Raw genomic sequence first — 144179 nt, 5'->3', positions numbered from 1 at the left:
GAATAAGGCAGAATTAAACTTTCCTTGTTCTAAATCTAACTTCCCTTAAAAAATAGAGTATTATAAATGTGAGTTTTGGCAGGACCAATGAGCAGTTTATCATGTGGGAACTGAGGTCACTAAACCATCCATGTTCTTCCTTTTTTCATATCCTATGCCTTCTATGTCAATATTCTCAGTCCAAAGCAAAGTTAAACAAGTCAACTCCAAAAGTCAGAAAGAAAGGAACCTTCCTTCCTAAGTTGTTGAAATGAGTATCTGCAAGGGAATTCAAATAACTTGAAAAATTAGCTGGGATGAAACCATCAAAAGGGAACTTCAGATGGAAAACAATTAGCTTTGCTCCTCCAGAAGGCAAGAGAATATTGTGGCTTCAAATTTTCTTTTGATTCTATTTAATTCCCTTTCATGGGCAATTATCCTATTACTGGCTCTTTTGTTTTGGCATAAGTAATTAAACCCTCAGAGCTCGAGATTGCCTCCTTCAACAGCAAAATTTAGCTCTGAACATTATTTTTTTTTTTTTAATTTCTAGAAGGCTGCAGAGCTTTTGTAAAAGTGCCTGCGCTCCAGGCTTTTCCTGAGACCAGGCTTCCAGGAATCCTGCAAAGCAAATTCTGAGGTTTCTTCTAGGAGAGCAAAGACCTGTACATATGCTACCATTGCCAGCTGTGGGTTTTTACCAGCAATCCAGGTAAGAAACTGGCATCCTCAGTGCAAGTTCAATACACGAAGCATGGCACTCAAGGCTGGTGCTCTGGAACAACCCAGAGGGGTGGGGTAGGGAAGAAGGTGGTAGGGAGGTTCAGGATGGGGGGACGCATGTGCGCCCGTGGCTGATTCATGTCGATGTATGGCAAAAACTACCACAATATTGTGAAATAACAAGCCTCCAATTAAACAAATTATTATTTTTTTTAAAGAAACTGGTATCCTTATTTGGCAACTCAAATTCAGTTCCACCAGTGTTTACTGGGCACTTACTACACGAGCTAGACTGGGGACTCAGGAACAGAATCATTCCTTATCCTAACAAAAACCATAGTTGGCATAATGAGCACAATCAGCAAAGAGAAAAGCTAGGTAGTCTTTGGAAATCAGAGCGATCTGGATTCAGATCATAGGTCTGGTACTGCCTGACGGTGTGGCTTTGGAAGAGCCCTTTGACCTACAGTGTCTCAGCTTCTTGATTGAAATTCTAGACCAAGAATGAGGATCCTGAGGCTTGAGATAAACGATGAACTAATTAAGAGACTGGTATACACCACTTGGGCTTCCCAGGTGGCTCAGTAGTAAAGAACCGACCTGCCAATGCAAGAGATGTGGGTTCGATCCCTGTGTTGGGAAGATCCCCTGGAGAAGGAAATAGCAATCCACTCCAGTATCCTTGCCTGGGAAATCCCATGGACAGAGGAGTCTGGTGGGCCACAGTCTATGGGGTCCTGAAAGAGTCAGACATGACTTAGCAACTAAACAACAGCAACATACCATATGGCTATGATGTTCAATGAGATATCTATTATTAGTAAATACAGAACAACCTCATCACAATACAAAATACGGATTTAAATTTAAATCTGATGCATCATTTTATTTCGAAGAAGTTAAAGAAAGGAGCAAGACTGGCCCATGCAACTAGGTGTTCAGGAGTTCTGCATGGTCTTGTGAAATCTCCGAATTCTTTCTTTTCATTGTTAAGTTTGCTGCCACCAGGATGTAATTATCTACCTCAGCTTGACTATTGGTAAGGATGACTATGGTTACAAGGTCAGTGGAGCTCCTAGGACAGTCATAGCTATTCTAGGGGTCTCTTGGAGGTCTGTGACCCTTTTCGTGGGCTCAATTCAAAGAGACATGAGTCTAGGGACAAGTAGGAATGTGAAGAGCTTCCTTGTCCTTTCCCACTATTCACCTTGCATTTTCTCGCCTGGCTTTATTGTCATTCCCATTACCTCCCTCCCCTGTGGAAGCTGAATATTTATCTAACCTTCTTGAGTGAATCCTGGAAAGATGGTAACCATTCCCATTGTAGCTGAATGAATTGTGTTGAGAATATTACTAAGGGGATCAAGAGTTTATATTACAGTATTTGTGGCCGACAGAATTCTCTAGGATATCTGGCACAGATCTATACCTATATCTATCTGTCTCCAGTAGTCATGTATGGATGTGACAGTTGGACTACAAAGAAAGCTGAATGTAGAAGAATTGATGCTTTTGAACTGTGGTGTTTAGAGAAGACTCTTGAGAACCCCTTGGATTGCAAGGAGATCCAACCAGTCAATCTTAAAAGAAATTAGTCCTGAATATCCATTGGAAGGACTGATGCTGAAGCAGAAACTCCAATATTTTGGCCACCTGATGCGAAGAACTGACTCATTTGAAAAGACTCTGATGCTGGGAAAGATTGAAGGCAGGAGAAAGGGATAACAGAGGATGAGATAGTTGGATGGCATCACCAACTCAGTGGACATGAGTCTGAGTAAACTCCAGGAGTTGGTGATGGACAGGAAGGCCTGGTGTGCTGCAGTCCACGGGGTTGCAAAGACTTGGACATGACTGAGCAACTGAACTGATCTCTGTATCTATCTCTCTATCTCTATCTATCTTTCAGCATACATGTGAGCTGTTTAGTTGAGCAGGATAAACTCAAGTGTTCCAGGAATGAGCAGGACCTCAAATTCCAACAGGAATGATAACTCGGGGAAGGTACCTGGCCAGGGCTAGCTACTCATCTGGGGAAACCCCAGGTATCAATGAAAAGGACTTTTTTGGTATGGAGCTTGATGGTTGATGTGAAGGTTACAGGATTTTTTCAAGCAAGGGTACTAAATCTGAATCCATAGGTACTAAACCTTTCATGGTTAGGCTTCAGATATCTGTGAATCCATATTAATATATAGCAACACAAAAAGCAGTTCTGTCAAAAGAATTTGTTATTTGTATGAGAGATGATGCCCTCAAAAGAGTTCATTGTCCCCAACAAGTAAAACTAAATGCTTGAACTAAAGGATATATTTTATGCATTAAAATCGAACCTGATTAACACAGAGTGAGATTCAATGGGAAATTGTGAAATTTCCCACTGTACGTAGTGAGTGTGTATGATATTACAGGCAAACCAGCAGAGAGAATTTAAGGAACTTCTGAAAGGCACTCCGAATCCTTTAAGAGGGACAATTAGTTGGTCTAATTACCAGCACAAGCCCTCTGTGACGCTCAAAGCATTTTCAACTGCCCAACTCATTGGATGCATCACCTTGAACACTCAAATCACTCAGAACATAATTGCTATTAAATGAATGAAAGGCCATGTGAGTAACGGCAGGGCATAATTAGTAGGATGTTAGAATGACGAGGCAGCTTTTTAAAGCTAAAATATACAGCCTATTGCTGGCTGCCTCTTCATTTCCATTGACTAGCATCACTCAAAGTCTATCAACTCTTACTTTGCTCATTTTCCACACTTTGCAAATAGGTCACAATAGGTCACAATTAAAAATGGTGAAATAAGTGAACAAGTCACCCCAGAGAAGCACACTAGAATCAGGGAATGTGGAAATTCCAGGCAAGAAAAGAAATGCACAGTGCTACTTTAAACAAGAAGAGCAGTATTCTGAAATCATTGAAGGTAGAAGGAGAGATTGCTACAAGCTTAAGTAGGTCTCTGGGCACTAATTATAAAATTATATTGTAATTTTAAAATAATTTGCTTCTATTTCAAAATAAGGGTATTGGCTATTCTGTGACTTTGGACATTTGTATATCCTTCCAACCTCTCTGGACATAATTGCCTTTTTCACGGTTAAATTTCAAATATAAAGATGCTATGTGGAAGTGGGGAAGATTTTTTTTTTCCTGTGGTTGCTTAAGAAGAGATAGGATGTGAGTTACAGAAAAACAAATTTTGTTTGAATATGAAAAAGTAGCTTTCGCTAATTAGTGCTGACTTGTGGAAAACAAGTTATTTTCCAAAGCAGTGTTTGTAAAAGTGTTTAAACAAGGCATAAGAATCCATGAAGGATGTTGTCAAAGTGACTTGTGTATTGAATTTGAATTTAAAGCAGCAGATCCAGATTCTATGATCAAAGAGGCTTGTTTAAACAAATAGAAGAGAATTTCCATATCAAGCCCCAGTAAAATTCCATGCTTGGCTTTAATACCTATGCAGTTCTTCTGGTGGGTGACTTGGCTGAGATGGGTTGGTGGGAGGAGGAATGCTATTGAAGGTCATCATAGGATGTCCAGTTCATATTGAAAAATTTAATGGCAAGGAGTTTTCTAATTCTGTACAGCCCCCTGGTCATTATTCCAGGTTCAGTGGTGATGGGATGGCATGTAACCTAGTAAGACCCTACTCAAAATCTCGTAGAAGTAAGTAGTGTTGTTGTTGTTTAGTCGCTAAATAGTGTCTGACTCTTTTGCAACCCCATGGACTCTGACCCACCAGGCTCTTCTGTCCCTGGAATTTCCCAGGCAAGGATACTGGAGTGAGTTGCCATTTCCTCTTCTTAGGAATCTTCCCGACCCAGGGATCAAACCCATGTCTCCTGCATTGGAAGGCGATTCTTTACCACTGAGCCTCCAGGGCAGCCCAATGTACCAAGGGCTATTTAGTTTCCAGATTCTAGCCCATGAGAAAGACAAAGCACATTAACAAAAAGACAATTACTTGTGGCTTAGAATTTACCAGGAACAAAAGGGAATAATGCAGAACCCCAAACATCTCCACCAAAGTTAGATCAGAGCCTGGGCTAAGTGGAGCCTTCCACTCTGGGGTTGAATCAGCCTCTGAAACCCTCAGAGTTGGTGGAATGCATCCACCAGGGTGGGTGGTTCTGACAGCACACAAAGGGAGAGCTCACTCTCTGTTGGTAGAAGTTTTTGTAGCAGAAAGTATAGTAACTTTTCAGGAAATTCACTTGTCCTGCCCCTAAACCATACCAGGCTAGCAACTCATAAAAAATGCCATCCCTTCCTTTTGGATCTCTGTCTGCCTAGATAACTTCTGACTTCCCCTACACGAAAGGCAACCCTGCTGTCCAGCTGCAGCGCTTAATATTCTCAGAATATTCAATGCATGCTTGGACATCAGCTTTACACGTGATCTTCTCTCCGCTGGTGCACTATCTCCATTCCACCGTCACCACCACAGGCGAAAATATAGTCTGGATTATATACTCCCTTGGGCTTCCCTTGTGGCTTAGCTGGTGTGTGGGAGACCTGAGTTTGATCTCTGGGTTGTGAAGATCCCCTAGAGAAGGGAAAGCCTACCCACTCCAGTATTCTGGCCTGGAGAATTCCACAGACTGTATAGTCCATGGGGTCACAGAGAGTTGGACATGACTGAGCAACTTTCAGTTTCACATATACTCCCTAAGTTAATTTCCTTTCTGATATGATAACTTCTCGCTCTGCTTTATAATTATAGATAAATTGGTGCTCTCACTGAGTAGCTAGAAGCTCCAGAAAGGCAGGATCTGATTTATTCATCATCATATCTATTCCAGTGCCTGGAATGATGCCTGCCACACAGTAATTGCCGAGTAAATAATGTTGACTAAAAGAATGAGGGCAAGAGCAAATTGACTTTCTGAAAGGTACATGGCATTCTTTCCTGTTAATTCCTGGTTTCACTTCCTGTCCACTCAGATGTCACCCTCTGAGAAAGGAGAGGCAGAGAAGACCATTTTCCTTACTGATCGCCTGGAGAACCCTGGCTCAAACCAGGCATCAGAAATGTCACTTTCACATTTTCTTTTAGGCAATGATGTTAACTGACTGGCAGAGAAAATGAGGCAATGAGCTTTTAAAAGTACATATTGGGGGACCTCCGTGGTAGTCCAGTGGTTAAGACTCTGTGCTTCCAATGCAGGTGGTGCAGATTCGATACCTATTCAGGAGCAAAGATCCCACATGCTGCATCGGTTCGGTTCAGTTCAGTCGCTCAGTCGTGTCCAACTCTTTGCGAGCCCATGAACCACAGCATGCCAGGCCTCCCTGTCCATCGTCAACTCCCGGAGTTTACCCAAACTCATGTCCATTGAGTCAGTGATGCCATCCAACCATCTCATCCTCTGTCATCCCCTTCTCCTCCTGCCAGCATTAGGGTCTTTTCAAATGAGTCAGCTTTTCACATCAGGTGGCCAAAGTAGTGGAGTTTCAGTTTCAACATCAGTCCTACCAATGAGCACCCATGATTATCTGGGTCGTGAAGATCTTTTTGGTACAGTTCTTTTATGTATTCTTGCCACCTCTTCTTAATATCTTCTGCTTCTGTTAGGTCCCTACCATTTCTGTCCTTTATTGTGCCCATCTTTGCATGAAATGTTCCCTTGATATCTCTAATTTTCTTGAAGAGATCTTTCTCATTCTGTTGTTTTCCCCATTCTATTGTTTTCCTCTATTTCTTTGCATTGATCGCTGAGGAAGGCTTTCTTATCCCTCCTTGCTATTCTTTGGAACTCTGCATTCAAATAGGAATATCTTTCCTTTTCTCCTTTGCTTTTCTCTTCCCTTCATTTCTCAGCTATTTGTAAGGCCTCCTCAGACAGCCATTTTGCTTTTTTGCATTTCTTTTTCTTGGGAATGGTCTTGATCCCTGTCTCCTGTACAATGTCACGAACCTCCGTCCATAGTTCATCAGGCACTCTGTCTATGAGATCTAGTCCCTTAAATCTATTTCTCACTTCCACTTACAGTCATAAGGGACCGCCTGCATCTGATTAGCCGGCAGCCAGGTGAGCGCTGTGTCGAGGAGCCAAAGCTCTGAGTCGCTGGGAGTGTCTGCCTGTCTGTCCAGCCACTTTCCCTCCTCCCCGCATGGCACAGGGGCCGCAGGGGCCATGGGGATGGCGCTGCATTCCTTTTCCTTAACTTTTCCTGTGAGTATGTTTTTCTGACTTTGGTGTCATGGTGATGGCGACTTCATGAAATGAATTTGGGAGTGTTCCCTGCTCTTCAGTTTTTTGCGAAGGAAAGCGCAGCGGCTGCAATGCATGGAAGCGTGGCTGAGAGGAGCTACCCCACGTCCAAAATAAGGAGCAGAGGCTGAGCTTCGCTGGAGCAGCCGTGAAGAGAAACCCCATATCCAAGGTAAGAGAAACCCAAGTAAGACGGTAGGCGCTGAGAGAGGGCATCAGAGGGCAGACAGACTGAAACCACAATCACAGACAACTAGCCAGTCTGATCACATGGACCACAGTCTTGTCTAACTCAGTGAAACTAAGCCTTGCCGTGTGGGGCCACCCAAGAGGGACAGGTCATGGTGGAGAGTTCTGACAGAATGTGGTCCACTGGAGAAGGGAATGGCAAACCTCCTCAATATTCTTGCCTTGAAAACCCCATGAATAGTACAAAAAGGCAAAAAGATAGGACACTGAAAGATGAACTCCCCAGGTCAGTAGGTTCCCAATATGCTACTGGAGATCAGTGGAGAAATAACTCCAGAAGGAATGAAGGGACGGAGTCAAAGCAAAAACAACACCCAGTTGTGGATGTGACTGGTGATAGAAGTAAGGTTTGATGCTGTGAAGAGCGATATTGCATAGGAACCTGGAATGTTAGGTCCATGAATCAAGGCAAATTGGAAGTGGTCAAACAGGAGATGAAAAGACTGAACATCAACATTCTAGGAATCAGTGAACTAAGATGGACTGGAATGAGTGAATTTAACTCAGATGACCATTATATCTACCACTGTGGGCAGGAATCCCTTAGAAGAAATGGAGTAGCCATCATAGTCAACAAAGGAGTCTGAAACACAGTACTTGGATGCAATCTCAGAAATGACAGAATGATCTCTGTTCATTTCCAAGGCAAACCATTCAATACCACGGTAATCCAAGTCTATGCCCAGACCAGTAATGCTGAAGAAGCTGAAGTTGAACAGTTCTATGATGACCTAAAAGACCTTCTAGAACTAACACCAAAAAAAGATGTCCTTTTCATTATAGGGGACTGGAATGCAAAAGTAGGAAGTCAAGAAACACCTGTAGTAACAGGCAAATTTGGCCTTGGAGCACAGAAGGAAGCAGGGCAAAGGCTAATATAGTTCTGCCAAAAGAACGCACTGATCATAGAAAACACCCTCTTCCAACAACACAAGAGAAGACTCTACACATGGACATCACCAGATGGGCGACATTGAAATCAGATTGATTATATTCTTTGCAGCCAAGATGGAGAAGCTCTGTACAGTCAGCAAAAACAAGACCGGGAGCTGACTGTGGCTCAGATCATGAACTCCTCATTGCTAAATTCAGACTGAAATTGAAGAAAGTGGAGAAAACCGTTAGACCATTCAGTTCAGTTCAGTCGCTCAGTTGTATCCAACTCCTTGCGACCCCATGAATTGCAGCATGCCAGGCCTCCCTGTCCATCACCAACTTCTGGAGTTCACCCAAACTCATGTCCATTGAGTCGGTGATACCATCCAGCCATCTCATCCTCTGTTGTCCCCTTCTCCTCCTGCCCCCAATCCCTCCCAGCATCTGGGTCTTTTCCAATGAGTCAGCTCTTCGCATGAGGTGGCCAAAGGATTGGAGTTTTAGCTTCAGCATCAGTCCTTCCAATGAACACCCAGGACTGATCTCCTTTAGGATGGACTGGTTGGATCTCCTTACAGTCCAAGGGACTCTCAAGAGTCTTCTCCAACATCACAGTTCAAAAGCAGCAATTCTTTGGTGCTCAGCTTTCTTTAGAGTCCAATTCTCACATCCATACATGACCACTGGAAAAGCCATAGCCTTGACTAGACAGACCTTTGTTGGCAAAGTGATGTCTCTGCTTTTTAATGTGCTGTCTAGGTTGGTCATAACTTTCCTTCCAAGGAGTAAGCGTCTTTTAATTTCATGGCTGCAATCACCATCTGCAGTGATTTTGGAGCCCCCAAAAATAGTCTGACACTGTTTCCCCATCTATTTCCCGTGAAGTGATGGGACCAGATGCCATGATCTTAGTTTTCTGAATGTTGAGCTTTAAGCCAACTTTTTCACTCTCCTCTTTCACTTCCATCGAGAGGCTTTTTAGTTCCTCTTCTCTTTCTGCCTTAAGGGTGATGTCATCTGCATATCTGAGGTTATTGTATGACCTAAATCAAATCCCTATGACTATACATGCTGCATGGTGAAGTAAAGAAATTAAAAAACAATTTTTTGTTAAAGTATGAGGTTTATTAACTTTACAAATCTTAATTGAAATTAGTGCCAGAACCCACAGATTGGAACTTCCCCAGAAGTTCTCAGACACACTTGGATTTATATATTTCTGCAAAAACAAAAACACCCCAAAACCCTTTCCCTTTCATTGTTACTGATTTTACTCCTTGTAGGTTTTGGCCCAAATTAGATGTGTGGGCACCTCTTTGTATTACAAGATCATACTGGAAGAGTGGGGCTGAACATCCTAGACAAGTTGCTTCTCTTAGTACCTGCAAACTCTTTCCTTCCTAGTTGATTTTCTCACAAAATATCCCCAAACTATAGTTCTTTGTAATTAACATTGTGTGTGAGTGCTCAGTCTTGCCTGATTCTTTGAGACCCTATGGACTAAAGTCTTCCAGACTCCTCTCTCCATGGGGTTTCCCAGACACGAATACTAGAGTGAGTTGCCATTTCCTTCCCTGGATTGGATCCCCGGACTGGGGGAAGATTCCCTGAATCTACCCAGGGACTGAACCCATGTCTCTTGTGTCTCCTGCATTGGCACACAATTCTGTGTGTGGCTGTATGTGTGCATCAAGTTGCCACAAATTTATAAAAGGTCTTTTCTTTATTGGACAGTATCTTTTCTGTTTTTTATGTTTGGGTCCTAAATTGTCCTTTTTAAATGTAATATAACTATGGTTTTTGAAAATTGTAGCATTTTTTAAAAAGCTCCAATCACTTCTGGGAAAAAATGAAATCTAGTAGTTGTCCATCAGCCTTTCTGTTAGTTCATTTAAATTTTATCGGTTTAGAAATCCCCAAATGAGAAATGCTTGCTAATAATAATACTAGTTTAGTCCAAGAACCACAGAACTGTTAAATCACAGAGGTGAGGGGTCATGTTCATTACTCAGCAGGGTTATCACACCATTAACAGGAGCTGGACCCATGCTCAGAGCTAGGTGGTAAGAAAAGAGATGCTGGGTAAGGACCTGAACTCAGACATCCGGGGGCAGTCACCCTTCCTCCGTCTTCACCTCCTCACACTTCTAAAACGGCAAAAATTTACCTTGGCAAAGAACCCATAGTGGACTCATTGCATCTTGATTATTCATGTTTAGAGCTGTATTTTCCAGGAACCTCAGAGGGTTATAGTCAATATTTCCAGGGTGAGAAAAATTGCAAGTGTCTGGCAATGAGGCACCTCTTTTCTTAGAACTGAATGCATAATTGAGGATTTCACACTTCAGTGTTATTCAGTCTTAATCTTCAGTGAACTTAGTAAAATATTGTTTTGATCAGAACAGGTTCCCATATTGTTACATGGTTTTCCAAACATAATTGGATTCCTGGGGCACCACAGGAGTTCCGATTGCAAATGCAGAGCAATTTCAAACTCAGTCACTCATGTTGTCCACGTTGAAAGCCTTAAAGGTGAAAGAAAGGAGCCATTTTATTTCTGGGTGAAATTGAAAAGCTAATATAACACCATCAATTTTTCCTCTCATAATTTCCACAAATTCTGAGTTACTCACGCAATGTTCAATCATTCCCCTTCGAGAGGTTTCAGGAATAACATATTATAGACAGATTTAATACAACTGCTACAGAGCCAAAAAAAAGGAGAAGATTGAATTTCCGAAAAAAAGATGATATGGTGTTGTCTATAGATCCTGATACTGTCATGGAATCTCTCAACTCAGGATGTGACTGGACTTAAGTGATCAATTCATGTGGTCAATTGAGAAATTTTTCATGGAATCTTTTTTTTTTTAAAGTTTTATTCAAGTATAGTTGATTTACAATGTGTTAGTTTCAAGTATGTAGCAAAGTGAATCAGTTATACATATACATATATATACTCTTTTTAAAGATTCTTTTCCCATATAGGCCATTACAGAATGTTGAGTAGAGTTTCCTGTGCTATACAGTAGGTTCTTAATAGTTATCTGTTTTATATATAGTAGTGTGTATGGCAATCCCAATCTCCCAATTTCTTCCTTCCCCCATAACCCCTTGTTAAGTTTGTTTTCTACATCTGTGACTCTGCTTCTGTTTTGTAAATAAGTTCATTTGTACCCTGTTTTTAAGATTTCATATATAAGTGACATCATATGACTTTTGTCTTAATAATTAAGCTTAATCTGCTAACCATGCAGATTGGTATCAATTAAAGATGACATGACTAGCAATCCCATCACCTGGGGTCTAGTACTGTGTTGCCATTGGCTGCTTGGTCTTCTGGAACTGGGCACTTTGTTTTCCAGCACCTCTGAGCCATCATGCATTAGGAAATGAGAATTAAAAATCTCGGTCTCACTCATAGGATTCTGTGTTCATAAAATGATATTAGACACAGAAACATAAATTAAAACCCCACCTGAAAACAATGTTGTAGATTTTCAGTAATAAGAGAAAACTTTTCTAGAAAGCTATATGGCAGGTATTTAAGTGTTTCACACACTCTTACTCCTTTACTCCTCACAATAACCCAGTGAAATGATCATTCCAAGTTTGTAATTGAATAAGTTGAGACTAGAGAGGGAAAGCAGCTTGCCTAAAATTGCATGGCAGATAAGGCATAGAGTTTAGTTTTGAACCCAGGCAGTCTGGACCCAGAGTCCATCGTCTTACCTCTTAGGTTTCATGGCTCCCGTGCTGACATCAGTGATCGAAAGAAAAGAATGGATAGCTAAACAGGAATCACCCTTTGTAGATGCACGAGGAAAATATATCTGTTGTTACGGGTTGAAGTGTGTCCTTTTAAGATTCGTATTGCAATCCTAACACATCAATACCTAAGAATTCAATCTCATTTGGAAATAGCATCCCTGTAGATATCACTGGTTAAGATGAGGTCATAGTGGAGTGATGTGGGCCCCTAAACCTATATGGCTGGTGTCCTTATAAAAGGGAAATTGGAGATACAGCCAAAGTTGGAGACTTTAGGTAAAGGCCATGGGACTGATTAAATGATACGTATATTTCAAATCCTGCTTTCTGCATGTCTTGGATGTCAGTGAAGAAGGCATCCTACATGGGATGTGTGAGCTCTGGACAGTAAGAGCTGGCAGTGAACTTGCTCTTATCTGGCAGTCCGTCTCTTGTTCTCCAGATATCACCAACCCAATTCCACCTCTAAGAAGAATTGATTAACTTTTCTAAGCTCTTTCCTCATTTCATTGCAAACTATAATCTGCTCTCCACTACCTGGTCTTAGGAAGTATAGAAAAACTCCTCTAGTTTTTGCTTTTTTAAAAAATGGCTGTTCTGGGTATTATTAGCTGCTGCATGGGCTTCTCTCTACTTGTGGCGAGCAGGGGCTCCTCTCTAGTTGCAGTGCTCGGGTTTTTCATCACAGTGGCTTCTCTTGTTGTGGAACATGGACTCTAGGTGCATGGGCTTCAGTAGCTGCAGTTCTCGGGCTCTGGAGCACAGGCTCCGTAGCTGTGGCGCATGGGCTTAGTTACTCTCTGGCATGTGGGATCCTCCCGGACCAAACCCATGAGTCCTGCATTGATTGGCATGTGGATTCTTTACCACTGAGCCGCCCAGGAAACTCACCGCCCCTTGTGTGATTTCTTGAATTGTTTGTCACTTCTTTCTTTTTCTGCTTGATCAATTTTGCCAAAATGCTTATTTTAACAATCTTTTGAAAGGTCTAGATTTTGGTTTAATTGATCACTTCATGATTGTTTTCTTTACAGTTAGTTTCTGTTTGTTGTTTTATTATTCTCTTTCTTGTACTTTCTTTGCCCTTACTTTGTTACCATTGTTGGTTTTCATTTTAACTTCTTTGTGCAATGCTTAGCTTATTAATATTCAATTTTATTTATTTTCTAAGGTATGCATTGAGAATGCACATTTTCTCTATACTTTGGCTTATCCCACAGATTTTGACATCTAGTTCTTTCATTTTATTTATTTCTATTTGTGTTCTTCAGTACCAAGAAATTACTTGGCAATTTTTTTTGTTGTTTTGTCTATTTCCAAATGTAACTTCCTGTTGTTTTCTAGCAATACATTTCATTATGAGAGAGAATGCTGCCCAAACAGTACCGTTTCTTCAGTATTTGTCAAGACATTGTGATCAATTTTTTAACTTTAGTTATTAAGAATCATTCATCATTTTCAAAAGCAGCTGCTGAATCCAAAATTATACAATTCATTTTTGCCTACATTGTGCCTTTTTCATTGCTTTTTTTTAAACTAAAAGAAAGGGTTCTCAACTTGAATAGAGGAGTCTGACATGGTCTCACAGAATTTGCCCATTTCCACAAGCTTTCAGGATGTGTTTCTTCACTTCACCTGAAGACTGCAGGTTGACAAGTTTCGAAACCTGTTAATTGATTTATTATGAGCACCAGCCTTTGGGTATCTCATTTGCATGTTTCTGTGCATCATTGGTGGTGTTTAGGTTTTATTTGCAAATTTAAATATAATCGTAACCCAAATTAATTGCAATCCCCTTTCATTTCGACCTGCTTAATTGGATCAGATTGCAAAGAGAAAAATAAAAATATAAAATATTTCTTGAAAAATAAACTGTCAGAAAAAGATTGCTTAGCTGCTTTGTGGGCGCCTTTAGTTAAAGTAGTCACTGTGTGAGTAATACCAGGGCTCTGAGCTGGCTTCAGAAAACGGTCTATTGCTCTTCTGCGGTCTACTGTATAGTGGGGAAGACTAGTGAATTTACAATACACCTGCAGAAGACATATCATTTTAGAGACTTTCAGAAAATAGCCCAAACTTCAACAAAGAGAATAAAATTCTGAATGAGCATGAGACACAACTTTGAGAAAGTTTAGGTCCAACAACAAAAAGTGGACATTTTAGCTCAATTTTAGGCACAAAAATACCTGGGAAGTGCTTTTCTAGATGTTGCAAATGGTGAAGTGAACAAAAGTACAGACATATTTGTCAAGAGAATAAGTCCTAAGAGGAAAAATAAAGAAGATTAAAAAGACAGAGATTGATTGGGAGATGTTATTTTTTTTTCTATTTTATTTTATTTATTTATTTTTTAAATTTTTATTTATTTATTTATTTTTTTTGGTCATACATTGATATGAATCAGCCATAGATTTACACATATTCCCCATCCAGATCCCCCCTCCCACCTCCCTCTCCACCCAATTCCTCTGGGTCTTCCCAGTGCACCAGGCCCGAGGACTTGTCTCATGCATCCCACCTGGGCTGGTGGTCTGTTTCACCATAGATAGTATACATGCTGTTCTTTTGAAATATCCCACCCTCACATTCTCCCACAGAGTTCAAAAGTCTGTTCTGTATTTCTGTGTCTCTTTTTCTCTTTTGCATATAGGGTTATCGTTACCATCTTTCTAAATTCCATATATATGTGTTAGTATGCTGTAATGTTCTTTATCTTTCTGGCTTACTTCACTCTGTATAAGGGGCTCCAGTTTCATCCATCTCATTAGGACTGATTCAAATGAATTCTTTTTAATGGCTGAGTAATATTCCATGGTGTATATGTACCACAGCTTCCTTATCCATTCATGAGGTACCATTACACGCCAGTCAGGATGGCTGCTATCCAAAAGTCTACAAGCAATAAATGCTGGAGAGGGTGTGGAGAAAAGGGAACCCTCTTACACTGTTGGTGGGAATGCAAACTAGTACAGCCGCTATGGAAAACAGTGTGGAGATTTCTTAAAAAACTGGAAATAGAACTGCCATATGACCCAGCAATCCCACTTCTGGGCATACACACTGAGGAAACCAGATCTGAAAGAGACACGTGCACCCCAATGTTCATCGCAGCACTGTTTATAATAGCCAGGACATGGAAGCAACCGAGATGTTATTTTAAATAGATTGGTCACAATGACCAGCTAACTCGGTCAGTAGAGCATGAGACTCTCGGATTGGCCAGGAAAGTCATTATAAAGATGACATTGAGCAGAGGGATGGTTGCTCAGACGATAAAGAATCTGCCTGCAATGCAGGAGAACTTGTTCCATCCTTGGGTCCTAAAGATACCTTGGAGAAGGAAATGACAACCCATTCCAGTATTCTTGCCTGGGAAATCCCATGGACAGAGGAGCCTGGAGGGCTGTAGTTTACAGGGTCACTAAGAGTTGGACACAACTTAGTAACTAAACAACAATAACAACAAAATGTCAAATAATTTTGAACATTTTAATTAAAAAACAATACTTAAATATTATTTAAAAAATAAGTAGATATAAAGTTTATCTGTGTCCATGTGCTTGTATGTGTACACACATATTGACACCAACAGTTGGAGGGTATCTTCATTTTATCCTTCACTGTTTGTTGGAGAGGCATATGTACACCATTGGACAGAAGAGCAAATTGACATTCTAAGTAAACAAGTGAACGTCTAAACTCATATGTTGGCAAGTTGACCTTTCTCCAGCCAAGGACTTCCCCCTTGATCCCATGGTCCCTAAATATAATTCCCACACATCACCATAATCCCCGAGTCACCCGGTGCATACATCAACACCCTAAAATCAGGAATCCTGTTATTAGCGTGTCCCTTGGCATTTGTAGGACATGTGCGATGGTTTCAGTCTAAATAATGGCACTTGCAGTGATGAGACTGGTGCAAAGTGCTTCTGGGCTTGGAGAGACTGGCCATCTGGGATTTGCCCCTTGCTGTGTTTGAGAGCTGCCTGCTGGGCATTCATCCCGTCCAGGCAGTGCTGTCATTAAAGCCACTGTAGCCATTCATTACAGAAGCTCTGAAGTCAATCCCTGGGAAACAGAGTGAATTAGTCACAGCTGGTGCTGCTGGACAAATGCATACTGATCAGAAAAGATTTCTCAACACTTCCCCTATGCCTCTAAGAACAGCTTTTGAAAGTAACCGCTTCCATCCAAACAGAGCTTTTCTTTTTTACTTTTTAAAATTATTATTATTTTCAATATTTTTTTAATTTATTCAGCTGTGCCAGGTTTTAATTTTGGCACTTGTCATCTTCAATCTTTGTTGCAGCATGCAGGGTCTTTAGTTGCGGCATGTGGGATCTAGTTCCCTGAACAGAGATTGAACCTAGGCCCCTTGCATTTTGAGAGCATGGAGTTTTAGCCAGGGGACCACCAGGGAAGCCCCCCAAGTATAGCTTTTCTTGAACTTTAAAAAAGGTAGATGTTTCTTTTCTTGCTCACTCTTTATTCATCTGTCCTTACATCCATTTGTTCAATATATTAATAATAATTTATGCGAGAACTGTATCGAGCCAGTTTATGCTTGTGAACAAGAGAAGGGGTTCCCGCTTTTATGGGGCTTACAGGATAGGGAGGATGTTAAACAGGAAGTAAATACATCTATCCTCATACAAAATATTAACAGAGGGGAAGAGAGTGCAAGGAGAAATAAGGAAGAAGTACTGGATACAGTTCCTCAGAGAGTCAGTCTTTGAGGAGGGGGCATGGCAGTCAAGCCTGGAGAAGTATAGACCCTCTGAAATACTTCAGATTCTTTCAGGGACAGGATTTATTTCTAGTTCCTCTTTGCCTCCTTAGAAATTGCTAGTTGCTATGAGACAGCTGGGGGCTTCCCTGGAGGCTCAGCAGTAAAGAATCTGCCTGCAGTGCAGGAGATGGGGGTTCAGACCCTGGGTTGGGAAGATCCCCTGGAGAAGGAAATGGCAACCTCCTCTAGTATTCTTGCCTGGAGAATCCCGTGGATAGAGGAGCCTGGCGGGTTATAGTTCATGGTGTCACAGTGCCAGACATGACGGAACAACTAACAATGACAGAGACAGGTGGGGTCAACTGGAGAACATGCTGGTTATGCAACAGCAGGGAGCTTTATCAGCCCTGAAAGCTCAACCTCATTGTCACCTCGAGGGAGCCCCTTAGATCTTCCACTCTTTTCAAATACCTACCTGGATTCCAGAGCCACACTTCTCTACCTATATTCTGTTTCAAACTACATGAAAAAAGGGATTTTCCTGTGCGACACACTTCCAAGTCCACATAGACCCAAAGTATGTGTTGAATTAATCCCCAACTATTTCTGACCCATTTAGGGAAATGTATCAGGGACTTACCTGGTAGTCCAGTGGTTGAGACTTCACCTTCCAATGTAGGGGGCAGGGTGCAGGTTTGATCCCTGGTTAGGAAACTAAGATCCCACATGCCTCCTGGCCCAAAATCCAAAACCCAAACAGAAACAATATTGCAACAAATTAAAGATTTTAAAAATGGCCCACATCAAAAAAAAAAAAAATCTTAAAGAAAATACATCAGAAGACAATGGACTGAGAGCACCTTTGTTACTGATTTAGTCTTGAATCCAGTTCACTTAAAAAGGAAAAAATCAAAGATGGGTCACTGTCATTCATATAGTCTGTACTATGATAAATGACAAACTACTTGTAGAACACATGACCATTGGTCATCGGATGTGAGGTTTTTTTGATATCACAGTTGATGTCACTGCTCTGCAGGCTTCCAAGTCTTATTCCCACTTACATGAATGGGTCTTAGCCCCTTTCCACTCATGTAGTATTTTTTTAAAAACCAAGCACCTCACTGAAGAGTTACTCAACATCCCCATCCCATCCACACATGGCTGATAATTGCTCCAGACATCCCTTCTCCAATGTACCCTTTGTTTAAAACCAGCGCTGTTATACCATTTTGGTTACATTCCCTTAATTATGGATCCTGGTATTGAGATTTATGAAAAGCCTCCGCCACAGTCTCACGTTAAAAGGGTCATCATGAAGTCTCTTAATATATCATTTGTTCAGCAGCTAGGTATTGAATATATACTGTCATCATCATTATTGTTATCATTGTTATGTGTAAGGCTTCTGAGAAGCAATGGAGTATCAACAGTGACCATAATAGATACAGTCCCTACCTGCATGTAGCTTGCAATCTCGAGGGGATTTTTTAATGTTTAAGATTTCAAATGATACGTGTATAAGATGATTCTTTTGTAAATGAATAGATGGCTTGAGCAAAGTCTCAGAAGTAGGAAATAGCAAGACAAGAATTGGAAGTAATGCATGATTTGGCATTCCTCTAAAGGTCTGGGCAGTGATAAGACACACCTTCTTTGTGGTTTGTGAAACTTCAGTTTCATGTCCCCTGAGCTGTTCAGGGGTGGGGAATGTATTCAATTGAGAGAAAACCCAGATAACGAACGCATAGGTTAGACTCCACATAGCTCTATCTTTGTAGATTAGATTTCTCCTTGGTTTCCGTCTGCGTTTACATTAGTTCCTTGGGGTATGCTCTATGCAATCATAATTAAACTGACATCCAGAGGTTTAGTCAGAGTTTATAGTTAGAATTTGGTTCTTATTCCTTCTGCTGTTCTTTCTCTGCAGGGATTACCCCCTTTAAATTTCCAGTTGCTGTTTTATAGCCCTAAAATTTTATCTCTGACACTTTGGCCAATAAAGGTGTATCTGTGAAGCTGTAGTCAGAGTGGTTGGATTAGTCTCTCATGCCAAAAAGCCACCAACTCACAATACTTACCTCTTCCATTTACATTTTTCCAAAATCAAACTCTCCAGAGACTTCTGGAGGTTTTAGATTCTTTCCAGTGTTATTAACTAATTTTTTAAAATTTAATTTAAACAGTTTTTATAAACATGATTCATGGAAAATTTCATGCCACCACTTCACTACTCTGCCATTAATTAAAAACTAACTCTCTCTTTTAGTGATTGCTTTAACAATAAATGCATTTATTTAGTGCTTTTTTTCCCCATACAAGATGTGAATACCAGTACTGGGGTAACAGTGAGCAAAACAGACATGCTGCCTCTCTTCATAAATATGACACTCCAGTACAGAAGACAGAATATAATGGACAAGTCAACATGTGACAAAACATAAAGTAATTTTAAGTGCTATGAACAAAGCTACAGGATTGAAGCAGGTAATATATAAAAATCAGGTAAAGTACTGAAGAGCAAGGATGTTAGGACAAGGATGTTATTTTAGACATGACATTAAAGGAAGACCTCCTTATGGAGTTGGTGTTTGAGTAGACATGCTAAATATTACAACATATGTATTTTTTAAATTTAAAAACATTTCGTTGCTAAAAAATGCCAACCATCCTCTGACAATGCAAGTAACAAATATTTAATTTCTAAAAATGGCAGTATCTGAGAAATGCAGCAAAGTGACATGCAGTAAAATGAGGTATAGAGCATATGTGTTCTTAAATCTGTTTCGGTTCCCTTTGAGAATGGTAAATATAAATGAATCATACTTACAACTTGGGAGAAATCAGTCTGGCTAAAGAGAACTATATCATTTATTTATACTTGAATAAATAAGATGACCATCTTCTATTTGCCAGGAATTGTTCTAAGTGATAAAAGAGATATTTCCTGCTCTCATGGGACCTACATTCTAGCAGGAAAAATCCAAAATGGAGGTCCATAAGCAAATTATATAAAATGTTATGTTATTAATACTATAAACCCTATGGAGTAAAGTAAAGTAGAAATAATGTACGGGGTGCCAGGAGATGGACCAATTAACTTTAAGGAAGATATCAGGAAATACTTCACTGAGAACAAACACCTGAGGTGGATATATTTTGGACGAGCACTCTGCGCCAAAGAAATAGGAAAGGCAAATTTTCCAAGGTGGAAAATGCTTATAATGTTTGAAGAAGAGCTAAGAAGCCACTGTGGCTGCTCAGAGAGAGTAAGACGTAGAATATAAAAAGAGGGGATGGAGAACTAAGGAGGCATCAGAATCTGCAAAATCTCATGGACCATTGTAAGAACTTTCACAGTAATTGAAATGGGGACCCACTAGAGGATTTTGCACAAAGGAGTGATTTCAGAAAATAGTTATTTCATATATTTTATCCAGCAAGAGGTCTTGATCTGGTTTGGATCCTCCAGCATAGCTAAATTTGAAATTCCTGCCTTATGTTTTTTAGCATCTATTTTATATTTTTTAATTGAGGTATAGTTGATTTACAATGTTGTGCTAGTCTCTGGCTGTGCAGTGAAGTGACTCAGTTACAAACACATGTACATTCTTTTTTATTTGATTAGAATTTAATAGTTTAATGTGGGGAGATTCAGTGTCTCTACAATAATCTCACCCAGAAACATCTTCCCATTTATTCATCTTGCTTTATGTTTTCAAGAATATAAGCCACCTAATCCATCTTTAGCTAGCTAGCTGTGTTGTGCTCAGTCATGTCTGACTCTTTGTGACCCCATGGACTGTAGCCCACAAGGCTTCTCTGTCCATGGGATTTTCCAGGCAAGAATACTGGAATGGGTTGCCATTTCCTGCTCCAGGGGCTCTTCCCCACCCAGGGATCGAACCCACATCTCCTGTCTCCCATACTGGCAGGCAGATTCTTTACCACTGCACCACCTGGGAAACCCCAAGCCTTCCTTATGTTTTAACAGGATCCCTTTGTCTGCTTTGTAAAGAGCAGATTGATTGGGCAAGACTTTGTATTGGGCAAGTCTTAAGTAAACTTAAGTCTATTGATTGGGCAAGTATTAAGTAAACTAAATACTTCAAAAATCCAGGAGATGCTATTAATATTATAGTGTCTTCAACCAGAGTTGGTAGCGATGTAAATGATGAAAAGAGTTGGATTCTAGAAATCCAGAATGCCCATAGTGTTTGGAAGGTAGTAACAGTGTTATTTCATATTATTATTTTTACTTAGATGTGCACAGGAACTGTACATAGTATTGTATTCTGAGTTCTTCGAGAACTGGAAATGTGCTGGTTTACCTTGTAGTGCTAGGACTTTGTAGCCCACAGAACTCCATTATTGATCTGGTCTCATCTCACTGAACTTTTACTCATTGATTCCCCTCTAACCCTTGAGGGCTACACACAACAAACCTGAATTATTTTCCCCCACGTAAGAGTCCTCCACATAGTTGAAGCCATCTCTCCCCTGCCATTCTGCACACATATGAAACACTTGGGGTGCATGGAGGTGAGTACCTAACAGGTTTTTTAAACACTTTAGTGGAATCGGATTCAACTTTGAAAGCCATTTTCCAGCCGCACCCAGAACACCGCAATGTGCTCCTTGTGAATTGCCTGCTAAAGATAATCATTTCAGAAAGCTGAGTTAAGCAGAAATGAACCAGAAGAAAGGAAAACTAAAGGAAGATAATTGCCCTACTGAGAATCCCGATTCATCTTTCCCATCAGGGCTCCCTTTTGCCTGTAAATAAGTGAGCAGCTTCTGTATTCTTCAAGGAAGCTTCTGGGTTGTTTGGATCATACCCACTTCCTCCAGCTGGAAGTAAGCTGCAGGAAGCCTCATGTCAGAGCCGTCATGATACATACAGACCCTAGCTAGCTTCCTTTCTCTCCTCCTGTGCCCTCTTCACTTCCTCAAAGAGGAAAAGGAAGAGGAAGAGACCAAGAGAAGATGATGACCCTGAGAATATCAATGATAGCAACTTTATTATAAAGTCCTGGTCTCTATAGCTCTGTGCAGTTTATGAAGCACTTTCACATGGGAACTTTCACTGGCTACACACAGCAGATTTGCAAGATAGGTTTTATTATCTCCATTCAATTTGTTAAAAACACAGAAGACTTTAGAAAGTTTTCGGGAATTAAATTGAATTGTTTTCTTGTTTCTTGACTTTGAGGACATAGAGAAAGGGGAAAGTTGATTTCTGTATTCAGAGCCCCTGCTGCTGCTGCTGCTAAGTCACTTCAGTTGTGTCTGACTCTGTGCAACTCTGTGCGACCCCAGAGATGGCAGCCCACCAGGCACCCCCGTCCCTGGAATTCTCCAGGCAAGAACACTGGTATGGGTTGCCATTTCCTTCTCCAATGCATGAAAGTGAAAAGTGGAAGTGAAGTCGCTCAGTCATGTCTGACTCTTAGTGACCCCATGGACTGCAGCCCACCAGGCTCCTCCGTCCATGGAATTTTCCAGGCAAGAGTACTGGAGTGGGATGTCATTGCCTTCTCCGTCAGAGCCCCTAATTATTTGTAAAGTCGTTATCTTCAAGAGCTGTAGCATCATCTTACATTGATTGTGTATTTTAGACTTTCAAGTCCCCATATAGACATCATCTCATTGAACACCCTCAACAACCTATGAGGCAGAAAATATTCATTATAGACGGTGTCTTCTTCACTAATCCATGAGTTCCTTTAAGGCAGGAAATGTGTTTTATCTTTCTTGAACCTCTTCCTATTAGCACACTCTCTAGATCTTAGTAGGCGTTCATTAACTATTAAGTGAATCTGGGTCATTTGTAGCCTAAGAACCAGTAACGTGGGACTTCCCAGGAGGTCCAGTGTTTAAGACCCTGAACTTCCACTAAAGGGATCATAAGTTTGATCTAAGGAACTAAGATCCTGCATTCTGCGTGGCCCCTCCAAAAAGAAAGAAAGAAACAGAGACTCATAACAGCCAAGTGACTTATCCAGGCTCACAAAATCAGAAGGGAAATAAACTAGATTTTCAACTCAAGTCATCTAATTGTAAGTCCTCTGTGCTCACTGCCTCCATGGCATTGTTCGGGGGGATTTCTGGCCATATCTTAATTGAAATGTATGCTGCCCTTCACTGGGGCCAAGATTAAAGCATCCATCAAGCACTCAGGCCAGCTTGAGATGTGGGAGGCCCAGCCACTCAGGCATGATAATGATTGCCATGTTTAGCAAGGCAGCTGGAAGCAAAGACATGGAGCAGGACCCCAGGGGTGGTTGGCCCCTTTCCGTCCCGCTTTGATGGATGACTCCTGCTGAGAGGAAGCAGATATGCTGAGATGCCAGGACCGCTGGCATCATCTATCAATCGCTCAGCACTTCTGGGGAGCTCTCCGCCTCCCATCTTGTTTCTGCATCTGCTACTCCTACGGAGCAACTTTATCTGAACACAACAACTCAGGAACTAAGCTTCAGAGCAGAAGCTTCAGCTTAATTACCTATTTAACATAGTAATTCTCTCTCCTAGGAACGCTGAAGATGAAAGCAGGATGTCCGGCCTTAAAGATACCAGAGGATGTATCTCCTGTTGATTTTCCTAAACCCAACAGAAACCTAAAACCATTTCTCAGGTGGCTTGTGGTATCAGGGTCACTTTATGAAGGTTCAAATTTACCACTTTCTTTGAAGAATGTCCAGATCTTTTTATGAAAGGAATCCTCAGCTCTTGAGACTAAACTGAGGTACATCTATTCTGGATCTATGAATCCTTTCATGCTAATTTATTTCACTGCCAGAGCATCTGATGACATCCTATAAACTAGAAGATGAAACCTCAGAGTGTGTGACAGGAAGCAAACTGTATCAAGTGCAATTTGCTTTGGTTGCACATGAAAGAAAAGTCCAAAACAACAGAGGTTTAAACCAGAGAGTTTATGTCTCATATAAAAGTCCAGAGATGATAGACCAGGGTCACCGGTACCCCTGCAAGATTCAAACAAAACTCCCCACCTTACCGTTCCCCAACACTCACACCTTCATGCTATTAATCTGGATACAATCAGAATGAATCTCACTGTGCACCTTGTGCCTCTTTTTATCAATCCCGCAAGAAGGCAAGATTGCCAGGATGGCTCCCAGCCTGGATTCCTCGGCTCTGTAAAACTCTGTCTATTTCCTTCTGCATTCACCTTTAATCTCCCCTCTACCCCAGAAACCCTTCCATGAGCCCACTGGGACTTATGACCAGTCATCATACAAATTCCTCAGACCCTCACTCAATTTTCTGGATGTTCTTTTTACTGTCTTGCTCTGCAGAAATCTGTCTCTGCCCTGAAAACTCTTTTGCCTCTAACACTATGAAGTATGCAAGTTTTTCTCCCTAATACTTTTTGGCCTTGAGTCCTGTTCGATTCACAATGACACTCAGATCATTCTCTTTTCCTTCCCTACTCTTTTATTTTTCATAGCTAATACATTAGTTAATTAGTTAAGAGAAGAAATAGCTTTCATTTGGATTAAGCAAAAGTTTAGATATAATACCAAAAGCACAATCTATAAGTGAAAACATTGATTGGGCTTACTGAAACGTGCTATTAAGAGAATGAAAAGATAAGTCACAGACTGTGAGGAAATATTTGCAAATATAAAGACTCTCAAAATTCTATAATAAAACAAATGATCCAATCAAATATATATATGTATATATGCCAGTTCAGTTCAGTCACTCAGTCATGTCTGACTCTTTGAGACCCCATGAACTGCAGCATGCCAGGCTTCCCTGTCCATCACCAACTCCTGGGGCTTGCTCAAACTCATGTCCATCGAGTAGTGATGCCATCCAACCATTTTATCTTCTGCCGTCCCCTTCTCCTCCTGCCTTCAATGTTTTCCAGCATCGGGGTCTTTTCCAATGAGTCAGTTCTTTGCATCGGGTGGCCAAAGTATTGGAGCTTCAGCTTTAGCGTCAGTCCTTCCAATGAATATTCAGGACTTGTATACCTATATATGTAGTATATGATATAAACAGACACTGCACATGAAAGGATGCTCATTATTAGTTATTAATGAAATGCAGCTCAAATCACAATAAGATATTGCTATACACCTATTAGAATGGCTAGAACGGGATGTCCCTGGTGGTGCAGAGGATAAGAATTCACCTGCCAATGCAAGGTACATGGGTTCAATCCCTGGTCCGGGAAGATTACACATACCTCAGGGCAAATAAGCCCTTGGGCCACAACCGCTGGAGCCTTAAAGCTCTAGAGCCTGTGTGCTGTAAATGCTGAGCCCATGGGCCTGGAACTTGTGCTCTGCAACAAAAGAAGCCCCTACCATCAGAAGCCTATGCATCACAAGGAATAGTAGCCCCTGCTTTCTGCAGCTAGAAAAAGCCTGTGCAAAGCAATGAAGACTGCACTGGTCAAAAAATTAAAAAAAAAAAAAAAACGTAAACAATTTAAAAATAGAATGGCTAAAACAAAATAACTGATGTTACCATATGCTGACAAGGATGCCCAGCAATTGGAATTTTCATATAACATTCATGAGAATGCAAAATGGTATGAATTCTTGAGAAAAATTTATCAGTTTCTTATAAAATTAAATATTACATGGACCATACAACTTCATTCCACTCTGGAGCATTCACACAAAAACTTCTATGTTGGTATTTGTTATAACTTTATTATTAAAAACCCAAATAACCTTTGACTGGTGAATAAAATCACTGTGGTACATCCATACAGTGGAATGCTATTCAACAAATAGAAGGGAAGAACAACAAGCAGTATAACATGCAGGATTCGTAAATGCATTATGCTAAGTGAAAGAGACCAGACTCAGAAATCTATATACCGCGTGCTCTATTTATATGACCTCTGGGTGAGAGTGGAAGAATTGACTGCAGAGAAGTGCTACGGAGATTTTTTTGGACACGGTGGGCATGCTTTATCTTTATATTTTGATTTGGATGGTGATTACAAGATGGCATGCATTTCTCAAAACTTGCCTAACATTTAAAATGGGGAATTTTACTGCATTAAATTATGCCTTAGTTTAAAAATGGGGTAAAACCTTATTCAGGTATTATTCCATAAGATCTTTGTGGAATAAATTATAGAAATGTGAGTATACATAACCTTGGACTTTGAACTAGTAAGGAACCCAACTATGTATGGATTTAGTGATGTGTGGGTTGTAGACACTAACATTAGCCCATCCTAACCATGATACAACAGTAAGGATACATTGTTAATTAACATTAGAATCACTAGTATTTGTATTTCCATTGTATTTCCAGTTTTTGTATTTGCAATGTTTTTGTTGTATAGAGCTCATATACATTCATGTAAAAAACCTAAGAAAGCTTTTGCCTCAGGGATATTTGTTGTTATGTAAATACCTCCCTTAGTATTTTATAAAAGTCTTAAATTGAGTACCTTTTGAAGTATTGCAATGTTTAATAATAACTTTATCAGCTGAACTTATACTTTTAGTCACCTCCTATCTCCCAGTGATCCAACAGCAGTTCTGATAAAATGAGGACTGCACAGTGCTTATTTTTATACGGAATGCAGAAACTTTGAGAAAGAAAAGATGCAGTCTGAAATTGTCTTCCTTTTATGCAGTCTATAGTGCCCAAAGCTAGCTCTGTCTTATCTTTTAAGAAATGTGATTTTTTTCCCCATAGTCTTTGTTCTCTAGGAGAACATCAGGCCCGTTCCACCTGTGTATATGTGAAATGTAGACACTCAGGCTGAAAAATATTCTCATTATGAAACCATTTTCTCTAGAGGGACAGTTGACCTGTCTGTGTGGGACCTCATCAGGGGACAGCCTGTTCTAGATATCCTTCTGTATAACAATTTGAAAGAATTCTTGAACCGAAGAAATAATAATGCCAGCAAAAGATTTGTTGAGAACGAGTGAAGTCAAAATCTAAAAATAAATACATTAGTCAACTCGAGCAGTCTTAAAAGGACACTTCCTACCTGGTGGGGAGTGAAGAAAGCAGACAACTGATAAACAGCAGGTTTATTTTTTAGAAAAAGTTTATTTATTTGGCTGTGCCGGGTCTTAGTTGCAGCACACAGGATCTTCAGCCTTTGTGGTGGCACATGGGATCTTTTTTTATTTTATTTTTTCCAGTAGTGGTATGCAGGAATTTTGTTGTGGCATATAAACTCTAAGTTGTGGCAGGTAGGATCTAGTTTCTTGACCAGGGATCCAACCAGGGCCCTCTGCACTGGGAGCACGACTCCTAGCTCCTGGGACCATTAGGGAAGTCCCATCAATGCCAAATTTCTTGAATCCCTGCACTTTTACTTACTAGTTGTGTGACTTCGGGCAAATCAAATAATTTCTCAGTGTTTTGACTTCCCCATTTGTCCCGTGGGACTTCCCTATAGCTCAACCAGTAAAGAATCCGCCTGCAATGCAGGAGACTTGGGTTCGATCCCTGGGTCAGGAAGGTCCTCTGGAGAAGGGAAGGACTACCCACTTTAGTATTCTTGCCTGGAGCATCCCATGAACAGAGGAGCCTGGCGGGCTACAGTCTGTGGGGTCACAAAGAGTCCAGCACGACTGCAACTAACACTACTAGGAATTGATATAGTAGCTTTATCTTTTGTTTACTTGATTTAGAACACAAAAAGCATCATAAAACAATGCCTGGCACAGAATAAGTTTTCAAAAATCACCAGCTATTATGAAGAGCAAAGAGCTTAGACTCTGGGGGACACTGACCCAGAAGCATATTAACTCCATCACTAATAAGCCGGGAGACACTGAATCTTTTATTTAACCCTCTGTTCTTTAGATTGTTTTTCATGGATAAGTACATATATTACATACACACTTACATTATCACAAATATTAGACTTAATTGTGTATTTAAAGTGATCTGTGGAGTGTTCCATATGTTTAGCTAGTTTATTATTGCTGCTACTATGAGTGGTGTTCCCTGAACTCCAATTTCCTCTGTATTTACCCTCTTTTTAACAAACAATCCCAGGAAGCATATTTTTAAGTCTTTATTGAATTTGTTACAGTATCACTTCTGTTTTATGTTCGGTGTTTTTGGCTGTGAGGCATGTGGGATCTTAGTTCCCTGACCAGGGATCGAACCCTGCACCCTCTGCATTGGAAGGTGAAGTCTTAACTGCTGGACAATCAGGGAAGTCCCTTCTCTGTATTCTTAACAAATGCAATTTGGTGGCATTTAAAGAAGGGGGATAACTGTGTAGAGGTGTCTTAAATACTCGTGCTGGACAATTGTAAAAAAGCCAAGTATAAAATTCACTCTTCAGCTAAAGCCACAGTAAGAACCTTATCGTTGCTTCATCTTACAGGATGCAAAACTAAATATGGAATATAATTTTAAAAGTTATCATATTATTTCACTGTTGAAATGCAGGAATCTTTTATATTTGTGATATTTGTTTTTATAAAAGTTAATGAATAATAATTTCCCAGCATTGTCAGATGTCAGATTGCATCTTATATTCCTATACTGTACTTTATGAGACTGTATTAGTTGTTACTTTCTTTCAGGATCGTTTATGGAGCAAGGTTTTTCCTTTCTTTGCTGTCTCTGAAGACATAGGCTGCAAGTTTTTAAGCTGGCCTTCTGCTCCAATTTCAAGTGATTTAAGTGCATGCTTGTGTCCTCTTCAAATTATGAACTTCATTTAGTTGACAGTGATAAAAATTTTTATTCAATAAAACTTTCAGTGTGAACCTTGTGTGCACTCATTACAGAAGACACTGACTTAGTCCAGGTTCTCTAGACAACAGAGCCTATGGCAAATTTCACATGCCAATGCTTTATTGGAAGGAACAATTCAGAGCAGTGAGATTGAGGCAAAAGTGAAGTGAGCAGAGAAGGTGGAAAGCAAAAAGAACAGACTGCATTTATGAACTCTTCTTGGGGCTTCCCAGCTGGTGCTAGTGGTAAAGAACCCACTGCCAATGCAGGTAGACATGACAGACACAGGTTTGATCCCTGGGTTGGAAAGATCCTCTGGATGAGGGCACGGCAACCCACTCCAGTGTTCTTGCCTGGAGAATCCTATGGACAGAGGAGCCTGGAAGAGTAGGTCCAAAGGGTTGGACATGACTGAAGCGACTTAGCATGGGCACGGCTCCTCATTGCTCAATAAAATAAGCTCTTCATTGTTCAATAAAAGCATGTAATCTGTTATTTGGTCATGTAGGACACCTTAGGTCAGGGGTAAAAGTTAATCTGATGGTTCTCTTCTGCTTCTTTCTGTCATTTATCAATGGTCATGCCAAAGATGTTAACTTCTCTGCATTTCCATATATATGAGTTTTAGTAAGGAGAAATAACTGTCCCCTCCAACATGGAAGGGATCAAATATAATCACTTGACATCAGGTGGCTGACTTGTCGCCGTGAGGAATGTCCTGTAATTAACGCTCAGCATTGGTTTCTGCACCTGGCAGTACACGAATCAGGCTTGATGTGTACCACCCCATTGGCTTCATTTTGAGGCATGAAAGTGAGCATATACCGCTGTTCTTGCAGGGAAATGTCTGTCTGCCTTCGATCCTTACTCTTAATTGCTGTCGAGAAAAAAAAAAAAAATGCTTCCCTAATCAATAGCTGCGTATAAGGTGCCAGAGACAACATGGCTTGTCTCTGGCTAAGATAATACTTCCAGCACAACCATTACTTTAAAGGCTGCCACTTGCTTCATTTGTAAGAGACCACTGACATCTCCCATGATAGATCAGACCTTGTTAAAAGTGAATTAAATAGGATAAGAGAAGACCACAACCTCATGAATCTTTCAAGTCTTTGATGGTAGCACCATCATAGTTGAGGTTTCATCAGAAGCAGAGCTTGAGACAAAGACTTGGAATCAAATACTTTATTTGGGGAGTGATCTCAGGCTGAGGATTACCTCCTGGGATGCCAGCTTCTTCTGTCCTCTTCTTCCAGGTTTCATTTGCCCAGAGAATGAGCTTGGAAGCCCCTGGAAGTGGAATGCTGTCATTGTAGACAGAAATTCTCCAGCATTGCAAAAACTAAAGGCAAGAGTCGGCTGAGGAAATGTGATTTCAATAGGTATCCATCTCTACATCAGTCCTCCAGAAATTACATATTGTTCTGATTTACTACTTTGGAGTATATGTGAAGGGGTGGTTTCAAGGACCCCACATGTCCCCGTCATTCATGTCATTCATGTGTCAGGAACCATGGGAGAACTGACTGCTAAGTGTATATCTGTATGTCCCAATTGTTCATTTTGGGAGCAAGTAAACAAACACAGGATGCATATATATGTGTGGGTCTTCTATGAATGTATGAAGCTGTTTTATGTGCTTTGAGAACAACAAGAGCCACTTCTTTTGAAGTGGGGACTACTTACCACTTGGCTTGCGTAAGTTCTAACCTAACTAGAGGACTAAAATGGCATTTTTAGCCTCCTTGATATCATTTTAGTTTCCCTTATATATTTAGTTACTTTGTGTCTTACTCTCTTCAAAACTTCTGGTTGTTCACATCCCCTTTGCAGTATATCTGGAAAATGGCGCAGTTTTCTCCAGTGAAGGATTGAAGCACGTGTCTGGTGGCACTGCAGAATCCTATCTCAAGAGGGCTTGATCATCCCCTTGATCAATTGCCTATAGGACTGTGTGCTGAGATAAGTCTAGAACCTGAATGAAGTTCTGCGATTTTCTATTTTGGTGGCTGGTGTCAGCCTTTTGCTCACTAGATCTAGTTCCTTCTGATTTTAGACATCACGCTGAACCTTTATTAGGTACCCATCTATCTCCCTTCAGGAATACCATGATGCATTAATTGTAGACATAGATTCCTATGGATTAAAGCTCTAGTGTTGCTACACTAAATGTGATTCCCATTATATCAACCTTGCTGATGATAATTAATTCTTTTAAAAATTTTTTCATTTATTTTTATTAGTTGAAGGCTAATTACTTTACAATATTGTAGTGCTTTTTGCCATATATTGACATGAATTAGCCATGGATTTACATATGTTTCCCATCCTGATCCCCCCTCCCACCTCCCTCCCCATCCCATCCCTTTGGTTCTTCCCGGTGCACCAGCCCTAAGCACTTGTCTCAGGCATCCAACCTGGGCTGGCAATCTGTTTCACACTTGATAATATACATTTTTCAATGCTATTCTCTCAGATCATCCCACCCTCGCCTTCTCCCATAAAGTCCAAAAATCTGTTCTATACATCTGTGTCTCTTTTTCTGTCCTGCATATAGGGTTATCGTTACCATCTTTTTAAATTCTCTATATATGCATTAGTATACTATATTGGTGTTTATCTTTCTGGCTTACTTCACTCTGTATAATGGGCTCCAGTTTCATCCATCTCATTAGAACTGATTCAAATGTATTCTTTTTAATGGCTAAGTAATAATCCATTGTGTATATGTACCATAGCTTTCTTATCGATATCTTAGAGAAGATAGGATTCTAGTCTAGAATCCTATTAGATATTAGACTTCCATCGCTCAACCTATAAAGGGGAGCCACTGCAGTGGATCTCAAAGATGCTCATGGCATCTTACTAGCGTGTTTGTGCATGCATGCTCAGTTGCTCAGTCATGTCCCACTCCTTGACCTGTGGACTGTAGCCAGCCAGGCTCCTCTGTCCATGGGATTTCCCAGGAAAGAATATTGGAGTGGTTTGCCATTTCCTCCTCCAGGGCATCTTCCCAACCCAGGGACTGAATCCATGTTTTCTGTGTCTCCTGCATTGGCAGATGGATTCTTTACCACTGAGCCACCCGGGAAGCCCTACCAGTGTGTTTCTCATCGTCCTGTTAGGAAAGGTGTGGTCTGGCCTTTCCAGGGAATATGCACATGTGATGAGTTCTCAGAATGTATAATAAATCATGCTATCATTCTTACCTCTCTAAGTCTTCTGAATCCTCCTCTAATAGTACAAGAAGGAAGTTCTGGAACCTCTACTTTGATTACTGTTGACTATTGGTAAGTCCGAGCTTAGGGCCCATCCACAATGCTGCTAGGAATGGTTTCACATAAAACTTCAAATCCCAAAGAGCAGGTTAGTGGCCTCATGTCTATGGATTATTGCTTATCCAGATTACAGTCCATGTTCCTGAGCATGGTACCCTCCATATCCACTCTCACATTTGTTCTCTCTTTTCCTGTTGGTATCTATTAACCATGTCCTGAAATTTTTTGTGATGTATCCTATTTATTCCTAGAGAAAGGACTTTAATTTCTCCTTTGTCTGTGCTGAGACATAACTCTGTTGTCTTAAAGGCCATAAAGGGTGGTTGCATTGGGTGCTGAAAATAACAAGCATTATTTTGCAACGCACTGCTCTGTGGTTGCAGGAGATGAAAAGCTTCCTTAAAACTGCCGTAATGGCCTTCTCGTTTTCATAGTAGGTGTTATATTGGTAAACACCTACATGAAACCTGCCTTTTCTGTTTGCAATCTCTACAATATTGTCAAAAGGTGCTATAACACTGGCCACTCTTTAATTACCATTTCTTTTATACGGATTAATATAATAGTTGCTTGATTCTACCATGACTTGATCTCATCCTGTACCATTTCATATTATCCACAGATGAAAATTTTATTGACTGTGCTGCCATTACATGCATCACAATTAATGGTGCAGGGGTTAGTAACACTGCACCTCCTTGTAGCAATGGAGAGCCTACGGTTTCTAGATAGCGTCACTCGTGGTACTAGGTCTCTACCTTTAGGTCTGCTTTCTAGGACTACTCCTGGGGCTAGAAAGGAGTTTGTTGATCCCAGTTTCACTAGAAAAAAAGCCTGAATCAAAGCTTAAATGTTGATGTTTGTTAGGAGATGTTATTTCAACTAAATAAGAGTAGGAGAAAAGAAAGGAATAGGAAAGAGGGAAAGACGTTTCAGTTGGTGAATGGTGAAACCATCTACATCTCCACAGAGACACAGCCAGCTCTTCTGTCATGTGGGAGGCACCCAGTTTGGCTTTCTAGGAGAGGAATGGAATATTTGACATGTTGGCCATCTCTCGTTCTCTCTCTCCAACTGGTCAAATCTTGCTGACTGAGACAATGACACCACCATGCTTTTCTGCATTTCATCACCCGGTCCATTTGGGTGGACTGCTCAGAAAGTCACGCCTCATGCTCCGTGGTATGGCATTTTGCCCAAGACTAGCGGGGGCAGGAGCACCCAGGGTGCCGGGGGCAGATCCAAAGGACCCCAGTGCTGTAGCTACTGTGGTTCCAAACACAATGTGTATGAGGAATCCCATCCACGAGCCTGGTGTTCATCCTGGAGTGAAGCAGATTCAAGTTGATGGCTCCTTATATTTTTATTCCTCATGCCTTTTCATACATTTATTTTTTCATATAATCACTTAAGTTCACAGACAGAAAAAATAAAGAAGAAACTCAGTCATACAGTCTTCTAAAGGCTAAATCTGAAGTTGAAGAACAGATTTTGACTGAATAACAAGGTCAAGAATGACCCTAGGCAAATTTCTGGCTTTGATTGATGTTTAATAGAATTTTTATTCTAAAAAGTGTCTTTTTAGTTACAGTCAGATATTTTTTATTTAAATGACAAATATTTGAGACCGTTAGTTGGTTCAGTTTTTGCTAATCTATAGAAATGCGATGACATGATCAGGTCAATTATTAAGACATGCCCAAATTTATTAGCAGCTAGGCAGGAGTTGGCAGAGAAGGCTTATGTTTTAGCACAGAGACATAATTGCAAAAAAAAGAGAGGGAGAGAGAGAGAGATAAAAGAAGTAAGGCTTTATGGCATAATGATTTCATGTTCTGGATAATTAAATGCAGATCTCCATGTCTATCAGTCTATCAACTCTTTATCTATTTATATCCATTTATCCATCTATCACCTATCTTTCTTTATACATGTCTATCTTTGTACACACACATAGGTATATACAATCTTTCTTTCAGTTAACCTTTCATTTTCAAGGTCAAACATTCAGCTGGTGAACAGGGGATTTAATTAAGAGTGCTTAAAGTATCTAAAAGGAATTTCAGCTTTAGCATACAGGCAGTTAAACATTATTCGTCGAAAGACTGCCTTAAGGATTAGCATCTATTATTAAGTATTTTTGTGACACATACAGAAAAACAACCTGCCACTATGAAGGCATTCTGAAAAGAACAGTAGATCAAAGTGACACACAGTATTCATTTTTTGACAAGTAGCTAGGGTTTGGAAAGCATATTAGAACCCATATGAATACCTACATTGAAAAAAGGAATCTGTGGCTGCATTCTAAGTGCTTGACAAAAGAAGAATGGGGGAAATATTATAATATAATATAAGTCAACCATTCAATTCACTTTTACCACATATATGGTACCAGGTTAAACGTGACCCAGATCTTATCCCCTTTGATCTTTTACAACATCTTTAAGTGCAGGCGTGATTATCTCACTAGATAAAGAAGCTGAATACACGTGAGTTTTAAAAATTAATCCAACGGAGATAGTATTAGAATTCAGGTATGTGTGCTTATAGCATGTGATGTTAAGCGATCCTATTGTATGTTCCCCACACTCTGACTTACAGTGTTTCCCCAACGTGCCAGACGCTTTACAGTCATGATCTCTGGAGTCTTCTCAGCCACACCGTGCTCAGTGATGAGAACACGGGCTCAGTAAAGAGAAGAGGCTTTTCTAAAGCCACGGAACTAGTAATTGAGAGAGGCCCCACAATCATAAGCCTTCTCATTCCACATACCCAATTCCCAGTATTCTTGGTTGCTGCCTAGGTTGCCAAACAGTGTGCTAGTTCAGCCTTGTGAATCCTGTCTGTGGTTTCTTTCCATTCCATAATTTGTTTGATACAGAAACATACAGGGACATGAATGATTCTGATTATACAAGTTAATATTTACGTCTCACTAATAGTGATAATTGTCATTGTTTAATCTCTAAGTCAAAGCTATGGTTTTTCCAGTAGTCATGTACAGATGTAAGAGTTGGACCGTAAAGAAGGCTGAGACTTGAAGAATTGATGCTTTTGAATTATGGTGCTGAAGAAGACTCTTGAGAGTCCCTTGGACAGCAAGGAGATCAAACCAGTCAATCCTAAAGGAAATCAACCCTGAGTATTCATTGGAAGGAGAGATGCTAAAGCTGAAGCTTTAATACTTTGGCCACCTGATGCGAACAGCCAACTCATTGGAAAAGACCCTAATGCTGGGAAAGATTAAAGGCAAAAGGAGAAGAGGGCGACAGAGGATGAGGTGGTTAGATAGCATCACCAACTTAATGGACATGAACTTGAGCAAACTCCGGGAGACAGTGAAGGACAGGAAGGCCTGGCATGCTGCAGTCCGTGGGGTTGCAAAGAGTCAGACACAACTTGGTGACTGAACAATAACAAGTTGCTAAATCATGTCCAACTCTTTTGTGACCCCATGGACAGTAACCTGCCAGGCTCCTCTTTCCATGGGATTTTCCGGGCAAGAGTACTGGAGTGGGTTGCCATTTCCTCCTCCAGGGGATTTTCCTGATACTAATATTCTCAATAATGACTCACAAATCACTTACGTACACCACACTTTTTCTCCAACTCCTCTAAAAATGACCACTATTGTCCCCAGTTTACAGACAAGGAAATTTTTTAAATCTCACAAGCCATTTCTGAATTCAAGTGTATGAAATTGTAAAAGCCAAGCTGTTCGTTTGCTTTGCAATATCAACCTCAATGCTTAAAAAGAAATCTGGCCATCTGAAGATCCTAAGGCAGCAGTGTAGGAGGCAAGCTGTTCCCTCCTGATTCCTCACGAGTGTCTGTCCCCAAATTTTAGCCCCCAGCAAGGTGAAGACTGAGAGGAGAAGAAGGGAAATGGAATTACAATTTGTGCTTGAATAGTTTGATGCAGTAGAGAAGACAGCAAGACATGGAGCTACAGGATTTCAGCAGTCAAGGCTCCATGCTTCCGCTGCAGGGGTCATGGGTTCGATCCTTGGTCAAGGAACTAAGATCCCACATGCCTTGAGGTGTGGCCGAAAAACAGAAAAAGAAACTAACACAGACACTTATTTTTTAATTATATCACCTAATGCTGGTGATAAGGGCTTCCCAGGTGGTGCTAGCAGTAAAGGACCCACTTGCCAATTCAGGAGATGCAGGTTCCATCCTGGGATCAGGAATATCCTCTGGAGTAGGAAATGGCAACCCACTCTAGTAACCTTCTCTGGAAAATCCAAAGGACAGAGGAGTCTGGCAGGCCACAGTCCATGGGTCACAAGGAGTCGGACATGACTGAGCAACTAAACACACATACATAGTGCTGGTGACAAAGTGGTGAAGTGAGCTTTTTCATCAACTACTGGTCATTTAACACTAGAGATGCCCTTTCGGAAATCAATTTTGTCACATATCGAAGGAGTCTTCCAAATGGTTTTTGTCTGTTAGAAATTCGTTTCAGAAATCTCTCTTAAGGAAATTAATTCCAAATAACAAAAGCTTGCTATGCAGTTGTCATTGGGCTTGGTATTGGGTAGGGTGTTGGTATTGGGCTTGAAGGACAGATGCTAACAGAAAAGGATAAAGGCTAAAGACCGCAGATATCTTTAATATAGGTAGAAGATGCAATTATGACAAAAAGAGCTCTGCAGGGCACAGGCGCAGCAGCATCCAAATTAGAAGAGCCTTGCCAATGCCCCCCACCCCCTCACCAAAGCTGCTCACCCACACACCATGGGTGAGAACAGCGTAGGGCTGTTTGGAAGAGGGATGGGATGGGGAGGGAGGCGGGAAGGGGGATGGGGATGGGGAACACATGTAAATCCATGGCTGATTCATGTCAATTATGGCAAAAACCAGTACAATATTGTAAAGCAATTAGCCTCCAACTAATAAAAATAAACGGAAAAAAAAATCCTAAAAGGAATTATAAACACAAAGGCAGTGTTTACTTATGGGACCTGGTTTGATGATTGTAAGCAAAGACTTGTAATGCAAAAAAATTTAATTGAGATACTCAACCATTGTAATAACTATATAGATTTATTAAGTATTCAAGCTAACTGTCATTTAAGAATTAGTTTAACTTAAGATAACTTTTAGTAGTTACAAAATATAAATCTTTCTCTTTTATTTATTCCTAAAGAGGGATATTTTAGCATATTTATTTTAAAATTATTCAAATATGAATACAAAATTTTTGCATGGTTCTTAAGTATAAATGATCTTAGTCTCTTTATCTCATTTAGAAAACCTATGTAAATCAATTATTCATCAACCTTCTTGAATTTACATTTAAAAAATAAAATAGTCTCACCATATTAAATCATTTAGAGATTAAGAATAAGCAAAGATTTTCTACACATGAAAGAAATGATCACAATGTTACTTAGGTTTTTATAAATCTGTGTTCAATAGACTTTAATAATCTAATATATGTAGTTAATTATGCAATAGAAGTTAATAAAATCACTGAAATATTTTCTCAAAAAATTAATAAATTTTGCTGGATTTTTTTCTGACCCATATTACAAAATACATTTGCTAATCAACAATCAGATATATCATAAGCATTGTAACTATTGAAATTACCATTTTTTGTTATTTTTGTTTTTAACAGAACAACAATCAGTGGCCATTATATTAGGAAGTAATCATCAATTATCTGTTAAATAAAAATGTTAATTTAGTTTAAAAAAAAAAAAAACAAAGACTAGGTAAAGAAGAGGAACTACAACATATTCCTACCAATCTTTCTGGAGGTTCTGGCTACAGATTTTCTGTTTATTAGGGGAAGTGGCTGGTAATACCTCTGGTATAAGCTTGTAATGTTTGTGGCAGAGCTGAGTGAATTAAATGTCAAGTTAAGAAGTGTTAGTCATTCAGTTGTGTCTGACTTTTTGTGACCCCATGGACTATAGCGCTTCAGGCTTCTCCGTCCCTGAAGTTCTCCAGGACAGAATCCTGGAGTGGGTAGCCATTCCCTTCTCCAGGGGATCTTCTTAACCCAGGGATCGAACCTGGATCTCCTGCATTGCAGGCAGATTCTTTCCCATCTGAGCTACCAGGGAATTAAATGTCAGCATTCCCTCAAATCATCCATTGCAGCTAATTTATAAACCTAAGCAAGTTTTATAACATAGAGTGGATAGCTACAGATTGAAAAATATGGCATTGTTAATAATAGTGTTTTAAAAATAGTTGATGTACAATATTATGATAGTTTCAAGTGGACTCCCTAATGATGGACATTGTTACACGTTGTGAATCATCACCACAAGTCTAGTAACCCTGTGTCCTCACACAAAGTAATTACCATACTATTGACTATATTCCTCACACTGTATATTGCATCCTACTGATTTATTTGTTGTATGAATGGAGGTTTGTACCTCTTAATCCCCTTCTCCTATTTGGCCCTATCCAATTTCCTCTCTTTCGGCAACCGGTCATTTATTTTCTTATTTTCTTTATTTAAGTGTTTTTCTTTTGTTTTTTGTTTATTTTGTTTTTCAGATTCTACATATAAGTGAGATCATGCAATCTTATCTCTTCTCTGTCTGACATCTCATTTAGCATAGCACCCTCTAGATTCATTCCATGTTATCACAAATGGCAAGGTTTTGGTTTTTTATGGTTGAGGATTATCCCACTGTTTGTGTATCCAACACTCTTTACCCATTTGTCTGTTGATGGATGACTATGTTACTTCCATATCTTGGCTATTTTAAATAATGCTGCAATGAACACTGGAGTACATATATATTTTTGAATTACTGTTTTTGTTTTCTTCAGAAAATTACCCAGAAGTGGGTTTGTACCATTTGCTTCTTTGAGAGCAATTGTGATTATCACCCCATTTGAGGATCACCTACCTGGGACTGTGGGTCCTGACTATACCATATCTCCATCCCTCTCACCCATCTTATTGTGGTTCCTTCTTTATATCTTAAGTTTTGGGAGAATCTTTTCTGTTAGTCTCCAGATTGTTTGCATACATAACTGCTCTGTAAAGAGCTGTAATTTTGGTGTGCCCTCAGCAGGACGTGAGCTTAGGGTCTTCCTACTTCACCATCTCAACCACTATTGATCACGTTTGTGCTATTAAAAACAGCAGTGTCACATGGTTTAAGTGAGTAAGTAATGGCACATGCATTCAACAAAACAGTATTTAGCTACTAAAAATAGCATGTGTATAAAGATTTTATAAGCAACATGAAAAGTGCTTTTGTCATCATATTGAGTTAAAAAGTGGGCTGAAATATGACAAATAAAATATGATCTCAGGTTTGTAAAAAAGGATGCAAGGGAATCATCCTGGAAAGAAAGGTAACTTTTCAGCCATCTTTCTTCCCTTCCTTCCTTTCTCCACATCCTCAAAACCAAAAACATAGATGAATGAGCAAACTGGAAAGTACTGAATACTCAACTGAGAATTAGCCCAGCTGGCCTTGTAAAAAGTAGGAATATATTTATTTACATTTGCTGCTTGATTTTGGTTGTGCTGGGTCTTCACTGTGGTGCACAGGCTTCTCTAGTTGTGGCCCATGGGCTCAGGAGCTGTGGCATACAGTCTTAGTTGCCCCCCAGCATGTGGGATCTTGGTTCCCTAACCAGAGATCGAACCTGCGTCCCCTGCGTTGGAAGGTAGATTCTTAACCACTGGACCACTGGGGAAGTCCCACCCAGTTGGCTTTGAGTTTCAGCAGCGCCATCAACCCTCTGGAGCTTTGTGTAAAGGGGTCCTTCCAGACCAGAGTTTAATGCCTCATCTGTCAAATAAGGAGAGGAATTCTAGATGACATGTTATGGTACCAGAGCAATATGATTTTATCTATAAAATCAACATAATTTGAACACAAGATCCCCTCATTTGGTAAGCTATGACTTTGTTAGACACAGAAAGAGAAAAGCAGGGCTTATTAAACTTCAGAAAATCCATCGGAAATAGAGGCCTGCACATTATTATCTTTTCAACTCAATATTCTAACCTATTCAGGTCTATCAGCCTATTTCATTACCCAATTTTAAAATGTTCTTTAATTAAGTCATTTGAAATTGCTTAGTTTAATTGGATTCTTGATTCTCAGAGAGACAAAAAGTCAGTGTATTTTCTTGATGTCAAGATACCAAGAGGTGTTTTTTTTTTTTTTTCTTTTTTACTTCAGCATGGAAACTGAGATGCTGGTATTGAAAATAAGATTCGAGATAATTGGATATATTCCAAACAGAGTTCAATACTTCTCTCTGAAAAAGGTCACCACAAATATGTCACACTTTAAAGTAAACATATTAGAGTTTTAAAATAGCAATTTTGTTTAAATTGCAAAACATAATAGAAACAGAAAGGCTTTCTTAGGTACAGCTAATTCAAATGTTTGATTTGAAATGTTTTAATATACTATTTTTCCTTGACATGCTCAAATATCATGAAGATTTGTATTACCTTCCTTTCAAGTCTGTATTCCAAAGATGGAGTGGAAATGGACCTGTTTATGCTTTCTTCTTTCTCTTCCCTACAGTGAAAGATATAATATCAAACTACATGAATCTTGAAATACACCGTTGACCCTTACCACAATCAAAATCAATTCTCTCATGTTTTAAAGAAAATTTAAACTTAATGTATAAAGTTTTAAGGAGTTAATTTTTTTTAACCAGTATTTAAATCACATTTTCAACATAGTGAACTCTATGCAGGATGCTGCATATTCAACAGTGAAACTCACCGTGCAGCAGGCAAAATAGATGTTAATAGTATAATTGCAAAAATGATCATCACAAGGGGAGGGAGGCCCAAGAGGGAGGTGACGTATGTATAATTATGGCTGATTTGTGTTGTTGTATGGCAGAAACCATCACAACATTGTCAAGCAGTTTTCCTCCAATTAAAAAATAAACTTAAGAAAATGATCACCATGGAGTGCATGCACAATATTACAATCATCTCAGAGATCCAGAAGAGGAACAGAGCCACTGAACATGTCTTGGAGATGTGACTTCTCAGCTGGGAGCAGAGGGTTCGCAGAAAACACTTGTCTTGTTCTCCCACTCAAGGACGATGAAGAACATAGGGTTTGGGAGCTGGAAAGGAATTCAAGAGTCCATCAGTCTAGCTATACATCCTGCAATCAAAGCAGCAGGATTTTATACCTTGTTTTATGTGTGTTTCTTGTTCAGAGAGATTTCATGTAATGTATGTGTTGGTCCATTAACACTGAACTCACAGTCAATAGCACAATGACTTCTGCCTTGAATGAAGCTTATCTAACACACTTGATTTTTCCAAGAGGCACTTCACAGAATTCTTGAATTCAGAACAACAGCTGGGGTACCAGGACTAGACTCTGGGGGGCACTTTTAAACTGTGTGGTCACCAACAAAAAGCACAAAATTGCAAAATCGTGGCACAGACTAGACCAAAGATGACATTTGCTTACAGCAGGAGCTCTAAAACAAGAAGGGGAAGCTTTGCCTTGATCAACCTCAGCTGGGAGCATGAACATCGGGTGACTCAAACTTTTCACCACCCTGTGCATGTCCGTGGAGGATGACAAAAACACCGTGAATATGAATTTGGAGGTTACAAATCAACTTTAGCAAGGAGGTGAATTTATATATACAGAATATGGGAATGATGAGGATCAACTGTGTAACGGCACTCATCATAAGGGCTTCCCAGGTGGTACTAGTGGTAAAGAACCTGCCTACCAATTCAGAAGATGTAAGAGACTTGGGTTTGACCCCTGGGTCGGGTCGGGAAGACCCCCTGGAGGAGGGCATGGCAATCCACTCCAGTATTCTTGCCTGGAGAATCCCACAGACAGAGGAGCCTAGTGAGATACAGTCCATAGGGGTTGCACAAAGCTGGACACGACTGAAGTGACTTAGCACTCACTCATCATCCACACTTTCCTGGGAAAGGAACCTTCAGAGAGTAGTCAGCTAATTTTCTCAAGTTTCCATTGCTCATAAATAAGAGTCAGAATGGAAATGCCAACATTCTGACTCCAGAGCTAAGCTCCTAACCTCTGTTCTGTCTCTGATGACACAGTGCCTTTGACTGAATAGTACCCGTATCAGTCAACAATACGAGGTACAACAAAGAAAAATGAAAACTCAGTGGCTAATAGCACCTGATTTTTCTTGCTGCCAGATCTGTGGGTTGGCTGGGATTCTGCTGTTCTCATTTAGGTTCAGCTGGGCTTGCATCAGGCTGCAGTTTGGGTTCAGGTCACTTTGTTCTCCATTCTCCTTGAACAAGTAGCTACTCAGAGTTTGCTCTGATCACAAATGGCAAAAACGCAATAAACTAAAGTGTTTCATGCAGTGTATTTAATACAAACATATTTAAGGCCTGATTCTTGCAAGTCTGTAACAGTCAAGTCAAGTCACATGGCTAAGTCTAACATCCATGGTTTTAACTACTCTGGCCACTGGATACTGCAAACTCACGTGGCCCAGGGTACTGATACATAATTCTAATAAAGACAGGAGTGAAGAATGAAAAGCATGATGCATACCCTGGCAATGTCTTAGGTCAGATTTAAAAGCACTGCACATTTGCCAAGGCCCTCTGTTTTCTTTTAAGAATGCAAAACAAGTGTTCACCCCAAACCCCTCACCTCAAGCTGAAGAACCGTGCTCCTTCTCCTGATTCATTTTGGTTCCACATTCGGATGAGGAACCTCTTGCCCTGAGGAAGTCTAGGCAGTGCTATCTTGAAGTTCAATTTTTTAAAAGCCAAAGGCTCTGCAATTATGGTGTCAATTGTACAGGGCTGGAAATTACAATAAACTGTGGAAAATTCTGAATGAGATGGAAATACCAGACCACCTGACCTGCTTCTTGAGAAACCTGTATGCAGGTCAGGAAACAACAGTTAGAACTGGACATGGAACAACAGACTGGTTCCAAATAGGAAAAGGAGTACGTCAAGGTTGTATATTGTCACCCTACTTATTTAACTTATATGCAGAGTACATCATGAGAAATGCTGGGATGGAGGAAGCACAAGCTGGAATCAAGATTGCTGGGAGAAATATTAATAACCTCAGATACGCAGATGACACCACCCTGATGGCAGAAAGTGAAGAAGAACTAAAGAGCCTCTTAATGAAAGTGAAAGAGGAGAGTGAAAAAGTTGTCTTAAAACTCAACATTCAGAAAACTAAGATCATGGCATCTGGTCCCATCATTTCATGGCAAAAAGATGGGGAAACAGTGGCTGACTTTATTTTTCTGGGCTCCAAAATCACTGCAGATGGTGATTGCAGCCATGAAATTAAAAGACGCTTGCTCCTTGGAAGGAAAGTTATGACTAACCTAGACAGCATATTAAAAAGCAGAGACAACATTTTGTCAACAAAGGTCCGTCTAGTCGAGGCTATGGTTTTGCCAGTGGTCATGTATAGATGTGAGAGTTGGACTATAAAGAGAGTTGAGCGCCAAAGAATTGATGCTTTTGAACTGTGGTGTTGGAGAAGACTCTTGAGAGTCCCTTGGACTGCAAGGAGATCCAACTAGTCCATCCTAAAGGAGATCAGTCCTGGGTGTTCATTGGAAGGACTGATGTTGAAGCTGAAACTCCAGTACTTTGGCCACCTGATGCGAAGAGTTGACTCATTGGAAAAGACTCTGATGCCGGGAAAGACTGAGGGCAGGATGAGAAGAGGATGACAGAGGATGAGATGGTTGGATGGCATCACCGACTCAGTGGAAATGGGTTTGGGTGGACTCCGGGAGTTGGTGATGGACAGAGAAGCCTGGTGACCTGCAGTTCATGGGGTAGCAAAGAATCAGACACAACTGAGCAACTCAACTGAACTGAACTGAACTGAAGTGAAATCGCTCAGTCGTGTCCAACTCTTTGCGACCCTGTGGACTGTAGCCCACCAGGCTCCTCTGTCCATGGGATTCTCCAGGCAAGAATACTGGAGTAGGTTGCCATTTCCTTCTCCAGGGGATCTTCCTGACCCAGGGATCAAACCCAGGTCTCCAGCATTGCAGGCAGACACTTTAACCTCTGAGCCGCCAGGGAACTGAAGGAGGTGCCAAAGTAGAGAATAGCAGGCTGTCCGTATGAGACTGATGGTTCAAAGATGAGAGGTAATGTGGCCCCCAAATTTGTGAACCGATCAGCTCCAGTGGCATTCATCGTTTAGACAGTTCCTGAGGAATAGGTTTCTGTATGCCCATAAGCTTAAGGAAATTGGCCCAAAGCTGACCATTCAGAAACCCAGCCCTGTGCCAGCCAGTTTCTCTCCTTGTACCCTCTCTGGCTTTCATCAGCCATTTTTATCAGCCCCCTGGCCATCACCTGACACTTACTTGATCATTGCTGTCAAGTACTCTTAATTCTGCATTCTTTCTGCTCCATGGCACCAGATATACCCCATTCGTAGCCGCTTTGTGATCTGATGCATTCTAGGTTGAATCCAAGTCTGCTTTTCTCCTTTAGGACTTACTTGTCTTCCCTCTTGGTGTGAGTCAAGGAGAATGTATCCCTATAGCCTTTTATTAACTTTTAAATCCATCCTTGTATGAGTTGGCTAAAACTTGTTTTCTTTTTCATTTGATTGGCATTCTTGATTTACCTTGCAGCTGGCATCAGGCCAGAGAAGGAAAGCTTCGTGGTGTTGAGTTTACATCTCTTCCTCTACTCCTCAGCCCTCATCACATCATTTCTCTGCAGCAGCCTGATTAAATGAAAATCCACTGGATGAGGAGGAGTTTGGAGACCGGTGATCTCATTCACACTTTGCCCCTGACTCAATTAGTGACTTTGAGAAAAATTATTTCTTTTTTCTGCTCATCTGCAAATGGGCTGGTGAAACTCAATCAGCAATTCTTAATGTTCTCTGGTTGCTGAACACATTTTGAAAACTAAAGTCTTAGGAAAGCGAAAGTCACTCAGTCGTGTCCGACGCTTTGTGACTTCATGGACTATATAGTCCATGGAATTCTCCAGGCCAGGATACTGGAGTGGATAGTCTTTCCCTTCTTCAGGGGGTCTTCCCAACCCAGGGATCAAACCCAGGTCTCCCACCTTGCAGGTGGATTCTTTACCAGCTGAGCCTCAAGGGAAGCCCAAGAATACTGGAGTGGAAAGTGTAAAATGACAAAAGCTGAGCTGCTCTAATTTAACAGTGGATGTAGTGGGAGTGGGAGGGAGTGTAGGGGGAGATCTGCTAGAGTTCCAGCCACTTTACACACTCCCTCTCCTGACTATGGTCTCAGGCACCCCATGAGGATGCTGAATGCTCCATGAAATGTAACTTGGCACCAGTAGACAAGAACTGTCTTACATATATTTGGGGTCTTGAATCTTTCTTTTCTCTTAAATATGTATTAGGTCCCAATTCTTAAAAAAAAAATCAAACAAAAGTTCTGGGTATCGTTCACTTGTATTTCAGCTCACCAACACAGAAGAATTAAATGAATCATCAGCTGGGTTTTAGCAAACACTACACCACTCATTTTGTTGTTTTTTAGCTGCTAAGTCACGTCCGATTTTCTTGTGACCCCATGGACTATAGCTCACCAGGCTTTTCTGACCATGGGATTTCCCAGGCAAGAATACTGGAGTAGGTTACCATTTCCTTCTCCAGGAGATCTTCCCGACCAAGGGATCGAACCCCAGTCTCCTGCATTGGCAGGTGGATTCTTTACCGCTGAGCCACCTGGGAAGCCTGTATGCCTCTCATTAGCTGGTAGGAATTTGGTCAAGTCAATCGTGCTCTGTTTTCATCTATAAAACGATTCTCAGGTTAGAGTATCTCTAAGGCCCCTTATACATTCTTTATAATAGAATTCAAGCCTTTCTAATCAACCCTCCCCCCACATCCCATCAATTAACAGCTCATTTTACATGCTCTTATGAAAGGACAATTTTCGGGGACAATTTACATTGTAATGAGTAGGCGGGAATTATGTGCCCTCACAGCCTGAAGGCGTACAAGCCTGTTTGTAAGTATGCAAACTCCACATTCATCTTTATGAAGCCCCATTTGTCTTTTAGCATTTCCGATGAGTAAACTAACTCCATACCAATTTGGAACGAGCAAAATATGTCATCATGAGATATTTGTTTTCTCAAATGATTGTACTCACAAAGCCTCTCCCTCTCTCTGTTTGGGTCTCTTGTTTCTGAATAATTACCAGAAAGCTGCAACTCAGGGACAGCACAGATTTCAAACCCATGGAGATAGAGACTTGATACACTGAACCAAGTCAGAGAGGAAAGAAGAATTAAAGAGGAACATATACAGAAGGACGAGAAAGACAATGACCGAGAGAAATTGAATTCCTCTTCCTTTTCCCTCTCATTGAACTTTCAAGCCAAAAATATCTGCAGTGCCAGCTCCAGATGCTGGGAGATGGCCTATTTGCCATCTGCAGAGACAAAACAGCACAGCGACACTGCAATTTAAAGGCAAAAGTCTTTAGGAATAGAGTTAAATAACGTATGTCAGAATTAAGGGATTTGGTACAAAATCCTTTGCTAAGACTCTGGGGTGCCTCTCTGTGGGTGTGTGTGGTTCAGAGAGTGAACGCCAAATAAATCCTTGACAACCAGAAAATAAATGTGGGGTACCCTTCAGGGCAGTAAATAGAAGACTTCCTGTGAAAATCACACAGGACTGAGGAGGAGGAAGAGAGGAATCGACAACACTTGCCTGAAACATTTGGAGGTTTTATGAGGCTAAACAAAGACACATCTTCAACAGAAGCCTAAAAGTCTCCATTCAGAGCATGCTTGTGTCGCATAATTAAAGACCAGAGCCAAGTCAGAAAACCAGCTGAGAAAAATGCTGCTGAGCCGTTGTTATTCTTCAGATTCTTCAATCAGGGTAGTCTTCCAGGAGTGGGGAGTGGGCAGCAAGTGGTAATCGGTGATACCCCATGGCTGAGGCCCCCGCTCCTCCTGCAGCATGCCTGGGAAAGGACAGGGACTTTGCAATCAGAAAGACCTGGATTTTTATGGCTTTCCCACTCTTCCTTATCTGGGTTGCTTTGGGTGGGGAAGGAGAATGGGGAGTTAGTGTTTAGTGGGGGCAGTGTCAGTTCCAGTCAGTAAGTTCAGTCCCTCAGTCGTGTCTGACTCCATGCGACCCCATGGACTGCAGCATGCCAGGCCTCCCTGTCCATCACCAACTCCCAGGGTTTGCTCAAACTCATGTCCATCCAGTCGGCAACGCCATCAGTTTAAGTGTCAGTTTAGAAAGGTGAAAAATTTGGGAGATCTATGATGGTGAGAGTTGCACAACAATGTGAATGTCCTTAGTGCCACTGAACTGTACAGTTAAATATGGTTAAAATAGTATGTTTTATATGATGTGACTTCTACCACAATAAAAAAAATTTTTTTGAAAATAGGGCTATCTTTCAAGGCATATATGTGGGTTTCGGGGAAGCAGTGGGTAGAGACACAGGTCATTTGGGACTTGAAGTTCTAATAAAAATGCTCTAGATGTTTTTGAAAAGGGTAAATATAACCTGCACATATTTTACTTGCAAACTTTAGAAGGTAATAGTAAGCATAGAAAAATGATTGGAAGCCCATGAGCCAAATGTGAATATTAGTTTACTCTGGCTGCTAGGAATATATATTATTGTGTTTCCACATTCTTTTCTGTATTTTTAAAATTTCATGGACCAGCAACCAAGTCTATACACTTAAAAAATAAATATTCAACAAGGCAGGGCTTGCGGTATGTGGTACTTGATTGCCGTCAACTCAGGCTCCACTGATCAGTTTCTAGCAGTGGACCCTGGAATTATTAGACCACTGGTAGCATCTGCGTTAGTGGCAAATCACAGAATAATGTGACAGGACTGTGAAACAGGCACGTGTGAACAAGGGATTGGACTGTGTGGGTCTCAGAAGCTCAATGGGCACATAGAATTCCTCTCCAGCAAAGGGGGAGCAGAAAAAGTAGGGCAAAGTAATAAACAACTACATTTTCTCCCCTCTGGTCACAATGAAGAGCAGCTTAGGAAGCAGGGAGGAGAGACCAGTCCTGACTGATGGAGAAGAAAGAAGATATTTTGGCTGAAATTGAGTGGAAGAGGGAATTGCAGGTCATGTGAAATATTTCATGCTTTCGTGGATTCATGGGACTCTGTACCTCAAGGCAACACAGCCCAAATGTTTAAGACCACTAGGGAGAAAGGATACAGCTTCCATGTGCAGACTGAAATCACCCTCAAATTCTCAGTCCCCAGAGTGTCTCAAACAGTCTGTATGGTTAGAGCTTACTAGAGGATCCCAGGGTGTTTTCTGCTTGTTAAATTTCTCAAAATAACTTCATGGCAAAAAGGCTTATCCTCAAATTTAGGAGTTTGCAGAAGATCTAGGCAGGAAGACTATGCCATCTGATGGTTTCCATTGAAGACAGCAGCCAGAAGGACTTATTGAAAATCTGTAATGAGCATCTAGAAGTTACATTAGATATGCTTCAGTGCAAAGTCTTCCCCACTTTTGGACAGCATCTGTGGTGGAATGTATCACACTGTGTTATAATTGGTTGGTTTCCCTGATGAGCTTGCCAACTAAGCAGTGAACTCCATGATGGCCAGAACATGATGCTATTCATCAGTGATTCCACAATACCTGGTATAGTCTTGACACAGAATATTTATAATATCGTTTTCAATGTTGAATGAGTTATGGCATTTTTAATTGGAGTTACATGCGTACATAGTCTCTGAATCCACCCTCCTTCAAAGCTGTATGGCTTCTCACAAGCCTCACTTCTTTTTATCTACGTTTTTGCAAAATGAGGATATTGCACCAATCATTTCTTGACAGGAGTCATTTCAACTAACGTATCTCAGACAGGCCCATCTTCCAAACATGAGCTGTGGCCGGACAGCATTGACTGGCTAGTTGATAATAAGTTAACTTGTCAATAGCCCAAAAAAGAATTGAAAATTCAGTTCTCTCTTCTGGTTGGTTTTTCTAGTTGTTTTCAAAGAAAATATTCCTAAAGAAGGCTTTTTGAAAAAACACCTAGGGACATCCCTGGTAGTCCAGTGGTTAAGACTTTGCCTTCCAATGCAGGGGGTGCTGGTTTGATCCCTGGCAGAGGAGCTAAGCATATGCCTCGGGGCCAGAAGACCAAAACGTGAAACAGGAACAATAATGTAACAAATTTAATAAAAACTTTAAAAAACCCTTAATTATTTTTAAAAAAGCATCCACGCTTCTTCTGGACCCTGAGATATTAGCTAAGTGCACCAAACACTTTAGCTTATAAGAGACACAAAGAAAAATTTACCCAATCAGAGGGAAGACTGAGTGCTAATCCAGCTAAATAAGAAAGAAACAGCACAGAGTCCATGGGATACAGAGAGGAGAGAAAGCTGGCTTACTGGGTCTGCCGTGTGCTCAGCTGCTCAATCGTGTCTGACTCTTTGCAACCCCATGGACTGTAGCCGGCCAGGCTCCTCTGTCCATGGGGATTCTCGAGGCAAGGATACCGGAATGAGTTGCCATGCTTTTTCCAGGGGATCTTCCCAACCCAGGGATGGAACCCAGGTCTCCCACATTGCAAGTGGATTCTTCATCGTCTGAACCATCAGGGAAGCTTACTTCCTGGGGAGCAGTGGTAAAAGTGAGGGGCATCGAAACAGACAGACACTCAGACCCACAAGGAGACCAAACCTTTTCTCTGATATTTATTTAGCAGCTTCTCTTCCAGGCACAATACTAGGTGCTCTAGATAGAGACATCAAAAGATGTGGCCCACGAGTTAAAGACACACACACATGAACGTCAAAAGAAGAAAACTAAGGGGCCATGAGAGATGCCAAGAATGTGGGTAATTCAGTCTTTCCAGAGTCCTGAACACATGTGTTTGATGCAGAGGGGAAAAAAAAGGTTGAAGCCACAACTATATGAAAGTGTGTGCCACATATGGGGACAACCAAGTAATCTGAGAAACAAACAGGCAGAGTCAGTCATAAGAACTGAAACTGGGGTCCTCTGTGAACACCGCTTGAATTCCACATGAAGAAGTTTACTGTTTATCTGGGGAATTCTTGACGAAGGACCTCCAAAAGTTTTTAAGCTAATGATCATGCTGTTTTAGAAGGAAGCAAATATTTTGAGAGCTAGAAGTGAATATATGAAGGAAGAGACAGAAACCAATACATTTATATTTGTAATTAAATTTTTATTGGAGTACAGTTGCTTTATAGTATGTTTGTTTCTACTGCACAGCAAACTGAATCAGCCACACACATACACACCCCCTCTCTTTTGGACTTCCTTCACTTTCAGATCACCACAGAGCACTGGGTGGACTTCCCTGGTCTATACAGTAGGTTCTCATTAGTTATTCATTTTACACATAGTGTCAATAGTATCTATGTATCAGTCCCAATCTCCCAATTCCTCCTTGCATGCCCTTTCCCTCTTGGTGTCCATATATTTGTTCTCTACATAAATGTCTCTATTTCTGTTTTGTAAGTAAGATCTATACAATTTTTCTAGATTCCATATATATATATATATGCATTAATATATGAAATTTGTTTTTCTCTTTTTGACTTCACTCTATATGACAGCTCAATATCAAAAAGAAACAAACAACGCTATCAAAAAATGGGCAGAAGAGCACATTTACTTTTTAAGAGAGCAGTTTGATGAGTGACAAAATCAGCTTGATTAATATCCTAATCCCAAACACCTAAATATCCAGTATGGGCACTCTCATAATTCCGTTGTACTTTATTCTTATTCCCTGGTAGACTAGAGAGAAACAGTCACATGCTATCATTTGATGTCCAGACCTGCTGTTGGACTGGCCTCTGTGTCACAGACCAAGGAAGAGACTGACCTAGCCAGATAATAAACTACTGCCCAAACTTAAACATCGGGACCTGGCCCTCATGCTTGGCAGATATCAGCTGTCAGCATGTCTAACTGCCCTTATTGGCAACCACACGGCACTGTCTTAATGAATTGGCACATCTAACACTTTTCTTTCATTTCTTTATTCTGGAGGCAGACTTAGATAAACTACAGGGTTTTCTAGTAGCAAAGAAGCATGAATTATGCTTTGGAGCCAGGAAAACGCCAAGGTTGCTGAGCGTCCCAGGGCAGAGAGCCAACAGATTTTGGGAATTCACCCAACCACATGCCAAGTACTTACTGAGAACTCCTTCAGTTGAGAGGTAACTAGGCAATCTGGGGAGGAGGGGGCTTCCCAGATGGTGCTGGTGGTAAAGAACCTGCATGCCAATGCAGGAGACCCAAGAGACATGGGTTCAGTTCTTGGGTCAGGAAGATCCTCTGGACAAGGGAATGGCAACCCACTCCAGTATTCTTGCCTGGAGAAGCCCATGGGCAGAGGAGGCTGGCAGGCTATAGTCCATGGGGTCTCACAGAATTGGACACAGCTGAAGAGACTTAGCACTCAGGCACGCAGGCAAAGCAAGGGATCCAAGTCACAGCTCCCTACTTACCAGGTATGAACTCAATCAAGCTAGCGTCTCTATGCCTTATTTCCTCATGGATGAAATAAAGATGATCGTGCAAGCTCTGTGTCATCATTAAGAAGATGAAATGAAATAAAAAGATGATGAAATGAGATCCTAAAGGTACGGCAGTTGACACAGTTCCTGGCACATAGTAAGGACTTAATAAATGCTGACATCTGATAAGAGATATTCTCATTATCATTTGAGAATTATGACCACATTTTTATTTTTGTATGCCAGAACCCAGTATATCACCTGATACCTAGTTGGCCATTGACCTTTTATTACCAAAGCTTCTCTATTTATTTATTTGGCTGAGTTGGGTCTTGGTTGCATCATGCAGGATCTTACTTTGCAGCACACAGACTCTCTAGCTGCAGCTCTTGGGCCTCAGTAGTTGTGCCAGATGGACTTGGTTGCTCTGCGGTATATGGGATCTTCCTGGACCAGGGATTGAACCCACGTCCCCTGTATTGCCAGGCAGATTCTTAACCACTGGACCACCAGTGAAGTCCCTACCCAAAACTTCTGACAGATGTCAGATTCCAAAGAAAGTTTTAGCTTCATAAAGTGTAAAAAGGAGCTACCTACGCTTACCTCAGATGCTGTTATGGGCAGGTCTTTAAAAATAAAGACCCTAATTCAGTCATCATGAATGAGACCAGCCACCAGAGATAGTGGTGGTTGTGCTCTAGAACACTGAGATGTTTTTGTGGTCTTCTGAAAAAAGGAAGTGTGACCACTTGTGTGTCAGAAATGTGTCTCAAGATCCAGTATCACACTAACCCCATCAGGCATTTTAGGTCCCTGGTGGCTCAGATGGTAAAGAATCTGCTTGCAATGCAGAAGATGTGGGTTCAACCCCTGGGTTGCGAAGACCCCCTGGAGAAGAGAATGGCAACCCACTGCAGTATTCTTGCCTGGGAAATCCCAGGTACCAGAGGAGCCTGGCGGGCTACAGTCCACATGGTCGAAAAAGAGATGGACTCAACTTAGTGACTGGGCAATATTGGTAAAGAAACCGAGTGTCAAGATGAAAATGCTGGTGAGGAATTAAGACTAGAAAACCCAGTTTTCCAAACTCCAGATTTCATGTATTTATTTTCTTTGGTCAAAGACAATGCCTACAAAGAAGTAAAAGAGAAAGAACCAAAAATCTCTATGTATTTCCCAAATGTGCCCCGATAAATAAAATAAGACAAATATCTTTAGAATATAAAAGTTCTAAGTACTGCTTTTTTTTACTTTTTATATTTCCTTTATATCTATCTATGTATCTATAGTGGAGATTCGTTGGGTGATACATCTGAGCTGAGAACAGAACCCATCCACTTAAAAGTAATTTGCTTTTGAAAATAGACTTCAATATTTTCTCTCTTTGTTTCTTAATGAGTCTTGCTAATGGTTTGTCAATTTTGTTTATTTTTTCAAAAAACCAGCTTTTAGCTTTGTTGATTTTTGCTATGGTCTCCTTAGTTTCTTTTGCATTTATTTCTGCCCTGATTTTTAAGATTTCTTTCCTTCTGCTAACTCTGGGGTTCTTCATTTCTTCCTTCTCTAATTGCTTTAGGTGTAGAGTAAGGTTATTTATTTGGCTTTTTTCTTGTTTCTTGATGTAAGCCTGTAATGCTATGAACCTTCCCCTTAGCACTGCTTTTACAGTGTCCCATAGGTTTTGGGTTATTGTGTTTTCATTTTCATTCATTTCTATACATATTTTGATTTCTTTTTTGATTTCTTCTATGATTTGTTGGTTATTCAGAAGCGTGTTATTTAGCCTCCATATGTTTGAAGTTTTAACAATTTTTTTCCTGTAATTGAGATCTAATCTTACTGCACTGTGGTCAGAAAAGATGACTGGAATGATTTCAATTTTTTTGAATTTTCCAAGACCAGATTTATGGCCCAGGATGTGATCTATTCTGGAGAAGGTTCCGTGTGCACTTGAGAAAAAGGTGAAGTTGATTGTTTTGGGGTGAAATGTCCTATAGATATCAATTAGGTCTAGCTGGTCCATTGTGTCATTTAAGGTTTGTGTTTCCTTGTTAATTTTCTGTTTAGTTGATCTATCCATAGTTGTGAGTGGCGTATTAAAGTCTCCCACTATTATTGTGTTACTATTAATTTCCTCTTTCATACTCGTTAGTGTTTGCCGCACATATTGCGGTGCTCCTATGTTGGGTGCATATATATTTATAATTGTTATATCTTCTTCTTGGATTGATCCTTTGATCATTATGTAGTGTCCTTCTTTGTCTCTTTTCACATCCTTTATTTGAAAGTCTATTTTATCTGATATGAGTATTGCGACTCCTGCTTTCCTTTGGTCTCCATTTGCATGAAATATTTTTTTCCAGCCCTTCACTTTTAGTCTGTGTGAAGAACCAAATTAACAAAATTAGAAATGAAAATGGAGAGATCACAACAGACAACACTGAAATACAAAGGATCATAAGAGACTACTACCAGCAGCTCTATGCCAATAAAATGGACAACTTGGATGAAATGGACAAATTCTTAGAAAAGTATAACTTTCCAAAACTGAACCAGGAAGAAATAGAAGATCTTAACAGACCCATCACAAGCAAGGAAATCGAAACTGTCATCAAAAATCTTCCAGCAAACAAAAGCCCAGGACCAGATGGCTTCACAGCTGAATTCTACCAAAAATTTAGAGAAGAGCTAACACCTATCTTACTCAAACTCTTCCAGAAAATTGCAGATGAAGGTAAGCTTCCAAACGCATTCTATGAGGCCACCATCACCCTAATTCCAAAACCAGACAAAGATGCCACAAAAAAAGAAAACTACAGGCCAATATCACTGATGAACATAGATGCAAAAATCCTTAACAAAATTCTAGCAAACAGAATCCAACAAAATATTAAAAAATCATACACCATGACCAAGTGGGCTTTATCCCAGGAATGCAAGGATTCTTTAATATCCGCAAATCAATCAATGTAATACACCACATTAACAAATTGAAAGATAAAAACCATATGATTATCTCAATAGATGCAGAGAAAGCCTTTGACAAAATTCAACACTCATTTATGATTAAAACTCTCCAAAAAACAGGAATAGAAGGAACATACCTCAACATAATAAAAGCTATATATGACAAACCCACAGCAAGCATCACCCTCAATGGTGAAAAATTGAAAGCATTTCCCCTGAAATCAGGAACAAGACAAGGGTGCCCACTCTCACCACTACTATTGAACATAGTGTTGGAAGTTCTGGCCACAGCAATCAGAGCAGAAAAAGAAGTAAAAGGAATCCAGATAGGAAAAGAAGAAGTGAAACTCTCACTGTTTGCAGATGACATGATCCTCTACATAGAAAACCCTAAAGACTCTACCAGAAAATTACTAGAGCTAATCAATGAATATAGTAAAGTTGCAGGATATAAAATTAACACACAGAAATCCCTTGCATTCCTATATACTAACAATGAAAAAACAGAAAGAGAACTTAAGGAAACAATACCATTCACCATTGCAACAAAAAGAATAAAATACTTAGGAGTATATCTACCTAAAGAAACAAAAGACCTATACATAGAAAACTATAAAACACTGATGAAAGAAATCAAAGAGGACACAAACAGATGGAGAAACATACAGTGTTCATGGATTGGGAGAATCAATATTGTCAAAATGGCTATTCTACCCAAAGCAGTCTATAGATTCAATGTAATCCCTATCAAGCTACCAACGGTATTTTTCACAGAACTAGACCAAAGAATTTCACAATTTGTATGGAAATACAAAAAACCTCGAATAGCCAAAGTAATCTTGAGAAAGAAGAATGGAACTGGAGGAATCAACCTGCCTGACTTCAGACTCTACTACAAAGCCACAGTCATCAAGACAGTATGGTACTGGCACAAAGACAGAAATATAGATCAATGGAACAGAATAGAAAGCCCAGAGATAAATCCACGAACCTATGGACACCTTATCTTTGACAAAGGAGGCAAGGATATACAATGGAAAAAAGACAACCTCTTTAACAAGTGGTGCTGGGAAAACTGGTCAACCACTTGTAAAAGAATGAAACTAGAACACTTTCTAACACCATACACAAAAATAAACTCAAAATGGATCAAAGATCTAAATGTAAGACCAGAAACTATAAAACTCCTAGAGGAGAACATAGGCAAAACACTCTCCGACATAAATCACAGCAAGATCCTCTATGACCCACCTCCCAGAATATTGGAAATAAAAGCAAAACTAAACAAATGGGACCTAATGAAACTTAAAAGCTTTTGCACTAAAAAGGAAACTATAAGTAAGGTGAAAGGACAGCCCTCAGATTGGGAGAAAATAATAGCAAATGAAGAAACAGACAAAGGATTAATCTCAAAAATATACAAGCAACTCCTGCAGCTCAATTCCAGAAAAATAAATGACCCAATCAAAAAATGGGCCAAAGAACTAAACAGACATTTCTCCAAAGAAGACATACAGATGGCTAACAAACACATGAAAAGATGCTCAACATCACTCATTATTAGAGAAATGCAAATCAAAACCACAATGAGGTACCATTACATGCCAGTCAGGATGGCTGCTATCCAAAAGTCTACAAGCAATAAATGCTGGAGAGGGTGTGGAGAAAAGGGAACCCTCTTACACTGTTGGTGGGAATGCAAACTAGTACAGCCGCTATGGAAAACAGTGTGGAGATTTCTTAAAAAACTGGAAATAGAACTGCCATAAGACCCAGCAATCCCACTTCTGGGCATACACACTGAGGAAACCAGATCTGAAAGAGACACATGCATCCCAATGTTCATCGCAGCACTGTTTATAATAGCCAGGACTTGGAAGCAACCTAGATGCCCATCAGCAGATGAATGGATAAGGAAGCTGTGGTACATATACACCATGGAATATTACTCAGCCATTAAAAAAAATTCATTTGAATCAGTCCTAATGAGATGGATGAAACTGGAGCCCATTATACAGAGTGAAGTAAGCCAGTAAGATAAAGAACATTACAGCATACTAACACATATATATGGAATTTAGAAAGATGATAACGATAACCCTATATGCAAAACAGAAAAAGAGACACAGAAATACAGAACAGACTTTTGAACTCTGTGGGAGAATGTGAGGGTGGGATATTTCAAAAGAACAGCATGTATACTATCTATGGTGAAACAGATCACCAGCCCAGGTGGGGTGCATGAGACAAGTGCTCGGGCCTGGTATACTGGGAAGACCCAGAGGAATCGGGTGGAGAGGGAGGTGGGAGGGGGGATCGGGATGGGGAATACGTGTAAATCTATGGCTGATTCATATCAATGTATGACAAAACCCACTGAAATGTTGTGAAGTAACTAGCCTCCAACTAATAAAAAAAAATTTTTTTTTAATAAAAAAAAAAAAAGCTCTAACTGATCTGGACACCAACTACATTCATCTTATTCCTTGTGCTTACCTGTACCCAGGTGTGCTGACCTGCTTCTGTTCCTTGAACCAGCTACGTCTGTCTCTTCCTCCCAGATGTGGCTCATGATCTCTCTGTCTGCAAAGCTCTCCCTCAGATCCTCAAATTCTCACTCCTTCTTATCATTCAGATTATGCTCAGATGTTATTTTCTCAGAAATACCTTCCTTTTCTTTCTCCTCTCCCAAACATCCCACCTACATTAGTTCCTGCCCTGTATCCTATCACTCTAAATCTCTCAACGTTGGCCAAGGTACAGAAAAAAACAACATTTAAAGGCCAGTGGCTTATCACATCCATGGTTTAGTTCTTGCTCAAGCTAATACCCATTATGTTTCATATTTTCTTACTTCAGGAACCAGGCTGACAGATCATCCACCATTTACACATCACTAGTAAGTGTGGCACAGTGGTAAAGAGTCCATCTGCCAACGCAGGAGATGAAAGAGACACAGGTTCGATCCCTGTGTCAGGAAGATACCCTGGGGGAGGAAATGGCAACCTGTACCAGTGTTTTTGCCTGGAGAATCCCATGGACAGAGGAGCCGACTGGGCTACAGTCCCTGGGGTCTCCAAGAATTAGACATGACTGAGCGACTGAGCATGCACACTCCCAGTAAGGGTGGCAGGAAGACAGGATCATGGAAGTTTGACTCTTAAACTTCTAACCAGAAGCCATGTCTGTCATTTCTGTTCACATTTAATTGGTCAAAGTGAGGCATATAGGCATACATGACATCAAGAGAGTACAAAGGTGCCGTTCTGACATGGGCCTGGTAACGATTATCATAATCTTCTTCAGTCTTTGTAACAGCACTCATTACTACCTGAAATTTTATTTATGTTTTATACCTACCTGTATTTTTTCTAAATTTTATTCTATTTTAAAGGGGTTTTAGTTGCTTTGCAATGTTATGTTAGTTTTTGCTGTACAATGAAGTGAATTAGCCATGAGTATACATACATCCCCTCCCTCTTGGATCTCTCTCACACTGCCCCCATCCCACCCGTCTAGGTTCTTACAAAGCACCAAGCTGAGCTGTGCTACACAGGAGCTTCTCACTAGCTAAATCTGGGACAACATTAAATGCACCAACATTCGAATTATGGGGGTCCAAGAAGAAGGGAAAAAGTCTAAGAAAATATATGCAGAGATAAGCGTTGAAAACTTCCCTAACACGGAAAAGGAAATTGCCACCGAGTCCCAGAAGCACAGAGAGTCCTCTTAAGGACAAACCCAAGGAGAAATACACCAAGATACACATCAATCAAACTAACAAAAATTAAATTCAAAGAAAGAATATTAAAAGCAGCAAGGGAAAAGCAGAAAATAACATACAAAGGAATCCCTGTGATGTTATTAGCAGAGTTTTCAGCAGAAACCCTGCAGGCCAGAAGGGAGTGGCAGGAACAACTTATTTATTTTTAATGGAACTTCAAGTTTAGTAAATATCATCTAACACATGCCCCTACCCTTTGTGCAAATACTTTCCTTCACATACTGACTTCAATTCAGTTCAGTTCAGTTCAGTCACTCAGTCATGTCTGTCTCTTTGAGACCCCATGAATCACAGCACGCCAGGCCTCCCTGTCCATCACCAACTCCCGGAGTTTACTCAAACTCATGTCCATTGAGTCAGTGATGCCATCCAGCCATCTCATCCTCTGTCGTCCCCTTCTCCTCCTGCCCCCAATCCCTCCCAGCATCAGGGTCTTTTCCAATGAGTCAACTCTTCGCATGAGGTGGTCAAAGTACTGGAGTTTCAGCTTCAGCATCAGTCCTTCCAATGAACACCCAGGACTGATCTCCTTTAGGATGGGCTGGTTGGATCTCCTTGCAGTCCAAGGGACTCTCAAGAGTTTTCAACACCACAGTTCAAAAGCATCAATTTTTCGGTGCTTTTTCTTCACAGTCCAACTCTCACATCCATACATGACCACTGGAAAAACCATAGCCTTGACTAGACAGACCTTTGTTGGCAAAGTAATGTCTCTGCTTTTTAATATGCTATCTAGGTTGGTCATAACTTTCCTTCCAAGGAGTAAGCATCTTTTAATTTCATGGCTGCAATCACCACCTGCAGTGATACTTATATGCAGAGTACATCATGAGAAACACTGGGATGGAAGAAGCACAAGCTGGAATTAAGATTGCCAGGAGAAATATCAATAACCTCATATATGCAGATGACACCACCCTTATGGCAGAAAGTGAAGAAAAACTAAAAAAGCCTCTTGATGAAAGTGAAAGAGGAGAGTGAAAAAAGTTGGCTTAAAGCTCAACATTCAGAAAACTAAGATCATGGCATCCAGTCCCATCACTTCACGTGAAATAGATGGGGAAACAGTGGAAACAGTGTCAGACTTTATTTTTGTGGGGGCTCCAAAATCACTGCAGATGGTGATTGCAGCCATGAAATTAAAAGACGCTTACTCCTTGGAAGGAAAGTTATGACCAATCTAGATAGCATACTGACTTAGCATAGTGCAAACCTTTGAATAACAACTCACAATGAGAGTTCAACCATGTTTGACCCTCATAGATCATAAAGAACACAGTATACTTCATTTTAGGAAGTTTTTAATACATCCAGAAATTCACCAAATAAGCATTTACAGAAGAGATATGTATCATACCCAAACTACTTTTTCTCTCTTCTCTCTGTCTACATGTTCGTACACACACACACACACACACACACACACACACACAAGCAATCAGTAACTAAATTTCCTTTAGAAACCCCAAAGGGCCTGACATTTCTACTTTAGCCAAACCAAAACATTTTCTTATAGACAAAAGGGTAACTTTCAGATAATATGCTATGGAAAATTCCTCAGAATAAATTGCTGAAATTCTCATAGTAAGCCATATAATCATTCCCAGACCACTTTTAGTGTGTAGACCGGAAGTCAAGACTGTTCACCATAAGATTTGTTTTATAATAGTAGACAGTAAATTTTTACCAACATTTGAAATGATGGATATTTTACATAAAATCTAGGTTTTGAAATTTCCTTAGCAAATCAGAAGGTATGATTACAATGGGCATACATTTCTTGCAAGGTAATAATTGCCTCTATTAATAGAAGGAGTTATTTTTTCTGTTTGTTCCCTCAAATCTCTGTTGTGTTGTATTGATTCTGACCCAAATGCCATGTTCTGTCTTATATCTGACTAGATTCATTCAATCCTTTCTTTGGTCTTTTTAACATTTGAGATATGGCCATTACTTTGGAAAATCACAGGATGTCCTTCAAGATTTTAGATAATAAAGTATCTTCACACCTGAATTTACCCATATTTCAGTGTTCTTTATTTTTAGACCAAGTATTTATCCTCTTTTTCTTGCAGTTTTCTAGATTTATTTACATTCTTCCCCTTTTATTTGAACTTATGTATTTTTGGCTTTCTTTGAATACTTTGTTTTCACTTTTAATTATGGACTCTGTGTGTCTATCACCCAGCTGAGATAATTATCAAGATATAGCTAGTCTTGTTTTATGAATAATTACTTTCTTAAACCCAATCAATACTTCTTCATCCTTTTTTCATGTGTATTCATTTTACGTATTTATGTTAATGACTTCCTAGGTGGCACATTGATAAATAATCCGCCTGCCAATGCAAGAGATGTCAGAGACATGGGTTCAATCCCTGAGTCCAAAAGATTCCTTGGAGGAGGAAATGATAACCCACTCCAGTATTCTTGCCTGGGAAATCCCGTGGACAGAGAAGTCTGATGGGCTACAGTCTATAGTGTTGCAAAGAGTGGAACATGACTGAGCATGCATGATTTATGTTAATAAATATAGTATTAATATTAATTCATTTTTAACATGGTTATTCTCTGATTTCTGCAAGGACCCAGTCTTTCAAATTCACTGCTATATCCTTAGTGTCTTGAACAGTACTTGGAACAGACTAGATTAAATAGCTATTGAAAATAACTAGAGAGTTCCCATTGAAAAATCAGGCCTATTGATAATATTGAATGATCTCTTGGGAACCTCGCAGAACTGTAATGCCACAAAGTCTTTAACCATCTATTCATAAAATTCATTCATTCATCCATTCAGTCATTACTCAGCAAACATAACCAACTATTCTGCCATGTGACAGGCATTGTGCTTAGTGATGCAAATGGCATGATGAATAAGACCTAGTTCTTGACCTCAAGGCATTAATAGTCTACTTAGGATGACAAACAAGTAAACAAACACTTGCAACTTGAAGTGATCAACACCAAAGGAGAAATGATGGAGTCTCTTGGAATTATTGAAGTGGTACTTTGCCCAGTTGGTACCCCACCTTGCCCCCTGCCACCCTCTCATCCCTGTATAAGTGCAGATTTCAACCAACTAAATCAGCCCATCCATCTGGATATTTCTCTCAGGGCTTCACTTCTGACAGTGTTGTCTGAATTGTCCATCAAGAAAAAATTGAAAAAAGAAAAACTCCAAATATGAGCTTACAGTGTCTTAGGGGGAGGAGGGTCTGGCAATAGAAAGGAGAAGTGAACAAATTCTCTGATACTGTGTAAAGCACATATTTTTTTTTAAATCCAACATCTGCAGCTTATCACTAGCTAAAAATAAGTGCTGTTTTGCAGTATGCCAGATGTTCCTCCTCTCTGGAACTAATATGTAAAAAATACAGTATGATCGAGGCAGAGAATAGAAGCAATCAGTGAGAAAGGCAGCTTACCCTTGAGGCCCTGACTGGAGCCCCACACCGCTCAAGCTGGGAGGCATGTAAGGGATTATACAGAATCTCACTTTCTTTTCTTATTGACAAGGACATGAAGACTCGGAAAGGTTTAGAGGTTTGCGGCAAGAAGCCACACAGTGATAGAAAAAATTATTCTTTTTGTTTTCTTACTTGAATAAGCTGTAATTTTTCTCTTTTCTTTTCAAGAGCAGTCTCTTCCCCCTCCAGTTTCTGAAAGAAGCATCAAAAGCTGTAAGAACAGCTAGTCAACCCTCCCAAATTCATCTTACCGTATTGCCAGCATCTCTGAAGGTGACATATGTGCACAGCCCGGTCCTGGGCATTGCTGTCAGCAAAGAAATATTGTCAAAGGATATAAGATAAGTGAGATAAGAAATATTGTCAAGTAAGATAAAAGAAATCCAGAAAAAGAGAAAATGAAGTGATTCTCCTTGTCTTTTTTAGTCAGAACTCAGTCTCTGTTCACTTTCTCTCAACTAACAGAGAAAACAGAAAAGAGAAAGTTAGTAACAATAACCAGGAAATACATTAGAATCTCCCAGTTTTGAAAACCCCTAGTCTCAGGTACAGTGTGTGTCTAGTGCTCAGACACTCAGTCGTGTCTGACTCTTTGCAACCCGATGTACTCCTCTGTCCATGGAATTCTCCAGGCAAGAATACTGGAGTGGGTTGCCATTCCCTCCTTTGAGGGGGTCTTCCTGACCCAGGGATCAAATCTGCATCTCTTATGTCTCCTGCATTGGCAAGTGGATTCTTTACCACTTTTGCCACCTGGGAAGCTGAACTTCTCTTATATGCAGAATTAAAATGAACTGATTAACAAAACAGAAACAGACTCACAGACTTAGAGAACAAACTTATGGTGGCCAGGGAGGAAGGATGGGGGAGGGATAGTGAGGGGGTTGGGGACCAAAACGTACACACTGCTATACTTAAAATGGACAACCAACAAAGACCTACTGCAGGACACAGGGAACTCTGCTCAATGTCATGTGGCAGCCTGAACTGGAGGGGAGACTGGGGGAGAATGGATACATGTATATGTATGGCTGAGTCCCTTCCTGTCCACCAGAAACTATCACAACATTGTTCATCAGCTATACTCCAATACAAAAATGAAAGCTACAAAAAATCCACCAACCAGCCATCTTCTCAAAAATAGAGAATATTTTCAACATTTTGAATAAAAATAATCCAGAATTCTCTACACAGTCAACCTATGAATCATATGTGAAAAGAGCAAAACAAAATTTTCAAACATGCAAAGATATAAAAATTTATTTACTATAGCTTGTCTTTAGGAAAATATTTGATAAAATAATCAGCAATCTAAGGAGATAAATTTAAAAAAAAAAAGGCATATGATTTTGTCTCTAGGTTAGAAGGCAGCATGTGTGTTAGTTGCTCAGTCATGTCCAACTCTTTGCAATCTCACAGACTATAGCCCACCAAGTTCCTCTGTCCATGGAATTTTCCAGGCAAGAAAACTGGAGTGGGTTGCCATTCCCTTCTCCAAGAAGGCAGAATAGGGGCAGCATCGGGAAGTCCAATGACGATGATCCAGAGAAATTGACAGATGACACTGGGCACAAAATAATTAGAACAGATGGTAACGATGGCTTCAAGATTATGCCGAGGGTAAGAGGAAGCTAATGTTTTTGCCTGTAGAAATTATTAATATTTCCTGGGAATAACAGTAGGTGTGTAGAAGATATGATGGAGCATTTGCTCCCAGATAAAAGAAAAGTTGTCAGGAGAGGAGTTGTAATCCTGTGGCATTATTCAGCTCAGCAAAGAACAGCATTGGTTTAGTCATTATTATGTAAATTCCAATAATTAAGTTAACAAATAATTGTGATATAACCACCAGTAGAGGAGAGTGAAAAAGCTGGCTTAAGCCTCAACATTCAGAAAACTAAGATCATGGCATCTAGTCCCATCACTTCATGGCAAATAATGGGGAAACAGTGACAGACTTCATTTTCTCAGGCTCTAAAATCACTGTGAATGGTGACTGCAGCCATGAAATTAAGACACTTGCTCCTTGGAAGAAAAGCTATGGCAAACATAGCCAGTATTTTAAAAAGCAGAGACATCACTTTGCTGACAAAGGTCTGTATAGTTAAAGCTTTGGTTTTTCAGTAGGCATGTACAAATGTGAGAGTTGGACCATAAAGCAGGCTGAGCACCAAAAGAAGTGATGCTTTTGAACTAAGGTGCTAGAGATGACTCTTGAGAGTCCCTTGAACAACAAGGGGATCAAACTAGTCAATCCTAAAGGAAATCAACCCAGAATATTCATTGGAAAGACTGGAGCTAAAGCTCTAATACTTTGGCCCCCTGATGTGAAGAGCCATCTCATTGGAAAAGACTGTGATGGTGGGAAAGATTGAAGGCAGGAGGAGAAGAGGTCAACAGAGGATGAGATGGTTGGATACCATCACTGACTCAATGGACATGAGTTTGAGCAAATTCTGGGAGATGGTGAAGGACAGGAAAGCCTGGCATGCTACAGTCCATAGGGTCTCAAAGACTTGGACACCACTTAGAGACCGAAGAACAGCAACAAAACTACTGGGAGATATTGGGGAGAAAAAATTACAGGTTGTAGAAAAGCATAGTTTTCCTTTATCATTGCAAAGAGCCAAAAACTGTTTTCTAAAAGAAATTTCAGTATATTATTTAGAAGTACATAGATAAATATTAGGGAGCAAATTAAAGTTGTTGAAGATGTAGTCTTGAAGGAGATAAACCAGGATTGACAGATTAATGGGAAAATTGTAGGACCACTTGCTTATGGACAAGAATGATCTCTTTATAAATCATTAAAACAAAATACCTTGCCCAAATACAAAATATTTCCCCTTAATATGGACACAAAAGGCCATGACATAGGAATATCTTTTAATGGCTGGCATATTAGAAAATTAGAGCTAAGAATAGACATTCTAAGTAAAGACAATTTGAACAACATTGAATTCTATTTTAAAATAACTCATTTTGTGTGTACACTTATATCAGAGTGTAATATTTGGCAAGTCAAGCTGCAATACCATTAGATCCTTCATAACAATCAAGAAGAAGCAAAACTCTTCAGTCATTCCCCTGTTGTAGCATAATAAACCAACATTTTGCAAACTTTTATTACTATCGATTCCAGCTACAAAGAAAATCATAAACATCAATATGGTAGATTCACTCCTACCTCAGACTTGACACATGGTAGAACTAATTCTGTTATTTAAATCAAAATTTAATCATAATGGTGTGCTCTGCAAAACAAACCCAATAAAAAGCAAAAATGGATTGAAAGAAAAATAAATTGCAGGGAAAGAAATGCCAGGTGGCATTTTCCAAAGCTTAACTTTTCTCTATAAATATTAACTTTTACTTTTGAAAACTCAATCCATTCCAGAAATAATTGTATTCATTTTCCTGGATAATTTTTAAATTTGCATATTCCAGAGATGACTTTACAGGTTTTTTTCCTGACTGATGGGCCAGAAATAGTTGTGGTTCATTGTATATTTAACAACAAAAATGGATGAACGTTAAAAAATTTAAGCAACTTTTTTTGTAAGCAGGTTTGGATTACTGATAAAGGAGTATAAATTTATTCATTAAACATTTATGAAGTGTATTCAGCATGGCAGGCATGGTCCTATGTATTGAGGACACACAAGCTTATTACAGATACCTGACTGTTCTTGTCCAAAGACTTCTGCAAAACGTCCCTTGTTACAGTCTATCAGTTCTTGAATTATGCTCATTTTACAAAGCTATGGGTTAAGTGGAATAATAATTTAGGCTTATCTGTAAGATCATATAAGCACATCCTGTAGAATGGGATTTGCTTCTACAGCCCACTGAGTGGTGAAAACAACTGGTGTGTGTATGCTGGGTCAAGCTTGGTGGTCAGCAAATTCATATTATCATTTTCAGTCTTAACAGTGTCCTTCTAGGGCTTCCCAGGTGGTGCTAGTGGTTAAGAATCCACCTGCCAATGCAGAAGATGCAGGAGATGCAGGTTTGATCCCTAGGTTGGGAAGATTCCCTGGAGTAAGACATGGCAACCCACTCCAGTATTCTTGCCGGGAAAATCCTATGGACAGAGGAGCCTAACGGGCTACAGTCTACGGGGCCACAAAGAGTTGGACAAAACTGAGCAACTGATCACAGCACAGAGTACTCCCATTTTATAGACATGAAGACTGAGGTTATAGTGTTTAACTGTCTTTGTGGACCCAGAATTTAAGTTTTTCCATTTCTCAGTCCCAACTTGGCTCATTTCTCTTCTCCTTCAGGTGTCATTTCATTTCTCATCTCCTTGGATATCTCTGCATTCTCTGAAAATTCATTATCACAGCACACACTGGCTTCATGACAGTTGCAGGTTTAATTATTTCACTACCTACCTGTGCTTTCTTGAAGGCAGGAACTGTAAATATTTTGTTCACTCCTGTAATTCTTGTCCCAGGCACATGGTATTGAACAACAAATACTGAATGTACAAACACGTGTGCAAAGAAATTCACATCTGTGCAGTTTCAAAACCAGTGCTTTAACCAACAAACCCAGTCCAGTACCATTCTACTTTCAGTGACAATTACAGGTGGTGTGAACCATTTGCTTGAGAGGTAATGTGGGTTTGTTAATTTTCCTCTGTGTGTGTGTGTGTGTGCTCGTGTGCACAGGTGTATACTTGTATGTAGACACTTCTGAGTGTTTTTATTGGGGGCAAATCTCTGCAGTTTAGTATTACAAAGGTGAAATTGTGGTGGAAGCCAGAAAGAAACAATTTTCCCACCTAATTATTGGCTTTACTTTAATAGTTTAGTAGATATAACTAATGTGTCTTTATAATTATTTATTAATAGAATGATAACTACAGCAGTTCATATTTAGCTATAGTTACTTACTGAAAAATGAATGTCTAAAAACTTTTCCACTTTCCCTTCCTTTCACCCTTTCTTTCTCCCTTCTTTTTTCCACCGACTCTTATGTTTTTTTTCTCAAGGATTTGAATGACTTTGGAGAAGGAGAGGATCACCAGGGGAACAATGTCATCCATCCCCAAGAGGTAAGGATTAAATAGCTTAAGGTATGCTAAGCATTTGGCTTGTGGTATATTTTTTTACTGCGTTGTGGTTAGTTCCCTGACCAGGGATCGAACCCAGGCCCTCTGTGTTGGGACTACAGACTCTTAACCACTAAACCACTAGAGAAATCTCTAGATTATGGTATCTTAGTCATCTTCCTCATCCGTCATACAATATTGATTGAGAATTTATACACACTAGGTACACTCTGAAATTCTGGTTTCCCAAAGATGAATATAAGGCATAACTTTTGTCCCTGAGAATAGCAAATAATGCCAGGACAGAGATATAACAGTTTTTTCATTTATCTTGGTTTTTTTTTTTTTTTGTTGGTTTTCTCTTTCTTTTCTTTGGACTTGTCTGGGAAACTAGAATCAAATAGTAGTAGGAGTCTGTTAAAGAGTGATCTAACTTTTGGCATCAAGATGTTTCCTTGGGTAAATTCCCTTTTTTTGTGCAGAGCAGCATGAATTCCTTCTCTCAAGTACAGACAATACCCTTCTGTCGCCATGATGGAGTCCTTGTTCATAGTGGAAGGAGGAAGCAAAATAGAGTGGCCCCATGAAACAGTATGGAAACCTTTCAGTGGCATCCCAGCATTGTCAGAGGCCGAGGCCAAGGCCAAGTCCCAGCCACAAGAACACTACAAACTGAGTGCTATACCTGCTGTGTTTAATAAACTCACCTGTTGACTCCAACAGGTAGATCAGCATGACAAAGACAGGTTAAGTGAATATCCTGAAAAGAAACAAAGTCCTTAGAAATCAAAGACTGGACCTTGAATTTCTTGGTTTAAATTGCTAGATTTTGGATGTGAATACAGTGTGACGAGTCACTTTATCCCCCAGAGAAATCATTCTTTCCCTGAAGAGGCAGAAGGAGGAGGTAACTCAGTGTCAGTCAGCTGAAGCTGAAACTCTTAGATCAACTCCTTCTTAGTCAGGTGAATGAAGCCAGCGTTTTAGGCTAGTAACTCTGTGGTTTTCTTTTCGCCTAGTAGTGCTATTTTAGTTTTTTAAGATTTTTTTTTAATATGGAACATTTTTATAGTATTGAATTTGTTACAATATTGTTTCTGTTTTATGTTTTGGTTTTTTTGGCATGTGGGGTCCTAGCTCCCTGACCAGGGATCGAACCTACACCCACTGCTTTGGAAGGTGAAGTCTTCACCACTGGCCTGCCAGGCAAGACCCTTTGCCTAGCAGTGTTGTTGATATTAATAAGATAGGCTCCAAAGGAAGATTGCAGGAGTTTGACTACCAATTCTGCCAGTTATTAACTCAGCAACTGTGACAAGTTGAAATCAGTCCTGAATATTCACTGGAAGGACTAATGCTGAAGCTAAAACTCCAATACTGTGGCCACCTGATGGGAAGAACTGATTCATTTGAAAAGACCCTGATGCTGGGAAAGATTGAGGGCAGGAGGAGAAGGGGATGACAGAGAATGAGATGGTTGGATGGTATCACTGACTCAATGGACATGAGTTTGAATAAACTCCGGGAACTGGTGATGAACAGGGAGGCCTGGTGTGCTGCAGTCCATGGTGTTACAAAAAGCTGGACACGACTGAATGACTGAACTGAATGAAAAGCTATTTAATATTTCGATGTCTGATTTTCTTCATCTTTAAAAATTAGAATATTAATAGTGCTTAACTCATAGAATTGCTGTGAGGATTAAACAAGTTGATTCATACAGAGTCGCTAGGAAAGTGCCTTGTACATAGTAAACACCCAATAAAGTAAACTATTATAATTGCTAGTAAAATGGAACAATTTCACATTATTGTTACTGCTGCTGCTGCTGCTAAGTCTCTTCAGTCGTGTCCGACTCTGTGCGACCCCATAGACAGAAGCCCACCAGGCTCCTCCGTCCCTGGGATTCTCCAGTCAAGAACACTGGAGTGGGTTGCCATTTCTTTCTCCTAGGATGGAGCAAAATTGTAGATACAGAATTCCTTTTTAAACTTTAAGGTACTAAGTAAATTTAAAGTATTATTACTTTCCTTTTGATTATTTTTAGACATCTAAATGATTAGAGTACCTCAATAGCTATTATTTTCATTATTGCTAACTTCTGTAAAATGAGTGGCTTGGCCCACACGATTTCTAATTTCCATTTTAGTTTTGACATTCCCTCATATTTCAGTAGTCAAACAGTAGCTGATTTAAAGAGCACATTTTAAGTATACTCTGAGATATGGCCTATGATTTCCTATTTGGTGTTTTTAAAAAAATATATACCCATCTAAATTACTGCCGCTATTTGGAGGGTGCATGCATGCGTGTTAAGTTGCTTCAGTCACATCCAACTCTTTGCAACCCTATGAACTGAAGCCCTCCAGACTCCTCTGCCCATGGGATTCTCCAGGCAAGAGTACTGGAGTGGGTTGCCATGCCCTCCTCCAGGGGATCTTCCCGACCTGGGGATTGAACATGAGTCTCTTGCACTGCAAGTGGATTCTTTACCCACTGAGCCACCTGGAAAGCCCTTATGTAAGTTATGCTTCAATAAACCAATTTATTTAAAAATCTGTCTTTGTAAGGGTCAATTGTACAGAGAATTTGTGTAAGATTTCATATTTCATAAAGTGTTATTTCTCATAAAATGCAACCTTAATCTATAGAAGTTTGAAACTTCCTTTGGTTGTCTTAGTGCTTACAGTAAGTAGTGATATTTAAATTGGAATATTTGCTTTTGGAGGATAATAAGTACTTAGGGGATTATTTTGTGAAACTTGAGGTAGAATTTAGGAATTTCCTTCACTGTTGCCTAGATTTCAGTACACAGTGTTGGGTTCATGGCACCCACTCATTGGTCCATGTGTACCATGTCATCTCTTTTTATTAAGATATATGTTTATTTGCTTAGTTGTTTTACTATGGTCCACCGTGGACCCAGAAACTAGTACACTGATTAAAATTTGCATCTACTTATTTGATCCTCTCCCATTCCAAACCCCTGCATCACTCTATCCAATGTAAACATCCCTATTCTAAATACTGGTGTTGATCATTCCCTTGCTTTTGAAAATAAAATTATTATATTGCATTTATTTGCCTTTCTAAAAATTTATTGTTTTGCTTTATTCACTTCATGTAAAGGACATTATAGTGTTTGCCATTTTTTCAGTTTATGTCAAACTCAACATTTCCCAGAATAATATGTTTTCACTCACTATTACACTAGGAATCATTCAAATGTGTACCTCTGTAGTAAATTCATTTAAACTTCACAATATTTCATTTTGTTATGGTACCAAAATGGCCGTGTAGAATATGTCTGCTTAACCTTGTAAATGAATCCTTATGAATCCATTCTGAAAATATGCATGAGTTTCTCATGGATGTGTTCCTAGGAGGGGAATGTCTCAACCATAGAACACGTTTATAGTTTGCAAAATAATGTCAACTGCTTTTCAAGACGGATGTAGCAGTGGACACTTTTTCTAGCATTCCTATCACTGCCCAGCTTCTCTAACAGTTGCTATTCCCAGACTTTTTCATTTTTTTGCATTCAGAATAAGTATTAGACATTATTATGAAATGGTCTTGATTGCAAAGTGATTGGAAATTATTAAACTGACTTCTTTTTTACAGATGATATGATTATCCATATTGAAACCACATGAGAATTTTTTGCTAAACAAATTATTATAATAGTAAACAGAGCTAAGCAGGTGACTGGATTTGAGATCAATATACAGACATCAATTTCATATCCAGAAGAAACAACAATTTCTAAAGGCTTATGAATAATTATATACAAAAATAGTTTTCTGCTAAAAAAGCAGTTCTAAGGTCTAACATTTTGGCAGTTGTTGACCACCCTCGTCATATTGGATCAAATATCTGACTACTATTAATTCTTCAGAACAAAGAATGACAATGTGCTCATTAACTGAGTTTTCACCCACCTGCTTCAATTACTAGAATTAAAATGGTGCCAATTTAGTGGTGACTCACAAATGTGTGCTTGTCCTTGGCAAGATTTAACCTGAGTCAGATCTCCTTATCTACATATTCATACTGACTAGTTAAAGTCATCACTGGAGAGAATTAGATTTTATTTTATTTGGATGTATGAAAAGTGAAAATGTGAAAGTGTTAGTCACTCAGTCATGTCCGACTCTTTGTGACCCCTTGGACTGTAGCCCGCTAGGCTTCTCTGTCCATGGGATTTCCCAGGCAAGAATACTGGAATGAATAACCGTTTCCTTCTCCAGGGGATCTTCCACACCCGGAGATTGAACTCAGGTCTCCCACATTGCAGGCAGATTCTTTACCATCCCATTGCAGGAAGCACAGATTCCTAGTCAGGGAATGAAGATCCCACATGTCGCTCTGGTTCTGGCCAAATTCCAATTCATTATCAGTGTGACTCTTCAGAAGTAACTCAAACCAATGTAGACACTGTGGGGTGCACCATGAGGCAGAGGAGACTGCAGGTCCTTAATTCAGGTCATAGGCCCTCCCTGAGTGGAGAAAAGAGACAATTTCATGACCTAAACTATCCATCAAAAAAAGCTGCATAATGATTCATCAAGCACAGGCATAGTCATTAGGCAACTTCTCCAATAACTCCACTGGACCAAAAACATTTGTTTAATTAGCTAAAAATTTTAATCACATTACCAAAGAGAACACAAAAAATGGCAGAAAGAAAGTGAATCAACTCATCAGGTGTCCAGTCTCTAGGGTGTCCTTGCAGCTGCTTAGCAGTAACTGTAAACTTGCATTTGGAACCAATCATTTAGGTCCCAGTGATGACTAACTCATCTGAGTAGCTTAGTGACAAGCCCAGCTACCCACAAGGGGGAGTTAATAGCTCCCTGGACAGTTCTGACTTAAAGGTTAATGCATTCAGCATCCAACTTTGAAGTTACAGATATGTAACCATAATTTTGTCACTTTTAAATTATGGAGCATCACCAAAATACATGGACTGAACTTGAAGATTCATCTGGGAAAGATAACTAGGGCTAAAATAAACCAAAAACAATCACTAAATCACAGAAGCAGTGCAATGGAAGGGGTAGAATTTGAACTCAGGAGAAGAGACACCTATCTGGGAATTTCACTCTATCACACACTTGTGGTCCCCTGGGCAGGTCACTCAACCTCCTCTAAATGAAGCCTTGCTTTCAGAGGTTGACTCATTACCTTCTTGTCCTCCCATGGAGCGGATGAAGAAATTATTCCTATGGTTTCATCAGGAGACTTTATTGATCAGATTGTTTTAGTGGATCTGTGGGTAGACAGCCATAGCTAGAAATCTGAAGCTTTTGGAGAAATAAATAACAAAAGTCCCCTTGAGGATGGATGAAGTTGGTATATGAAACACTCCCTGTTAACTAGTGACTACTGGAATTGTTGGGGAAAAGGTGTGAGCCCTGAATGAATTTCTCCCAGGTCTCAGGAGATGGTAGATTAAAAAAAAATTTTAGCCTCAAGATCCCTGGTATATTTTATTTTATCTTTTGATGTGGACCATTTTAAAGTTTTTATTGAATTTATTACAACAGTGCTTCTGCTTATGACTTTTTTTTTTTTTTGGAGGGAAGGTTTTTTGGCTGCCAGACATGTGGGATCCTAGCTCCAAGACCAAGAATTAAACTGGCACCCCCGGAACCGGGAGGTGCAGTCTTAACCACTGGACCGCCAGGGAAGTCCCTTTGAAGGTGAAGGTGAAGTTGCTCAGTCGTGTCCGACTCTTTGCAACTCCAAGGACTGTAGCCTACCAGGCTCCTCCATCCACGGAATTTTCCAGGCAAGAGTACTGAAGTGGGTTGCCATTTCCTTCTCCAGGGGATCTTCCCGACCCAGGGATCGAACCCAGGTCTCCTGCATTGCGGGCAGACGCTTTACCATCTGAGCCACCAGGGAAGCCCTTAGACATTTTAGTACTACCCAATTCTCAGAGCTGTTACTTGGAAGATGAGAGAGAGAGAGAGAAGGAAGACTGAGAGAGAGAGACAGAGGGAGAGGAAGAAATGTCCCCCGAGCTCTAGCGTTCCACATTTTAGGGAGTACAGACGTGGCTGCCCTTAGGCTCCCAGACAAGTGTGAGCACTGCCGAGAAGCCAGAGGCTTAGAGTCAAGTCAATCTGAATTAGAATCCCATTTCTATTGCTTACTAGCAGTGTGGCCTGGAGGTGGGTAAGCTCTCTGAACTTGTTTCATCACATATAAAATGAGGACCATAACAACCATCAAGAAGGGTTGCTTACTAGAGGGGTGGGATGGAGAGAGAGGTGGGAGGAGCATTCAAGAGGAAGGGGACATATGCATACCTATGGCCGATTCATGTTGATGTATGGCAAAAATCATCACAATATTGTTAAGTAATTATCCTCTAATTAAAAATAAACTTAAAAAATAAGAAGTGTTGTTTAGATTTGACTCTTGTGCTGGTGAAAATGCTGATAAGACAGTACTCAAAAGGCATTAGTGAAGAAACTTCAAGCTGCTTCCTAGTCTAGAAGGGAAAATGAGTATGGATCTTTAGCTATTGCTTCTCTTTTTAAAAGCAAACATAAGGTTAAATTATTCCCATGGCCCTGGGGAAAGTGTATAAATGAATTATTTGTGCTTGACAAAACCTGTGCCTTCTCAATAGCATATTCATATTCTAAGCCTTTCCATGGAGTAAACATGGCACCTAGGGATTTAAAAAAACAAAAATTCCAGAAGAAAGGAATAGAGACCTGCTTCCATTCCTTTTTAAGAATCAACATGATAAAAATTTCTATCTCGAATGGCAATGGTCCAAATGTGGTCTACAAGCAAGAAAGAACTCTATCATCCCCACATAGGAAAGCTATGACAAACCTAGACAGCATAATAAAAGCCAGAGACATCACTTTGCCGACAAAGCTTCATATAGTCAAAGCTATGTTTTTTTCAGTAATCATGTACAGATATGAGGGTCGGACCATTAAGAAGGCTGAGCACTGAAGAATTTTTGCTTTTCAACTGTGGTGCTGGAGAAGAGTCTTGAGAGTCCCTTGGACTGCAAGGAGACCAGTCCATCCTAAAGGAAATCAACCCTGAATATTCATTAGATGAACTGATGCCGAAGCTGAAATTCCAATACTTTGGCCACCTGATGCAAAGAGCCAACTCATTGGAAAAGACCCTGGTTTTTGGGAAAGATTGAAAGCAGGAGGAGAAGGGGGTGGCAGAGGGTGAGATAGTTGGATGGCATCACTGGCTCAATGGACATGAGTTTAAGCAAACTCCGACAGATGGTGAAGGACATGATGGTGAAGGAAGCCTGGCATGCTGCAATCCATGGGGTCACAGAGTTGGACATGACTTAGCAACTAAACAACAACAACAACAACATGGTCCCCACTGAGCAGTGGAAAGCAGTTTATTCTGAGCTGATCATACACACTCAACACCAAGGCAATGAACTTCATATCATGCAGGATGGACTAGAAGCTCTTCCAGACCCTGTCTTATCATTGTGTTTTCGGAATACTCACTAAACAAGCCACTGAGGATGCAAAGGGCTGCAATTTGTCTCAACTGTGACACTCTCCTGTGAGAATTAGAAGGAATGAAGTAAACTCAGGTATCAATACAGCAGTAGCCCAGACGAAGCAAGACCCATGCAGCCACTATCAAAGCCACCAAGTTAGTTAATCCATGACACTTCCTTGCTTTCTCCCTGCTTTTTTTTTTTTTTTTGTAATAAATCTAGCTTGTGAGGACAGAACAGGTTTCCAGAATAATTGAAAATTCAGGATGTGGAGGACAGTCATTTAGTAGATATGCTTTTGCTGCTAATAAAGGCAAGTGGAGGTTCAAGTATCTGATTGGAAAAATGAAGTAGATGACATTGATATTTATGTCTGTGCTCAGTCATTCAGTCGTGTCCGACTCTTTGCAACCCCATGGACTGTAGTCCACCAAGCTCCCCTGTCCATGGGATTTTCTGGTAAGAATACTGGAGTGGGTTGCCATTTCTTCCTCCAGGGGATCTTTCTGATCCAGGGATCAAACCTGTGTCTCCTTCATCTCCTGCATTGCAAGTGGATTCTTTACTGCTGAGCCACTAGGGAAGTCCCATTAATATTTATACTCCTAGTAATAAAACATATCAACTAATTGCATGGATATTGGGTATAAAGCAAGCTTCCCTTGTGGCTCAGCTAGTAAAGAATCCGCCTGCAATGCAGGAGACCTGGGTTCGATCCCTGGGTTCAATCCTTGGGTATAAAGCATCTGGCAGGTGCATGTATGAGATTCATTGTAGACATCATCATCACTACTCCTACTATTATAACTAGGAATATCCTTGAACATAATTTGATTCTCTGTCTCAGTCGTAGAACAAGACAAGAGTGAAAGAAAAAGACTCAACAAGCAGAGAGGTGGACAATATTTACTAGAATTTATAGCTGGAGGTCAAGTACTCCATGGATAGAGAAATATCTTCTAAAGTGTAGAACAGTGGCAAACTTTGGAAGGAGCAATGAATGAGGGTGAATTTGTAGAGAGCAGGGAATGTTAACTTCATACTGAAGTCAAAGCCACTAAGTTCTGCTCACCCTCACAATGTCGTGGGACTGGTGGACATGACCAGTTCTTTCTTCATGTGGAATCAATCACAATAGCACTATTCAGCTCTGGTGCAAAAGGAAGTAAAAGTAATAAAAGCAGTTAGTATTTAACTGCCATCCATGTGCTAGATGCTATACTAAACATTTAAAATTGATCACTTCATTTAATTTATTACAAAATCTCATGAGACGGTCACCATTATTTTCTCCAGTTTCAGATGAGGAAATTACAGATGAACGAGATTTACAGACACCCCAGGTTACACAGACTGTGAGTGGTCAAGACAAGATTTGAACCCACGGTATCTACCTGCACTGCCGAAACTCTTATTAACCTCATGATGTAGCTTCCCCTCCATTGACAGTACCCTGGATTTGTTGTCAAAGTTCCAGACTTGTATTTTAACCCAGAGCTCTTAGAACAAGTGTCTTAAATCTCCCTTTGCCTCAGTCTCATGTTTTATGACTAGGGGATGAGAGATAGCATAAAACTCTCTGAGTCTCAACTTTCTTTCTTTCTTTTTTTTTTTTTATTAGTTGGAGGCCAATCACTTCACAACATTTCAGTGGGTTTTGTCATACATTGATATGAATCAGCCATGGATTTACACGTATTCCCCATCTCGATCCCCCCTCCCACCTCCCTCTCCACCCGATTCCCCCGGGTCCTCCCAGTGCACCAGGCTGGAGCACTTGTCTCATGCATCCCACCTGGGCTGGTGATCTGTTTCACCATAGATAGTATACATGCTGTTCTTTTGAAATATCCCACCCTCACATTCTCCCACAGAGTTCAAAAGTCTGTTCTGTATTTCTGTGTCTCTTTTTCTCTTTTGCATATAGGGTTATCGTTACCACCTTTCTAAATTCCATATATATGTGTTAGTATGCTGTAATGTTCTTTATCTTTCTGGCTTACTTCACTCTGTATAAGGGGCTCCAGCTTCAACCATCTCATTAGGACTGGTTCAAATGAATTCTTTTTAATGGCTAAGTAATATTCCATGGTGTATATGTACCACAGCTTCCTTATCCATTCATCTGCTGATGGGCATCTAGGTTGCTTCCATGTCCTGGCTATTATAAACAGTGCTGCGATGAACATTGGGGTGCACGTGTCTCTTTCAGATCTGGTTTCCTCAGTGTGTATGCCCAGAAGTGGGATTGCTGGGTCATATGGCAGTTCTATTTCCAGTTTTTTAAGAAATCTCCACACTGTTTTCCATAGTGGCTGTACTAGTTTGCATTCCCACCAACAGTGTAAGAGGGTTCCCTTTTCTCCACACCCTCTCCAGCATTTATTGCTTGTAGACTTTTGGATAGCAGCCATCCTGACTGGCGTGTAATGGTACCTCATTGTGGTTTTGATTTGCATTTCTCTAATAATGAGTGATGTTGAGCATCTTTTCATGTGTTTGTTAGCCATCTGTATGTCTTCTTTGGAGAAATGTCTGTTTAGTTCTTTGGCCCATTTTTTGATTGGGTCATTTCTTTTTCTGGAATTGAGCTGCAGGAGTTGCTTGTATATTTTTGAAATTAATCCTTTGTCTGTTTCTTCATTTGCTATTATTTTCTCCCAATCTGAGGGCTGTCTTTTCACCTTACTTATAGTTTCCTTTGTAGTGCAAAAGCTTTTAAGTTTCATTAGGTCCCATTTGTTTAGTTTTGCTTTTATTTCCAATATTCTGGGAGGTGGGTCATAGAGGATCTTGCTGTGATTTATGTCGGAGAGTGTTTTGCCTATGTTCTCCTCTAGGAGTTTTATAGTTTCTGGTCTTACATTTAGATCTTTGATCCATTTTGAGTTTATTTTTGTGTATGGTGTTAGAAAGTGTTCTAGTTTCATTCTTTTACAAGTGGTTGACCAGTTTTCCCAGCACCACTTGTTAAAGAGGTTGTCTTTTTTCCATTGTATATCCTTGCCTCCTTTGTCAAAGATAAGGTGTCCATAGGTTCGTGGATTTATCTCTGGGCTTTCTATTCTGTTCCATTGATCTATATTTCTGTCTTTGTGCCAGTACCATACTGTCTTGATGACTGTGGCTTTGTAGTAGAGTCTGAAGTCAGGCAGGTTGATTCCTCCAGTTTCATTCTTCTTTCTCAAGATTACTTTGGCTATTCGAGGTTTTTTGTATTTCCATACAAATTGTGAAATTCTTTGGTCTAGTTCTGTGAAAAATACCGTTGGTAGCTTGATAGGGATTGCATTGAATCTATAGACTGCTTTGGGTAGAATAGCCATTTTGACAATATTGATTCTTCCAATCCATGAACACGGTATGTTTCTCCATCTGTTTGTGTCCTCTTTGATTTCTTTCATCAGTGTTTTATAGTTTTCTATGTATAGGTCTTTTGTTTCTTTAGGTAGATATACTCCTAAGTATTTTATTCTTTTTGTTGCAATGGTGAATGGTATTGTTTCCTTAATTTCTCTTTCTGTTTTTTCATTGTTAGTATATAGGAATGCAAGGGATTTCTGTGTGTTAATTTTATATCCTGCAACTTTACTATATTCATTGATTAGCTCTAGTAATTTTCTGGTAGAGTCTTTAGGGTTTTCTATGTAGAGGATCATGTCATCTGCAAACAGTGAGAGTTTCACTTCTTCTTTTCCTATCTGGATTCCTTTTACTTCTTTTTCTGCTCTGATTGCTGTGGCCAGAACTTCCAACACTATGTTGAATAGTAGTGGTGAGAGTGGGCACCCTTGTCTTGTTCCTGATTTCAGGGGAAATGCTTTCAATTTTTCACCATTGAGGGTGATGCTTGCTGTGGGTTTGTCATATATAGCTTTTATTATGTTGAGGTATGTTCCTTCTATTCCTGCTTTTTGGAGAGTTTTAATCATAAATGAGTGTTGAATTTTGTCAAAGGCTTTCTCTGCATCTATTGAGATAATCATATGGTTTTTATCTTTCAATTTGTTAATGTGGTGTATTACATTGATTGATTTGTGGATATTAAAGAATCCTTGCATTCCTGGGATAAAGCCCACTTGGTCATGGTGTATGATTTTTTTAATATGTTGTTGGATTCTGTTTGCTAGAATTTTGTTAAGGATTTTTGCATCTATGTTCATCAGTGATATTGGCCTGTAGTTTTCTTTTTTTGTGGCATCTTTGTCTGGTTTTGGAATTAGGGTGATGGTGGCCTCATAGAATGAGTTTGGAAGCTTACCTTCATCTGCAATTTTCTGGAAGAGTTTGAGTAAGATAGGTGTTAGCTCTTCTCTAAATTTTTGGTAGAATTCAGCTGTGAAGCCATCTGGTCCTGGGCTTTTGTTTGCTGAAAGATTTTTGATTACAGTTTCGATTTCCTTGCTTGTGATGGGTCTGTTAAGATCTTCTATTTCTTCCTGGTTCAGTTTTGGAAAGTTATACTTTTCTAAGAATTTGTCTATTTCATCCAAGTTGTCCATTTTATTGGCATAGAGCTGCTGGTAGTAGTCTCTTATGATCCTTTGTATTTCAGTGTTGTCTGTTGTGATCTCTCCATTTTCATTTCTAATTTTGTTAATTTGGTTCTTCTCTCTTTGTTTCTTAATGAGTCTTGCTAATGGTTTGTCAATTTTGTTTATTTTTTCAAAAAACCAGCTTTTAGCTTTGTTGATTTTTGCTATGGTCTCTTTAGTTTCTTTTGCATTTATTTCTGCCCTAATTTTTAAGATTTCTTTCCTTCTGCTAACCCTGGGGTTCTTCATTTCTTCCTTCTCTAATTGCTTTAGGTGTAGAGTTAGGTTATTTATTTGGTTTTTTTCTTGTTTCTTGATGTAAGCCTGTAATGCTATGAACCTTCCCCTTAGCACTGCTTTTACAGTGTCCCATAGGTTTTGGGTTGTTGTGTTTTCATTTTCATTCATTTCTATACATATTTTGATTTCTTCTATGATTTGTTGGTTATTCAGAAGCGTGTTATTTAGCCTCCATATGTTTGAAGTTTTAACAATTTTTTTCCTGGAATTGAGATCTAATCTTACTGCACTGTGGTCAGAAAAGATGACTGGAATGATTTCAATTTTTTTGAATTTTCCAAGACCAGATTTATGGCCCAGGATGTGATCTATTCTGGAGAAAGTTCCGTGTGCACTTGAGAAAAAAGTGAAGTTGATTGTTTTGGGGTGAAATGTTCTATAGATATCAATTAGGTCTAGCTGGTCCATTGTGTCATTTAAGGTTTGTGTTTCCTTGTTAATTTTCTGTTTAGTTGATCTATCCATAGTTGCGAGTGGGGTATTAAAGTCTCCCACTATTATTGTGTTACTATCAATTTCCTCTTTCATACTCGTTAGTGTTTGCCGCACATATTGCGGTGCTCCTATGTTGGGTGCATATATATTTATAATTGTTATATCTTCTTTGATTGATCCTTTGATCATTATGTAGTGTCCTTCTTTGTCTCTTTTCACATCCTTTATTTGAAAGTCTATTTTATCTGATATGAGTATTGCGACTCCTGCTTTCTTTTGGTCTCCGTTTGCATGAAATATTTTTTTCCAGCCCTTCACTTTTAGTCTGTATGTGTCTCTTGTTTTGAGGTGGGTCTCTTGTAGACAGCATATATAGGGGTCTTGTTTTTGTATCCATTCAGCCAATCTTTGTCTTTTGGTTGGGGCATTCAACCCATTTACATTTAGGGTAATTATTGATAGGTGTGGTCCCGTTGCCATTTACTTTGTTGTTTTGGGTTCACATTTATACAACCTTTCTGTATTTCCTGTCTAGAGAAGACCCTTTAGCATTTGTTGAAGAGCTGGTTTGGTGGTGCTGAATTCTCTCAGCTTTTGCTTATCTGTAAAGCTTTTGAATTCTCCTTCATATCTGAATGAGATCCTTGCTGGATACAGTAATCTAGGTTGTAGGTTATTCTCTTTCATTACTTTTAGTACGTCCTGCCATTCCCTTCTGGCCTGGAGGGTTTCTGTTGATAGATCAGCTGTTATCCTTATGGGAATCCCTTTGTGTGTTATTTGTTGTTTTTCCCTTGCTGCTTTTAATATTTGTTCTTTGTGTTTGATCTTTGTTAATTTGATTAATATGTGTCTTGGGGTGTTTCGCCTTGGGTTTATCCTGTTTGGGACTCTCTGGGTTTCTTGGACTTGGGTGGCTATTTCCTTCCCCATTTTAGGGAAGTTTTCAGCTATTATCTCCTCGAGTATTTTCTCATGGCCTTTCTTTTTGTCTTCTTCTTCTGGAACTCCTATGATTCGAATGTTGGGGCGTTTCACAGTGTCCCAGAGGTCCCTGAGGTTGTCCTCATTTCTTTTGATCCTTTTTTCTTTTTTCCTCTCTGCTTCATTTATTTCCACCATTTTATCTTCTACTTCACTTATCCTATCTTCTGCCTCCGTTATTCTACTCTTGGTTCCCTCCAAAGTGTTTTTGATCTCATTCATTGCATTATTCATTTTTAATTGACTCTTTTTTATTTCTTCTAGGTCTTTATTAAACATTTCTTGAATCTTTTCAATCTTTGTTTCCAGGCTATTTATCTGTAACTCCATTTTGTTTTCAAGATTTTGGATCATTTTTATTATCATTATTCTAAATTCTTTTTCAGGTAGATTCCCTATCTCCTCTTTTGTTTGACTTGGTGGGCATTTTTCATGTTCCTTTACCTGCTGGGTATTTCTTTGCCTTTTCATCTTGTTTAGATTGCTGTATCTGGAGTGGGCTTTCTGTATTCTGGAGGTCTGTGGTTCCTTTTTATTGTGGAGGATTAACCCAGTGGGTGGGGTTAGACGATTGGCTTGTCAAGGTTTCCTGGTTAGGGAAGCTTGCGTCAGTGTTCTGGTGCGTGGAACTTGATTTCTTCTCTTTGGAGAGCAATGGAGTGCCCAGTAAAGGGTTTTGAGATCGGTCTATGTGTTAGGTGTGACCTTGGGCAGCCTGTATGTTGATGTTCAGGGCTATGTTCCTGCGTTGCTGGAGAATTTGCGTGGTATGTCTTGCTCTAAAACTTATTGGCTCTTGGGTGGTGGTTGGTTTCAGTGTAGGTATGAAGGCTTTTGGACAGTCACTTATTACTTAAAGTTCCATGTAGTCAGGAGTTTTCTGGTGTTTTCAGGTTTTGGGCTTAAGTCTCCTGCCTCTGGATTTCAGTTTTATTCTTCCTGTAGTCTCAGGACTTCTCCAACTATACAGCCCTGGTAAGAAAACTTCTAGGTTAATGGCTAAAAGATTCTCCCCCGTTAGGGACACCCAGAGAAGTTCACAGAGTTACATGAAGAAGAGGAGAGGGAGGAGGGAGATAGAGATGAGCAGGAGGAGAAAAAAGGGGACTCAAGAGGAGAGAGACAGATCTACGCAGCTGTCTGTTCGCAGAGTGTTCTCCGTAGCCCAGTCACCTACAAAGATTCACAGAATTGGATTGGGAAGAGAAGGGGAAAGGAGGAAATAGAGGTGTTCTGAGGTAGAAAACAGAGAGTCAAGATTGGGAGAGAATAATCTTCGGTTTAAAAATAGGGCTTCTCTTCTTCTTTTTTTTTTTTTGTAAGGTTATAGTGTATTGAAAATGAAAATTAAGGAGTAGTAGAGGACTACTAGAGGACTTTAAAAGAAATAAGAGAAAAAGAAAAATAGAAAATAGAAGAGAAAAAGGAAAGAAAAAAAAGACAAAAAAAGAAAAAAAAAGAAAAAAAAAATTTTTTTTTCCCTAATGAAAAAAATCGTAAAAATCTATGGAAATGAAAGTTAAGGAGTAATGGGGGAGCAATAGGGGATTTTAAAGGAAAATAAAAGAGAAAAAATAAAAAATAAAAAAAATAAAAAAGAGAAAAAAGTAAAATTATATCTAGGAGTTTCTCTGGAGCTGTTGCGGTCAGTGTGGGTTCGGCTCAGTTTCAGATAGCTCCTCGTTCCAGCTTACGCTTCTCGATATCTACAGGCCCCTTCCGGTGTAGTCAGTGTTTTCTAGAGGGATTTTAATCTGTTGCACCAGTCCCTTCTGAAGCTGTTCCCTTTGTTTATTTGGCTTCCGTTTGCCGGTCTCTTCAGAGCCTCATTTCCGCCCTGACACAGGTGGGCGGAGGTGGACTCTTATTCAGGTAGCTAGTTCCGTCGCTCTGCGGGGAGGGGCTGACGCTGCAGGGAGGGGCTGGCGCTATGGGGACGGGCTTGCGCCGCGGGGACGGGCTGGCGCTGCCGGGAGGGGCCGACGCCACTTTCTCCGTCTGCGCTGCTCAGGCTCCCGGCTGTTCTATATGGAGCGCGCCCCGCGATGCGCGAGGTTCCAGCCCTCGGGTGTTCCACAAAAGCGCGGAGCGAAAAGCTGCGCCTGCTCTCTGTGCCTTCCCCGTCAGAGCAGTCCAGGCAGCCAGGGGCTTGGTGGGCGCACTCTCCCCAGGTGTGGCGCACCCACTCCCTTCCACGGACCAGTCTCAGTTTCCGCTGGCGCCAGTCGGGTGCACGCGCCTTCCGCCCTCCGCGTCCCCAGCCCCAGTCCCCGCCTGCACCGGTCGGGTGCCTGCGCCCTGTGTCTCGCCGCGACCTTCCCCTCCCCCCTGCCTCCTGCCTCCGGCGGGGCTGGGCCGGTCCACAGCCTGCGAGCTCTTCTCGGGACTTTCTCCGTCCCTTTGTTCTGCGAACGGCCGGCTGTGTGTTCGGGCCGGTTAATTTACTCTCTCTCTTTTGGTCTCCCACAGTTCAAGTTGGCAACTCACAGAAGCTCCCTCCGATTGTCCTCAGGGCACTCAGGCCCGGACCCTACCCCAAGCAATGCCGCCTAAGACTTCCCGGGACGGATCTCCGTCCTTAGCTCTTTTGTCTCACTTTTTATCTTTTATATTTTGTCCTACCTCCTTTCGAAGACAATGGGCTGCTTTTCTGGGCGCCTGATGACCTCAGCTAGCGATCAGAAGTTGTTTTGTGAAGTTTGCTCTGCTTTCAGTTATTCTTTTGATGAATTTGTAGGAGAGAAAGTGGTCTCCCCGTCCTACTCCTCCGCCATCTTGGCTCCCTTCACTCAACTTTCTTTTTAAAATGTTTGTTTAAGACATCCTTAACTGCAGGGAATGGCACCCCACTCCTATACTCTTGCCTGGAAAATCCCATGGACAGAGGAGCCTGGTAGGCTGCAGTCCATGGGGTCACTAAGAGTCGGGACACGACTGAGCAACTTCACTTTCACTTTTCACTTTCATGCATTGGAGAAGGAAATGGCAACCCACTCCAGTGTTCTTGCCTGGAGAATCCCAGGGACGGGGGAGCCTGTTGTGCTGCCGTCTATGGGGTCGCACAGAGACAGACACGACTGAAGCAACTTAGCAGCAACTTCAAGGAGCTCACAGTTAAGTACAGAAATAGACTTGTATACAGACAGGATGATATAAAGGAGTGGCCAATGGTTCCTAGTTTGGGAGAGAAGTCAAGGCTTCAAAAAAGAAAGGATCATTCAGATTCATTGACTTCTGACCCCAGGTTGACTGCTTTGAATTCCATATTTACCATTCTGATTCTAATACATTTTCTATTTTGGTCATATCATAGGACCACAGGCACTCACCGTAATTTATCTTATGACCTGGCTAATAAAAATAATATCAGCAACATTTATGTTGTTTAATAAAAAGTTAGACTTGGTAGGGCATAAGTAGAAAGAAGGTGTATGCTTTCTTACTTCAACCCTTTAAAACTGCTCTATTGAATTGTTCATCCCTGCACTTCGATAAAATCTGAGAGAATCAAATAACATAGATTTCCAATTACATTAAGCACTGTGCTATAGTGTTCTCAGCTTCAAGATAAGATTAATTTCTCCTGGATAATTTCCAAAAGTGTTCTTGGGGAAGATACATAGGGTGATATACAGCATAAGCTGTGTTCCTTATAAAAGAATGGATGGCGTTCCAATTCTGACTGGTTCATTATGGGCACTGCCATGCGTATTCCCTGTGAGTTATGGCTACAGCATGCACACCAGCAGAAACCAGAGTCATTATGTCTAACCAATGAAGTGAAAACTCCCCATCAGTTCTTCTCCTCCAGGGAGCTCAGCTGGAGCATGTCCTGTTTTCTCTGAGACTTCTTTCGCTTTTGTCCTGAAGCATCTCCCCTTCCATGCTCCCAAGCCACAGGCTCTTCCCCAGTCTCACCTGTTCATCTAAGCATAGGGCACATTTGAGTCAGGAGGCACCCTATGGATTATGCTACCATCACTGACATGTGGGGCAAGACAGAAAAGTAAGCATGTTTCACAAGAAGGAAAGGGAACACAGGTCTCCTTACCCCTTTACAAGGAAACATTCATGTCCCCAAACTGTGGGCTCCAATTATGCCACCAAAATGATTTCAACCTGAGCCCTATCTATGGGAGACTTAATTCTGTGTTTTTTAACTGATTCTTTTGTATCATAGTGTGAAAGAAGCACAATTTTTTATAATTTTGCTCCCTTGGAAATTAAAACAAAATCACCAATATGTAAGAACTCTTGAGTAGTGATACAGAACTCAATTTATGGGCCAAATGATAGCATCTAGTCAATTCAAATCATATCAGAGACTTAGATTATGTAAGAAAAGCAAAATGAAGTCCTCCATTTACCTTAAGAAGTGTCATTGTAAGGCACTAGTCTCTCTGTCTTTTATTTTTTAAAACATGTTTATTTGAAATAAATGAGCTGTGTTCACAGCTCTTCTCTGTTCCTTTTTTCCTAAAGGCACCACCTCTGTTTCCTTTACGTTCTGTTCCTGTTTTTTCAAGATAGGTGTTTTAGAGGGATCCCAATTATTCTTCCCACCCACCTCCCCAAAATCCCTACATCCATCTCACAGAAATGCAGATGACCAAATTCTAATGAGGGCTTCCCCATTGGCTCAGTAGATAAAGAATCTGCCTGCAATGCAGGAGATGAAAGAGATGCGGGTTCAATCCCTGGGTTAGGAAGATCTCACGGAGGAAGAAATGGCAACCCACTCCAGTATTCTTGCCTTGAAAATCTCATGGACAGAGGAACCTGGTGGATGGGGTTTTAAGTCCATGGGACTGTGAAGAGTTATATACAACTGAGCAGCTGAGCACACACACAAATTCTAATGAAAAGTTACTTTGTAATCGATTTCCAACCCTTAAGTAGTAGAGACAGCATGGTCTGAAAAACAGAATGTGACAGTAAAATGTCTCAAAAAATGAAGAAGGGCACTTGTGGTTTCCATAAGGGAACAGACCTGTTCAAGATGCCCACGAGCCTCCCTGATCACCAGAAGCCACTTGATCACTCTGCTTGGGAGGACTTTTGCTCCATCTTGCTCCAAGAAGTGCCATTATGAGGTGCCAGTCCCTCTTGTTCTTACTTTGAAGGCTTTGTTTGTTTCTCTTGAGGAGGGTAGTGTCACCTCATGAAATTAGGTACAGCATCAAACCTCTTCCTTACACCTTAGTCAACATAAGGTTTATTATCAGATATCTGGGGTCACAACCTTCTTCACAATTCTCTGTGTCATGGCGTGTAAAACTGGGAAGGCACATTAAAGACAACCAAATCTTGATTATTTATTTCATAGGTGAGGAAATAAGGGTCCAAGAAGAATTTGTATTCTTTTTTTTTTTTTTTTTTTTGGCTGTGCTGGGTCTTCACTGTGGCACGTGGACTTCTCTCGTGGGGCTCACCGGCTTAGTTGTGCCACGGCATATGGGATTTTAGATCCCCAACCAGGGATCAAACCCACATCCCCTGCACTGGAAGGCAGATTCTTCCCTGGACCACCAGGGAAGTCCCAAGAATTTGTATTATTTCTTCAGTCTCATTTCTCACCAGTCCTCCCTACTACAAAACATATGTTCCATCCATGTGAAATCATTGGTTTTTATCTTGGTCTGTCTTACTCTAAGCCTTTGCATATGCTATTTCCGCTGCTAGGAATGCTTGTTCCTACTTCTGCTTTCTCTATCAACTGTGTAACTTAAATTTCTCTTTCAGGTCTGAGCTTAGATTTCACTTGATATGACAGTCTTTTCCTGACACCCTTCTCCATTTGCCTAACTTGGGTGACCTCTTAAATACTGCAGGACTTTAAGAACACACCCCGACAAACACACTTCCCACTTTACCACTGTGTACTGAGACAGCTTTTTCATGTCTTTGGTTTTCACACTGGACTATGGGCAAGGTTGTATCTTGCTTGCCTGGCACAGAGCATGATCATAGTAGGCTTTGACTCAATATATGGAATACTAACTGAAAAATCCAAAAATAGAACTCGGGGATCCTGCCTCCTTGTTCAGAATGACACTTTCTTCTCAGGACCTTGAGAGTTTGATAGACTCAATACCTAAAGCTTGAAAGTGAAGTTTCATCTTCCCTTTTAACACAACGTTCTGCACATGGGGTATTCTTGAATGTCAGTATCATGATTAGAGTTTTCATGGGTAGCATCGCATTATTATGAAAGCAAGATTGGGGAATGGATATTTACAGAAAGCAACGGAAAGCAAATCGGTGACTTTGGAAGTAAGCCTGAATAATGTCTTCCCTTTTATGGCTGAGTAGTATTCCATTGTACATGTGTATCACACTTTCTTTATCTGTTCTTCTGTTGACAGACATTTAGGTTGCTTCCATGTCCTGGCTATTGTAAATAGTGCTGCAATGAACATTGGAGTGCATGTGTCTTTTCACATCGTAATTTTCTCAGGTTATATGCCCAGTAGTGGGATTTCTGGGTCTGTAATGGGTTACAGGACATAATTGGAGGCTGGTGTCTAGAGTTAAAGTCACATTGGAGATAGCTGTGGGAGGATGGCTAGCATCAGACCATAAACGGATCTGATCAGCATGTTAAGGGTGCGGAAGCAAAGACACTGCCACATTGCCTGCAGCAATGCCATAGAAGTGGGACTAGCCCTTGTAGCGGTCTCACCATGAGCCAGAGAGGGCTAGAACCAGAGTGTGACTGCAAGTAGACGGGTCTCAAAAATCATTCCCTCAGCCCCACACTGGACTGTATCATCCAGTGTTGAAACCTGACAAACCCAATCTAGTGGCAGTGTCAGATGAAGCGGCCTCTCAGAGCCTTTGTTTCAATATTTAATCTATTTACCCAGATGCCAGTGTTTTTTCCAATAGCTGTTAGGGAAAATGTTGCAGTCAGAGATTGCCACCTGTTAATTACTGCACAAAAACAGCAGGGTCCAAAGTCATTATTGTGTGTCGCGGATAATTACTGCCACACAATTGTGAGGCTTCCTCTTGGCTCCTTTTCTACACAATTGTGAGAGCCTCGATCCTGAGCAGGTGATGACGATTTATAAGAATAATAATAAATTCCAGTGGGAGCACAGGTAATAAAGAGCTGTAGGCTGCAGACAATGTACTCTGAACAACTAGGAGGAACTGCGGCAGCTTCCATTCAGTTTAGACTACGTCTGAAAAGACTGACCAGCAATCCGGTTAAGTTCGGTTACCTTAATATATAAAGAAGGAGGCAGATGTTAAGATCAAGGTGAGTAAATTAGTAAATGCCATTCCCGATATGGGAAACAGGCTTTCTTTCTGGCTGGGCATGCAGACGTGAAATGAGCATGACTTGGAACAAGGGACTGAGGTGAATGTAACACCATAAACCAACAGCTGATAGACATAATGAGGATGGCTAGAGACATCTGCCTTGCTGGAATGAAAGCTAAAAACCAAAATTAAAAAAAGATTTCCAAAATTCATTTAGGAACTTGGCATATTAGTGATCTAGGGAGAATGAGCCATTCAGAATCTCATGTCCAAATTCAGACTGGATTGCTACCAATATTTTGGACTTATGCATTTTTTCTTTTTTATTGAAGTATATTTGATATATTATAATAATTCAAGTGTATACTATAGTGATCCAATATTTTATAGATAGTATGCATGCATGCATGCATGCATGCTAAATCACGTCAGTCGTGTTTGCCGCTGTGGATCCTATGGACTGTCAGCCACCAGGCTCCTCTGTCCATGGGATCCTCCAGGCAAGAATACTGGAGTGGGCTGCCACTTCCTTCTCCAATAGATAGTATAGATGAGTATAAGTTATACTCATCTGAAAAATAAAATATGCATTTATAAAATGAGTATTGTTTGTACTCATATTAACTTATTATAAAATATTGGTTACACTCCTTGTGCTATACATTACATTTTTGTATCTTACTCATTTTATACCTAGTAGTTTGTACCTCTTAATACTCTTCACCTATCTTGCCCCTCCCTCCACCCCATCTCCACTAGAAACCACTAGTTTGTTCTCTTGTCTCTGTGAGTCTGTTTCTCTTTTGTCATATTCGTTCATCTGTTTCATTTTCAGATTCCACATATAAGGGAAAACATACAGTACTTATCTTTATCTGATTTATATTCAAGTTATTGCAAATGGCAAAAATTCTTTCTTTTTTATGGCTAATATTCCATTGTATATACATACCACTTTACTTGATCCATTCATCTGTTTACAGACACAGGTTTCTTCTACTTTGGCTATCATAAATAATACTGCTATCAATACTGGGTTGCACATGTCCATTTCTTCTCAGTTATCCAATTTGCTTGTATATAACTGTCCATAGTATTCGCTTATGACTGTACGTCTTTTTTGTTTATAGTGTAATTTAAGTCACTGCAGATGGTGACTGCAGTCATGAAATTAAAAGACAGTTGCTCCTTGGAAGAAAAGTTATGACTAACCTAGACCTATTAAAAAGCAGAGACATTACTTTGCCAACAAAGGTCCATTTAGTCAAAGCTATGGCTTTTCCAGTAGTCATGTATGGAAGTGAGAGCTGGACTATAAAGAAAACTGAGCGCCAAAGAACTGATGCTTTTGAACTGTGATGTTGGAGAAGACTCTTGAGAGTCCCTTGGACTGCAAGGAGACCCAACCAGTCCATCCTAAAGGAAATCAACCCTGAATATTCATTGGAAGGACTGATGCTGAAGTTGAAACTCCAATACTTTGGCCACCTGATGTGAAGAACTGACTCGTTGGAAAAGACCCTGATGCTGGGAAAGGTTGAAGGCAGGAGGAGAAGGGGAAGACAGAGGATGAGATGGTTGGATAGCATCACCGACTCGATAGACATGAATTTGAGTAAGCTCCAGGAGTTTACAGTGCTGACGTGCTGCAGTCCATGGGGTCGCAAAGAGTCGGACATGACTGAGCGATTGAACTGAACTGAACTGATTTCTTTGTTGGTCCCTTGTAGCCACTATTAAAAGTGGAATATTGATGAATCCAATTTTTACCATTAAATTATTGATTTCTCTAATTCTGTCAGTTTTTACTTTGTGTATTTTAGCAAAAGTAACAGGTATATTTTATAAAATATGTATTTTATAAATCTATTTCATCTGCATTTCCTTATTTAATCTTAGCAACAAAGTTGTGAGAATGATATTTTCTTCTCCATTTAATGGATGAGAAAAGAAGTGTTCCTACAGTTCATACAAGTATAAACAGCAGCATCAAGACTCAAATCCAGGGACCTCCCTCGTGGTCCAGTAGGTGAGAATCTGCCTTGCAATATAGGGGACCCAGGTTTAATCTCTTGTTGGGAAACTGAGACCCCACAATACCACAGAGCAACTAAGCCTGTGCACCAAAACTAGAGAGTCCATGCAAGGCAACAATGGCCTGACACAGCCAAATAAGTAAATGTTTTTTAAAAAAGACTCAAATCCAGCCTTGGCCATTTTCACTCTTATATCATCCTCTCAACATCACACCCAGCCAATCTATTAACTGGCTGAAAACCTAAGAGTAATCCAAACATCGAATGATCCAGCTGACAACAGCCCAGATTACTGACCCACGAACTTATAAGCTACATTAATGATTGTTTAGTCTCTAAGTCACTAACTTTCAGGATGGGCTAAGACACAGAAACAGCTGATACTGTACTCTTATTTATTGCCTACCTTCCCTGCATCCACATGTCACATTCTGTTTATTTCTATACTTACATTATTTTTTTAGAGTTCAGAACTATCTGTTAGTAGCATGTCTACTGCAAGTCAATGAAAAATGTTTTCCAGCTATGTTGAGATGTAATTGGCATATGTGCGTGTGCACACACAGTCGCTAAGTCGTGTCAGACTCTTTGCGACCCCATGGACGGTAGCCGGCAGACTCCTCTGTCCATGGGATTTGCCAGGCAAAATTACTGGAGTGGGTTGCCATTTCCTTCTTCAGGGGATCTTCCTGACCCAGGGGTTGAACCCGTGTCTCCTGTGACTTCTGTAAATGACAGGCAGATTCTTTACCACTGAGCTTCAATTGAAAGTCCAATTTACATATAATGTGTAAATTTTAAGTGTACAATATGATGATTCAATACATGTGTATATTGTGAAATAATTACCACAATAAAGTTAATTAATATATCAGCTCATATATTAATATCTACCATTTGTGTGTATACAATGAAAACATTTAAGATCTATTCTCTTAACAACTCTTAAGTATATAATACAATATTGTTAGCTATAGTCACCAGGCTATACATTAGTGGTGTGCTGTGTGTGTGTGTTTAGTCACTTAGGTGTGTCTGACTCTTAGGGACCCTTTGGACAGTAGCCCACCAGGTTCTTCTGTCCATGGGATTTTTCAGGCAAGAATAGTGGAGTGGGTTGCCATTTTCCTCCTCCAGGGGATCTTCCCAACCCAGAGGTTGAACTCACATCTCCTATATTTCCTGCATTGCAGGTAAATTCTTTACCCACTGAGCCATAGTGGAAGCCCCATACATTAGTTCCCTAGGATTTATTCAACTTTGTGCCCTTTGACCAACATCTCTCCCTTTTCCCTAGCTCCCAGCCTTTGGGAGGTCACCAACATTCTACTCTCTTTTTTTCTGAGTTTGATTTTTTAATATTTTATATGTTACGAGATCATACAGTGTTTGTGTTTCTGTCTGATGTATTTCACTCAACACCTCAAACTCCATTCATGCTGTTGCAACTGGCAGAATTTCCTTCTTTTCATGCCTGAATAATATTCCTTTGAATGGACAGTTTCTAAAACCGTTCATCTGTTGACTGATACTTAGGTTGCATGCATGGTTTGGTTACTATGAGTGAGACTGCAAGGTATACTGGAGAACAGATATCTCTTTGAGGTATCAATTTCATTTCCTTTGACTATGTACCCAGGAATGGGATTGCTGGATCATATGGTAGTAAAGTGAAAGTGAAAGTCACTCAGTCAAGTGAAAGTGAAAGTCACTCAGTCATGCCTGAGTCTTTGTGACCCCATGGACTGTATAGTCCATGGAATTCTCCAGGCCAGAACACTGGAGTGAGTAGCCTTCCCCTTCTCCAGGGGATCTTCTCAACCCAGAGATCGAACCCAGGTCTCCGGCATTGCAGGCAGATTCTTTACCAGCTGAGCCACAAGGGAAGCCGTATGGTAATAAATGTCAGGGGTAATTTGATTAAAAGGAATGCCAGGGTTTTCTTAGTCCTTTGTCTTTTCATTCAGTTATTTTGTCTGCTTAGTCCCTCTTAGCATGTCAGTTTGCAACTCTGCTACTGCACACGATTAACATACAGATGATTCATTTTGTTACAAGTTTTAAATATATTTATTTCTGACCAGTAGTGGCCATACAGTTTGAGTGTTTGCTCCTACATTTCAAGCATTCCAGGAAATATTGCTGCCTGGTAAGGGGAGAAAGGATTTTAGTGGGTCTGTTGTTTTCATTTCTCTCCACAATTATTTTATTCTTTCTTTGTTTTTTTCTTTCTTTTCTTTTTCTCGAGGAGTGGGGATAGCAACCAAACCTGAAGCTGCTAAGGATAGCGCAATTAAGTATGTTCCTACAAAAAGGATATTGTCTAATTATCTCTACACTGTAAGTGCTAAGCACAATTTTGTTTTTCCAAGAACTTCATGAAAGTGACTTTCCCTGGTTAGCCAAGAAACTCTTAAAATAATAATTTAAAACAGTTTCAAACTTAGTGTCATCCTTTGTAATGTGGGTGGCTAGGAAAAAGTAGAGAGTGTTTTCTAAACTATCAATTCACTAATTATATTTTTTCTATGTTTGAACTTCTCATTTCTAGCCAGGCCAGATAGCTTGACAGGGAGCCTGCTATCAAGTCCTTTCTCCCCAGATTTTCATCAAACCAGTGAATGAACTAGTCTGTGATGAAAACAACAAAAAAGATAGAGAAGGAAAAGAAACTGACAAGATCATTTAGGGGTAACCACTTACTGCCACCAAATTTAAAAATTTAAGAAATACAATTTAGTTCAATTTTAAAATTGTTTTCTAAAAGAAGGGATTTTTAAAATTGTTAAACATTACTTTAGTCTGCTTTCTCCACAACTGACAATGTAAGTACACCTTAGTTTGGCAAAGTCCACATACAAATTATTTTCAGACTAGGGTGTATAGTATGTAATTTGTGCTGACATATATGTACAAATTATGAATTACTAATTACACATTGTTGTTACTGTTTAGCTGCTAGGTATTGTTTGACCCTGCAGGCAAGAATGTTGGAGTGGATTGCCATTTCCTTCTCCAGGGAATCTTCCCAACCCAGGGAATGAACTCACGTCTCCTGCCTTGGCAGGTGAATTCTTTACCACTGAGCGCATTAACTACACATACTATAAAATATATATATATACACACACACATATATATATGTATGTGTGTATGTTCTTATCCACTCAGTCACGTCTGACTCTGTGCAACCCCATGGACTGTAGCCCGCCAGGCTCCTCTGTCCATGGGATTCTCCAAACAAGAATACTGGAGTGGGTTACCATGCCCTCCTCCAGGGGACCTTCCTGTCCCAGGGATCGAACTCAGGTCTCCCACATTACAGGCAGATTCTTCACCATCTGAGCCATGAGAGACAACAGGGCCCCAGAGCAGGGAGGGAGTGGGGAAGAAATCCCTGCCCATTTCTCCCACCTCCTGTGGCAAAACCAGAAACCAGCTAGTGAGGGTGCTCACAGTGGCACCTTCCTCAAGGGTCAGCTCCTGGGGCTGAGAACACTTGGAGGAGATCCAGCTAGGCAGTGCTGGAGCAGCAGCTGCCTGGTGCTGGAGTGACTTTAAGATGATACCCCAAGTCCAAGAGCAGAGAAGCCCCAGCAAGACAGCAGGAGGGGAAAAACTCTATTTAGAATCAAACCCCATACCCGCCAGAGACATTCAGAGGTCTCAAACAAACCTTGTGGGCACCAGGAGACCCCACAGAGACTGAGCCAGAACAGTGTTTCAGTGTCTCCTGCAGAGGCATGGGTCAGCAGTGGCCTGCTGCAGGGGCAGGGGCTCTGGGTACAGTAGACCTGGGTATGGCATAAGCCCTCTTGGAGGAAGTCGCCATTAATCCCACCTATGAGCCACCAGAACTTACACAGGACTGGGGAAACAGACTCTTGGAGGGCACAAACAAAAGCTTATGTGCACCAGGACCCAGGAGAAAGTGACCCCACAAGAGACTGACCAGACTTACCAGTGTCCAGGCGTCCCTGTAGGAAGCGTGGGTCGACGGTGGCCTGCTGCAGGGGAACTTTTGAACACAGTTCCCTATCAGCTGAAAATTGGATGAAAGATTTACTGACATGGCCTCACCCATCAGAACAAGACCCAGTTTCCCCCTCAGTCAGTCTCTCTACCAGAAAGCTTCCATAAGCTTATCCATCTCCATCAGAGAGCAGACAGACTGACTGAAAACCACAAACATAGAAAACTAACCATTCTGATCGCATGGACCACAACTTTGTCTAACTTAATGAAACTATCAGTCATGCTGTGTAGGGCCACCCAAGACAGCGGTGGAGAGTTCTGACAAAACCACTCTCACAGTGGAGAGACAAAACGTGGTCCACTGGAGAAGGGAATGGCAAACCACTTCAGTATTCTTGCCTTGAGAACCCCATGAACATCGTGAAAACGCAAAAACACAGGACACTGAAAGATGAATTCCCTAGGCTGGCAGGTGCCCAATATGCTACTGGAGATCAGTGGAGAAATAACTTCAGAAAGAATAAAGAGATGGAGCCAAAGCAAAAACAACACCCAGTTGTGGATGTGACTGGTGATGGAAGTAAAGTCTGATGCTGTAAAGAACAATATTGCATAGGAACCTGGAATGTTAGGTCCATCAATCAAGGCAAATTGGAAGTGGTCAAACAGGAGATAGCAAGAGTGAACACTGACAGTTTAGGAATCAGTGAACTAAAATGGACTAAAATGGGTGAATTTGGTGCAGATAACCATTATATCTACTACTGTGGGCAAAAATCCCTTAGAAGAAATGGAGTAGCCACCATAATCAACAAAAGAGTCCAAAATGCAGTACTTGGATACAATCTCAGAAATGACAGAATGATCTCTATTCGTTTCTAAGGCAAACCATTCAATATCACAGTGATCCAAGTCTATGCCCCGACCAGTAATGCTGAAGAAGCTGAAGTTGAGTGGTTCTATGAAGACCTACAAGACCTTCTAGAACTAACACCCCAAAAAAGATGTCCTTTTCATTATAGGGGACTGGAATGCAAAAGTAGGAAGTCAAGAAACACCTGGAGTAATAGGCAAATTTGGCCTTGGATTACAGAATGAAGCGGGGTAAGAGCTAATAAAGTTTTCCCAAGAGAACGTGCTGGTCATAGCAAACACCCTTTTCCAACAGCACAAGAGAAAACTCTACACATGGACATCACCGGATAGTCAACACCGAAATCAGATTGATTATATTCTTTGCAGCCAAAGATGGAGAAGCTCTATACAGTCAGCAAAAACAAGACCAGGAGCTGAGTGTGGCTCAGATCATGAACTCCTTATTGTCAAATTTAGACTTAAAGTGAAAAAAGTATGGAAAAAAAATTGACCATTCAGGTATGACCTAACTCAAATTCCTTACAATTATACAGTGGACGTGACAAATAGATTCATGGGATTAGGTCTGATAGACAGAGTGCCTGAATAATTATGGACAGAGGTTCATGACATTGTACAGGAGACAGGGATCAAGACCATCCCCATGGAAAAGAAATGCAAAAAAGCAAAATGGCTGTCTGAGTAGGCCTTACAAGTAGCTGAGAAAAGAAGAGAAGCAAAAGACAAAGGAGAAAAGGAAAGATATACCCATTTGAATGCAGAGTTCCAAAGAATAGCAAGGAGAGATAAGAAAGCCTTCCTCAGTGATCAAGGCAAAGAAAGAGAGGAAAACAATAGAATGGGAAAGACTAGAGATCTCTTCAAGAAAATTATATATACCAAGGGAACATTTCATGTAAACATGGGCTCAATAAAGGGCAGAAATGGATGGACCTAACAGAAGCAGAAGATATTAAGAAGAGGTGGCAAGAATACACAGAAGATCTGTACAAAAAAGATCTTCAGCACCCAGATAATCACGATGGTGTGATCACTCACCTAGAGCCAGATATCGTGGAATGCAAAGTCAAGTGGGCCTTAGAAAGCATCACTACAAACAAAGCTAGTAGAGGTGATAGAATTCCAGTTGAGCTATTTCAAATTCTAAAAGATGATGCTGTGAAAGTGCTACACTCAATATGCCAGCAAATTTGGAAAACTCAGCAGTGGCCACAGGACTGGAAAAGGTCAGTTTTCATTCCAATCCCTAAGAAAGGCAATGCCAAAGAATGCTCAAACTACCGAAACAATTGTATTCATCTCACCCGCTAGCAAAGTAATGCTCAAAATTCTCCAAGCCAGGCTTCAACTGTACGTGAACCGTGAACTTCCAGATGTTCAAGCTGGTTTTAGAAAAGGCAGAGGTACCAGATATCAAATTGCCAGCATCTGTTGGATTTTTGCAAAAGCAAGAGAGTTCCAGAAAAACATCTATTTCTGCTTTACTGACTATGCCAAAGCCTTTGACTGTGTGGATCACCACAAACTGTGGAAAATTCTGAAAGAGATGGGAATACCAGACCACCTGACCTGCCTCCTGAGATATCTGTATGCAGGTCAGGAAGCAACAGTTAGAACTGGACATGGAACAACAGACTGGTTCCAAATAGGAAAAGGAGTACATCAAGGCTATATATTGTCACCCTGCTTATTTAACTTATATGCAGAGTACATCATGAGAAATGCTGGGCTGGAAGAAGCACAAGCTGGAATCAGGATTGCTGGGAGAAATATCAATAACCTCAGGTATGCAGATGACACCACCCTGATGGCAGAAAGCAAAGAAGAACAAAAGAGCTTCTTGAAGAAGTGAAAGAGGAGAGTGAAAAAGTTGTCTTAAAACTCAACATTCAGAAAACTAAGATCATGGCATCTGGTCCCATCACTTCATGGCAAATAGATGGGGAAACAATGGAAACAGTGACAGACTTTATTTTGGGGAGGCTCCAAAATCTTGCAGATTATGACTGCAGCTGTGAAATTAAAAGATGCTTATTCCTTGGAGGAAAAGCTATGACCAAGCTAGACAACATATTAAAAAAGCAGAGACATTACTTTTCCAAGAAAGGTCCATCTGGTCAAAGGTGCCATTTTTCCACTACCCATGTATGGATGTGAGAGTTGGACCATAAAGAAGTCTTAGCACTGAAGAATTGATGCTTTTGAACTGTGGTGTTGGAGAAGACTCTTGAGAGTCCCTTGGACTGTAAGGAGATCCAACCAGTCCATCCTAAAGGAGATCAGTCCTGGGTATTCATTGGAAGGACTGATGCTGAAGCTGAAATTCCAATACTTTGGCCACCTGATGCGAAGAACCGACTCATTAGAAAAGACCTTGATGCTGGGAAAAATTGAAGGCAGCAGGAGAAGGGGACTACAGAGAATGAGATGGTTGGATGGTATCACCAACTCAATGGACATGAGTTGAGTAAGGTTCGGGAGTTAGTGATGGGCAGGGAGCCTGGCATACTGCAGTCCATGGGGTCGCAAAGGGTCAGACCCGACTGAGTGATTGAACTGAACTGAGCTGTATACACACACACACACACACACACACACACACATATATATACACACACACAGATATATGTGTATATATATATATATATATATAAAATAAATTACACACATGGAAAAAAATTACACACATGGTAAGAGGATAGAGAAAATCATGCCGATTAGTAGTAGTATTTCCAAGGTCAGCTGAAATCTTGAAAGAGCAGAAGCATAATAATGACTGAGATCATCATAAAAGGAAGGTAAAAGGATGGTTGCTGATGTCATGGTCCTACCAGGATCCTCCTCAAATCAACCAGAGTCCTTCTCAGATTGGCCTTTGGGGTGTGAAGGCAGATAACATTTGAAGATGAATCCAATTGCTGTTGCTCTTTTGGCCTTAAAGTATAATAGTGAAGAAAAGGACTATAAAATCTGGCCACTTTGGCTGGAATCCTATTTCCCCTGTTATGCCATGAGTTATCTTCGTACTCTGAGCCTCAGTTTCTTTATCCATGAAAAGAGAAGACTAATTCTGCAATTAAGCAAGCATCTACCCAGGACACATGATGCCTTCTCCTTTCTTGTCAGGTACCCTCAATCACATTGATAACTTTGGGATTTGGGGAAAGACGTCAATGCACACAGGAAAGAAAAGCCCTCCGTCTATGTAAGCGGTGTTTCTGGAAGGACAGGCATTTCTTGTCTGGCTCGGCCTGCCTCCTGCCCGCTATACTACGTATGCTCGGAAGGGTGTGGCTTATGATGGTGAACACAGGTAGCCAGATTTTTTTCCCCCATCACATCAGCTCATTTGTTAGCAGCTTTCTTTTGGAGGTGGAATACTTAGCAGCATTTTCCTTAATTGGAAACTTTAGTCCACAATTCCCAGTGTAACAGAAAAAGCCGGATCCACATCTAATTACACACTGATGGGTCTTACAGTTTCGTCAGTCACTGCCCCATTGCTTTTTTGGTGACTATTGTTTTCTATACCTGACCTGCTTCGTTCATTCTAATTTTTAGTTCTGAATTCATTAAGTGTTAAGAAGATTTGATAATGATTATCAACTCTTTGAGTCTTCAATCATGTAAAACAAAACAAAATTTCAACATGTACCCAGAGTAACACTGAACAATGCCATTGCTTCAAATGGAGTTAATAAATTGCCCCACATGTATGGGATTAATAAACTGCTGATTCATCATGCCAATATTGTACTGTATCAAGCTTGCTATTTTATGGTGCTATTAACACTGTCTGGAAAATGAGTAAGTACAAGCCAATAAAATACCATTTGAGAGCTCTGGGATTTCAAAATAACTTGTTAAACCTCACCGAGTATAAAAATGGATCACGATGATATGCCACTGGGAGCAGGATTTTCTGCACTTGTGGGCGGTCAGATGAAATTTAGAAATCACTGCTCCAATTTCTAGATAAGAACACTACCATCATCCACTTCCCAGCAAATGTACCTTGACTTGTTAATTGCTTGACCACTCATTATTAATAATTGAAGACTTGAATGCATTTTTACCATGTAATCCAATTCCACCCTTACACTTACCACTCAGGTTAATATGAACAAGGGTACTTCTCCTGAGGAAATGCATTAGTGCAACAACTCTGTGTTAAAAATAAAAGCAAAGTTTACTGCCAGTGAAAAGAAGAAATCTGTATTGGATCCAGAGGATATACCAAGGTAGTTGTAACAGGGAGTATGAAAAGGATGAATAGGGTGGAAAGGAAATATTTATTGTGATCCAGACACATACCACACATTATGTTGGATATTTCACCTGAATTTGTCTTATGTAAAGCTGTAAGTGTCATCCCTGGTTTAGACACAAAGTACCCAGGCTTAGATGATGTTCAGTCATCAAAGTAATAGAGTCAAGCTCCTAGCTCAGGTTTTTCCTGGGAAAATTTAACAATTAATATCTAAATAAACAGGGACGTACTCTCTACTTAGAGAGGGAGAGAGGTGGGAATAGTGGAAATTTTATAAATCAGCCTGTGATGGTTAATTTTTTGTGTCAGCTTGACTAGGTCACCAGTTGCCTACATATCTGGTGAAATATTATTTCTAAATGTGTCTGTTAGGGTGTTTCCTGAAGAGATTAGCAACTGGAACATTCTAAATAGTAGACTGAGTACAGAAGATTACCCTCCCCCCAGTGTCAGTGGGCATCATCCAGTCCATTAAGGACCTGAATAAAACAAAAAGGAAGAGGCAAGGAGAATTCTCTCTTCACCTAGCTGTTGAACCAGAATATTAGTCTTGCTTTTCTGCCTGGGACTGAGACTTAACTCATCATTGCTTCTGGTTCTAAGACCTCCAGATGCAGACTGAAACTACCCCACAGCTGTCCTGAATCTCTCTCCAGGTTTCTTCGGCTTGTATCTGGTAGATCATGGGAATCCTCAGTCTCCATAATAAGAGACAGTTCTTCGTATTAAATCTCCCTCTCTGTCCCTCTCTCTTTCTCTAAATAGAACCTCTATCTATCTATCTAAATATCTACATCTATGAAACTGAAAGTGTTAGTCATTCAGTCATGTCTGACTCTTTGCAACCCCATGGACTGTAGCCCACCAAGCTCTTCTGTCCTTGGGATTTCCCAGGAAAGAATACTAGAGTGGGTCTATCTATATCTCTCTGTATATAGATAAAGATAGGCATATTATAGTTATCTGACTAATATAAAGGAGATGGTGACAGAAAAGAATTTTTTTTGCTAGGTACACATATCCAACACTTCACCTTATTTAAACAACATTGCAAGTAAACATTTCCTCTAATTTGGATAGTTACAATAACTCTTTCATGAAAGGCACTACTTCACTTACTTTACCTATGTTAAAAGCTGTATGCAAAGTAGTTATTGTGTCATATAATAGGTGCTCAAAAATGATAGCTATTAATATAACTGCCTCAGAATTTACTGATATGTCGATTATGTCCAATAAGAGTGGGTATGGACAATTGGATGCATATATCCATGGAAGTTCAGCTATATCAAAGAAAGGTGTGCAGATGATATGATTGCTCATCCACATAACAGTCCTTGAGTGCCCACCCTGTACCAGAACTACACTAGGTACTAGGAATAGAATGAAAAATATAATGTACACGCCCATGAGAAATTCATAATCAAATTGAGATGCAAATGGGAAAACAAATGTTCACAATCAATAGAATATAAAAAGATAGATATCTCTATAGATAAAGATTAACACTGAAAGCAACTAATGGAACCAGGAACATGGAGAAAATAGGGAAACGAGTGGAAAGATGATGGCTGAAAATTGGTAGTACTGATCTAATGACATGCGAGGGAGGAGCAGACCCCAGAAGGAGGAGCTGACATTAATGAATGAAGTTTAAAAACGAAACCAAGGAAGGAATGACATCCCTGGAGAATAGTCACACTGGTGGAAATGGCACATAATTTCCGAATGTCTTGAACCATGATTACTTTTTGCCTTTTAAAGATGATCGACATCTCCCAATGGAACTCTTAGCTAAAATGCAAACATTTCCGGGAGAAAAAAAAAATTGCCTTCACTTAAGTGATCAGAAAAGAGTATTACCAGAATTCCCCACTTTTTCCTAGAGAATATTCATTTCTCATCTTGGTAGGTTAAAATTTAGAATTCATCTTCTGAAGGTTCCTGACTTAAAGGAGCGAACTAACTATAAACCATGGGAATTCATGAATCAACCTGCCAAAGGCTCTAGATAGTAGGTGATATACTCTAAAAACAAACAATCCACCAGGGTATGATTTGTCATCAAAGCTGATCTCAAAATCCACATTTATCCTCTATATTTGTTTTTCTTTTTTCTTATCTCTTTCTCCCCTTGCACAAACATTTTTCACCTCTGTTGAGAGCATGGGAAATATTTTCAGACTATATTCTGTTCCATTCCATTTCCATTGGGAAAAGATTTCTTTTTATTACTACAGATGTAGAATTTTCTAGTCTGAAATATTTTTAGTTGTTCTTGGAAGCTGGGTATATCATTTACTCACTGTCAGAACTTTTCCAGATGAATAAAGGTACATATTTTACCCCATACAAACTAAGGGGGCTTGGAGGACAGTTTATAATCTGGAGTATCAGAGCCCAGCTTGGACTCGATCACTGGACCTGAGCATCAAACTACATATGGATCTGTAAACTCCTCCTGATGAGAAGCTAGACCCAATAACTGACATTGGGAAATGTGTGACTGGAAAATTACTGTGCTTTGCAAACTGCCTCATAGCTAAGAAGAGATAGCACATAGAGTAAGCTTAGTGTATTGTGTTGCGCATGTCTATGTGTGTGTCTCTATGCATGTCTGTGAGTGCACACATGTGGGTGTGCTTGTGTTTATGTGTGTGTATGTAGATTCAAACTTAGGGATGAATGAGGAGCTCTGTCTTTGGGAGGAGGAGGGGGAATAAGAGGAGGAAGAGGAAGGGGAGGAGGAAGAGGAGAGGAAGACCTCAGAGAGTAGGGTAGGAACTAAGATAACCCAAGAGAGCACCTCTAATAATCAGGTTTTCTTTTTAATTTTTTCCATAAGCTTGAAGAATATTTTGCATGTTTCAAGATTATGTTTATTATTACTGTTATCTCCTATAGTTGGTGCCCAAATTTCAGTAAAATCTGAGACAGAAGATTTGGTATTATTGGTTGTTGTTGCTGTTATTGTTGTTTAGTTGCTAAATCATGTCTGATTCTTTTGCAACCCAGGCCTGTAGACCACAAAGATCCTCTCTCCATGGAATTCTCCAGGCAAGAATACTGAAGTGGATTGCCATTTCCTTCTCCAGAGAATCTCCCCAATCCAGGCATTGAACCTGTGTCTCCTGCATTGACAGGCGGGTTCTTTCCCACTGAGCCACCAGGGAAACCCAGTATATTGGTAGTTAAACCATATAAGGATGCTTACCACTCCTGCTATCATCCTTCTGAGGAAACCAAAGTGCAAGTAGCTGCACTTCTATAAAGGAAACAGTGGTCCTGATGTTACAGCATCAGTGATCAGAGCTCCAGGCAGGACTGAATGTGGGATGGAAAAAGTGTCTCAGCTTGCTCAGTCCCAGGAATGAGTCTGAAGGTCACAAGTGTAACGGGGAAGTACAGTGCTTCAGGTGAAGGTCGTCTCACATTCAACTCATGTGATTATGAGAGACATCCACTCTAAGCTGAACCTGAACTTGAATCACTCTCCAGTGAAAGCCAAACTTTTCTTTATTTGATGTGAGAAAATTAAGTTTCAAAGCCATCTCCCAGTTTTCTGGCTTACTGTGTATATCTTTGCTGTAAATAGCCTATCTCCAAGTTTTCCGATACTGGATGGAGAGCCTGAGACACAGAGCCCTGAAGTGATGGAGTGGACCATTCCCTTAAAAAGGACTCTTTCTCAAGTGGAAATGACCCTTGATGTATGATTAAAGTAATGATTTTGATGGCCCTTAAGAAGTACTGCAAAGCTTAAGCAGACAGAAAGGATTCCAAGAATAGAAAGCTATTCTAGGAAACACTTAACTCCACCCCCACACAGACAGTATTTTAGCAAAAGCCAACAGGTGAAAACTAGTCAAATGAGAAAAACAGAGTTGCAGTGCTATGTATCACTGAGTACAGTGTTTGGAATTTGAAAGTTTTAAGCATGAATTCTAGCTCTTTAATTATATTTATCTTTCTGATGATAATATCATATACATATCCTATATCATATCCTGTATATGTTTATATGCAGGTACTTAACACATATTAATTTGTTTCTCCTCCATTTTCCTTTCCTTTCATATCTTCAACTGTTGATTCCTACTTTGTCTTCTCTAAGCCAAATGAGCTGTGTCTGTCTCCAAAATTTAGTCAATGAAAATGGTAAATAAGTAATCCAACATAAATGAAAATTAACTTCTCAAAGAAATAATATCACACAGTTTTAACTATATGCAGAATTTAAACTGATGACATAATAATGCAAAATAAGTGAGAGAACAAGTGAATTGAACTGTTCTAAGGCCCTTTTCTGCATCATCAGGAAAGTAGTAAAATTATTCATTTGTATTATATTCTAATAAGGCATTTGTGTTTTTATCTCAAAGAAAATCTCTAAAAGTAAAATAATCTATAACGTGTAAATGAAAATGGGTCGAATACAAATAAACTCCTTGATCAATCCTAAAGCAAATAACCAAGTAAAAACAACCAGTTAATGAGATATATAGCGTCAGTGGAAAAAAGTATGAAGAAAAATGAGTTAGCTTAGAATTTATAGAAAGTGATAGGTCTGGGCTTTTGTTTTAGAGTCTTTGGGACAGATCTTACAATGAGAGGACAGTTTTGCTAAGATTCAACTGGTAAATTGAGGCCAGATTTGCACAGATCGAAAGATAGAGCACTGCATGCAGAAGGAAGAAAACTATGAAGGTAGAACTGAGCTTGGCATCTTGAAGGGACAGAAAGAAAGCTGTAGTGAAGCCGAGCTGGATGATCGTGCTCAGTCCAGAGAACCTGACTGCTAATATATTCACAGCCTACGATGCTGTCTCAGAGCACTATGGGGTATTTTCAGCCCTAACTTATAGAGGAGGAGATTGGCAAGCTGAGCAAGTAAGTGAATAGAGTAGAATTATTGCGTATATTTCTTTTTTAATTTATTTTTATTTATTTATTTGACTGCACCCGGTCTTAGCTGTGGCACACGAGATTCTTTGCAGCTTGCAGGATCTTTTCCTTTTTTAGTTCCAGCATACAGACTCTTAGTTGTGGAATGTAGGATCTAGTTCCCTGAACAGGGATCAAACCCAGGCCTCCTGCATTGAAAGCATGGTGTCTTAGCCACTGGACCACCAGGGAAGTCCCAGTGCATGTTTTCTTCAAATACGTGTTTTTTAGACAATTGTTTGAAACCAGTCTCTGCCACTGATGATAGCAATTTGAAAATTTGCTTCAGCCTCACCTTACTTATTTGTAAAATGGATTTATCAATAGCATAAAACCAGGGTAAGATGTGCTGAGAACTAAATCCCATTACATAAAGTGTTCAGCAAAATGGGTGAAACCTATTACTAAGGGTTAGCTCATAAAATCATCATCTTAGATACCCCATATGATAGGAAATGGTATTCTAACCCAAAGTATGTTTCACTAAGGTCTTTGCATTCTCTATTTCTCCTCACAGTCTCCTGAACAATAAGATGATGTCATGGAAGACAGTAAGTGCTGTGAAAGAAGCTGGGGCAAAGGCTATGAACTACAGCAGAGGAGACAAGTGAAGTCCAGCCCTAGGGAGTCAGACTTCATTAAACACTTCCCAGAGGAGGGAATGTTTGAACTAGAACTTGGAAGAAGAAGAATGTTGATTTCTCCCATTTCCTTCTCTAGACTTTTTCTATCAGAGTCATTTATTTAGAACTCAATTACATTCTTTCCTGCAAGACAGCTAAGTATGGTTTCATCTTTGAAGGAATGTAACTGCTTATATATGCTCAGATAATTGTTTCTTATCATCATGGTTTGTTTCACTTTGTAATCCCTTAAGAGGAGGAAGCTTTGTCAGAGATAGTTCATATGTATTTTCATCATAACAAAGTGCCTGACACTAAGCTGATGTGATGTATGTAAAAGTTCTTCCCATGGCATTGGCAGATAGTAGGCACTCAATAAGGATAGCTGAGTTAAAGTGCATAGTTAACATTTTTATACTTACTAAATTGATCTTATATATGATAAATTGATGCTAGATATATCACATTGGTAGCATGAATATAAAAATGGAAGGAAAATGAATATAGGATGATGGATGGGTGCAGAGATAGATGACTACTCAGATCATGTGGTTGAATGGTTAGAAAATGGGAAAATACCAGTGGTTTATTGACTTTTCCAATGGCTTTCATTGACTGGGGTAACACGTTTGAGCTATGCTGATGTTTTCAGATTTCTAAAGGATGTGGAAAGAGGCTTAGAAATTTCATTTATTTCCACTTTTCTCCTAACTGCTATTGAAATGATGAATGCTTGTTTTGTTCTCTGAGACTTTTTGTCCCAGTGCAACCTCAATTAACTAGGATACCACATCAAATTTCATATATTTTTTCAATTTCTTCAGCCTCCCCGTCTTTCTTGTTTTTAATTTTTATTGGAGTGTAATTGATTTACACTGTAGTGTCCATTTCTGCTATACGGCAAAGTGAATCAGTTGTGAAAGTCGCTCAGTTGTGTCTGACTCTTTGTGACCCCCCTGGACTGTAGCCCGTCAGGCTCTTCTGCTCATGGAATTCTCCAGGCAAGAATACTGGAGTGGGTAGTCATTCTCTTCTCCAGGGAATCTTCCTGACCCAGGGATTGAACCCAGGTCTCCTGCACTGCAGGCAGATTCTTTACTGTCTAAGTCACCAGGGAAGCCTGAATCAGTTACACATACATCTACATATATCCACTCTTTTTTAGATTCTTTCCCCATACAGGTGATTACAGAGTATTGAGTAGATTTCCTTGTGCTATACAGTGGGTTCTTATTAGTTATGAGCTTACAGTATTTAAGAAAGAAAAGTACACAGTTATGGGCTGAATTGTATACCCTTACCCTCATCCTGACCCCACAAATTCCTATGTCAAATTCCCATTGGATTTGGAACGACCAATACCTTAGAAAGCAATAAATAAATTTAAAAAACAACTTTATTTGGCAATAAGGTCTTTAAAGAGATATTAAAATGAGGTCATTAAAGTCTTCCCTGTCTTTCTTTTTTCCTGTCATAGAAAATGACTCAGTATCTCAAGATAGGAGTAAACAATCTCCCAAGAAGTATAATAACATAGAAAATCTTTTACAAACAGAAGGTAAAGTTGATTGAAAATGCACCTATCTTGAAGGCAAACTTTTAGCACTAAGAGTAGATATTTCAAAGCTAGGTGGTTACCTTGGGGCTACAGTTCAGCAGTAAGCATGCAGTCAGAGCTCGTGAGACCTTGATTGAGATTTAACATTGCTACTTACTAGCTGTGGGATTTAGGGACAGTAATATCTTTTAACTGTTTGTACTTTGAGGATATTGTTCCTACATCCTATGGTTGATAAATAAATTATATTAAACAAGTTAATTTGTGCAAAGTAAATAATTTACTATTAGATACATATAAAGTTTTGAATAGAGAAAGTGCTCGGTCTCTCAGTTGCATCTGACTTTTGTGACTCCATGGACTGTAGCCCGCCAGGCACCTGTGTCCATGGGATTCTCCAGGCAAGAATACTGGGGTGGGTTGCCATTTCCTTCTCCAGAGGATCTTCCTGACCCAGGGAGTGAACTCACGTCTCCTGCATTGCAGGTAGATTCTTTACTGTCTGAGCCACCAGGGAACTCCCCTTGAATAGAAAGAGTAGCTGTTAATGTCTTGATTTCTCTGAAAATCCATGTATGAAATGGAATCATAAAGCCAACTTAGATATCTTACAGCAGGGGTCCCCAACCTCTGGGCCCCAGACTGGTGCCTCATGTCAGATCACCAGCAGTGTTAGATTAGAAGTAAAGTGCATAATAAATGTGATGAGCTTGAATCATCCTGAAACCATCCCCCTGACCCCCCAGTCTGTGGAAAAATTATCTTCCATGAAACCCAAAAATGCTGGGTACTGCTGTCTTGTAGCATTTTGCAAGCTACAGGAATATGCTCATATACTGTTTAACTTTTATTTCTCATCTCTAGCTCAGAGAGATGACAAGATTGACTGAGGTTCACACATCTGAAAGTTGAATGAGAAGCTAGGATCCTGAACCTCGCATGTTGTGATTTTTCTTCTACAAAAATATTTAGTGGTCTTGTTTCTCATGTTCCAGAATCTGTTATCAATGGGAAATACACCTCCTGAACCAGAGACAGTCTGAGAATCTAGATTTCACTTTTATCCAGTTCTGAATCCTCAAGTTCCTCCAACAGCCAGACTACAAGTGCTAGCTCAGGACAATGCACATGGTAATATGCCAAATTTCAGTGATAGCCAACAGACTATGGCATTTTAGGATGGCAAGTGTGACAGCCATCTCCAATGGACCACTTGTGTGCTAAAGCATTTCCAAGAGCTTCCATACCTTACAGCAACAGTTCTCCAAATTAGTGGCCATTAAAATCCCCCAAGAAATGTCTCAGTCCCCATCCTGAGAGATGCTATTCTGGGTTTGGGTCTTTTATAGTCATATATAAAGTTTGGGGGCTATGTTAGTCTGATGCAGAAGATCCCAGGTGTCCTTTATGAAAACTGATGTGCATAATAAGAGTCAACATGACATTTGTACCCTTCCATTTCTTTGTCCATGCCTGTTTCTTCAGTCTCAAATCCCGTCTCTTCCTACTTTGGCACTGACGACCCACCAATGCCAAATTGTTTATGGACCCTTAAAACACATTCTCGTCACCATCCATTCCTTGTTCAAGTCAACATCTTACCACCTCCTTACTGCCGTGACTGAAGTTCCCTTTCTCTTCTTCACATACTTGAATGCATTGCTTAGGACCCATCTCAGCCACCTTTGGGATATACCTCTCACTAAACATCCACACTATTTCACAGTAACCTATGAATTGGTCATCACCCCAACGAGATGACAGTCTCCCTGAGGTCAAAGGCTGCATTTCTGTCTTCTCTGCTCTGTGTCCTCTGAACCTAGAATAGAGCCTGACACAAGATAATTGCTCAGTGAATTACTTATTGAATCAAATTAGTGGTTTTCAACCTTGGTTATAATCGCAATCACCCAAGGATCTTTAACAAAATACAAATGTGTAGGCTCCACATCCAAATATATGAATTTAATTAGTCTCTGATGGTACACCAACATGGATGATTTTAAAACTGCCTTGGGGGGGTTCATGTGCTCTCAGGGTTAAAAACCACCGAATTAAATTCAGTTTAATTCTGGCCCCTGTGGTTTACCCAGATGTCAGTCCTATAGTTCCAGAAGTCCCTTAGTTTTTTTTTTTTTAACCATAATGCCATTCATTTAATATTGTCATGTGTTTACCTTTTCTACGAAATTCAATTCTACTAATTCAAGTTCCTGAAAATCAAAGACTATGTCCATCCCATTCAGTTCAGTTCAGTTCATTTCAGTCACTCAGTCGTGTCTGACTCTTTGCCACCCCATGAATCGCAGCACACCGGGCCTCCCTGTCCATCACCAAATCCCGGAGTTTACTCAAACTCATGTCCATCGAGTCGGTGATGCCATCCAGCCATCTCCTCCTCTGTTGTCCCCTTCTTCTCCTGCCCGCAATCCCTCCCAGCATCAGGGTCTTTTCCAATGAGTCAACTCTTCGCATGAGGTGGCCAAAGTATTGGAGTTTCAGCTTCAGCATCTCTCCTTCCAATGAACACCCAGGACTGATCTCCTTTAGGATGGACTGGTTGGATCTCCTTGCAGTCCAAGGGACTCTCAAGAGTCTTCTCCAACACCACAGTTCAAAAGCATCAATTCTTCAGTGCTCAGCTTTCTTTAGAGTCCAATTCTCACATCCATACATGACTACTGGAAAAACCACAGCCTTGACTAGACGGACCTTTGTCTGCAAGTAATGTCTCTGCTTTTTAATATGCTGTCTAGGTTGGTCATAACTTTCCTTCCAAGGAGTAAGCATCTTTTAATTTCATGGCTGCAATCACCATCTGCAGTGATTTTGGAGCCCCCCAAAATAAAGTCTGACACTGTTTCCACTGTCTCCCCATCTAGTTCCCATGAGGTGATGGGACCAGATGCCATGATCCTAGTTTTCTGAATGTTAAGCTTTAAGCCAACTTTTTCACTCTCCTCTTTCACTTTTCATCAAGAGGCTTTTTAGTTCCTCTTCACTTTCTGCCATAAGGGTGGTGTCATCTGCATATCTGAAGTTGTTGATATTTCTCCCGGCAATCTTGATTCCAGCTTGTGCTTCTTCCAATCCAGCATTCCTCATGATGTACTCTGCCTATAAGTTAAATAAGCAGGTGACAATATACAGCCTTGACGTACTCCTTTTCGTATTTGGAACCAGTCTGTTGTTCCATGTCCAGTTCTAACTGTTGCTTTCCTGACTGCATACAGGTTTCTCAAGAGGCAGGTCAGGTGGTCTGGTATTCCCATCTCTTTCAGAATTTTCCACAGCTTGTGGTGATCCACACAGTCGAAGGCTTTGGCGTAGTCACTAAAGCAGAAATAGATGTTTTTCTGGAACTCTCTCGCATTTTCGATGATCCAGCAGATGTTAGCCATTTGATCTCTGGTTCCTCTGCCTTTTCTAAAACCAGCTTGAACATCTGGAAGTTCACGGTTCACGTACTGTTGAAGCCTGGCTTAGAGAATTTTGAGTATTATTTTACTAGCGTGTGAGATGAGTGCAATTGTGCATTAGTTTGAGCATTCTTTGGGATTGCCTTTCTTAGGGATTGGAATGAAAACTGACCTTTTCCAGTCCTGTACCCACTGTTGAGTTTTCCAAATTTGCTGGCATATTGAGTGCAGCACTTTAGCAGCAGCATCTTTCAGGATTTGAAATAGCTCAACTGGAATTCCATCACATCCACTAGCTTTGTGTGTAGTGATGCTTTCTAAGGCCCACTTGACTTCACATTCCAAGATGTCTAGCTCTAGGTGAATGATCACACCATCGTGATTATCTGGGTCATGAAGATCTTTTTTGTACAATTCTTCTGTGTATTCTTGCCACCTCTTCTTAATATCTTCTGCTTCTGTTAGGTCCATACCATTTCTGTCCTTTATCGAACCCATCTTTACATGAAATGTTCCCTTGGTATCTCTAATTTTCTTGAAGAGATCTCTAGTCTTTCCCATTCTGCTGTTTTCCTCTATTTCTTTGCATTGATCACTGAAGAAGCCTTTCTTATCTCTCCTTGCTCTTCTTTGGAACTCTGCATTCAGATGGGAATATCTTTCCTTTTCTCCTTTGCTTTTTGCTTCTCTTCTTTTCACAGCTATTTGTAAGGCCTCCTTAGACAACCATTTTGCCTTTTTGCATTTCTTTTCCATGGGGATGGTCTTGATCCCTGTCTCCTGTACAATGTCACAAACCTCCGTCCAAAGTTCATCATGCTCTCTGTTTATCAAATCTAGTCTCTTAAATCTATTTCTCACTTCCACTGTATAGTCAGAAGGGTTTTAATTTAGGTCATACCTGAATGGTCTAGTGGTTTTCCCTACATTCTTCAGTTTAAGTCTAAATTTGGCAATAAGGAGTTCATGATCTAAGCCACAGTCAGCTCCAGGTCTTGTTTTTGCTGACTGTATAGAGCTTCTCCATCTTTGGCTGAAAAGAACATAATCAGTCTCATTTCGGTGTTGACCATCTGGTGACGTCCATGTGTAGAGTCTTCTCTTGTGTTGTTGGAAGAGGGTGTTTGCTATGACCAGTGCATTCTCTTGGCAAAACTCTATTAGCCTTTGCCCTGTTTCATTCCGTACTCCAAGGCCAAATTTGCCTGTTGCTCCAGGTGTTTCTTGACTTCCTACTTTTGCATTCCAGTCCCCTGTAATGAAAAGGACATCTTTTTGGGGTGTTAGTTCTAAATTGTCTTGTAGATCTTCATAGAACCATTCAACTTCAGCTTCTTCAGTATTACTGGTTGGGGCATAGGCTTGGCTTGCCTTGAGAACCCCATGAACAGTATGAGAAGGTAAAATGATAGGACACTGAAAGAGGAACTCCCCAGATTGGTAGGTTCCCAATATGCTACTGGAGATCAGTGGAGAAATAATTCCACAAAGAATGAAGGGATGGAGCCAAAGCAAAAGCAACACCCAGTTGTGGATGTGACTGGTGATAGAAGCAAGGTCCAATGCTAAAGAACAAATTGCATAGGAACCTGGAATGTTAGGTCCATGAATCAAGGCAAATTGGAAGTGGCCAAACAGGAGATGGCAAGAGTGAATGTCGACATTCTAGGAATCAGCGAACTAAAATGGACTGGAATGGGTGAATTTAACTCAGATGACCATTATATCTACTACTGTGGGCAGGAATCCCTTAGAAGAAATGGAGTAGCCATCATAGTCACAAAAGAGTCCGAAATGCAGTACTTGGATGCAGTCTCAAAAATGACAGAATGTTCTCTGTTCGTTTCCAAGTCCATCCCATTAATAATTGTATATTCAGTACATGGGTTTCCCAGGTGTCACAGTAGTAAAAGAATTCACCTGCCAGTGCAGGAGATACCAGAGACATGGGTTTGATCCCTGGGTTGGGAAGACTTCCCTGGAGCAGGAAATGGCAGCCTGCTCCAGTGTTCTTGCCTGCCTAGCAAATTCCATGGACAGGGAGCCTGGCGGGCTTCAGTCCTTGGGGGTCTCCCAGAGTCAGACGTGACTGAGCGCAGCACAGCATAGCAGCATTCACTACCCAACACAGACTGCTCCACAGCGGAGACCAGAATTAAAACTGTCAATAAATGACATGGCTAAGCCCCCAAATATGTAAACATGTCTTTTTTGGGTAAACCCACTAAGCAAAAATTCATGAAAGATGTGTGCACTCAAGGAGGAGGATGGGAGAATTTCTTTCACACTCAATGCAAGAATTTCTCATGATGGATCCTAGATGAAGAGTACTTGGAGATTCTTTCATGTACTTGGCTTTCCCACTGGGCAACTGGCAAATGAAGACTATCTCTAGAGGCTTTCCTCTTGGCTAAGAATCATTTTCCATAGCTTTCCACCTCAGAAGTCCACCTACAGAGTCAGCCAAACATCCCAGGGGCCCAAACAGTTGCTGGAGAACCAGTTCCTGCCCAAAGGCCGCCCACATCTCCAAAAATAACCTAACTTCATCCCTTTTTATGGCTGAGGAAGATCCCCTGGAGAAGAAAATGGCAACCCACTCCAGCATTCTTGCCTGGAGAATCCCATGGACAGAGGAGCCTGGCGGGCTACAGTCCATGGGGTCACAAAGAGCTGGACATGACTGAAGTGACTTAGCATGCACTCATGGTATATATATGTGTATGGAATTTTTTTTTTTAAGTCGCTCAGTCCTGTCTGACTCTTTGCGACCCCATGGACTGTAGCCCGCCAGGCTCCTCTGTCCATGGGATTCTCCAGGCAAGAATTCTGGAGTGGGTTGCTGTGCCCTCCTCCAGGAGATCTTCTCGACTGAGGGATCAGACCAGCATCTCTTCCATCTCCTGCATTGGCAGGTGGGTTCTTTACCACTAGTGCCACCTGGGACATCTTTTTTATCCAGTCATCTACTGATAGAGTTAGGACATGATGCTTCCATGTCCTGGCCATAATCAACCTTCAAGAACCTTCACAATGCATCTTCCAGGAACCTCTATAGATTTCCATTTTACTTCAAACAACACTTCCCTTGAGGACTCAGGTGGTAAATACCCCATTGCTGATGGTATGATTTTCTCACTGTGCAAAAAGAAAGCATGAGAAGTACTAGTGTTTGCCACCATACCTTCTACCCTGGTGTGGGCTTTCCTTTGCACAGAGGGGCCTGTTCACCATACCCTGTACTCACATGGTTTGTCATCACCGAAGGAGCCCTTTGTCTTATTTTAAACAAAGAACTATGTGGCAGCAGCCCTTCCTTTTTCTTCTATAACATCTTGAAACTCCCCTTGGTTATAGCACTTGGGACTCTGATTAATATTTGTCTTCTATTTCTGCAAGTACCCAGTGGGTTTGTTGAGGTTGAGGACTTTGCCTTACTAATCTCTGTGTACTCTCAAGTACACTGCTTGGGTCAAAAGAAGCATAGCATAAAAAGGATTTGTCAAATCAATGAAATTGTAAAAGTAGAGAATCTCCAAAAGCATTGCAAATGTCCAACCCACTGACTCACTCAATCACACATCCACTCATTTATTTTTCATTCATGTATTTTCAATTATGTGAGGCACTCTGGGCCTCACTTATGGAATGGAAATAATGATCTCTCCTCTGATTATATCATTTGAAAGTTGAGAATCAAAAGAGATAATGTTATAAAGATACCTTTCAAACAGTAAAATAGAAAAAGCCATGCTGGTGAGAAACGTTTTCAGACATGTAGATGTATTGTGGCATTGTTTCGTCCATGGAATTTTGGCATACGTGAATATTAAAATTTAAAGCAGCAATAGCCATGCAGATTTCACAAAACTAGGTATTTCACAGAAACAAAATTCTGTGGTTAGTTAAATTTTGGAAAAAATGCATTTTTTTTAAAGTTAATCTTTTTAACTGAAAGATCTTCAGAACCTTCGATATGGCAGGCCATCATTCTACACCTTGAAGGGGTGATAGACTGAACAGATTCTCCAAACTTAATTGACAAGAGAATCTTATTGATCATAAGTTAGCTAGTAAACCAGCCCCTCACCCTCCAACCTACCCCCACAACATATTTTTGACAAAAAGTCCAGGAGAGAATTCTGTTCAGACACATTGTCCCAGGAAATTTGGCACCAATTTCACCTGGCAAAAGGAAAATCCTTCCAGGTTTTAAAAGAAAAAAATTTCAGAAAGCTAATGAAAATCTCAAAAGAGGCAGTAGAGTATATTAGATTATTTCCCTGAAGCTCAATAAAGCCACAATATATTTTTAAACAAATTTAGTTTTATAACTACAACTGTATTTTGAAATATTTGAGATCCAATGCAGCCACACTTTTCCAGATCACCTTTGCCCTTCACTGTATTTCTCCATCTTTCTTAGCTCTCAACCACTTAAAGATAAATTCTCTGCTGGGTGAAGCCCATCTAGAAAGTTATTGTAAATGGACTTGTTTCAACATGATTCACCTACAGGAATCACTGCTTCGTGTCAAGCCAATTTACTCAGTGTTTTCCCCAGATATGTGTTCAGTCAGTTTCTATCCTTTTGCTCATGTCATCCCCTCAGTAGAAATGCTCCCTTTTTATGCTTCATTCTTCTTTTCCCTCTTTTCTTATCTCCCCATCTTTTTTCTGTACTTCCTTCCATCCACCCATCTCAAAATATTTATCTGACACTGTGTGAGGTGCTCAGGATACCAACACCTAACAACCAAGATTTATTCTTTGGTTTCAAGAAGTTTAAGTAAACAAATATGTTGAGAGACTGAATATACAAATAAACAATGGCCAGACCATATGTTAAAGCAGAATTATGACCCCCAACCATAGCAACCTTCCCAAGAAGTCAGCCTCTTCTCTATACTAAACTATCCTGAAAGCCAGTCTATTATAAGTCAGATGGCATTCTCTAGTGATGTTCCAGGAAGCTAAACAATAACTTCTGTAATTGGCCCCAAATGGCCAAGACAGGATTAATAACCAAAAGCTTTCCTAACTTTTGCCCATTTTCTAACTTAGGAACAAGCAGAGAAGGCCAAATATGCATCCCTTTTCAAAAATTGCATTGGATGCCCATCCTTAGTTAGCCCACCTACAGTTTCCCTATGCCAAAAGCCTCTGCTCAGAACATACCTGAAAACTTCTCTTTTCTCCACTGTGTAGTTTTCCAGTTTCCCACTCCTCTGCCTGCCTTTGAGTCTCTGCCAAAGCCAAGTAATGGAGGCTGACTCGTTTGCTCAGAAGAAATAGCCTTTGCTTCTCTCATTTGGTTGGTTTTTATTTCCACGGTGTGAACAATGAAATTTGCAGTGCAATATGGTTAACTCATTGTTATACTTGCCTCTTCTGTAACAGTGTTCACTGTTGGTGGGGAAGGCATTTTCATGCACATTAGCCGCCCATAGCCTTTGAACTGACCACAACTCTTGAAGTTACTTGACAGATGAATCTCTCATCTCTCAACTAGATGATGAGTTATCCAGTGGTGGGTACTGAATCAACACCTTCTCTTGATGTCCCACACAGGGTTTGCAGAAAGCAGGCATTTAGTTGGAAAAATTAAAAAGGAATAAAGGAATAAGCCCTTGAATCATCAAGACTTCAACACGGGTAGAGCATTTTCACATACACAGTTGACTGTGATCTGAAAAAAGTCTGTGAGGTAGTTACAATCTTAAGCTATATTTTAGATACAAGGAAGCTGAGTTTCAGTTCAGTTCAGTTCAGTTGCACAGTCGTGTCCGACTCTATGCGACCCCATGGACTGCAGCTCGCCAGGTTTCCCTGTCCATTATCAGCTCCCAGAGCCTACTCAAACTCACGTCCATTGCATCAGTGATGCCATCCAACCATCTCATCCTCTGTCATCCCCTTCTCCTCCCACCTTCAATCTTTCCCAGCATCAGGGTTTCAGGCCGTGTTTAATAACATTCAAAGTGAGAATGATAAAGCAAGTGATAGGTATTGAAGTTTTCGGGGACCTAAATCCCTTAGTTAGCTTGGGGTTTTTGTTCGTTTGTTTGTGTTTGTGTGCTTTTGACCACACTGAACAGCACGTGGAACTTCCCTGACAGGGATCGAACCCATGTCTCCTGCGGCAGAAGCACAGAGTCTCAACCACTGGACCACCAAGGAAACCCTGAATCCCTTAGTTTTCTATTTCTTCATTGCTAACCATTTTCAAAACTGCTTTAATAGAAAGGGAACAGGTAGTTGGTAGAATAGAGACTATATTTGATGCATTTAATACTCACTTCCTTTCTAAAAACTCCATTACTATCCCTCAGAAACTAGCCCCAATCCAGGTTTCATTTACTGCAGCAAAAGTACAAATTGTGGAGGCAAAGACCAATAATGTTGGTTGAGTTGCTAAGATACCCAGAGCATTGTTAAATATGCCAGGTCACTATCCTACAGAGAGACCAATAATATGTCATGTCTCCATAGTAACTTGATATGAACAGGATGTGAGTTGAAAATAGAGGAAACTATGAGAAGGTTCATCAGTAACAGTTAAACCAGAAGAATGCTGAGTAACATATCATTTGATAATGTTAAAATCCTCAGAAAGAATTAGTTGGCAAAGCATGAGCTTTGGGATCCAAGAGACCAGGTTGGAATCATGACTCCCTCTATTGAAAGTTATAAGACCAGGATAAAACAGTCACAGTAAACTGTGTGTTCCCAAGCTGAGAAGCAGAAAATGTTGTCTTGCCCTACTTAATTTTCAGGGAGTTTTGAGTTAAGGGCTGCATAGGTATAAAATATAAAGAATCATTAACATAACTGTCTTTAAAAATGCACATAGTCTTACATAATCTGAGAAAGTAAATAAATAAAAGTCCATCCTCATTTCTCAGTGGTTTATACTATGCAGTAGAATTTTCTGCTTGCAGCAGATTATCCTCTAAATTTTGCTAGATAGTACTAATGTTAAATTAATTGGTTGTTGGCTGGAAAGAGCATAAATTCGGAGCTTTGAAACCTAAATTGCAGCCCATCATTCCCCTAATGATTTGTACGATCCTGAGCAGGTCATTTGGTCTTTTAAACCTCAATTTCTTTATTTGTAAAGTAACAGTAGTAATATTAGGAGGTACCACCCTTAGACTATGACAAGTGGGGCCCTGCCTGAATCCAGTGCCTCAGTGGGCCCAGTGCTTTGGAGTGCTTCCTCGCAGTTTTCTAAGTCCCCTTCCAGTGCCTAGAACCTGCTAAGGCCAGTAGTGCAACACAGACAGAGGATCCTAACCCCAGACCAGGACATGTAGACCTCAGTCACTGCTTCTCCCCTTCAGAGCACTATCTGACCATCTTCCTTGTGTGGAGTCAACCAGATATCCCTAGTTGTTCTGGAATTTGTACCCAAGAAGTCATCATAGCACCTGCCTCAGTTCTAGGAGCATTGTCTGGTGAACAGATCATTCCACTGGCCAGGGTGGTTTTTCTTTCCCAGGATGGGGCAAGATTGAGCTGTAGGAACCATACTACATGCTGAGTTAGAGTGACTACCACTCATGTTGAACACAGGACAAGTTCAGGGCTCTAGGCTAACAATAAGTTAACAACAAGGGTTCTCCCAATTCTTGGACTTGAGTCACATATGTAAACCCAAGCTTCAGCTCTCACCCATACATGTGTCAACAATGGAATCTCTTCCTGCCTACACATCTCAGGGTGGCTGGGGTAGATGTATGTATTTTTCACCCCATGCCCCCTCTGCCACTGACACCAGAGTGGTCATCCATGCCCTCAAAGGCACTGAGTCACGTGCCAGGTGTCAACACGCCTGTCTTGCAAGGTCTTTAGAAATCGTTGCTCTGCAACATCAAGGAACCCCCCCAACTGTTGCATTCCTGATCCATGCAGAGCTCTCCCCAGGGTGGGTCTTAATTCATTCTGGATAAAAGGTAAACATGTACTGTATAAACTCAACTGGATTTCTTGCCCTGCCCACATTCTTTCTTGTTGGTTGCTATTTATGGGAGGCAAAAGTGTGCTCAGCATCGAAAGATAGCACATTTTAGGGATGCAGTGATTAGGGCCCTAAGAGTTCAAGAGAAGGCATGGTTGAAAGATGTATTGTTCTACCTTTGGGCTATGAAATTCTAAAGTTAATACATCATGATCATAAGCTAAATTTTCATTCCCGCTTGATCTCAGTAAGATGTACATGTGTGATCATCATGAACAAAGTACAGCAACATTCATGGGAAATCACTGGAGGCCAAGATCCGTGAATGCCTTGGAGATTGATGTATCATGAGTAGAGTTATAACGAGTTGTTGTTATTGTTTAGTCAGTCATGCTTGACTCTTTCAGAATGCCATGGATTGCAGCCTACCAGGCTCCTCTGTCCATGGGAGTTTTCAGGCAAGAATACTGGAATGGGTTGCCATTTGCTTCTCCAGGGGATTTTCCCAACCTAAGGATCGAACTTGTGTCTCCTGCATTGCAGACAGATTATCTCTGAGCCACCAGGGAAGCCAGCTACAACTGATAACTGGCTGTAAATTACATTAGGGAATTGCACATGCAAAAGGATCTACATATTCCAACACAAACAGAGCCCAAAGAACCATGACATGATGAGTATGCTGCATTTTACTTGCAGTGGGTAATATGAAATTTGGCAATAATGGCACATTTGACAATAGAGATTGTAAAGCGATATCTTCTAGACAGTAACACAAAGAGACGGTGCCCGTCTACTAGAATCTTTATGTACAATGATGAAACAATAAACAAATACAGAAGTATACATCTCTAACCATTACTCCAAATCTTCATTGATAAAACACTGTGCTTCAAGTAGACCCATTAATTTTATAATATATGTTTTAACTAAATTGCATATATAGACAAAAATCCCACCAAAAATATTCACACAGGGCCTCATATATTACAGGGTGACCCTGATACTGATTATGCTTTTGCCAGAGGATATTAAAAATACTACTACTAATAAAACAAGTTAATAAGTTGTTCCTGACACATGCATCACTCCCTATACCTGAGAAAAAGCTGACTCTTCCCATTTTTATGTCACTTATCTTCTTATTCACAGGGCTGGGGACACAACACAGCATCTGCCTCCTGACATGTGTCTATCATCTTCAAGCACTATAAATTTCAGGGCAGTGGCACATACAATTCTTTTCTGAATCCCCAGCATTTATCATAAAACCTGGTGCTGCATAAGCAGCCAATGAATGTTTGATGAATGAATGAATAAAAAATGAATTAATTTATAAATTATAAAGTGAGATAGAAATGGAAATATTATTACAGTAATATTATTTCCTGGCAGGATTATCCTTTAGGATAAGATAAGCCAAAATGCTGAATTGCTGAAATGATGCAAAGATATAGAATTCATTTTTCCAAGGAAAAAAAAGAATAGCTTTTAAAAATATTCAATAGCAGGCACCTTAAACCAAAATGTTCCTTTGAAACTTAATCATCCTTAGAATCAGCTACAGTGTCCTATAAACATACAGATTCCTAGACCCCATTCCAATTCTACTGGATCAAAATCTCTGGTCTTGGGTTTGGGGAGGAATATGCACACTTAAGATGTTTTCCAGTTGATATTTGAGACTTATTTCTATAGACTACTATTTTCAATGTGAGATTTGCCATTCAGTTTCTGAATTGAGCAAATTCTTAAACCTTTGATTAGAAAGGAAATAGGATTCAATATTGGGAAACTCCATGAATCATAAACTGGTATATGTATCTCAATACCCACAGTAGATTTTTAGAAGCTATTATAGCATTTCTTATTGCTTTGAAATAACTAGATTTCTTACATTTTATAGTTATTGCACATGATACTACTTTTCTTATTGTCTATAGTGTAAGCTCCATGAGGAAACGAACTATAGATATTTTGTTTATCACCGTATTCCCAGCTGCCAGCATAGTTCCTAGCCATTGTAAATGTATGAGTGAATCCATGAGTTAGTGAGAATGACTGAATGAGTCAAAAATGAATGAAGAAAATACCTTCATCTGATGGTAATTTTATTACATTCAATCCATATTTTACCTTTTGTTTGATGAAGATATTTTTTCTTGCTCGCATTTCTCTTTCTTCTCAATTGCTCCTCAAGAAAGGAAAAGTGCTTTCCTGTAACTATGTCAACACAGCTCACTGACTCCACACGTTGTCTAACAGATCCATGATCCACGGTTGACCAGTTGCACATTTATAGTCTCTGCCTCTTCCTTGATTTTCCTACTTCTTCTGTTTCAGGTAAGTCACATGACCCAGATTCCCAAAAGCTGCCACAGGAGCTAACCCAAATACAGAGGGGAATTAACTTCCTGTGTGGCAGAATTTGAGCAGTGGGACAGGAGAAAGGATGGAGCCTACAGTTAATACTCCCTCCAAAAGATTTCTTCCACGCACCTTACTGTTTAGGCAGAGAGGCACAAAAATGCCCACATGACCAGAGAGATACACCTTCATAGCAACAAACTAAGTCTTTGTGGCTCTGAGGAAATATTGTCCAGTGTGATTCAGTCAGTTCAGTTCAGTTCAGTCACTCAGTCGTGTCTCACTCTTTGTGACCCCATGGACTGCAGCATGCCAGGCCTCCCTGTTCATCACCAAATCCTGCAGTTTACCCAAACTCATGTCCATTGAGTCAGTGATGCCATCCAACCATCTCATCCTCTGTCATCCCCTTCTTCTCCCACCTTCAATCTTTCCCAGCATCAGGGTCTTTTCCAATGAGTCAGTTCTTCACATCAGGTGGCCAAAGTATTGGAGTTTCAGCTTCAATATCAGACCGTCCAATGAACACCCAGGACTGATCTCCTTTAGGATGGACTGGTTGGATCTCCTTGCAGTCCAAGGGACTCTCAAGAGTCTTCTCCAACACCACAGTTCAAAAGCATCAATTCTTCGGTGATCGGCTTTCTTTAGAGTCCAACTCTCACATCCATACATGACTACTGGAAAAACCACAGCCTTGACTAGATGGAACTTTGTCCGTAAAATAATGTCTCTGCTTTTTAATATGCTGTCTAGGTTGGTCATAACTTTCCTTCCAAGGAGTAAGTGTCTTTTAATTTCATTGCTGCAGTCACCATCTGCAGTGATTTTGGAGCTCCAAAAATAAAATCTGCCACTGTTTCTACTGTTTTCCCATCTATTTGCCATGAAGGGATGGGACCGGATGCCATGACCTTAGTTTTTTGAATGTTGAGCTTTAACCCAACTTTTTCACCCTCCTCTTTCACTTCATCAAGAGGCTCTTTAGTTCTTCTTCACTTTCTGCCATAAGTGTGGTGTCATCTGCATATCTGAGGTTATTGATATTTCTCCCGGCAATCTTGATTTCAGCTTGTGCTTCATCCAGCCCAGCGTTTCTCATGATGTACTCTGCCTATAAGTTAAATAAGCAGGGTGACAATATATAGCCTTGATGTACTCCTTTTCCTATTTGGAACCAGTCTGTTGTTCCCCATGTCCAGTTCTAACTGTTGCTTCCTGACCTGCATATAAATTTCTCAAGAGGCTGTTCAGGCGGTCTGGTATTCCCATCTCTTTCAGAATTTTCCACATTTTATTGTGAACCACACAATCAAAGCCTTTGGCATAGTCAATAAAGCAGAAATAGATGTTTTTCTGGAACTCTCTTGTTTTTTCGAAAATCCAACGGATATTGGCAATTTTATCTCTGGTTCCTCTGCCTTTCCTAAATCCAACTTGAACATGTGGAAGTTCATGGCTCACATATTGTTGAAGCCTGGCTTGGAGAATTTTGAGCATTACTTTACTAGCGGTTGAGCTGAGTGCAATTGTGTGGCAGTTTGAGCGTTCTTTGGGATTGCCTTTCTTAGGGATTGGAATGAAAACTGGCCTTTCCTAGTCTTGTGGCCACTGCTGAGTTTTCCTTATTTGCTGGCATATTGAGTGCAGCACTTCAACAGCGTCACCCTTTAGGGTTTGAAATAGCTCAGCTGGAATTCCATCACCTCCACTAGCTTTGTTCATAGGGATGCTTCTTAAGGCCCACTTGACTTTACACTCCAAGATGTTTGGCTCTAGGTGAGTGATCAACTGTGGTGGTTATCTACGTCATGAAGATCTTTTTTGTATAGTTCTTCTGTTTATTCTTGCCACCTCTTCTTAGTATTGTCAGCTTCTATGAGGTTCATACCATTTCTGTTCTTTATTGAGCCCATCTTTGCATAAAATGTTCCCTTGGTATCTCTTAATTTTTTGAAGAGATCTCTAGTCTTTCCCATTCTGTTGTTTTCCTCTATTTCTTTGCATTGATCGCTGAGGAAAGCTTTCTTATCTCTCCTTGCTATTCTTTGGAACTCTGCATTCAAATGGGTATATCTTTCCTTTCCTCCTTTGCTTTTTGCTTCCCTTCTTTCACAGCTATTTGTAAGGCCTCCTCAGACAGCCATTTTGCTTTTTTGAATTTCTTTTTGGGGGGATGGTCTTGATTCCTGTCTCCTGTACAGTGTCATGAACCTCCACCCATAGTTCATCAGGTTCTCTGTCTATCAGATCTAGTCCCTTAAATCTATTTATCACTTCCACTGTATAGTCATAAGGGATTTAATTTAGGTCATACCTGAATGGACTAGTGGTTTTCCCCACTTTCTTCAATTTCAGTCTGAATTTAGCAATAAGGAGTTCATGATCTGAGCCACAGTCAGCTCCCTGTCTTGTTTTTGCTGACTGTATAGAGCTTCTCCATCTTTGGCTGAAAAGAATATAATCAATCTGATTTCAATGTCGCCCATCTGTTGATGTCCATATGTATAAATCCTTCTCTTGTGTTGTTGGAAGAGGGTGTTTGCTATGACCAATGCGTTCTCTTGGCAAAGTCTATTAGCCTTTGTCCTGCTTCATTCTGTACCCCAAGGCCAAATTTGCCTATTACTCCAGGTGTTTCTTGACTTCCTACTTTTGCATTCCAGTCCCCTATAATGAAAAGGAATCTTTTTTGGGTGTTAGCTCTAAAAGATCTTGTAGGTCTTCATAGAACCATTCAACTTCAGCTTCTTCATCATTACTGGTCGGGGCATAGACTTGGATTACTATGATATTGAATGGTTTGCCTTGGAAATGAACAGAGATCATTCTGTCGTTTCTGAGATTGCATCCAAGTACTGTATTTCAGAGTCTTTGGTTGACTATGAGGACTACTCCATTTCTTCAAAGGAATTCTTGCCCACAGTAGTAGATATAATGGTCATCTGAGTTAAATTCACCCATTCCAGTCCATTTTAGTTTGCTGATTCCTAGAGTGTCAATATTCACTCTTGCCATCTCCTGTTTGACCACTTCCCATTTGCCTTGATTCGTGGACCTAACATTCCAGGTTCCTATGCAATATTGCCCTTCATAGCATCGGACCTTGCTTCTATCACCAGTCCCATCCACAACTGGGTGTTGTTTTTGCTTTGGCTCTGTCTCTTCATTCTTTCTGGAGTTATTTCTCCACTGATCTCCAGTAGCATATTGGGCACCTGCCAACCTGGAGAATTCATCTTTCAGTGTCCTATGTTTTTGCCTTTTCATGCTGTTCATGGGGTTCTCAAGGCAAGAATACTGAAGTGGTTTCCATTCCCTTCTCCAGTGTGAATAATGCATCATTTTTCATCTCTACTTATTGTTCCACTGCCTCACTTTGCTTTTCCCTCCCTCTTCTCACCCTAGGGTTGTACTTTTCAAATAAAGCATCCACACTAAATTCCTGCCTCAGGGTCTACTTCTAGGAAACCCTGCCTCAGATTATTGGTAACAAGAGTGGTTAGGGGACATTCCTGGAGGTACAGTGGTTAAGACTTCGCTTTCCATGCGGGCAGTGTGGATTCCTGGTTGGGAAATTGAGATCCCACCTGTCTCATGGTCAGGAAACCAGAACATAAAAAAAATAGGCAATGCTGTAACAAATTCAATAAAGGCTTTAAAAATGGTACACATCAAAAAAGTCTTCTTTAAAAAAAAAAAAGTGGTTCTGCAAAGCAGACCGTTGGACAGGACTTGGGAACTGGCTTTCTCACTGCTCAGAAGGCAACAAAATCCCTGTTGCTAGAAGTAGGTGGGGTGCAGTGGCACATGAGTCCTGAGGCTTTCATCTGTAGTTAATGGAATAAGGATGAGGCTTTGGGATTTTGAATACTTGTGACGCTTAATCAATTTGGTAGCAAAGAAAGTGTAAGAACTGTGAGTAGAGTGACTTTTAGGAAGGAGGTGGGTACAAGAGACCTTGCCAAAACAAACAAACAAAAGGTCCAGGGCTTTTAATGCTGACTTACACAGCATAATCTAAACTATAGAATCTTTATGATGCATTCAAAGAGACGTTCATCCCTTGAAGCTAGAAGACAAGTAATGCAGTGAATCTGATTGCAGGGGTAATAACTGCAAAGAATATTAAATCAACAGTCTCAACAAGTCTCTTATTGAGAGAGAAAACCAGGGCCCTAATGGAGAAAAAATGGACTATTTAGACCTGGAATAGGGATATTTGTATAGACAAGTCTGAAAATCTTTGAGCTCCCTAATCCTCTGAAATCTTCTCATGGCAAGCTTTTTATTCTCTCCAAATGAGAACTTCTCTCGCAAAAGAATCACTTGAAATTGGTACCTTGTGAGATGATGCTTGATCTCCTATCACAAAAATTGTGCTTCTAGTCTAATAATGAGAGTCACGTCCAGGGAAGCCCCAGCAGAAAAAGTCTACACACTAAAGGGCCTGCAGGATCTAGCTAATATGTCCTGGCAGAAACTAGAGGAACACATGTGGAACTGGGTCTTGCATATGGTAATCCAAGTAAAAATATAACACTGGATAGGGGAAAATGCCCACTGACGTGTGAATACTTACCCAAGACTTGAAATTCAATATCTTGACTACTCCAAATAGTTGGCTTATATGAATGACTCCTCAATGCATTGGTTTAGGATGACTTATAGTCAAACAAAATGGAAGTGCCAACATTTCTTTGGCATAATATCAAATGAGATGTTTTTATTAAATTTGGTATTTCCATCAGCCCAGACCAACATATTTGCTGCCCTTGCAGACAAAGAGGTCCTGCTTCACTGGTGGCTCAGACAGTTGCTTCCCTTGTGGTTCAGACAGTAAAGAGTCTGCCTGCAATGCAGGAGAACAGGATTTGATCCCTGGGTTGGGAAGATCCCCTGGAGAAGGGAATGGCAACCCACTCCAGTATTCTTGCCTGGAGAATCCCATGGACAAAGGAGCCCAGTGGGCTACAGTCCATGACTGCAAACAGTCAGACACAACTGAGTGACCAACACTTCGTGGCTGCATCTCAGGTTGCTATAACCACCACAGTGAAGACAACAAGGAACCACACATGTAGCATCACCTGGAAAAGAGAGACTGGCATATCAGTATAAGGGCCGGACTGTACCCACAGGGTCTCTAGTCTGTCTCACCAGAGGACTGCTCTTCCATTTGCCTGGAATCATGCAATGACCTGGGAAAAAATGCTTCACAAGATGACATTTTTTTTTTTCTCTACAAGATTTTTCCCCATTACTCTTCATTGCATCCAGGCTAATAATGAGGGTAGGTCTCAACCCACTCTAAGTGAAGAAACACAGTCCGTACTCTAGGGGAATGGCCTCCACCAAAATAATTGTAGTACTTGACTGATATGTACCACAGGGACTGTGGGGAATTCATTGATCTGAGGAACTCATCTGCAGCTCAAGAATTATGCTCTGGGAAGGACATGACACAGTTGGTTTGGCTGATTCCTTCAACCTTGATGAATTCAACAGTGATGACTTACAGCAAAGGAACTGAAGATGTCATAGTACTGAGGAAAAATTCAAAATAATCAAGGGAGTAGGGATGTTTCAGTGGATTTCCTATATGCAACCACAAAACAGCATTCACCAGAAAAACCCAAGGATGCTTCTTCTACCAAGGCAATACAGAGCAAAATGAAGGGGCAAATGCCATCTTTATGTGTTCAGCAGAGACCTTGCTCTGTAGATTGGTGAAAGTGAAAGTGAAGTCACTCAGTCGTGTCCAACTCTTTGCAACCACGTGAACTGTAGCCTACCACGCTCCTCCATCCATGGGATTTTCCAGGCAAGAGTACTGGAGTGGGTTGCCATTTCCTTCTCCAGAGGATCTCACAACCCAAGGATCGAACCCAGGTCTCCCTCATTGCAGGCAGATTCTTTACCAGCTGAGCCATAAGGGAAGCCCAACTGGTATTTGGGGCCAATTTCTAGTTTGGAATTGCCTTCTTAGGGAAAGTCACTGATTTACTTGTCCTTAAATCCCCTTGAGCAGGTGCTGGTAGCTAAATAGATGCTCAACAAATTCCTCCAGGTTTCCTGTATTTAAGCCAGTATACTAGAAACTATCTGAGCTACAGAGTTGAATTTAGATGAACTCTAGGCTCTGTATTTTCTTTCTTCTAAATCTATTTTTAAAACACTTAAATTTTTGATGTATTTCTCCCCTAGAAATTTTTATTTCCAGAATAATCTGCTTAAAATAATGTTCCCTGCATGACCTCATAGCTGCCTATACATCTCTGTAATTCTCTGTTTTCTTCCCTTTGGCTCTGGAGAGGAAAGAAAATAGAAACTTTGAGCATTTTGGTCCATTAAAAGCAAAAAGAAGAAGCCACTGGAGTTCTTTAGACTCTCTTCACTGTAATGGATGAAACTTTCTCGTTATTTTAAGCTAAGCACTACAAGGTGGTATATTTCTATGAAGCTGCACTATTTTGAAGGATGTCCAGGAGCTTTTTTTATTCCCTCAATAAAATCTCTTCCTACTTATTTTCTATTTATAATGACTCCCTCCATTCGCTCACCAAATGTTTGAGTTTCAACTCATCTCAACACCTGAAAGCCCAGCTGTCTTTTGAGACAGAGAAAGCCAGCCTTTCCAGAATCTGAAATGTCTGCTCACAGGACAGAGGAGAATTCAGGCTTGCTTGGCTCCCAGTGGCCCACCAATTAGGAACTTCTCAAGGTGGAATGCAAATCTTTTTCTATGCCTACCCCAGGGCCAGAACTGGGCCAGCAACATAGGAAGCACTCCGTGAATCTTGGCTCGATTGTCCTTTGTGAATTAGACTTCTTGTAAATGTTTAAAATCAGCAGCATGTCATAAATAAACATAACCAACATTTTTTGAGTGCTTCCTGTGTGCTAGGGGCCTTACATTTATTCCTTCATTTAACCCTCATAACATAATAGTATCCCCAATTTCTAGATGAAAGAAGAGAGGTACATTGTGGTTGAATGACCAGCCCATTATATGTATTGAAGGTTTCAGCTTTCTAAATCATAGGAAAATAAATGTGGATTAAATTATTCATTCAATGAAGTATTCTTCAGCACTCTACCATGAGTCCAGAACTGTGCTCTGTGGTCAGAAACAGTGGCCCAAGACAGACCTGATCCTTGACTTCATTGAGATCACAAAGAATCAGTGATGACCAAAGCCTATCATAGTCAGAGGTGCTTTTCAACAGTCAATAAAACTAATACCACCACTGCTAGTCATGACAACATCATAGATTTGTGTAACCCTTTGAAATCTGCAAGTGCTTCTGTGGGAATTAATGCATATGTCCTGATGCAGAACAGACATCCTCCTTCTTACCTTAAAGATGGGAAAGTGGAGGCTGGCACAGGCTGTGGGACTTGCTTAAGGATCACAGAATTGGCCAATGGAAGAATCATGACTGGATTTAGGGATATAACTGTGCAGGCCAGATGTGAAGAGTTAAACTCCTCTGTTTGTGAACAAATAAAAGTGGAAATTGATTTACAAATAGTTTGCAGCATGTGGCGTATCAAAAAGAATACTGAATTTAAAGTCCTACCACATCATGGCCTGTGGTCTTGAAAAAGTCACTTAATTTCTTTTTCTTTCATTGCCAGGGTTGGAAGATGAAAACTGAGCTAATTCAATTGGTGTATTCCTTCCCTCTGATCACTTAGATGAACTAGAGAAGAATACATAACCTAACCCAGTCCAAACACAGTAAACCTTAGAGAATACTACACATTTTGAAATAAAGACACCCTCTTTTTTGCTGGATATAAAATTGAAGGCATACAGTGCTAAGAAATTATTGGCAACCGTATAAGGAAAATCAAATTCAGGTTGCAGCCTATCCAGATGAAGGCAGGACAAGGAGACAAGGAGCGTACAAAACCCAGAGGGATGGGGTAGGGAGGGAGGCTGGAGTGGGGATCGGGATGGGGAACACATGTAAATCCATGGCTGATTCATGTCAATGTATGGCAAAAACCACTACAATATTGTAAAGTAATTAGCCTTCAACTAATAAAAATAAATGAAAAAAAAAAGAAAAAAATTTTTTTTAAAGAAAAAATAAAAAAAGCTTGATGACACTTGTTTGTGTCTCTGTATCATGCTGTGCCTGAAGCTGGACTTGCCAAAATACTTTTCAGCAACATGAACATCCCACAACCAGTAACCGGTGTTTCTCAACTTTAAACCAAGTTCTGCATGATTTAAAAGCTGCTACACTGCAATGTCAAGAGGCTCCTAGCTTTGAGTGTTCGTGGACCACACTTTGTATATGACAAAATCAATTTGGGGCGGGGGGGATTTTTTAATTCATTGTCTTCTGCCCAAAGCAAGAAGTATGGTCTATGGTCAACTGGTTGCTTTGGTAGATTTAACAAATCCTACCATTTCAGATTTGGGGCTGAGGATATCAGGTGTATCTTAGAGGAAGTTAAAGGGTGAGTGAAGAGATGGCGTAGAACTGTTTAAGCTTGAAGATTACTCTGTAATTACTCAACAATTTTACCCCCCCTCCCTTTGTGGCTCTATCAATCTATAGTCTGAGTGATGGGGAGAGTTGACCCAGGACCCACTGCCATCCAGTGCCTGTGTGACTGTGGACAAATCCCTTCACATTTCTGGGGTCAGTTTCCTCATCATCTGCAAAGTGATACTTTGTGAATAAATAATCCCTAAGAACCCACCCAGCTCCCACCAACTGAAGTTCATCTTTTCTGGCATATGCTTGAAGGTTAGGGCTTCCCTTGTAGATCTGCTGGTGAAGAATCTGCCTGCAATACAGGGTACCTGGGTTCGATTCCTGGGTTGGGAAGATCGCCTAGAGAAGGAAATTGCAACCCACTCCAGTATTCTTGCCTGGAGAATCCCATGGGCAGAGGAGCCTTGTGGGTTACAGTCCATGTCAAAAGTCAGACACGAGTGAGATTGTGCATGCATGCACACACACACACACACAAGTGCACACACATGCCTGAAGGTCACAATTTATGCCTGCTCCAAGACTCAGAATCTCCACATTAGAAAAGATGCATCCAATGGCTTAATCTATCAAATAACTGAGGAATGAAGCAAGAGCTGCAAAGAGAAATGCTCTGTTACTGAGTAACAGATGGATGAAAACCCAACATATTGACCTGGGATGTGATAACCTGTTCACATTTGACAACAAGAGCTTAGCGCTTTCAAAAAGTTGTCAGATTGAAGCTGAGGGAGCCCAGAGCCAATTTCTGCACTGCCACCATATATAGCAAAGAGATGAAAGGTTCTGAGGTCCCTTAAGGGTGTGAGACAAGGGAAGGAGGCCCTGGAGATGGGGCATGGCAGGGAGCACAGCCAATGGAAGCAATGCTGTCTTTGGAATCTCAACTTTGAAACTGACCTTGGAATCATCTAAGAAGTCAGCAATACTATATGTGAGTTGTGTTCAGGGCTTGGGAGTCACACAGTCTTAGTGTGAATCCCAATTCTGTCACTTATTAGCTGGAGACTCTTAAATATAATGATGATTCTCTAGCCAGTGTCTACAGCCTAGGTCTGTCTTATACCCTTGACTTGTGTGTCCCACAGGAATGCCCCACAGAGAGCTCAAATTGGATTTGACCAAAATGGAATGGACCATCTTCACCCCCACACTCACACCCACCATTCTGGTCACTGTTACATTACTCCATCTAACAGCCTTGATGGACCTTATAGTCCAGGCTCTCAAGTGCAAGCCTTGCCTCATCACAATATCTGATTGGTCCATGATACAAACAAGAAGCCATTTTTTCTTAATGAATCCCCAAACTCACAAAAACCAAGAGTGTATGAAGATGAGGATGAAGAAGAGGAGAAGGGTAGCGGATGATGCAAGAAGAGACGAAGAAAGACAACTGAGAGCAACGAGCACAGAGCCTGAGAAGCTGGGAACGGAACGCGTCTGCCTGCTGACTTGTTTTCATGCATTTGCATCTCAGATGCTGAAAACAGACTCTGGGTGCCCCGAGACATATTCTGTTGCTATTTCAGGCAGCACATTTACAAATTAGAAAATTATAAATGCAAACTTCAGCCCTAGAGGGCCAGTGCAAATGAAGGAACAGTTCATAAACTCCCAATACTGATCTCCCTATTAGCCTGTGTGAAAACAGAGGCTCGAGGCTCATGGGGGAATTCGAACTGCAGCAAGAAGCTGACTGAAAGCTGAGGCTAAGACAAGGCAAATTCCTCTTGTGATCAGGAAAGAACACTGCAAATAAGCAGAACATCTGGGGAAGAGAAACTCCTTGACTACTCCTAGAGCACAAGATTGGAATAGCAATAATGAGCCTAGGAGGAAGAATAAATTTTTTCCAAGTTATAGAAAGAATGATAAGGTTATTTTTTAAAGTTAAAAAATGCAAAAAAATTAAAATTTAGTCATGATGATGAAATTATATCTTGGGGTGCATAAATAAGAAACAAAATTCTCCCTTAATCTAAGCTTTGGCACTAAGGTTTGAGATCACATTGTAAATGGTCTTTGAAAGTATCCTTTTCTCACATTATTTTGCATAGTGAATATCTTGCCATTTTGGTGCTTCCTTATTAACCCTATTCATTATTTTTCATGGATGTAAAGCTGCTCACAATACTAGGTTTAATTTAATTGAGCCCCAACCCACTGTAAGTCTTGTAAGTTGTTTCCACTCCTCTTGTTGTTTATATGGCTGCAATAAAATTTCTTAAACATATCCATACAGAGTGAAGTAAGCCAGAAAGATAAAGAACATTACAGCATACTAACACATATATATGGAATTTAGAAAGATGGTAACGATAACCCTATATGCAAAACAGAAGAAGAGACACAGAAATACAGAACAGACTTTTGAACTCTGTGGGAGAAGGTGAGGGTGGGATGTTTCGAAAGAACAGCATGTATATTATCTATGGTGAAACAGATCACCAGCCCAGGTGGGATGCATGAGACAAGTGCTCGGGCCTGGTGCACTGGGAAGACCCAGAGGAATCGGGTGGAGAGGGAGGTGGGAGGGGGGATCGGGATGGGGAATACGTGTAACTCTATGGCTGATTCATATCAGTGTATGACAAAACCCACTGAAAAAATAAATAAATAAATAAAGGAAAAAAAAAAGATATTCATGCTATGAAGTGAACTTCTAGAGTATAAAACCATTTAAGTGGAACTGCAAGTACACCAGTTATGCACATTTATTTTCATGTTCTCAGTCACTCAGTCGTGTCTGACTCTTTGCAACCCCATGGACTGCAGCCCATCAGGTTCCTCTGTCCATGGGATTTCCCAGGCAAGAATACTGGAGTGGGTTGCTATTTCCTTCTCCAGGGGATCTTCCTGACCCAGGGATCAAGCCCATGTCTCTTGTGTCTCCTGTGTAGGCAGGAAGATTCTTTACACTAGCACCACCTGGTAAGCCCTTTATTTTCATAAGAATTGCAAAATACCCCCTTGAAATTACCATAGCAATTTAAACTTCCAACAGCATATATGAGTGCCTATATGCATACTCTCTTGTCTACCCGGGATGTTTTCAATCTCTTAAATTCTAGTCATAGGTGTAAAAATATTTCTTAGTTTCAATTTTTATCATAAAAATATTAGGTGAAGTATGTTTTTTTATTTAAAAGCATTTATGTTTTTGGAGCCTTACCTTTAATAGTTAATAGTCTTTGTGTGTGTGTGTGTGGTTTTTAAACTTTCTTAAAGTGGTAAAAGTCACATAATATAAAGCATACCATTTTAACTATATTTAAGTGTACAGTTCAGTGGCAACTAAGTACATTATATTGTGGTAACAACTCTCACCATCATCCATCCCCCAAATTTTGCACCTTCCTAAACTGAAACTCTGTCCCATTAAACCAGGACATGGAGGCAACCTAAAAGTCAATCAACAGAGAAATGGAGAAAGAAGATGTGGTACGTCTATCCAATGGAATATTACTCAGCCATTAGAAGGAACAGAGTTGTGCCATCTGCAGAGATGTGGGTGCACCTAGCAATGGTTGTATAGAGTGAAGTAAGTCATAAACAGAAAAACAAATACTGTATTCAATTCAGTTCAGTCGCTAAGTCATGTCCGACTCTTTGAGACCCCACGGCACGCCAGGCCTCCCTGTCTATCACCAACTCCCAGTGCTTGCTCAAACTCATGTCCATTGAGCCAGCGATGCCATCCTACCATCTCATAAATGAAAATATGTGGAATCTAGAAAAATGATACACATCAACTTACTTGCAAAGCAGAAATAGAGATATAGACATAGAGAACAAACAAGGGAGGAGCTGCCAAAATGCAATAACCCCACCTCCAGGCTTACACATAACAATATCTGCAAGTTCTAAAACCCCAATAAATGAAAGATGAAATAATCCTCGTTCCAGAGAGACAGTCATGGTTTGAGACCCCTTGAGGCCATATTAAAGGAGTGTAGACCCTGCACACACTCTAATCTTAGCAGCAACCCAACCCTTGAACCAGTTTCTGTAAAACTCCTCACCAAGTCCTCCTGGGTTGGGATACATAGTTTTTCAAGGCAGGAGCCCACTGTGTCCCCATTTGCTGGCAAAGCAATAAAGCTATCCTTTTCTACTTCACCTAAAACTCTGTCCCTGAGATTCGATTCAGCACTGGTATATGGAGAGGCTGAGCTTTCAGCATCAGCACTGTCTAGTTGATCTCCCTCTGGAAATAGGGTGAGTACTGTGTAAAGTCTGTAAAGCTAATTCCGAAGTATCTCAGCTACTAATGACCTAACTGTGCATTAGGAAATTAATAGAACAGCGCCTTTGCCCAAGTACAGGAGGAGTCAGAAACAATAGAATCCAAAGCCCTTACAACATAGCCTGCTCCATCAGTCCAGGTTCTTCAGCCCTTAAAGAACTTATTGTTGGGACAGCTGTTGACTGGGTATTCAATACCCTGGTAGACCTTCTATTGTAAGCCCATGTCCTAGCCTTCATAGATCTAGTAAGTGCCTCATTGTATGTGCAGGAGGGGACTTTGGAGGATTTGAGTTGAAGGTGCTATACTGAGACTACTATATAAGAAAACCAAGGTTTTCTATAAGTTGATGTCAATTTCCAGTGGAGTGAGGAAGTTATCAGTTGTACAAATCTATGTTATCAGCAAGATCTTTCCAGGGAACACAGCCATAAGGAGTAGGATTAGATCCAAATGCTCTGAGGTATAAAAATGGCACAGCAATAAATTCACATGCAATCAGCAGGAAACACATATAAGTGATGTTGGCATATGTTAGTAATAGCATATAATGTTACTTTGACAAACCAGTGAGCTACATTCCTTTGTGAGATTCTAGTTAATAACAACTGAGTAGTGTAAAGCTTTAACCTGATACACAGTTAAACTCATCTCAGGCTCATTGGATCCAAGCTTTTAGTAACAACACTAGTTCCGGACTTCGCCTATCAGTGGACCGAAGCTGATGATGCACTGATCTCCTGGTGAGAATTGGCTAGAAAAGCTGGAACCAACCACGGGGAAGGAAAAAATTATTGACTCCAGTTGAAAGGGGCTGGAGATGATAGTGTTGACAGCTGATGCCTGGTCCCCCATTGCCAGAGTCAAGCCCAGTCTGGCAGGTTGGCAGCTATGTGAATCAGCCCATAGTTGGACCCTCAAACTAGGGAGACCAGCTGTGTTGTTGCTGAGGCTTGCCAGAGAAACCAGAGTTGGTTCTAATCAACATGGCAAAAACAAAGAGGCCAGTAAAAAAAGAATATTTTTTGTTTTCAGATCTGGAAGACTTTTAAGCCTGTAGCAGTAGATTCAGTAAAGAGGTAAAGTGAAAGTCACTCAGTCATGTCTGACGCTTTGTGACCCCATGGTCTATACAGTCCAGGGATTCTCCAGGCCAAAATACTGGAGAGGGTAGCCTTTCCCTTCTCCAGGGGATCTTCCCAACCCAGGGATTGAACCCAGGTCTCCCACATTGCAGGCGGATTCTTTACCAACTGAGCTATCAGGGAAGGAAGAGGTAAAGGAAAGCAAAAATTTTTAAGAAAAAGAATCCAAGGTAGGAATAGCAAAGGAATTTAGAGCAAAATTTGACCTGAATTGTCCTAATTGGTGACATTTTTTTTGTTTCATTAGATGCTGGCTACGTGAGAACAAAATTATTTTATTTGACAAACATGTACTCAGTGATCACTAGGTACTAGGCACTGAATTAAGTTCAAGGGCTATAACTGTAAATGAGACAGTGCCCTTCCTTCATGCATTCTTGAATTTGTTCAGAGAAACAGGTAAGAAATTTGCAATGACAATGCTGTGTGACATTGTAGTAACTCCTCTACCTATGAATCTTCAAGTTGGGAGATTTCAAAGATGTGAACGTGCATTTGCATGTCCAATCACATAGGCTAGTTCACATGTCTGGCTACATTGTTGTGGTGACCCAAGGACAAAAGAGCAGATAAAACCAAGGAGGGTCTTGGAATGCAGGAACAGAAAAACCAGACCCTTATTGTCCTTCCTTCCCACATGTTGTAGCTATTAATGGATTTCAGTCCTCCTGAGCCATATAACTTGTTTCCCCTCCTACCCCATAGGGAGAAGGTATTTGCTTTATTCTTCCCTTCACCCAGTTTATGTGCTTCATCTAATCAGCAAATGACCCACAAGACCCTTCTCCCACTTCTTGTACCCTGGATATAAAAGTGGACTAAGGACCCCTGTTCAATATCAGTTCTCCTTTGAGCTGGCCCACTGTTCAGCCACTTTAATGAATTTGTCTCCCACTCTAATAAATTTGTCTCCCACTCTAATAAATTTGTTTCCCTCGTATTCTGTCTCATGTCTGGAAAATCTTTTCCAACCTGTGCCCAGACCACGACAATTGTCACGTGCATGTGTCCTCTACAAGTGGGTGTGGTTTGTGTACTTTCTGCTACAACACTGTATAGAGTACAGTAGAACAGTATCTTTGTTTCAAGCCCAGGATGTCCAGAAGCAAACATAAAAGCAGAGGTGATATTGCCGACTGTGTTAGTTGGGTACCTAAGCTAACTGTTGGACGTTCAAACAAACTGGACTCAGGAAAGCACTCTCGGGATGGATCTCATTCATATGGAGGAGACTTACTGTATAGAGAAAATATATAGTGTGATGCAAGGAAAGCTTCTCAGGGGAACCGATCTCCTCATTGAGAGGAAAATGATAAATCGGAGTCAATTTTCTGGAATAGGGTTTGGAAGTGTTCTTCAGGCAAAACACAAGGCCTACATAAGAGAAAGCCAGGCACATTCATGGAAATGTACAGCATTCAATGTAATTACAGCCAAGTACATCTGTGTGTGTGCAAGATGTGTGCATGAGTGAGTGAGTAAACACTTCCAGCACATGTAAACACTTCCACAATCACAATTTAGAATGATCAGCCTGGCTGAAGAATGGAGAAAGGGTTAGACAGGGACAGACTAGAGACTAAGGATCAACTTGAAACTCTTGTGATAACCCCATACAGAAATGACTGTTAACTTGAACGTGCATAAAGGCAGTAGAAAGTAACACATCACCTAGCCTAGAGGCTTACACAAACAAGGCCATGAATAATTTGTTGAGTAAATAAATGAATGAGGCTCTGGAGCCCATGTTCTGCAACAAGAGAGATCACCCAACTAGAAAAAGCCTGCACACAGCAGTGAAGACCCAGAGCTGTCAAAAATAAAATAAGTAAAGGTTTTGAAAAATAAACTAATGAATGAATGGATGAATGAGCATATATGGAGATGGGAATGGCTTCTAGGTATAAACAGATTTAACCCAAACTGGCTCAAAGAACTGAGAAAACTCTTTAAAAAAAAAACAACTTTCTTTAGCTGTGTAAACTGCATCTCCACGACCACAGAATCCTGGACTTCTTAGACAGAGCAGGCATGTCAGACTACGCACATTGGAATGCTCAATGCTTTCATGCATCACTGGGGCATGATTACATAACACCCTGCACGCCTTCAATCTGCCTTTGCAGACCTCTTGCTGTTAGTTATGAATCACTGGAAGCTGACATAACATTGCATTTCCTCCTTTGCCATATGTCTCCAGTCCCTTGTCATCATTGCTCATCACTGAGCTAACCCTCCCTTCCTTCCTTTCCATTAATTTGCATGACTAAGATGCCTTCTCAAGCAAATGAGGCCCCTTGTTCCCCCGTGCCTGCTATAGCTGCCTCTGCTGAAAGCTGTCTCCTGGGCTGTGACCTTGTTTCACTTTGATATTTTCCACTTTATTAACTCTGTAAATGTCCTCAGATGGGCAAAGTCATTTCTCTCCATTAACGTTCAGCAACATGGCCACATGTTCAGATGGAGACCCTATTAAGTGGCCATCACTGGAAACGGAGAACTGGACCATTGAATGAGAGGGAACCAATTACTCTAGGTAAATTATTTAGCTTCTGCTGCTCACGATAACTATTATCTGGCTTGAGGCTGTCTCCACTACCTATCCTGAGTTTGCAGCACCTTAGTAGTGTCAACGTTTCCTGTGAAGTCTTACAGGATTGTAAGGCTTGAGGGCAGGAATCATATTCAACAAATATTGGAGGGCTTCCATGTACCTGGTTCCATGCCAAGGGCTGGGTGAATAATGAGTTAGAAAATAGGCATGATCCCAGCCTTTATGGGGCTGAAAATTGAGTAAGGAGATGAACATCAGTCATGCAAACAGACAAAGATAATAATCAATAATAGGGATGCTCTTTTAAAGTATAGTAGTAAAGAAATGACTTTGGCCCTGTGATCTGAAGGATAAGTAAGGGTTAAGTAGCTGAAAGAAGAATTGGGGGGAGGGGAGAATGATCCTTGTTCTGCCTTCTAAAACTATTTTAAGTAAATTTGTCCTCCCTTCCATATAAAAGTCCTCCAATTACATGTACATGTATCAGATCCATGTATGTTTGCTTGTTTTCTCTTTAACAAAATAGGGAAAGCATGCTAAGTCCAGCTCCCATTCTGATCACTTCTATCATCTTACTCTGGATTATTCCTAATTTCTTTTTACTGATTTTTCTGATTGAATTTGCTCAGTGTCAATTTGGGAATGAGGTTAATGTAAAGAAACCAACATTTCTTGACTACTAATATATCAGGCACTGTATTAAGGACTTTACACATGTCCCTATTTAATCTTCCAGTGAGTGAATAGTTATCAGTCTACTATATAGAAGATTAAATGGAGGCTGCAGAGTGCATCCAAGACCACACAGGGATCGGTGGTAGAAGCTGGTGTTTCTGACTCTTAAGACTTTATTACTTTCTCTCCATCCTACCACAGCCATGAACTTGAGCATCTATCCGTGTAGCCTAGGATGGCATGAGCTTTTTGAAGTATCCTGTCACACTTTTGGCTTCTCATGGACAAATAAAATGTCAGGGCTTTCTGCTTGCGTGCACATGCATGTGTGTATGTATGTACACTTTCATTCTGGAACTCCACTATCTCTGTTGCAGCAACTGGCTGTTTAGATTCTAATTCAGTGAGACATTTTGTTTAGCCCTATGAGAGTTATCCTGCTGTGCTTCAAAAATCTTCCCAGTCTGTTGAGGAGTTTCAGGTATTGATTCCCTTAGCATGTTTCTACCAGCTTTAAGTAACAAAGAGTATGGATGTTTTCTATGTTCTCCATTAAGTCCCTAGTGTTCAAAGTGAGCCAAGGAGATTACATATATTGAGAATCAGAAATCCTGTATTTTCTATTACTAAACTCTCAACTTCTTTTCTTTGTTCTCTGTCCTTAGAAATCCAAATCTACAGCCTCATCGAACTAACTGAAGTTGTCCCAAATCCTCAGTGCCCTCTTAGGATATTTCCTCGGGATGTACATCCTAGTATGTCCTCTTTATCACTGAGTTCTTACTCGTGAATCAATAATGATACGTTCCCAAGGACCCCCACTTTCAAGGTGAATTAACTGTCCCTGCTGTATGTTTTCTATTTTTTTTTCTTTTTGTAAAACTTATTTTATTGAAGTATAGTTGGTTTACAATAGTATGTTAAAATCTGATATATAGCAAAGTAATTCAGTTATATATATATATACACATACATATGTACTTTTATATATTTTTTCTTTTTTATATTCTTTTCCATTATTGTTTATTAGAGAATATTGAATATAGTTGCCTGTGATATATAGCAGAACCTTGCTGTTTATCCATTCTATATATGGATATGTATATCCATTCTATACAGTTTGCATCTGCTAATCCCAATCTCCCAGTCCATCCCTCCCCTACACCTCTCCCCCTTGGCAACCACAAGTCTCTTCTCTATGCTGTGAGTCTGTTTCTGTTTTATTGGTAAATTCGTTTTGTCTTATTTTAGATTCTACATGTAAATGATATCATATGGTATTCATCTTTCTCTGTCTGACTTACTTCACTTAATATAACAATCTCTAGGTTTCTAAACCCAGAAATTTTCCCTATCATGACACTTATACACTGTATAGTAATCTGATTTTTTTCCTGGCAAGACTGAGAATAGTATTACGTTACCTATTCATGAAGTCCGGCCCAACGCACAGCGTATTTGAAGAGCTCAGTGTATGTGGGTGGAATTAAAATGACTGACTAAATCAGGCTGGGTTGTATAGGGCTCACTTGTGTTTCCTGCATAATGACAAAGCAGGAAATGGAAAATGAATACCCTACAGACTGTGCCATCCTGTGACATTGATCAGCAGGTCCACAACAAGGGCAATACTACTGCTCTTTCCTAGTTTGCTGTGTGATAATTTCTGTAGACGTCTCTGCCTTTCACACTTTCTGAGGCTTCCTCTCAATCCCTATTTAATGCCTCAAGGAGTAGTGACCCTGAAACTAGCTGGCCAGCTCTGCCGCTCCATCAGCAAACACAGAGAGCAGCCCAGGATTAAACACAAAATTCCCCAGTCTTGATGAAGCCCCGATTTGGCTTCCTACGCTGCCAACCACTGACTCTGAAACTGACTGAAGCCCTGAGGGACATCAGGAGAACAGGAAATATGAGTCTGGAAAATGACGTGGCCACTAATTCCTAGATCCTCCAAGCCCTATGACCATGATCAGATTTAGAGTCTACCAAAATAGCTCGAGCATCTAAGCCAGATTCTTTCCCTTACTCAATCTTGCATAACACTTACATCCTATTACAGCCCAATATCACTATGCAGATTTCAAGGATGGAACACTAGAGTTTCAGAAAGTCACTTCTAGGCAAACAACAAGGCAGAGGTGAAGTAGGTAAACATTCCCTGGAGTCACCTCACTCTCACCTCGGGGACACTCAGAGACCCAATGAAGACTGTCTTTGCCTAGCTCCTTGGAGCCCTCTCTTCTGTCTGCATCCATGTCTTGGTTATGATTTTTCTTCTACCTGAAATTGGTCCTCTGATATACATCTGTACATATGGATGTATCTTTAGCTCTAATTTATTGATCTTTTTGCAAGTCACTTTACAAACTACATTTTAGTTTATCTTTATAAATCCTAGCAAAGTATTTTCTTTCTCTTTTTTCCTTGCCCTTTTTGGCTGTCCTGTGTAACACGTATCCTTGGCCATTAAGAGTGTGGAGTCTTAACCACTATAGAGCCAGAGATATCCCTGGCCCCATTTTCTAACTGAGAAACCTGAAACATGCAAAGATACAACTTACCCAAAAATGTGGCTAATGATGAGCAGAGGCAGGATTTAAATCTAGGTAGTGCAAGCCAGAAACACAGCTTTTAATAGCTGATACTGTTGTGCTAGCTGAGCTACTGCTCATCCACGAAGCCTTCTTTGACCTCCCCATCAACAGAACGTTTCCTTTTGAAAAAGAGCCATTTATGAAGAGTGGGAGCTCTGGAATCAGACTTCTGAGATCTAATCCCCAACTCTGTCAGCTACTAATTGTATCGTCTCTAGCAAGTTACTCCAGCTTCTGTGGTGGCTCAGTGGCAAAGAATCCACTTATGATACAGGAGACTCAAGTTCAACTCGTGGGTCGGGAAGATCCCCTGAGAAGGAAATGGCATCCCACTCCAGTACTCTTGCCCAGGAATTCCCATGAACAGAGGAGCCTGGTGGGCTACAGTCCATGGGATCTCAAAGAGCCAGACACGACTGAGAGCCAAAACAGCAGCAGCCACAAGTGACTTTTTTCCACTTTCTGTCTGTATAAAATTGAAATGTTCACAGCACCTACTGAAAGAGATGATTGTGTCATGTAAATTAATTCAGGTAAAACATTTAGAAGAATGTTCAGTGTATTCGTAAGTACGTATTGAAGGACATTACCATGTCCATGAGTGGTGTATTCCGCTCTCTACTGTCTGGTTTGTTTTTCTTATAACCCTGTGAGGAAGCTGAGAGCAGAGATCTTATTTCATTCATTTTTACACTCCCCTACTTGAAGACACAGAGTAGGAATTCAATAGACGTTTGTTAAATGAGTGATGGAATGAAAGACCAAAGGGAGTCATTTCCGCCTCTCACCCATCCTTGCTTTGCCCTACATCAGATTTCTCAGTAATTTGTCCTAAAGTTTAGCAATCTGATCATGCACTTTATGAAAAAACAACAACAAAAAAACCCTGGATAACAATTCACTATTAAGCTACCCAAGGTGCCTCCCACCTCATCCCACATACTGTAGTGACAAAGAGGTAAAAGTTGCTAAGTCCCCTAGGAGGACACAGAGGAGGGTAAGGAGGAAAAGAAAGAAAGGATGGTGGGAAGGCAGGGAGAGACCCATCTAAGTTGGTGCACCAGTAGTTTGTTCCTCTGGACTTTAAGCTAATGATTTAGTGCTAACTTTGGGCTTAAAACAGTTCTAAACTGTCCTAACTAAACACAGAGTTCTAAACTGTCTAAATGTCCTAACTCATTTATTCTTCACTAAAACTCCAAAAGGTAGATAATATTATCCTACCCATTATATGGATGAAAAACTAGAGGGATGAAGATGGTGACTTACCTCACCTGATCAGTGAGCATGGAGCCTGAGCATTGTGGCTCCAGCTAACATGCTCTGCCACCCGTCTCATAAGTTGTGCTGCGATTAGAAATGGTTAAGCCAGCAGAATGGCTGAGATAGAGGAAAATGGTTGAAATAAGATGTGTAGTAGGACATCTAGAGACAGTGTAGGACTTGGTCACATCCATGGTCTTGACTGCATGTGTTTGTGTGTACCTTTGGGTGTGTCATGACATTAAGTTGCTAGTATGTTTGCTTATATGCTGGTTGCCTTATTAAATTGCAGGATCCAGGCAGGCAGAGACCATGTCTCATTAGAGTTATCATCTCCCAGAGCACTTGTTATATTGCATTTACATACTATGTAATTAATGAATGGAAAATAAATATTCAATCAACTAACCATATGGATATATACTCTCCAAATGAACAATATGTATATTATTATTCTTACATATATGCATTGTGTTAGCTTTTTTGTGTTTCCTCTACCTAGTTAAGAGTCTCTGCATCTCAGCATTCTGAAAAGCTGACCCAGGAAATTGTTGATAATCCATCCTTGATGTACTGTTTTATTGTTGTTGTTGAAAGTGTTAGTTGCTTAGTCATGTCTGACACTTTGCAACACCATGGACTGTAGCCCATTAGACTCCTCTGTCCATGGGATTGTCCTGGCAAGAATACTGGAGTGGGTTGCCATTCCCTCCTCTAGGGCATCTTCCCAACCCAAGGATCAAACCCAGATCTCCCACATAGCAAGCAGATTCTTTACCATCTGAGCCACCAGGGAAGCCCCTGTTTCTTAAATATTAAAAATAAATGATGGGTTTCCTTGGTGGTTCAGTCGTTGAGAATCTGCCTTTCAATGCAGAGGACATGGGTTTGATCTCTGGTCCAGGAAGATCCCACGTGCCTAACAGCCAGAACACCAAAACATAAAACAGAAGCAATATTGTAACAAATTCAATAAAGACTTTAAAAATGGTCCACATCAAAAAAAAAAAAAACCTTTAAAATATAAAAAATTCCTAGTTTTTATGTGACCTTGGGAAAATTGCTTTGCTTTTCTGGGACTCACTTTCCTCAGCTAATAAAATGAGAAGATTGTTTAAACACAATTCCCAATTCTATGATCCTATCATTTAAAGAATATAAGTTTATTTTTTAATCTTTTAAATTTCAAGTAAAGAATAAAAGGCCCAGAAGAAGTGTCCTTTAATCATAAGTATAAATCGTAGTGTTCTGTGTACACAGACGTCAAAAGACAAAGCTGGCTTCCATGAGAAACCACTCTCTCTTGCCACTGTTTAACGAAGACACCAGAGCGTTGGGGGTTGGAGAGCCGGAAGCAGCTATTACAGGTTATTAACTTCTCTCCAGTTAAGGGCACACATTCTAATTTGCATTTTTGAATATACATGAACAGATTTCAGTTGAAAAAGAATGTTGCCAGTTGTGACAAGGCCCTCACCAAAACTGTGACATGAGTGTTATGCGATGAGGAAGTAGAGTTTCCTTTTTCAACACAAAGGTTGAAGAGCCCTCAACAGATCTGGCAAGTTTTCTTGTTGGCTCTGTGGGTGAGTGTCTTACTTGGTAACAACAATCTAAAACAAAATCAGTTTAGATTGGCTTCCTTTGCACTGGGGCTCATTGTGACATGGCTAATAACTTCTGCTTTGTATAGTAGTAGAAAGAATGCTGAATTCAGGGCTGAGGGACTAGGCTACAGATCACGGATCTGCCATTAATTGTCTGTCTCCCTTAGCAAACCACTAAACATCTTAGAACATAAAATTTCCAATACAACATCAGAGCAAGAATGCCAAGGCAATGTGACTTAAGGAAAAGATGATATCATAAGTATGAGAACACTTTGAAAGCACTGAAAGGTCATCAAATACAGTGGAGTTCTACTAATATAGAAACATAAGATTGTCCTGTGACTGCCCTTCAGAATAGACTGGAATGAAAATAATATTATTGTGCTTAGTTGCTCAGTCGTGTCCCACTCTTTTCGACCCCATGAACTGTAGCTCCCCAGGCTCCTCTGTCCATGGGATTCTTTGTCCTGCATTCTATCCAGGCAAGAATACTGGAGTGGGTTACCATTACAGATTATATATTCAAAAGATATGTTAGCTTGGTGTAGAAAGTAAAACGTGGTCCATCATAGCAAGTGTTGTGACAGCAGAAGTTTAGATGAGGAGATAAAAATGCAGATCACTCCTGGTTACATAAATGCCAAGGCATATCACAAGGCTTTCTGCAAATCCTACCATGATGTCTCGTCAAGGTCACCAAACAGTAAGACTCACAACACCACCCTAGGCCACACTCGACATCAGATTCACTTAGATCCAGGGTAGCCGACACTGCAGCACCGCAGGAGTCCTTGCAGAAGAGAGGTATCTTGGACTCTCACCCAACCCCAGATGAAGGTTCAGATGCCAGGAAGCCAGATCCACACAGAGCAGACTTGAGAGCCTTGGTTTAATGTGTCATGTCCTATGGGAGCCAGTATCTCATAATAGTTCCATAGGCACGGGTTGCTGAGTCCTGACAAGTATGTGCCCAGTTATAAGAGGCACTGTACTCAGGGTGGCCTCAAGCCATTCAGATACGTATAGTTCTTATAGTCCAGTTGCAGAAGATATTGTACCATAATAAACATTGCCTGGGAACATAGCTGACATTCTTGCCCTTATTAGGTTCTAGGAAAACACAAAAGAACAGTTAACTGCAGTTAAATTTCTTATGCAGTAGGGGGAAGTATTTGTTTTGAGCTGCTGGAAGGAGAAATTAGTGAATTTGAAGACTAATGAAATGAAATTATCCAGTGTGAGAAATTAAAAAAAAAAAGAAAGAAAGAAATGAACAGAACCTAAAGGACCTGTGGGATACCATCATAAGTGCATATGCTAAATGTGTAACAGGAGTCACAGAAGGAGAAGAGAAAGAAGGTGGGGGGTGATAGGGGAAATATTATTTGAAAAAATAATGGCAGAAAACTTTCCAAATTTGACACAAAGCATTAACTTAGACATTCAAGAAATTCAACAAGCCACAAGTGGACAAACTCAATAAGATACATGTCTGTTAAACAGACACATTATAGTCAAACAATCAAAACATAAAGAGAGAATCTTGAAAGCATCAAAAGACAAGCATCTCATCATATACAAGGCATCCTCCACAAAATTAACTGTTGATCTCTTGTCAGAAACCATCGTAGTGAAAAAGCTGTGGGGTGACATATTCATTGTGCTGAAAGAAAAAAAATATCACCAAGAATTCTATTTCCAGCAAAATAATCTTTCAAAAATTAAAGGAAAATTAAGACTTTCCCAGAAACACAATAATTGAGAGTCCTTTCTAGAAAGCCTGCCCCATAAGAAATACTAAAATGAGTTTTTCAGGCTTAAATAAAAAGACAATAGACAGTAAGTCAAATAATATGATATTTATTATTACATTATAATAAAATTTAGCACAAATTTTATTTTTATTTGTAACTCTTTTCTTCTCTTAATTTAAAAGTTAATTGCACAAAGCAATAATTATAAACAAGTATAAATAAGCTTAACATGTATAAACGTATATGTTTATCATATATATATAACATATATCATTTCTATGATAACAGTACACAAAATGAGGGAGAAATAGAGTTGTATTGGAGCAAAGTTTTGTATATTGTTTAAGTTCTTTTAAACTGGAATTGCACTGTTTTAAATTAAGATGTTAATTATAACCCCCAAGACAATCACTGAGAAGACAGCTCAATAAATCTGG

The sequence above is a fragment of the Cervus elaphus genome, chromosome 21 (genome assembly GCF_910594005.1).
Source record: "Cervus elaphus chromosome 21, mCerEla1.1, whole genome shotgun sequence".
Classification (NCBI taxonomy): Eukaryota; Metazoa; Chordata; class Mammalia; order Artiodactyla; family Cervidae; genus Cervus; species Cervus elaphus.
Note: the sequence above shows the minus strand (reverse complement) of the source record.